The sequence below is a fragment of the Sarcophilus harrisii genome, chromosome 3 (genome assembly GCF_902635505.1).
Source record: "Sarcophilus harrisii chromosome 3, mSarHar1.11, whole genome shotgun sequence".
Lineage (NCBI taxonomy): Eukaryota > Metazoa > Chordata > Mammalia > Dasyuromorphia > Dasyuridae > Sarcophilus > Sarcophilus harrisii.
The window spans coordinates 246,913,992-247,058,170 of record NC_045428.1 but is presented as its reverse complement, the minus strand read 5'-3'; the positions used below and the strand labels follow the sequence as shown (position 1 = coordinate 247,058,170).

The window sequence follows — 144,179 nt, the reverse complement described above, 5'->3', positions numbered from 1 at the left end:
CGTGAAAGTTTTTATGCCTTGAATTTCATCTTTTCAATTCTGTTTTTCTCATCTACTCTCACTAATCCAAGAACTCAACATATTAAGTAAACAGCAGAGAAGATGACATTCTTAAAAAAAGAAATGGAAGCTACAAAGCTGGATTGGGGAGAAACTCTAGAAATTGTTACTGGATGAAAGTAACAAGTTTGCAACCTGGTATTTTAACTAAGTCAATACTGATATTCCTAAAACACAGGTCTGACTGTGTTATTATACTAGTAAAGAAACTTCATTGGCTGCCTACCACTGCTAGGACAAAATATAAACTCCTCCTGGTTTTTGAAATCATCTATAATTTGCCTCCAACCTATCTCTTCAGATTTCCCTTAAATCATTCTCAAAGTGCATTATAGTACATTCTAGCTGATTGATCTACTTGCTAGTCTTGTACCCAACTCTCCAACTCCTATTGCCATGCCTTTGCTGATACTATTTTGAATGACTGAAATGTTCTATCTCTTGGAATTTCTAGGGCTCAATTCTTTTTTTCCTGATTCCTTTTCTTGTTTGTGCCATGTTGGACAGAAATTGACAATTTGCTTTTATAGACAATAGACCAGGTATTTGGTTCTCAAACGTACAATCATCAGGAGATAGATCCGATCTTTGAAATCCAATCAACATGTTCCTAGGAATCATGCTTACATTGCATGAGGAGGTGTTCTTCAGTTGCCTTTTATTGATTGGACCACCTCAAATTGATTGGGGAATTCTCTTCATTACTCCAAAACACACACAGAAATACCAAAATTAGGTGTATATTAAGGTCTTGTTTTTTATTGTCTCACTTGTGTAGAGTTTATCTCCACAATTAGATTCTGATGGACAGCACTTGGGTCTCATACTTTTCTGATATCCTATAACACAGAGTCTAGGCATGTGGCAAGCCTATATTATTGGTAATTGATAAGCAAATTCTAATTGTTAATGATCAGATTTAGATTTAAATATTCATCGAGGCAAAATATAGTTGAGACTTTTGGAAATATGGTCACAGCTTTAGTAAACAAAGACATCCTCTTTATATCCGTCAAGGGTATATTTCTTAGTTTTCTTCTAAGACTCACTAAAGGAACAATATTTAAGTCACTTCCTAATTTACAATTTATTGGAATTAAATTCCTGCTGCTGACATATAACTAGCAGTGTGTACCTGAGCAAATCACTTAGTTCTGTATGCCTCAGTTTCTTTATCTGTAAAATGGGCATAATTATAGTGCCTACCTCCCAGGATTGTTATGGGAATACAATGAGGTAATTGTTATAAAGTATTTTTCAAACCTTAAAGCACTATGTGAAATCTAGCCTATTACTATTAATAAAATGAGCGTATTACATTAATCTGGTACAAGTGTGAACATTGTTAATTGAAATGAAAAAATAATCAGAGAGCTTAACAAAAGGTCATGGTTATTCCAAAAGACTCTGAAGTGAGACAGGTTTAGGAAATAACTGAAGAAAAGATTGTGAGGATTGATTTTATTTGATATATTTACTTTGGAACTAGATTGAGGTGAAGTGATCATAGCCTACACGCTAACAAATGATATTGAATGAGAAGAATTTTTGAATACTAGTCAATAAATTATGTTTCTTTTGAAAAAGGAAAGTAGATTTCCCCGTTTTGTTTTCTAATTGCTAATTACAGAATATTAGAGCTGGAAAATTTCTTAAAGATCATCATCTTATCAAATTCATTTTACAGAAAGGCAAACTGTAATTATGGCTTTATAGATAAATCCTAGAGAGTTACCTAAGGCACACAGAAATTGACTGACTTAACATTTCATAGTAATACAGCTAATAAATGTCAGATTCAGGATTAGAACCCAGCTTGATTCTAAGCCAAGTGCAGTAGTCACTATGCTGCTCTAAACTTGCATCCAGTAAGGAAAGGGAAATAATTTATTTCTCTCTGTGTAAATTCTCTCTATTTTGCCATGTAGCTCTCTCTGTAGAGAGATGTAATATTAAAATATTATTTAAATATTAAATATTAAAAGATAATAATTAAAAGATAATTTGAAAAGCTTATAAGCAATTTCTATGCATTGTATTTTTAAAAATCTTTCTTTCAGGTCCTACTCTGGATTCACGTTGCCCTTTGAACCTTATCTTACCTGTTTCTCTTTAAATACTTTCTATATCCAATGGAACACTTAACTATTTACCTACTGTTTTTGTTTAGGTTCTTTTGCTCATACTACTTTATGCAATTGAAATTGACTCTAATTTATTAATATTCTTCTCCATCATGCAAAGCTTGATTCTGTTGCCCCCTTCTCCAACAAGTTTCTCCTGAAGTTTTCCCAGATTTAAGTGATATTTCTTTCCTGTTTTGCTCAATTATGCCTTTGTACCTACCAGATTCCACTTTATATCACACTTATCCATGCATGTGTTTTATATATCTAGTAGCAAAACAGGGATATGTATGCTTGACAATGTGTTTGAGATCCAGATCACAATTCAAGTTGAAAGGGATTTCCTGTGGATAGTAAAGGCCTCTAGATGCTCCTGTTTGTGGGTAACAAAGTATTTATGGCATTAAGCCTTTGAATCTGCAAAAGCTCTTAGAAGATATCTGGAATTATTTAAAAGAATTTGGCTTGAACATTCACACAATGATGCTCAAGTGGATGAAGAATGTCCAGATAAGGACGTTCATTTGGATGAACAGTATAATCTATATCTATATCTGTCTGTCTATCTGTCTAAATCTATCTATCTATCTATCTAGGATAGATAGTTAATACAAACAATAAACTGGGCCCAAAGTTGAACAAATAGCAAAATTCTTTTAATGATGCCCAATTTCTTATGAAAGCAAAAGCTCATCTTTTAAAATTTGAACATTCTTCCAATGTTGTTGTATATCAGCAAAATATGGAATAAAATGTCTCCAAAGAATGAAAAAAAAGAATATTATACATAGGGCAGTGATAGATTCTTAGTGGGTATGAGCTGTTTATCACATGAAACCAGTGATTTATTCACTATCATGAATAAAATAAACAATATCATCTAGGTATCATAGGCTAGAAAGAGAAAATTAGCAAGGGTAATGGATGACAAACAGTTGGTTGCTTCACTGATATCCTTACAATGAAAGAAGAAAGCAGAGAAGGATGGACTTCTGTGTCAAATTTATGGAAAAACCTGGATAAAAGTTGCATAGGATGGGTAGGTATAGATAAATTATTCTTTTCAGCATATGTAGTAACTTAAGGATTAGACTTTATTTCTTTTTAAGTTCCAATCTATATGGTTACATCAATATGGAGAACTGCATAAACTCAGTATAGATGAACTCATTTGTTGCTCATAGTATCAGAGGATTTCATGGGATCTTGAGAGATTAAACAACTTACCTTTGGTTCTGAACAAATTCTAGCACCTAAAAAATTAGCCTTTGCTCCATTTCCATCCTTGGTACTATGCTTATAATTATTTATTTGCATCACCCAGCCAATATAATAAATAAAATTATATAAAGTTGTTGTGATTTCATGTCTGATTTTTATTCTTGGATAAACTAGGGTTAAAAGTTTTTGACTTTAAAAAGTTTTTATTGGTCCTGGAAAAGATTATTCATGTGATGGAGTTTCTAAAACATGTCTATCTTATAAAAGAACCCATATAGCCAGCTTAGCATGAGTATCCACTACTATAATTTTAATACAATTTTAATTCTTATGGAGATGCTATCTCCAATTTGCACTCCTATTTGAACCTTGTTTTCTTATAAGGGAGCAGCCACTTTGAGATTAAAAAGGAAAGAGTATCTACCCTTCCAAATACTCATTTCTAATACTATAGCTCATGAGCCCTACCAGTGAACTTCCCATTAACAACCAGCCAACAGACACAATTTGTTCTTAGTGAAATCATTTACTAAGACAGTAAATTGTAGCTACAAAATACTGTCCCATAGACCTGGGGTATAATGTCCTACAAATTCACTTGATTTCTGTGGGAAAAGTCGATATATATTTAGAGTACAATTATATGGCAGAGTTAACATTCTTCTATGAAGATATAGCTGATCTGTATAGCAATTACACTCATTGTCAATTTTGCAAAGTTCTCATAAGTAGCTTTGTCTTACTACTTTCTCCAACCAAAGACAAGAAAATAAAGGGAAAAAAAATCAAGTCTCCCTCCTCTGAAGGAAAGCCTGGTTCCTTTGGAGCTTTTGGAAGACAATGCTCTTTACTCAGTTTTTTGGGACCTATAGTCAACTGGAAATCACTTCTTTCATTTTTCAAAGAAATACATAACTGTCTTAGGTGAACATTCTTCTCCGTTCCTGCAATACAAACAGTGAGCTTTTTGAGAGTCCTTGTTGGCCAGAGTTATGTTTTCTGAGACACTTCCTTAAAACTCCACTGTTATTTGAAGGGTGAATCACAGTTTACTGTTAGCTTAAGAAAACACAGGTGAAGGACATTTAGTTAACTTATTTATTTATTTATATAATTTTTTTTTTCAAATAAGCTTCCTGAAGAGGAACCTTTGGCTCTGTGAGCAGAGAGTTTACATTTGTGAGGTTCCCAGTGCTTGAGCTTCAGGTTTTCTTAAATGAGTTGTCTCTTTGGGCAGCTTCCTGAGTTCTGATCCCTGAAATCTTGGAATAGTTTCCAGGCAAACTGGCGGCTTCTGGAGAAACATTTGGGCAAAGCTCGGGCTCATTCAAACATCAGCTTCCAAAGCTATTTCTGACCCAATTTAGACTTTCCATGGGCTACTTAACACATAAGGCTGCAGTCTTTCATTCTTTCCTAGGGATTCTAATCCCTCATCCTCTTCATAGTAAACATTAGACAGAGATGATCAATAAATTAGAAACAATTGATCTATGTGATCAACAAAAGCCTTCAGCAAATCCAAAAATAGTTTTCAGAGAATATACCAAAGATATAGATAACCCAAAGAAATAAAGTATAATATTTATTTAGCTCTGAAGTGCTATGTAGAAACATGATCATCTCCTAAATAGAAAGCCCCAATATTCATTACTAATGATATCCATTGTAATCATGCAAAATGAGTTTATTTTTCAAAATCCTTGAAATTATTAAAAGTAAAATGAAATATTCAGAAAAAATTATGAATGATTTGCACGATCAAAGAAATATTATCTTATTTGTATAGGATATGTGAACATTTCAATACACCTAAAATAAACCCTGGAGTTTAATTGCCCTGGAGTAGACAGGATAGCTCAGGATTCCAATAGTCCTGGATTTCTGCATAGTGAGACGTTCCAGAAAATGTTTCATTTCACTGGGCAAATATCCAACATGTTCAAGGCAGAACTTCCATTTGCTCCTCATTTTCATAGACTTGTTTTAAGTATTTATAAATTTATTGCTCCTTGTTAGCTGTCATGAGTCACTTAAAAGTATATCCTGTTGGTTGAATACACATGGGTCAAATATAATAAATTTAATAATAACATGAACACACACTAACATTCACAATGACATCTAGACAAAAACTATGAATTGTTATAAGATGCTTCTTAATAAGAGAAATATGGTAAGAAATAAGAGAAATTATTTGATACTATGTCTTATTCAGTTGCTGTCAAAAATTTGTGGTATAGACAATATTGACTAGTTTTCTGACTTGAAGGAAGGACCAAAACATTGCTGCTAAATTTAAGAATTTTCTTTTTACATCTCATAGTGTTTATGACACAAAAATTATGTTGCAATTGAAAATATTAACTTTTAAATCTTGTTGTTAGAAGGAAACTCTTAATATTCTGAGTAGTTAACTGGCTTTTATATTCTATATTTGCTTCTTAGAATTATGTCCCACATTGTTTAAAAATCCTAGGTGCTTTTCTTATTTTCTTATCCTTAATAATTCACAAATAAGCCACTATTTCATCAAACTTGCATTAAAAACATACTGCAATAATTAGTTATTACCTTAATTATAATTAATTTATTAAATTTGAAAATTCTCCTGCCTAAACAAGGGACAGTTTACATATTATATTGTACAAGACAAAGTCCTATTTAACATAAAGTTATATTGGAGGATAGATCATTTGTGTACTGACTGTAATATTTTAATATTTTTACCTTTTGTGTTTGCATGTATTAAATTATAAGAAATAGTGGTGCAATTTTTAATATGACAACATTGGTATAAGTTTATACCAGAACTAAAACTTTATTTTACTTTACTTTTTTACTTTATTTCACTTACAAAATTTATTCAGTTACAAAATTATTATTTTGATTTATTTTATATATTTAATACAAAATGATTGTTATTTAAGTTTGGAGAAAGATAGTGTTATTAGTGTTTCAAAAAACAGGGGAAAACAATATCAACATTTCATTTTCTTGTTTATTTGTACTACTAAAAAATAATATTTTAAATACCAATTTAACTTTAATGTAAGAAACAATGAATGTTTTTAAAAATTGTATATTTCATGCAAATGAATATTAACAGAGTTTTCTACAAAGATCACTTTTTTTAGAAGAAAGGTCCTATGGCTTAGATCTATGATGAAATTTTTATTTACTGGGTTTTATTGCTTGACACATACTGTTGTAAAAAAAAAGTAACTTTCAGTTTTTCTTGGAATATGTATCACTGCTGAATGATAAGATGTTCAATGCATTCTAAACTTTGAGATAGAAGCTATCAAAGGTTGTTGAAAATGTTTTCTGACAATAAAACTATGGATATTTGTGGCATGTTGAGGGACTGCAGGCAGCATGAAAATAAGGTGAGCCAACTTGGTGTAAACCATTTTCCTGAAATATCAGAGAACAGTCTTGCAAAGAGCTGGGAGAATGGATGGGGAGGATTTATTCTTTAACTGTAAGTGGTTTTCCATGCTGCAGAGAATTTAGATAAGTGTCCACATGGACTACAATAATAGCCCAAGATTAGGTAATCATTTTAGGCTCTATAGCCAGCTCTTTATCTGATAGGCTACCTCTATAAGTACTATCTAAGAGTTATTCGTGAGTAGTTACCATGAGAAATCACTCTGATCACATCCCTTTGGCTTATAGAAAGACAAAGAAGCAGAAAATGGGCAGACATGGAAGAGTGCATCACTGGAAGGGACTTATAAGTCAACAAGATCATTGATTCTTTTAATTATTAGATTGTAAGCTTATTGTGGAAAAATATATGTATTTATTGAGCTCATTTCAGAGTTCATTTCATTTCAAATAGTCTTTTGGTAAGCAAAATAGCAGAAAATTTTAATCATGGTTTAAGATTGATTACTTACTATTGCCAATAAGGAGTATTTGTTGGCCATAAGCCAAAGGAGACTTGGTATAAGCAGGACCTGGCACAAGAAAGACCCAATTGATTAAGGAAAAGTCCTGGTTGTAACAGAGAGAAACTTGGAAAATTTTGAGATGAAGCCATTCTGGATTACTGAAAAAAAAAAATTAAAACAAATCCATCTCAAGAACCCTGTCAAAGGATATGTAACTCTGAGACTTCTATTTATCTAAGCCTCAGTGAAGTTTTCTTATTTGTAAAATAAGGGAGCAGGACTCAGTAATGTTTAAGGTGCTTTCCAGCTTTAATATTTAAAGACACAATGAGACTTTTTGTTGTTAGATACAAAAAGAAGAATCCTAGACGTTCTGTGACTTAAGGATTATGTGACCAATTCACTTGATTCAAATAAACTCAAATCAACACACATTTAAAAAAGTATCTATGCCATTTTTAAAGAGTAGTTGAAGGAGTTCTGGGATTCAAAGATAAACATGAAAAATCCCTGTCCTCAAAGAGTTTATATCATACCACAAGAGTGGTAGGTGGCAGAGGGCTACACATATACACATGAATAAATATAATGCAAGGGAAGTGAATGTGGCAATGAAAAAATCAGACAAAGTATTCTAGGAATGTTTGAGGGTTTTGAGGGAAAGATAATGAGTTCTGTTTTAGATTTGTTGAATTTGAGATGTCTATTGGACATAAGATGTTGATTTTGAAAAGCCCTAGGGAGATAATTTATATAAAATATTTTACTAACCAGAAAATGCTATAACTAATATTTTTTTTTGATTCTTTTTAATTCTTAGCCTTATAAACTGTTTTGTTTTTTTTTGAAAGGGGATTTTGTGACTAACACACCCTGTGGTGTCAGACAGGAAGTTCCTAGATTGTCTGGGTGTGGACAAAAAGCCAGAGAAATGAAGTCTCCCAAAGGGGCCATTCATGCTAAGTGAGATCCTCTGATACAAGGGACACATTTCATTATATTGCTATTTAACCATTTCATGTCTCTATAAGGAGACGGTATATTCCTCGAAAAGTTTATCCTCCCTTACCAAAATATTTAACATGGGAAGCACTTATAGTATTTCTTTCCTCATCTATCAATTACACCTTCAAGTTGGTGACTACTTTCAAAATACTGTGAGTAAAATGTTGGAGCTAATCTTCTAATATCTTATCTTCTAAGTGCCCATTGGTGTGTTTCCCCTTAACAATCAGCCAAATGATTTAATTTATTTTTATCAAAGGTATTTATTTACTAAGGTGTTAAAGTAAAAACAATTGGTAGAAAGCCTCTCCCCCCAGAAGCCTGTAGTGCATCCTTTCATAAATATACAGAATATCTATGAGAAAAGCTGGCTTAAAGTTGAAGTACAGTAATAGTGAGCACATGTGTAAGACGTGTAGTAAAGGGTAATTTACCACTCCCAATATTGGAAATTCTTTTTTTTTTCTTTGCGTCATATTTATGCAGATCCTCTTGGACACACATTTCTGTCAGGTGGACATCTCAGCTCACCTTAAAATATATACTTCTTTTTTGAGTCTAGAGCTGACATTTCTGTCATGACTTACAAGGTGCTTCCTTCCTTGGATCACTATCTTTCTACATCTGTTAAATATTTGCTGTATTCACCAAATTGTTCAGGGTGTTCTTTGTACATTTTTCCACATCCCTGATCCAGGAAAGTTCTCTGGGCTCTTAGGGAGAATCTAATATTCTCAGGCAGCAGACACAATTTGTTCAAAACAAAAGCATTTATTAAGATGGAATATCAAGAACAAAAGTTTAAAAAAAATTCTTCTTCAGCTCTATAAACTTGGGGAACCCTCTCCCCTAGTACCCACAGGAAGAATAAAATATACTGACAGTGAGGATCATACATAGGCAATACATGGGGCTAGAACAATACATGACTTTAATATTTCAGTGTCCTGAGAGTTTTTTTTTTCCTCACAGAAAAATTTCCACACTCCTCCCAGGTGGACACTATGTCTATTGTAGGAGCATCTCTCAGCTGTTCTCTGTCAGTTTTACTGCTCTCTGAAGCTTGACTTGTTCACCATATTCAGTTCTCTTGTGAATGAATCCTTAGGTGTCTTTTTTGTCTGTTTCCAGAGGCCTTTTTCTCTTGTAACTGTTTGTTGCTTTGAATGTGGATTGCTTCCCTGTGTCTGAGTCAGTCTCAAAAGTGGGTGTCCCTTTTCTCTCTACTTCAAACTGCTTGATTATCCAGCCTTGTGCCTAAGGAATATTCTGTCTCTCACCAGACAAGTATTTTTGGTGCTAGACACAATAATCGGTGTAGCGAACACAAAATCTCTCCATTCCTTTACTTTCCTCTGGTATTGGTACACTGCACAAACTCCACAAAGTTGCCCTCTCGCTCAAAAACCTCTGGCTCCAATTGTCCAGATTTGACTGGCTTCCTTATTTAAAGTCAATCCTCAGTCCCCTTTTCACTTTGGTCAGAGAAAAGTTTGTACTTCTTCATAATGGGAAGAGCGTGAACATATCTTTGTCCTTTTAAAGCATATTAATAGCTTGTATCTGCTTCTGATTTTCTATAACTATATAGATTGATCTGGGGAGGAGGTTGCTCAATCCATTCAAAAAACTTTTTTTTTCCATTTTAAATGATCCTCTTTAAGAGGGATTGAAATCAGATTGCTTTTAGATAATCAAGGGAAAAATGGAACCAGTTCCAGGAAACAGTTAACAGTAGTTACTCATGCCTATCACTCACTGTGAGGAAATACATAAAGAATGACTTGCCTTGGCAAAAGGCTTCAATTGGAAGATTATGACTTTAATTTAACATATCCTGTAGTATAGTGTGTAAAATATGTAGTTAACTGGGATCATTGTGAGATGAAAGCACATATGTGTTTATTTTAAGTGACTTGTAGTTTGTTTAAATCCAACATTCCTGGGCAGTGAATATACTGGTGAATCACTTAAAGTGGGTAAAAGGTCAGCACAGTTGAAGAAAACTGAAAGTTTAAGGATTCTACTAAAGTCTAAACACAATTTATTATTTTAATGACACACTATCATTGAAATGAAAATTTATTTTTCAAGATTAAATTTTCTGATCATGATTCCAGATGAAATAGAGATCTAGAGATCTAGGAAAGCAGCACAGGCATTGGGTCCCTTTGCATACACTATAGGTTAGAGAGATTCATTCTGAATTGAATTTTCTGAGGAATATAGAGTTTTAATTTCTGCATTTTTAAGAGCAATGTGGGGTTTTCTTATGGTGGAGGCAGAGTGGACCTCACCCCAAAGAATGATTTAACTCTAATGTTAAAGAGTTAGATAACCCTAACCCTATTTCCTAATGGTCTTAAAATGTCAAGACATCTAAACAATTCTCTCTCTCTCTCTCTCTCTCTCTGTTTCTTTCTCTCTTTCCTCTCTCTTTTTCTCTCTCTCCCTTTGTCTTTCTCGGTCTAGCTCTTTCTTTCTGTTTGTCTGTCTGTCTCTCCCTCTCAGTCTTCCTCTCCCTCTTCCTCTTTCTCTCCCCCTCCCTCTCTCTTTTCCTCCCTCCCTCCCTCCCCCCCTCTCTCTGTCAACTATTCCTATCTCTCTTGTCTACCCTACTGATTAGTAGTAACTTGAATTTGTCAATAATGGATATTCTTTCCAGAAGACAAGAGCACCTGGGCTTTCTCTGATCAATTTGCTGAGCCTCTTAATTGTCCCAACACATGGACCTTTGTTTGGAGTACTCTATCATCACCTTATGATTACATGGTAAGGGTAAGTGAACATGTAATCATGTTCACTTGCTCTGCACTGAACAGCAAATCAGCTATCATTGACCATGATGTCTCTAAAAACAAGCTGGAGGAAGAACAGCTTCTCTCTCTCTTTATTCTCATCCCAAGAAGCTATGGTTATTTTTGGCAAAGGCATATGGCAAATTAAATGTCATATTTAGCCTGAGATAGCAATTCCAAACCAAACTTGGGGTCATAAGTCACAATTCCTTTGGATAAGTGACTTTTTAATCACATTCCCCACAATTTCCTCTTTCTACTTCTCAAGTCACTTACCTCACAATTATCCCTCCCCAATTATCCCTTCCTCTCAACTGTTCTTTAAATGTGATCAAGAACCAAACACTTCTGTAGGTAATACAGGAACTCTTCAAGTTGGTTGAGGGACTTGGTAACATCTGTGGGTCCTGTATAAAATCAGAAATCTAATGTAAATCTGAGAATCAAGAAATCAGCAAGACAGACGAGAACCAATTTGCTGAGAAGGAATAACTGAAATGGAGGAAGGAAAGCACCTCAGTCTCAGCCACCTTCTCTCTCTTTCCCACAATCATAGCAAAGATGAAGGAGGTGAAAATAGTTCACTAAATCAGGTCCCCTTATAAGAAGAAATGGGAAAGGTAAATAGAGCCTTGGAGTTTATACAGACCCCCTGGAAATTGTAAGAGTTGTCATGCTGATTACCATGGCTTTAGCTGATCCAAAGTGATGAATTAGAGAATCCAAACCCAGAGTATGGCATTTTTTAACTCACAATTGCCTTTTTTCCTGTTTATCACTAAGTTAAACTTATTATTGAGTTTCTTGTGTATAAATTCCTTTTTACCTGAAAAAGAATCTAGTATACCTTCATTTTACTTCCCTAGAACAGTCTGAATACTTCTTCATATTGCTATAGTCTGATGCATATAAATCTGAAAGAGGGCCCACTTCCCAAGACCCACTATTAAATTGATCATGAAATTGTGACTGGATCAGATGAGACTATGGTGGTCCACTTGGGAGGCAAAAGATAGTAAATCAACCTTAAGAATATCTAAGGCTGATTTTCTATTAAAATAGTGACTTGGTAGGATGTAGAGGAATCTGGATCTCATACAAATGTTCTAGTTAAAGTTATAAAAAAATAAATCAGAAAGTACACTTATAAAGAAAAATCAAAGGAAAAAATAGTTATAAGTTCCTTCATCCAGTCCAGGACTATATAAAAAAACTGCCAGAAGCTCACAGATGCAAAGTACCCAGGCTCCTGCAGGATGCCTGTTTCCAGCATAAATTACATCATCCAGTTGGGGCCTCTTAAGGACACTGCAAAGGATGGAGTCTATGCATGGAAAAAAATAGAGAAGCATCAAACCACCAGGAAACCGACAGAGAGATCAGGGATTCTGCAAAGAGCAGGGCCTAGTCCTAGCCATCATGTCCAGAGTAGTGGAGGAAGTAGCACATAAACTGCAGAGAAGATAGGACTAATAAAAGCCTGAAAACCCTAACCAAGAGTGTAGAGAGCATGGTGTCTGAGTGAAATTATTTTTTTTTGTTCAGTTGTTTCAGCCATGTTCAACTCTTTCTGACCCCATTTGGGGTTTTCTTGGCAAAGTTACTTGAGTGGTTTGTCATTCCTTCTCCAGTTCATTTTACAGATGAGGAAATTGAGGCAGACATGGTTGAGTGCCTTAGCAGGATCACACAGCTAGTGTCTAAGTATAGATTTGAAGGTCTTCTTGATTCTAGACTCAATGCTCTACCATCTAAGTAATTCCTATACACAATATGTACTTAATAAATGTTTATGAATTTCATTGACTTTAATAAAAGGTAAAATATATTAATTATATGAAACTGAAAATAAAACTCATAGGCACAGATAGTGTTAATGCATCTTGAATAAGAAGGCAATGTTTGGGGAAAAAATCTTTATATCAAATTTCTCTGATAAAGATTTGTTATGAAAGATTTATAAATAATTGCTAAGTACATACACAATAGCCTTTCTCAAATAGATAAGTGGTCAAAGAATTTGAACAAACATTTCTAAAAAGGAGAATTGCTAAGTATTTACAACCACATGAAAGAATATTCCAAATCAATACTCAGCATTGAAGGGATTATGGCATAATAGACACCAATTTGTTGTTGTCAGAGTTGTAAAATGGTTCGATTATGCAAATAAAGTAATTGATAATATTGACACTTTTTGAACTAGAGACTCCATTAATGGGCTTATATTCTAAGGAAAATTTTAATAAAAAGAAAATCCCTATAATGTTTATAGCAGCTGTTTTTTGTGCTAGCAAAAAACTGGAAACACAATTGTGTTGCCCATCAGTTGGAGAACAGCTAAACAAATTGTGGTATATGGATGTAATGGAATATTACTGTGCTGTGATAAATGATGTATGTGATGAATACAGAAAAAACATGAAAAAATCTACATGAATGTACACAGAATGAAGTAAGCAGGGCAAAGAAAGCAATACATAAAATGACTACAACAATGTAATGGAAACATTGTAAAAATTGTAACAATCAAGCTGACTCAAATGAAGAAATATAAAAGGATACTCCCAATAAACCACTTTATGGAGGTGAAGGTCTACAAGTATTGTACATTGCACATATTTCGGGACTTTTTCTACACACTGATTTGTTCTGATTTTTTTTCTTTTCTTTCTTTCTGGGAGGATATTTTATTTTATGTTTTTTTGTTATTATAGTAACTTTTTATTGACAGAATCCATGCCAGGGTAATTTTTTACAACATTATCCCTTGCACTCACTTCTGTTCCGATTTTTCCCTCCCACCCTCCACCCCTCCCCTAGATGGCAAGCAGTCCTATATATGTTGAATATGTCCTAGTATATCCTAGATACAATGTATATGTGCAGATCCAAACAGTTTTCTTGTTGCACAGGGAGAATTGGATTCAGAAGGTAGAAGTAATCCGGAAAGAAAAACAGAAATGCAAACAGTTTACATTCATTTCCCAGTGTTTTTTTCTTTCTTTGGGTATAGCTGCTTCTGTCCATCATTGATCAATTGAAACTGAATTAGGTCTCTTTGTCAAAGAAATATGCTTCCATCAGATTACATCTTCATACAGTATCATTGTTGATGTATATAATGATCTCTTGGTTCTGCTCATTTTACTTAGCATCAGTTCATGTAATTCTCTCCAAGCTTCTCTGTATTCATCTTGCTGATCATTTCTTACAGAACAATAATATTCCATAACATTCATATACCACAATTTACCAACCATTCTCCAATTGATGGCAGCCACCAGTTTCCAGCTTCTAGCCACTACAAACAGGGCTGCCACAAACATTTTGGCACATACAGGTCCCTTTCCTTCTTTAGTATCTCCTTAGGGTATAGCCGAGAAACACTGCTGGATCAAAATGACGTTTGATAACTTTTGGGGCATAATTCCCAGATTGCTCTCAGAATGGTTGGATTCTTCACAGCTCCACCAACAATGTATCAGTGTCCCAGTTTTCCCCCCTCCAACACTCATCATTATTTTTTCCTGTCATCTTAGCCAATCTGACAGGTGTGTAGGTATCTCAGAGTTGTCTTAATTTGCATTTCTCTGATTAATAGTGATTTGGAAACTCTTTCTTATGAGTGGTAATGATTTTAATTTCATCATCTGAAAATTGTCTGTTCATTCCTTTGACCATTTATCAATTGGAGAATGGCTTGTTTCTTATAAATTAGGTCAGCTCTCTATTATTTTGAAACAGGCCTTTATCAAAACCTTTAACTGTGAAGATGTTTTCCCAGTTTGTTTGCTTCCCTTCTAATCTTGTTTACATTAGTTTTTTGTACGAAAGCTTTTTTAATTTGATGTAATCAAAAATTTCTATTTTGTGATCAATAATGGTCTCTAGTTCGCTTAAGTCACAAATTTCTTCCTCTTCCACAAGTCTAGAGGATAAACTATCCTATGTTCCTCCAATTTATTTATAATCTTGTTCTTATGTTAAATCATGGACCCATTTTGATCTTATCTTGGTATACGGTGTTATGTGGGTCCGTGCTAATTCTCCATAACTAATTCCAGTTATCAGCAGTTTTTGTCAAATAATGAATTCTTATCCAAAAGTGAGGATCTTTGGGTTTGTCAAACACTAAATTGCTATAGTTGACTATTCTGTCTTGTGAACCTAACCTGTTCCACTGATCAACTAATCTATTTCTTAAATACCAAATGGTTTTGGTAACTGCTCTTATAATATAGTTTTAGGTCAGGTACAGCTAGGCCACCTTCGTTTGATTTTTTTTCATTTTTTTGAGATTCTTGACCTTTTATTATTCCATATGAATTTTGTTGTTATTTTTTCTAGATCATTAAAATATTTTCTTGGAAGTCTGATTGGTATAGTTTAAATAAATAGATTAGTTTAGGAGTATTGTATCTTTATTATATTTGCTCGAATATCCAGGACATTGATATTATTCAATTGTTTAAGTCTGACTTTATTTGTGTGGAAAGTTTTTGTAATTTCCTCATATAATTTCCTGACTTTCCTTTGGATAGATTCCAAATATTTTATGCTGTCAGTTATTCTGAATGGAATTTCTCTGTATCTCTTGCTGTTGGATTTTGTTGGTGATGTATAAAATGCTGAGGATTTATGGGATTTATTTTATAACCTGCAACTTTCAAGTTATGGATTATTTCTAATAGCTTTTTGTAGAATTTAGGGTTTCTAATTATACCAACATATCATCTGCAAAGAGTGATAGTTTGGTTTCCTCACTCCTATTCTGATTCCTTAATCTCTTTCTGACTTTATTGCCGAGGCTAGTGTTTCTAATACAATATTGAATAGTAATGGTGACAGTGGGCAACCTTTCCTCAGATCTTACTGGGAAAGATTCCAGTTTTCCCATTGCATATGATGCTTACTGATGGTTTTAAAATATGCTCCTGACTATTTAAGAAAGACCATTTATTCCTATACTCTCAAGTGTTTTATTAAGAATGGATGTTGGATTTTATCAAATGCTTTCTGCATCTATTGAGATGATCAATATGGTTTTTTAGGTTTGCTTTTGATATAAGTCAATTATGCTAATAGTTTTCCTAATATTGAACCAGCCCTGCATTCTGGTATAAATCCTACTTGATCATAGTGTATTATCCTGTGGATGATTTTCTGTAAATCTCTTTGCTAATATTTTATTTAAGATTTTAGCATCGATGTTCATTAGAGAGATTGGTCTATAATTTTCTTTCTCTGTTTTCAGCCCATCTGGTTTAGGTATCAGTACCATGTCTGTGTCGAAAAGGGTTTGGTAGGACTCCTTCAGTCCCTTTTTTAAATAGTTTATATATGGGGTTAATTGTTCTTTAAATGTATGGTAGAATTGCATGTAAATCCATCTGGTCCTGGGGATTTTTCTTAGGAGTTGGTTAATACATTCTATTTCTTTTCTAAGATGGGACTGTTTAGGATATTTACTTTCCTCTGTTAATCTGGGAAGCTATATTTTTGAAGGTATTCTTCCATTTCATTTAAGTTGTCGAATTTATTGCCATAAGTTGGGCAAAAGAATTCCTAATTATTGCTCTAATTTCCTCTTCATTGGTGGCAGTTCTCCTTTTCATTTTTAAGACTAACAATTTGATTTTCCTCTTTCCTTTTTTAATCAGATTTACTAAGGGTTTGTCTATTTTGTTGGTTTTTTCATAGAACCAACTCTTAGTTTATTAATTAATTCAATAGTTTTTCTACTTTCAATTTTATTGATCTCTCCTTTTATTTTTAGAATTTCAAGTTTAGTGTTTGACTGGGAGTTTTTAATTTGTTCCTTTTCTAGCATTTTTAGTTGTAAGTCCAATTTATTGACCTTCTCTTTCTCTACTTTATGCAAGTAAGCCTCTAGAGATATGAAATTTCCCCTTATTACCACTTTGGCTGCATCACAATTTTGATATGATGTCCATTATTGTCATTTTCTTGGGTGAAGTTATTAATTATTCTATGATTTGCTGTTTCACCCAATCATTCTTTAGTATGAGATTATTTAGTTTCCAATTATTTTTTGGTCTACTTTCCCCTGGCTCTTTGTTGAGTGTAATTTTTATTGAATCGTGGTCTGAAAAGGATGCATTCACTATTTCTGCCTTACTGCATTTGAGTTTGAGGTTTTTATGTCCTAATATATGGTCTATTTTTGTATAGGTTCCATGAACTGCTGAAAAGAAAGTGTACTCCTTTCTGTCTCCATTTCGTTTTCTCCAGAGGTCTATCATTTCTAACTTTTCTAGTATTCTATTTACCTCTTTGACTTCTTTCTTATTTATTTTGTGATTTGATTTATCTAATTTGAGAGTGCAAGGTTGAGATCTCCCACTATTATAGTTTTGCTATCTATTTCTTCTTGCAGCTCTCTAATTTCTTTAAGAATTTAGATGCTATACCACTTGGTGCAATATATGTTTAATAATTGATATTGTTCATTATTTATGCTACCCTTTTGCAAGATATAGTGCCCTTCCTTATCTCTTTTAATTAGATCAATTTTGTTTTGCTTGATCTGAGATCAGGATGGCTACCCCTTTTTGTTCACCTGAAGCATAGTAGATTTTGCTCCATCCTTTTACCTTTATTCTGCATGTATCTCTCTGGGAGGATATTTTTAAAAAAATTATTTGTTAAATGGGGTAGTCTATTATAAGAAAATGGAAAGGAATCCTGGGAAAATATTTGAAAAAATGTAAGAAAAAAGACATCAATAAAAACTTGTTTGAAAAGAAATACTAAGGGTTGAAAAAAATGAAAGAAATAAGTGCAGAAAAAAATCCTAACTCCAAAAAAGTTTCAAGTAGAGTCTGAGAGAAAATATTGACTTTATCCCATGGATCATAAAAGCACCTAAAAATAATGAAGTAAGGAATAAAAGATAAAACAAGACCACTAGAGGGAAATAAATTGGAAAGAAAATAAATAGCTTAGAACAGAAGATGGAGCACTATAAGAAAATAACCTATGGCTAGACAAATAATATGATGCACTTAGAACTCATGTGTCTATGAATGATCAAATGTTAGAAATAATTCAAACTATCAAAAGCATATAAGAATATTGAAGATATATACCACCAAAAATAATTAACCTGGAAAATGGATTGAAAAGAGAATTTTTAGACTCATCAGACTCCCTAAAAAGTGGCCTAAAATAAAATCTAAAAAAGACATTTCATGATAATATAAATGAAAACTGACCAGATGTGTTAGAACCAGAGGCCAAAGTGAAAATATCTCCTAGTCACCTAAGTACAAAGGGAGTCCTATAGGGGAGGAATCATTTCTTCCTCATTTACATACTGATGCCCATGGTTTATAGGCAGGGGCTCTGGGTCCAAATGAATCAAGGCTATAGCTTTGCTGAATATTCTTTTCATATTATTGTTACACAAACTTCATTTTATTGAATGTTAGATGGTATATGAATAATATTAAATGTTAAATGATCTATTTCATTCTAATAATGAGCTGAACTACCTGAAAAGCCTTAGGCTTCAGTCAGGCTTCCCAGAATACAATATAGTATTTAAAAAAATGGAATCAAAATCAAATAGAAATGGAGGCCCCTAAATCATATATGAGGATAACTATAGGCTGCGTATTGACTTAGGAAACCACACATGTTTACATATTTATTTTTTAAATTGATACATTAACACTATATACAATATTAAATACAACAATATTAAAATCATATGGGAACTACATTTTAATCTACTTCAGACTGTACTTAGTAACACTGCATGCAACTCAAACTGTACATTTCATTCTTTTAGTCTAGAAATATATAGAAAAGATTCTAATATGATTCTAATAGAGTCCCCTGAAGAGGATTTATAAGAATCTGTTAAAAAAAAGACAATAAATTTGGGGCTTGGGGTGGTTTACAAAATATATTATTGGATTTTTTGAGGGGTGACAATTGATTCCACAAATTCAGCTAAGTATTAAATATTGGAAAAGGAAAAACTCAGAATTATGTCATGGCCAATATTTTTAGATACATGGAAAATAGGATAGTAATGAATATAAAAATTATATCTAGCTGTGGCAAGGACATTATAAGATATTGCTCCTACTACCTGCCCCTATCCCCAGTCTTGGAAGAAACATTCCAAGGACTTCTAATCACTTAATATCTGGTCAATATGTTTATTTTCACATGGTTTTATTCAATTGATGTTAATCTTTTAGAATTACTTTTCTGTTAGGACATATATCCACTTAATATCAAAGATATAATTGTTAGAAGGCAAACATACCTCTTAGTGCTATATGAATGAGTAAATAAAAAATTTATTAATAACTTGCTATGTTCTGGGGATAAAATTAGAAGAAAAAAAAGAGTTTCTACTCTTAAGAGTTCACAGTCTAATTTGGGGAGCCAATAAATAAAATAAAATTTGGTTGCAAGGTAGATGGAAAAACTAAGGGGTTCTAAGGTTTTTTTTTAAATATATATATATATATATAAAGCTAGGCATCCTTAGGTTATATAAATAGGTCAGTAGATAATAAAGCCTAGAGGACATTAGGAAATAGAAGCAAGAAATAGATCTGATGGTTCTGTGGGAAGGAATAAAATAGTTGCTCCCATTTTTTCAAGCCTTACAAGGAGTCAAACATTCTAAATGAAAAGATATGTCAAGGGGAGAATGTACTCTTAGACATAAATCTTTGTGCTGACTGGCCATCCCTGGCTTCTAGGATAATCCTGGTATAGAAAAAGGAGCAAAAAGGGAAGATGAACAAGGGTAGGGTGTTCCTGGTAATATTTGGAGGGATGGGGGTAGAATACTTCACAAATACGAAGTTCTGTGGGCTACCCCCTATTTAGAATGATATAACAAGGCACCCTCCATATAATAGGTAGAACAGAGCTCTATCTCTCGTAGATAATGTCCTCATTGAATGAGTGGAAGAGACCTGTAGTATTCATGTCTAAGGAATGGATGAATTTATACTAGAATTGTGCCATGAAATAGGAGCATCCCATGGAAGACTGATTTTTCTTAGGTTTAATTCATTTTTGCCTCAAGGGCTTATCTCCATTAAATATAGGATTTATGTAAACCATGCCTCTGCTTATAGGCTTTCCTGCTTATGGGGAGCTTATTTTTCCCTCAGAGTATGATCACAGTATGTCTTTCTTGCTTGAAGGATTTCCAGATGAGATTGGTATCTACTCCTCAACCAGCACCTCATCTGAAGCAGAGATGTGTCTCTTTATTCTCTAAAGGAATGGGGGCAGAGCCAAGATGGCAGAGAAGACACACATTTCTTTCTGAGCTCCTCTACTACCCTGAAACTATTGACAAAATTCAGTCTCTGAATTAGTCCTGGACTCTCAGAACCCACGAATATTGGGAATAGAGCACAGTATCAAAAGAAGATAATCTTTTTTTTAAATTTTTTAAAAATTTATTTAATAGCCTTTTATTTACAGGATATATGCATGGGTAACTTTACAGCATTAACAATTACCAAACCTCTTGTTCCAATTTTTCACCTCTTACCCCCTCAACTCCTCCCCCAGATGGCAGGATGACCGGTAGATGTTAAATACATTAAAATATAAATTAGATACACAATAAGTATACATGACCAAAACATTGTTTTGCTGTACAAAAAGAATCAGACTCTGAAATATTGTACAATTAGCTTGTGAAGGAAATAAAAAATGCATGTGGGCATAAATATAGGGATTGGGAATTCAATGTAATGGTTTTTAGTCATCTCCCAGAGTTCTTTCTCTGGGCGTAGCTGGTTCGGTTCATTACTGCTCCATTGGAAATAATTTGGTTGATCTCGTTGCTGAGGATGGCCAGGTCCATCTGAACTGGTCATCATATAGTATTGCTGTTGAAGTATATAATGATCTCCTGGTCCTGCTCATTTCATTCAGCATCAGTTTGTGTAAGTCTCTTCAGGCCTTTCTGAAATCATCCTGTTGGCCATTTCTTACAGAACAGTAATATCCCATAATATTCATATACCACAATTTATTTAGCCATTCTCCAACTGATGGACATCCATTCAGTTTCCAGTTTCTAGCCACTACAAAAAGGGCTGCCACAAACATTCGTGCACATACAGGTCCCTTTCCCTTCTTTATAATCTCTTTGGGATATAAGCCCAGTAGTAACACTGCTAGATCAAAGGGTATGCACAGTTTGCAAAAGAAGATAATCTTGAAGATCACCAGAAAAGGTCTGTTTTGGTAGTGCATGGGCACAGGAGTAGGCCAGGCCAGGTGCAGGCACTGGCAGGCGGGTAGGCAGAGCACAGAGGATGGCACACACTGAGCAGACAGGGGTGGGGTGCAGTCTCCGTGAGTAGAAAATCTGTGGGGAGGATTCTACCACAGTGTCAGCTTCTCTGCTCCAGTTACAAGCCAGTAGATCAGCAGAGAAGTTATAAAACTTCCAACATTAACACAGAGGGTAAAGAATCTCTTTACCACCCAACACTGGGGTGACTCAGTGGTATCTAAGTGCAGTCTCTGATCCTAGCGCAGCTGTTGCCATTCTGCTGTTGCTTCACTGCCACTTCCTGTTGCCTACTGAGGAAGCTTGGAAAGGCCCCAACTCCCCAAAGCAGACCCGTGTTTTGTTTTTTTAAATGAGTAAAAAGGCAAAGTGGGCTCTAACTATAGATACTTTCTATAGTGAAAGAAAGCAGATTTCAAACCCTGAGGAGACTAAAAGAATATTGTCTCCAAATGAAGCCCCAAAGGGGGATATGACCTGGTCCCCATTACATAAAGCTCTCATAGAAGAAGTTAAAAAGGATCTTAAAAGAGAGCTAGAGAGAGAATGGGGAAAGGAAAGGAAAACCTTGCAAGAGGGTCTGGATAAGGCATATAATTCATTAAAAGATAGAGAGGAAAAAGAAAACAACTCCCTGAAAAACAAAATTTGTGAATTGGAAAAGGTAAATACCCAGGAAAACAGAATTTGCGAATTGGAAAAAGAAAATAACTCCTTAAAAAATTGGTTAAATGGAAAAAAATTCAATAGAACAAAACAACTTATTTAAAAACTCAATTTGAAAAAGTAAATGAAGAAAATAATTCATTAAAAATCAGAATTGAACAATTGGAAATAAATGATTTGAGGAGACATCAAGAATTAGTCAAGAAAAACCAAAAAAAAAAAAAAAAAAAAAAAAAAAAAAAAAAAAAAAAAAAAAAAAAAAGAAAAGAAAGAAAAAAATATTAAATATCCACTTGGGAAAATAACAGACCTGGAAAATAGATCTAGGAGAGATAATCTAAGGATTATTGGACTTCCTGAAAATCATGATGAAAAAATGAGCCTAGACACTATTTTTTCAGGAAATCATCAAAGAGAACTGCCCAGATGCCATAGAATCAGAAGGTAAAATAGCCATTGAAAGAATTCATGGAACACCTGCTGAAAGAGTCCCCAAAATTAAAACTCCAAGGCATATTGTGGCTAAATTCCAGAACTATTGGTCTAAGGAAAAAATAGTACAAGCAGCCAGAAAAAAAAAAAAAAAAACAATTGAAATACAGATAAGCCACAATAAAGATTACCCAGGATCTAGCAGCATCCACCTTAAAGGATCAAAGAGTCTGGAATCTGATATTCTGAAAGGCTAAGGAACTTGGCTTGCAGCCAAGAATAATTTACCTGGCCAAACTGAGCATTTCTTCCAGGGAAGAAGATGGACATTTAATGAAATAGGTGAATTCCATTTATTCTGACCAAAAAAACCCAGAACTAAACAAAAAGTTTGACCTCCAAATATAGGATTCAAGAGAAGCATAAAAAAGTAAAAAGAAATTTTGGAAACTATATTTCTGTTATGGTAAACATAAAAAGTACATGTATAATTTGGTTTTACTGTTATAATATAAAAAAAGAATCTAGAGGTCAAAGGAAATTGTACCAGAAAAAGGGAAAAGTGGAGGTACTACATCTCATGAAGAGGCAAAGTGTAATGGGCTGAGGTTTGAGTTGATGCACTGAGGTCCCAAGTACGTGAGGCTAAATAGTAACTGGGCTATACTCTATGAATATACATGATTGGATAAAGAATGGTCCCTGCCCACTCTCCGTGCAAGTCCTGATGTGTTGTATAGGAAATGACGATTTTGGTGGGTGGAGGCAGAGAGGGAGAGAGAAAGAGAAGCTGGGGGAGATTGGGCCTGGGTTCGAGACTCTGAGCTGCTGGTTGTGTGGCTGCTGGTCGAGCTAGCTTCTTGACTCAGCTGCACACATTGCTATCGCCGATTCTCTTCCACCTCCGATCCTTCTTCACTAAGAATAAAGACTGACGGTTTTCCCCTAACCTGAATTCCTGACTTCTGTTGATTTAAAAATACATGATCTTCACAGCAAAGGAAACTTATTATATCTTAGGGAAAGAAGGAAGGAGGATGAACATTGTGTGAATCTTACTCTCATCAGATTTGGCTCAAAGAGAAAATATTAGATATATTTGGTTTAATGAGAAACTTCTCCCACCTCATCGAAAAGTGGGAGGGGAAAAGCAAAAAGGGAAGGAGTAGGCTAAATAGAAGGGAATACAGAAAAAGTAGGGGAAAGGTTTAAAAAAAGGGGTGGGACTCTAAGGGGGGGAGAAATTCTAAAGAAGGAAAGCTGCATGAGGCAAGTGGTGCTCATAAATTTAATACTGGGAGGAGGCAAGGAGGGAAGGCAAGAGAACAGCATAATCTGGGGATGACAAGATGGCAGGAAATATAGAATTAATAGTTTTACCCATAAATGTGAATGGGATGAACTCTCCCATAAAATGGAGGCAGATAGCAGACTGGATTAAAAGCCAGAATTCTACCATATATTGTTTACAGGAAACACATTTAAAACAGGGTAATACATACAGAGTAAAGATAAAAGTCTAGAGCAGAATCTACTATGCTTCAGGTGAAATTAAAAAAAAGCAAGGGTAGCCATCCTAATCTCAGATCAAGCAAAAGCAAAAATTGATTTAATTAAAAGATAAGAAAGGAAACTATATCTTTCTAAAGGGTAGCATAGATAACGAAGTAATATCAATACTAAACATATACGCACCAAGTGGTATGGCATCTAAATTTCTAAAGGAGAAGTTAAGAGAGCTGCAAGAAGAAATAGACAGCAAAACTATAATAGTGGGAGATATCAACCTTGCACTCTCACATACAAAACACAAAATAAATAAGAAAGAAGTTAAAGAGGTAAATAGAACACTAGAAAAGTTAGTATGATAGATCTTTGGAGAAAACTGAATGGAGACAGAAAGGAGTATACTTTCTTCTCAGCAGTCCATGGAACCTATACAGAAATTGACCATATATTAACACATAAAGACCTCAAATTCAAATGCAGAAAGGCAGAAATAATAAATGCATCCTTTTCAGATCATGATGCAATAAAAACTACATTCAATAAAATGCCAGGGGAAAATAGACCAAAAAGTAATTGGAAACTAAATAATCTCATCCTAAAGAATGAATGGATGAAACAGCAAATCAAAGACACAATCAATAATTTCACCCAAGAGAATAACAATAGTGAGACAACATACCAAAATTTATGGGATGAAACCAAAATGGTAATAAGGGGAAATTTTATATCTCTAGAGGCTTACTTGCATAAAATAGAGAAAGAAAAGATCAATGAATTAGACTTGCATCTAAAAAAGCTAGAAAAAGAGCAAATTAAAAACCCCCAATCAAACACTAAACTTGAAATGCTAAAAATAAAAGATCTTAATACAATTTAAAGTAAAAAAAAAACTATTGAATTAATAAATAAAACTAAGAGTTGGTTTTATGAAAAAAAAAAACAACAAAATAGGTAAACCTTTGGTAAATTTGATTAGGAAAAGGAAAATCAAATTGTTAGTCCTAAAAATGAAAAGGGAGAACTTTCCATTAATGAAAAGGAAAATAGAACAATAATTGGAAGTTACTTTGCCCAACTTTATGCCAACAAATTTGATAAACTAAATGAAATAGATGAATACCTTTAAAAACATAGGCTGCCCAGATTAACAGAGGAGTAAATTGCTTAAACAGTCCCATTTTAGAAAAAGAAATAGAACAAGCTATTAATTAATCCCCTAAGAAAAAATCCCCAGGACCAGATGAATTTGCATGTGAATTCTACCAAACATTTAAAGAACAATTAATTCAAATGCTATATAAACTATTTGAAAAAATAGGGAATGAAGGAGTCCTATCAACTTCCTTTTATGACACAGACATGGTACTGCTACCTAAACCAGGTAGGATAAAAACCGAGAAAAAAAATTATAGACCAATCTCTATAATGAATACTGATGCAAAAAATCTTAAATAAAATATTAGCAAAATGATTGCAGAAAATCATCCTCAGGATAATGCACCATGACCAAGTAAAATCTATACCTGGAATGCAGGGCTTGTTCAACATTAGGAAAACTATTAGCATAATTGATTATATCAATAACCAAATTAACAAAAACCATATGGTCATCTCAATAGATAAAGAAAAAGCATTCGATAAAATCCAACATTCATTCCTAACAAAAAACACTTGAGAGTATAAGAATAAATGGATTTTTCCTTAAAATAGTCAGTAGCATCTATTTAAAACCATCAGCAAGCATCATATGGAATGGGGATAAACTGAAACCATTCCCAATAAGATCAGGAGTGAAACAAGGTTGCCCACTATCACCATTACTATTCAATATTATATTAGAAATGCTAACTTTGGCAATAAGAGATGAAAAAGAGATTAAAAGAATTAGAGTAGGTAATGAAGAAACCAAATTATCACTTTTTGCAGATGATATGATGATGTACTTAGAGAACCCCAGAGAATCTACTAAAAAGCTATTAGAAATAATCCACAACTTTAGCAAAATTGAAGGATATAAAATAAATACACATAAACCATCAGCATTTTTATACATCACTAACAAAATCCAACAGCAAGAGATACAATGAGAAATTCCTTTTAAAATAACTGCTGACATTATAAAATATTTGGGAATCTATATGCCAAAGGAAAGTCAGGAACTATATGAGCAAAACTACAAAACACTTTCCACACCAATAAAGTTAAATCCAAACAATTGGAAAAATATTAAGTGCTCTTGGATAGGTTGAGTGAATATAATAAAAAGGACAATACTACCTCAACTAATCTATTATTTAGCGCAATACCAATCAAACTCCCATGAAACCATTTTACTGATATAGAAAAAATAACAACAAAATTCATCTGGAAGAATAAAAGGTCAAGAATTTCAAGGGAACTAATGAAAAAAAATCAAATGAAGGTTACCTCACTGTATATGATTTAAAACTGTATTATAAAGCAATGGTCATCAAAACTATTTGATATTGGCTAAGAAATAGACTAGTTGATGGTGGAATAAGTTAGGTTCACATAATCAATAACTATAGCAATCTAGTGTTTGGCAAACCTAAAGATTCCAGCCTTTGGGATAAGAACTCACTATTTGATAAAAACTGCTGGGAAAATGGGAAACTAGTATGGCAGAAACTAGGCATGGACCCAGACTTAACACCGTACATCAAGATAAGGTCAAAATGGGTTCATGATCTAGGCATAAAGAATGAGATTACAAATAAATTAGAAGAACATAGGATAGTTTAACTCCTAGACCTGTGGAGGAGGAAGGAATTTGTGATCAAAGAAGAACTAGAGATCATTATTAATCACAAAATAGAAAATTTCAATTATCTTAACTTAAAAAGCTTTTGTACAAACAAAAGTAATGCAGATAATATTAGAGGGGAAGCAATAAACTGTCAAAGGCTTTTTTTTTTTTTTACAGTCAAAGGTTCTGATAAAGGCCTCATTTCCAAAATATATAGAGAATTGATTCAAATTTATAAAAAATCAAGCCATTCTCCAATTGATAAATGGTCAAAGGATATGAATAGACAATTTTTGGATGAAGAAATTGAAACTATTTCTAATCATATGAAAAGGTGCTCCAAATCATTATTGACCAGAGAAATGCAAATGAAGACAACTCTGAGATACCACTACACACCTGTCAGATTGTCTAAGATGACAGGAAAAAAAAAATGTGGAATGTTGGAGGGGATGTGGGAAAACTGGGACACTGATATATTGTTGGTGGAATTGTGAATGGATACAACCATTTTGGAGAGCAATTTGGAACTATGCTAAAAAAGTTATCAAACTGTGCATATCTTTTGATCCAGCAGTGTTACTACTGGGTTTATATCCCAAAGAGATCTTAAAGAAGGGAAAGGGACCTATATGTGCCAAAATGTTTGTGGCAGCCCTTTTTTGTAGTGGCTTAGAAACTAATAATTGAATGGATACCCATCAATTGGAGAATGGCTGAATAAACTGTGGTATATGAATGTTATGGAACATTATTGTTCTGTAAGAAATGACCAGCCTGAAGAGACTTACATGAACTGATGCTAAGTGAAATAAGCAGAACCAGGAGATCATTATACACTCCAACAACAATACTTTATGATGATCAATTCTGATGGACGTAGCTCTCTTCAACAATGAGAGAATCCAAACAAGTTCCATTTGTTCAGTAATGAAGAGAATCAGCTACACCCAGAGAAAGAGGGCTATGGAAAATGAGGACAACAACATAGCATTTCCACTTTCTCTGTTATTGTTTGCTTGCATTTTTGTTTTCCTTCTCAGGTTTTTTTTTTTTTAACCTTCTTTCTAGATCCGATCTTTCTTAAGCAGCAAGATAACTGTTTAAATATGTATACATATACTGTATTTAACATATACTTTAACATATTTAACATGTATTGGACTACCTGCCATGTAGGGAAGGGGGTGGGGGAAAAGAGGGGAAAAGTTGGAACAGAAGGTTTTGCAAGGTCAATGTTGAATAAGTATCCATGCATATGTTTTGTAAATAAAAAGTTATAATAAAAACAATAATAATAATAAAGGGATCAAAATTTTTCCTGAATATCTACTATTATTAGTAGTTATATCTGGTAAGGATTTATTAGTCATTTGATTTTCTTGTTCATAATTGGATAAAGAACATACTTGATAATGAAGGTAAATAGTGCTTACTTTTGGTTGCAGCTGAGAGTGCCATATCTCTCCCTCATTTCTGCCCCTTCTATTTGTAGGGGGAAATATGATGAGGCAGATAACAAGCATCATTTTGCTTCTGAGTTCCACTGTCCTGTTTTGAAGAAGAGAAGAAGGAAGCTAATATCTAGAAATCAGACCCAGCTCAATTCTGCCATTTTTTGTTCTTACAAAAATGTATCTCACAAGATAGAAGATGAATTTCTACTTTTCCTCTTCTCAGAAGCCTCCAAAAACAGTTCTCAAAAGATATCACCCAACTGGTAAATTCTAGGGAAGTTTTTGATTTCCTCTTTCATATCTCCATAGCAATACTCTCTGGGAGATAAACTTGGGAGGCCCAAATAATATCTATTGCCCCTACCCCAGTCATTGTGCCTCCTTTCATACAAGGAATATTGCTCGTTCTTCCTCCTCCCTAACCCCCATGCAATCTATCATTGTAATATTCTCTGAACTAATTAAAGTTTGCTTCCCAGGCCAGGTAGTTCATCCTTTTGAATTATTAGAGGGTGAAAGATGTCAAAGCCAAGAGAAGAGTGTAATTGATTCAAGAGAAGCTCAATGTTTTCAAAATTGATGTTGGGCCAACAGCAGGATATTTCCTATTTAAATAGGCATTGATTTTTCAGTTTGTTAGCTACAGAGAAAAGAAGAATGGGAGAAAATGTTACCATTCCTGCAGTAGACATAGCTGTATTTAATGTTGTTTCATAGAGTGTGTTTCATTTTGTTGACAATGAAATGCAACCAGTGTAATGAGAAATGGGAAAGAAGAGGATCTGTGGTATTACTCTTCTAAACCTAGAAGCTAAAAATCCTCTGGATTTTATTTTGAGTTCAATCCTAGATTTGTTCTCTCTGTCTGGTCTTGATAAATTCTTCTGTGCTTCTCATTCTTCTTTGTAAAATCAAAGAAAATTGTGTTTAGATTGTTTGGACTGACATTATAGAATTGGAATAACTGTACATTTTGCTTCTGCTATCACCTTAACTCTTTTGAATGTCTCCCTGACACTCAGATCCATTCCTACTCTTGGTCAAGACTCCAGCACTCTAAGATTAACCCTTCTCTGTAGCATATATGTTAGATCTGGCAGAGACTTTTGAAATTTCCTAGTTTTACCCTTAAGGCAGCCAGGTGGTATGGCGGGCAGGGCACTGGGCTTGGAATCAGGAAGAATCTTATTCATAAATTCAAATCTATCCTCAAACACTTATTGTATGATCCTGGACAAGTCACTTTACCCTGTTTGCCTTAGTTTCCCCATCTTTAAAATGAGGTGGAGAAATGACAAACTACTCCTATCTTTGCCATGAAAACTCTAAATGAGGTAACTAAGAATTGCACATGATCACAAAATGACAACAAAAATGTTATCCCTTCAAATGACAAATGAGGAAACTAAGGCTATATGACATGAAATGAGTTTCCTAAATCACAGTGACAGGTTCCAATTTTAGTTATATAACTAGGGTTAGAATCCAGCTCCCAGTATAGTATATAGTCTTTTTACATCATGCTGCCTCTCAATGTCTTATTCTGAACTCTGGTCATCTGGTCAACTAATTCTTAATGAGGCCCTGAAAAGTTGGAAAGTATTGATCTATGATTATAGTACAACTGGGGCTTAATGGAATTGGTAAACTAGCCTAAAAGTGTCTTTAATTGTGGAATTTAAGATACCATAATATATCACTGTAGATGACTTTAGGGAGCAAAGAGATCTTAAACTATAAACTCTAGCTTATTCTGCCTGACTACATCTGAGTATTTACACATAGCGGAATGAAAGGTCATTCATCAAAAAGTTGGTCACAAAGGGTGTATGAATGAGTGAGAAATGACTGTGGAGAGTATTTGTTTTAGAACTGTCTTCTGTAATTTTATTCTAATACTTAAATTTCATCTGCTAAATAAGAATTTATTTATCCTAAATAAAAATTGGTATTATGATGTTGGTACTACTAACTTTGGAGTCAGTCAGCAATCATTTTTTTAAGCACTAAGGGCACAAAGAAAGGCAAAAGAAAGAAAGAGATTTATCTGCCTCAACACAGAGAGGTAGCATCAGTTTTGTTCTGATAAAATATGAGGTGCTTTATTTTTAAGAATTTTATACAGCATAGAATTAGTAAATAATCTGTTATTATAGTCTAAGCAGTCTTATGATGAACATTTAAGTTTCCTTCTGTAGAGTTATTTTATTCATGATCTTGACTATAGGGAAGATTATGTCAACTAGATTTCCAGTGATAGAAATTTTTCCCCTAAATTTTGTAATCTTAAAAAATTTTTTTTAGTTAAAAATGTTCATTTTCTTTCAATTCTTAAACTCCTTGAAAAAAGAAGAAAAACAAAACTCATAGAAACAAAAATGTATAGTCAAGCAAAACAAATGGCTATATTGGCCATACCCAAAAAATATTTGTTTCTTTCTGCATCTTGAACACATCAGCATGTTTCACCATTAGAACTCTAGATTTATGATTGATTATTGTATCAATCAGAGTTCCCAAGTCTTCTGCAGCTTCTTCAGCATTGGTCATTTTCCTTGCTTGTCAGTTTTGCCAGTCTGATACAAATCCCTCTCCCCTTCACACATATACCAAGAACACAAGAAAAACAAAAAAACATTGTACACATGCAGAGTCAGGAAAAAACAAATTTCCACATTGGCTATGTTTTTTAAAAGAGGTCTCTTTCTATTCCCTGAGTCATTTACTTCTCCATTAAGAAGTGGCAGCATGATCAGTAGTCTGCTGGAATCATTGCTGGTCATTATAATGAACACAATTCCAAAATCTTTCAAAATTATTTGTCTTTATCAAATTGTTCTTTGTATTAACTTTTTTTACTGTTTCTGTTCATTTCACTCTGTGTTAGTTTTTATGTCTTCCCAGGTTTCTCTGAAATCATCTTCTTTATCATTTTTACAGCACAATAGTGTTCTACCATATTCATATGCCATATCTTGTTCAGTTATTCTTCAACTTAAGTGTACTCCTTCAGATTTTCATTTTTTGCTAAATCAGAAAGACAGAAGACTCGTGCTTGATTGAAAGTGAGGAAGATCTGAGCTCAAATCCAATCTCAGATATTTTCTATATACATACTAGAGTATGACTCTGGGTAAGATACTTAATACTATTTTCCTTTTCTATAAAATTTCCTGTACAAGGAAATGGCAAACCCCAAGGATTTGTGGTCACAAAGAGTTGGATATGACTGAAGTGACTGAATAACAACCACAAATTCCTGCCTCTAGTTCCTACCTCTTTTTTCTCTCATTTCTCACCTATTTTCTTGAGTGAAATGCATCTTCTACACAATTGTCTATGTGCATTTTTTCCTTCTTTGATCTATACTGATGAGAGTGAGGTTTAAATATCAGCTGCTTCCCCCACCCCATCCTTCTTTTTTTATAGATGTCTATTTGAGCACTGTGATTATGTGAAATTATATTCTATAACCTTTTCCCTTCTTCCTCTTCCCATCCCAATATCTTTTTCCCATTTTAATTTAAAGATCCTCAAGACATAAATGTATCATCTTCTGTATAGACTTCCTTTAGAAAATTGTGCATAGGAGACAAATATTATCTCTTCATATTAGAATGTAAGCAGTTGTTCATTTTCCCAGTCTACTTTCTGACTTTAGATTTGATTTTAAGACTAGTTCTATGAAAAAGATCTGGTCTGATTCTATTGCTGCTATCTTGAGAATATTAAGTTTTATGGGTTCTAGTATCTCAGGGAACTGTTCAAGACCTACCAGATTTCAGTACTTTTGAAGAGATCTGATCCAGTGAAAAGTTTGATTGTTTCCATTTCCCCCCTTTACTGCCACCTAGCTAAGCTCTGTAAATTTTTGAACTGGGTTTGAGTTTGAATAACAGTAGTCTACTGCTGAACCTAACTTCTATTGGCCAACTGGTAAGCTCTGTTTGTTTGGAGTTAAAGAACTATAAGCTTCTTTTTGGTCTGGGATTTCTGCTTTCTTTATTCATCTTTAAGGTTTAGTGTGGGTTAAATAAAGGCTAGGACCTGAGCATTGTGGAGTCAGGTGAAAGGGGGAGAGGAGACATCACAGGACTCCACATTAATCTATCCTGTTACCTAGAACATGAAACTGCCAATTTTCATCTAGCTTTGTCGTGGTGCCCTATATGGGTCTAGAATGCTTTCTTGCCCCCAGTTTCAGTCTTTCCTTATGTACTGGTACATTTCCTATGTAATGCATTACACACCAGGTCCATTTCCAGTGTCTACAGACCTTTCTGTCTGTCTTCCTATGCCAACCTGAGCTAGGTAAATGATTCTGTAATTTTTTCTTGGATTTCTCCATCAGGATTTGATCCGATACATATTCTAGATCTCTTTGAAAGAGTTTTGCTGGAGAGCTCCTCACAACACTATTGCTACTCCAACATCTTGGCTTCTCAGTTCATTCAATTTTGAATCATATATGTTTTTGAAGGTTGCTGGAGGAGCTTAGTGTATACTGTAAGTAATAGCTCCCATTCACTGAGACATGCTGCATAAGATACAATTACTGCTACACAACAAATCAAAGATTTTATATCTAGTAGTCTCCAGAAAATTGTTAGAGCAGAAGGGAGGGTGTACCAAGTAGGAGGGAAGAGTATAGAGTCATAGACAATCGGTTAATCTGAGAAAAAAATGCTTCAAAATCTAGAGTTTTTTTTTTCAGATTACAAAAGTATGAATTGATTTTCCTATGGTCTAGTATTTTGAATGACTTTCTATATAGTGTATTTAGGAGACAGTTCCAGGAGAGAGGAAAAATGGATTAACATATTGTTCACACACACAAAAAGAAGGTATTTTTAAATGAATGAAATTCAAGAATATTTTTTAAAATAACCTTAAAAATTTTCTACGTTAATCAGAGGCATTAGCAAGATAATAACAGATATATTATGGAATTTCTCATTTTTGCAAATCTTTGAGTTTCTCTTTACAAGGCTATTAGTCTCAAGTTGGCAGATAGCTGGATATGTTCTCAATTGTAACCAAGTGATATGAAAAAACTAGACATGTATCTTGTAAATAAATTGAGAATAAAAAGTGTGAAAATACTTTGTGTTTTTATAAGGATGACTCTGGATTCACTCTCTAAGAGGCAGAAAGACTATTTGTCCCTTTCATGATTCTAATATGCCCTTGAGAGGTAAGAGTCATCTTTTTTGTAATGCTATTGGTTTGATCCCCATTCCAAAGTATTCCTGTTATTGCTATTATAAATGATTAATGCTCCAGTCCATTTAACTAGTTACTATTAATTAGTTTTTATAGTGTAATATTAACTGCAAAGACATAGCAAAAATAGAATCATACATGTTCCCTTTCCTCCAATACACTGGCAGCATATTCTCCTTCATAACACTTCAGTCCTTGGAGAGAGTGGACTCAAATTTAACACGATTTCTACATGGCATTCATCTCATCAAGATGATTTCCAATGGATAAATCTGCATCACTGATACTTCTAGACTAGATTAAATTAGTTGTTTGGGACTCCATCCCTTCCATATGGCTTTTGGCAAATCTATTTCCTAGTCTCTGATGGCACACTCTCCTCATCTTTTTGAAACTCACAAAGTCATAGTCATCTCCAGTCTCCTTCACCAAAACCAGAAAAGAGCAAGTGCAAAGAGGCAAAAACCAGAAGCCCATATTCTCAGACACATGTTGGTTTTGGAAGGGGAGGTCCTTCCCACCCAGAAGCTTACAGAATGTCCCTCTAACTAAAATGCAACCAGGGAGTAAAAAGCCAGACTATGAGTGAGGCTCTGGCTGGCTATTTTACTGAAAGCATTGTACTTCTGGCTAGACATAGCCTATCAAAAAATTCCCATTCATTACAAAGATAGCAGACTGTTGTCCATTTCATGCTCCAAATTAGGAAGAATGGCACTTTCACTGTACATCATTATGACTTTTCAGAAGCAGGTTTCCCAGTCTCTTCTATGTGGAAGATTTAGAACCAAAAATAACTTACCTTTCAAACAGTATAATTCTGTAAGGGAAAAAATTACTTTTAATAGAATAGAAATTTTTCAAGCATTCCTGGTAAATAGATTAGAGCTAAGCAGAAAGGTAAAATATAAACACAGGAGCCAAGAAAGCCCTTAAAGGTAAATATATTTGAGTTATTGGGAATACTGCATGATGACAACATGGTTACCTTCTAAAAAGGAAAGAAGAGGCAAATGATCCTTTGGAATACAAATATCTTTAAGGTTCAGAGAGAGAGGTAAATAAGGTGTAGTTTTGTTGTACTTTGTTGGTTTTGAGAGGAAAGAAAAGGGAGGCGAAAGATCATACTAAGGAAGAAATGTGTTAAAATAGGGAAAAGTTATTTCATATAAATGCAGTATGTGGCAAGAGTATAAAAACATGAAGGAAAGCATGATGGAGAGTAGGCATCTCATGACTTTATATTATTTAAACTAGATAAAAGAAAATTGAGTGCAAATACAAAAAAAAAGTTTGGTGCAAAAATACAATAAATTGTAAATATGGATATAGTGAAAAAGGGAGGAAATTTCATAGGCAGAGTAAAATTGAGGAGAGAATAGATGAAAGTTAGCACCCATTTTGAGGGTAGATCATAAGGAAGAAATTAAAAGATAAAGAAAAAAATTGGAAAGATGGAGGGATCAAAGTTCAGTGGACATGAAGAGATAAGGGAAAAGTAGATTGCATTAGATGACATCAGTTAGTTACTAGCTTTATTACCCTCCTCATTCACTACCTTCTTCCTTGTAAAAAGGGGAGCAAGGGACAAAAAGAGGAAAAGTTATTTATGTAAAGGGGATAAAAAGGAGAGGAAAAACAACTAACAATCATAACCAGGGACATGAACAAGTTCAACTCACCCATAAAATGGAGTACTGAAATGAATTAGAAAGTAGAATTAAACAATATGCAATTTATAATATATTTGTAACACAAGGATTCTTAGAGTTAAAATGGAGATTTTCAGAATTCACAAAAGCAGGAGTAATTATGATCAACTCAGAGAAGACACCTCCAAAAATAGAAAATATTAAGAAAAACTACATTATGTTGAAAAACATCACAAATATTGAAGAAATAATAATACTATATGCCAAAAGGCATAGTATCTAAGCACTTCAAGGAAAAGTTAAAATAATTATATAGAGAAATAGACATGAAAACCATAATATTCAAAGGTGTCAATATGCTTTTTTTCAGACTTAGATAAAATTAACAATAAACAGGAAAGAAGAATATAAATTGAATTTCAGAAAAGTTATTTATTGTTCTTGGTTGCACAGAATAATTTTACAAAAAAAAATACATATTACTGGGGCATAAAAAAACCTCATAAGAAAATGTAAAAAAACAGAAATATTAGATACATCTTTTAATTATCACAAGACAATAAAAAAATAAATTAAATAAAAGTCATGTAAAGAAAAAATTCACATTGAAGTTGAAACTAAATTAATTTTAAATTACATGTGCATCAAAGAACAAAGCACAGAAACAATGGATATTTCACAAAGGAAAATATTAACAATGGGACAATTTATCATATTTTGGCAATATAGCCAAACCCGTTCTTAGTTTATAATTTATGTCTTTGAGAATTTTAAACAAAATAGAAAGAAAACATATCACTTAATTATATAAGCAAAAAAAACAAAACCAGAAAAGCAAAAACTTCCTATAAAAATAAAAAATACTTAAAAATTAAAGAGATTTATAAAATTGAAAGTAAAATAAGTCACATTAATAAACAAAACTATTAGCTATTTAAAAATAACTAATAAATATATAAACTATTCAATCATCTGATTTTTAAGAGGGAAATATCAATATCAAAAATGAAAAAAAAACTATAACAAATAAAGAGGACATAAGAGAAATTATTAAGAACTGTTTTGCTCAATTACATGCCAGCAAAATTGACAAATGGTATGAATAATTATTTATAAAAATATAAAATGCTCAGTTTAACAGAATAAAAAATAGAGAATTTAAATATTCTTATCATAAAAAAGAGAAAGAAACCATAAAAGAAATCCCAAAGAAAAAAAGGACCAGATGGATTTATAAGTGAGTTATGCCAAACATTTAAACAATGATTAGTTACAATATTACATAAATGATTTCCAAAAATAAAGAAGGGAGGCTACAAAATTCTTTCTATTAGACTAATTAACTCCTGATATACAAATTTTGGAGGAAACCTATAAAGCAACAATCTCCGTAAGATTGGCACAAGAGACTGAATAAAATATTAGCACAAAGGATAGAGTAACATACAAAAAAAAAAAGATTATGGCACATTGCATTTACAACAACAATACAGAAATGAATACTTCTCACAATTATGGACAGGAGAAAAGGAGATCTAGTTGTATCAGATCTACAAATAGAAAAATTAATTGGTGGTTTAAGTGCAAAGACCCAGAAGAAATTGAATAGAATAGTCTAGCTACTGATAAACTTGAGGCTAACTGCAAAGAATAAGCACTCATTATTTGAGCAATACTATTGGGTAAATTGGAAAGTGCTCTGGGAGAAGCTAGGGACAAATAAACATCTCACATTTTGTGGTATAAAAAAACTCCAAATGGGTACACAAATGAAAAAGAAATGGTCACATTATAAATAAATTAGATAAACAGAGAGTGAGATAACTTGAACAACTATGCATAGGACAAGAGTTGATTATACAAAATTGAAAAGTTTTTGCAGAACTAAAAACCAATGAAGTTATAATGAGAAGGGAAATAATTAACTTTACAGAAATATTCAAAATTATAAGAATAAAAGCCATTCCAATAAATGGTCAAAGAATATAAATAGGCAATTCTCAAAGAAGAAAGCTACACTATAGACAGCTATTTTAAGGTATTCTAAATCAGTAAAAATTAAAGACAGAAATTAAAACAATTCTTAGTTAACATCTTATACTTGTTAGATTGGCAAAAAGGAAAATGACAATTAATGGAAGAACTGTCAAGGGACAGACACATTCATTAATGTACTGTTTGCAGAGCTTTGACTTGATCCAGCCATTTTAGTCAACATTCTTGATCTATACCTTCCCTCTTCCAAAATCCTAAATTCTACACTCTCTTTAACCTAATAATATCACTACTACACTTTTTCTTCCAAAGTGATCAAAGAATGAAGAAAAGGACCTATATGTACAAAAACATTTATGGGCAGAATTTTTTGTTTAGCCAAGAACTAGAGGATAAGGGGATGCCCATTGGGAAAATGGTTGAACAATTCGTATATCTATGAATGTAATTTAATATTATTTATTCTATCAGGAATGATAAAAAGACCTGTAATGCCTGGGAAGACTTTCATGAAATGATACAGAGTAAGGCGAACAGAGCCAAGGAAGAAATATTGTATACACAGATTTCATCCTTATAATTTAGAACTCTGATCAACTCAAACGCCAGAAGACTGATGATCTAGTAAAATTTCCATACTTTTCTGATAGAGACATGATGGACTAAGAGGTACAGCATGAAGCATACATTTTTTTTTTTTATTATAGTAACTTTTTATTGACAGAATCCATGCCAGGGTAATTTTTTTTTTTTGCAACATTATCCCTTGCACTCACTTCTGTTCCGATTTTTCCCTCCCACCCTCCACCCCCTCCCCTAGATGGCAAGCAGTCCTATATATGTTGAATATGTCCTAGTATATCCTAGATACAATTTATGTGTGCAGATCCAAACAGTTTTCTTGTTGCACAGGGAGAATTGGATTCAGAAGGTAGAAATAACCCGGCAAGAAAAACAAAAATGCAAACAGTTTACATTCATTTCCCAGTGTTTTTTCTTTGGGTGTAGCTGCTTCTGTCCATCATTGATCAATTGAAACTAAATTAGGTCTCTTTGTCAAGAATCCACTTCCATCAGATTACATCTTCATACAGTATCGTTGTTGATGTATATAATGATCTCTTGGTTCTGCTCATTTCACTTAGCATCAGTTCATGTAAGTCTCTCCAAGCTTCTCTGTATTTATCTTGCTGGTCATTTCTTACAGAACAATAATATTACATAACATTCATATACCTCAATTTACCCAACCATTCTCCAATTGATGGGCATCCACTCAGTTTCCAGCTTCTAGCCACTACAAACAGGGCTGCCACAAACATTTTGGCACATACTGGTCCCTTTCCCTTCTTTAGTATCTCCTTGGGGTATAAGCCCAGTAGAAACACTGCTGGATCAAAGGGTATACACAGTTTGATAACTTTTGGGGCATAATTCCAGATTGCTCTCCAGAATGGTTGGATTCATTCACAGCTCCACCAACAATGTATCAGTGTCCCAGTTTTCCCGCATCCCCTCCAACACTCATCATTATTTTTTCCTGTCATCTTAGTCAATCTGACAGGTGTGTAGTGGTATCTCAGAGTTGTCTTAATTTGCATTTCTCTGATTAATAGTGATTTGGAACACTATTTCATATGAGTGGTAATGATTTCAATTTCATCATCTGAAAATTGTCTGTTCATATCCTTTGACCATTTATCAATTGGAGAATGGCTTGGTTTCTTATAAATTAGAGTCAACTCTCTCTATATTTTGGAAGTGAGGCCTTTATCAGAACCTTTAACTGTGAAGATGTTTTCCCAGTTTGTTGGTGAAGCATACATTTTTAAAGATGTCGTCATTTGAATGTTGGAGGGGACGTAGAAAAACTGGGACACTAATACCTTGTTGATGGAACTGTGAATGGATCCAACCATTCTGGAGAGCAATTTGGAAGTATGACCAAAGAGTTATCAAACTGTGCGTATCCTTTGACTCAGCAGTGTTACTACTGGGCTTATATCCCAAAGAGATTTTAAAGAAGGGAAAGGAACCTGTCTGTGCAAAAATGTTTGTGGCAGTCCTTTTGTAGTGGTAAGAAACTGGAAACTGAGTGGATGCCCATCAGTTGGAGAATGGTTGAATAAATTATAGTATGTGAATGTTGTGGAATATTATTGTTCTGTAAGAAACGATCAGCAAGATAATTCCAGATAGGTCTGGAGAGACTTACATGAACTGATGCTGAGTGAAATGAGCAGAACCAGGAGATCATTATACACGGCAACAACAAAACTATACGATAATCAGTTCTGATTGATGTGGCTCTCTTCAACAATGAGATGATTCATTGATGAGATAAACAATGAGATGATTCAAGCAGTTCCACTTGTTCAGTGATGAAGAAAGCCATCATTACCCAGAGAGAGGACTGTGGGAACTGAGTATGGTTCACAACATAGCATTTTCACTTTTTGTTATTTGCTTGTATTTTATTTTGTTTCTCTCTTTAAAAAAACTGTTTTGATTTGATTTTTCTTATGCAGCACAATAATTGTATAAATATTGGATTTAACATATATTTCTACCACATTTAACATATATTGGACTACTTATCATCTAGGGAAGGGTGAAAGAGTAGGGGGGAAAATTGAAACACAAGGTTTACAAGGGCTAATGTTGAAGAATTGTCCACACATATATTTGAAAAATTAAAAGAGTTAATAAAAAAAGAACTAACAAAAAAAGAGATGTGGTCATTGTATGGATTTATTTTGCTTGACTATTCACATTTATTACAAGAGGGAATTTTTGTTCACCAAACTGTTGGAAGAATAAGGAGGATAGTTATGGTGATGATGTCCTGTTTACCCCATTCCTTACCAAAAAAAAAAAAAGAAAGAGAACATCAATAAAACATTTACCTTAAATGCACAAAAGAAAACAGTAGGAAGACCAGAGGGAGATACAGATAGCAGGGTAGTTTGAGAGCTAAAGTGTTGAATTTGTTACAGAATTTTTTTAAAGACATGCTCTATGTAATAGAGATTTATGATTTCATATTAAAAATCTCTTTTTCTGTTCCTTCTTTTGTATGTGGAAATGTTTGCTGATGCTTCTCAAGTTCAAAAAAATGGTGGAGGTTGGGAGGAAGACATCATTACCTCTTGAGGCAGCTCATTCCTCTTTGAACTCTTCTAACTATTAGAAAGTAGCATTAAAATATGTAACTTTCAACCATTTGTCCCAAATTTAGTCTCTGATGTTAGACAGAATCTGCCTAATTACTCTTCCACATGAGTCCTCACACGGCAAACTTCATCACAACTATCTAATTCTCAAGACATACTACTACTGTTTATAATTCCAATTTGCTTACTTGAAAACTGAGACAGAAAAGGAGAGACAGAGAGAGGTTATGCCTTTTCTAGGGTCACACAGATGATAAGTAACTTAGATGAGTTTGAATCTATTTTTCTGAATCCAGGTGCCATCTAGCTAATTCCTGAAAGAAAGTGAGATTGATACACAGCAACTTGAATTGTATTTTGTTTGAATCACAGAATGGTTGTCAGATATCCTAGGAAAAACTGGCAAGACGGATTCTGAGGAAAGACTTAGGGAGATTTCTGAGTATTTTGCTATAATTGCTCTAATAATAATATGAATCTGGTCAGCCATATATCACAGAAATCTCTCTTTTTCAGAGAAAGTAAAGATTAATGTATTTGATCTTCGTGGGATTTAAATACTCCTAGAACCATGCAGCAGAGTTCAAAGCTGATCTCTATTAATTATAAATAATATAAATGAAAAATTTCTTTCCAAATGAGATAATATTTGTAAAGCTCTTGGCTTAGTGCCTGGCACATAGTAGGTGCTTAATGCTTCTTCCCTTTGCTTTTATTTCCCCTATCTTCCTTCTCCTCTCCAATTTCTGAAAGCAGAATGGCATACTAAATAGGGGATCTATACTTGGAGGGCTTGTGTTGAAGTCTACCTCTCCCATATGTATGGCAGTGTATAAGTTGTTTAAGCAGGACTAGCACCTATGGTGGGGCTTTTCAGGTACTTACGCATCTTTGTTGTCCACCTCTGACTTAACTCTCAAGTGTTCTCCAAGAAGCTGAGTTAGGAGCATTCCTGGTTGGTTTTACCAACCACACCCCAGTAAAACCACCTTGGAAGATGGTTTAAACCAGGCTGAGGATGACCAATAGGTCCAAACTTATCAATGAGCTGGGGGATGTCCACCCCAAGCATGTAAAGACTTTCTCTAGCAAACCAAAATATACAAAGCAGGTTTTCCACAAGATAAATAGGAGATAATTAACAGAGCAAAGATACTAGAATTAAGAGGGGTTTGGAAAGGCTTCCTGTAAAAATATGGGGATTTGATGAGGATTTAAATGAAAGCAGAGAAATCAGCATGCAGAGAGGAAGAGGATGAATATTCCAAGTGTGGAAAACAGGGAAAGAAAATGGTCAAAGACATGAGATGGAGGAAGTTCATTCTGCAATATTTAGGAGGCCATTGTCATTCAATCAAAGAATATATGTTGAGGAGTAAGGCATAAAACGACTGAAAAGATAAGAGAAGGCTACCTTACAAAGGGATTTGAAAGTCATTTTTACTTATGAGAAAACTGAAACAAATTGGAGTTTTATTGCTTGCTCTGGTTCACACATCTGGTAAGTAATTGTGGTTGGATTTGAATTCAGCCCTCTCTAACTCTAAGTTTAGTGTTCTTTCTACTGGGCTACTATTTATAAAACAACAGATGGACATATAGGATTTTAAAAGTAGAAGTTTTGGTAGAAATCATCCAGTCCAACCCCACCCATCCTCTTCATTTTACAAATGAGAAATTGAAACCCCAAATTAAAAAGTGACTTTTACAACATCACACCCACAGTCACTGGGTAATATGCCAAACTTCAAGTCAAGGTCTTCTGATTTTAAGCCAAGGAGTTTTTTCACTCCACAGTGCTGTCCGTCTAAGTGGTATAACCTCTCTGAAGCTGTTTCTTCATAAAAAAAATAAAAAAAGGTGATGAGAATATCTGTGCTAAATACCTTATAGGGTCATGAATGTATCACATGAGATTGTTGTCTAAAATATACGGGCTATACAGAAACTAGTTAAGACTAATAGTTTCTGTTCCTATAGAACAGAGTATAGTTCACAGAGCGTTTCCCTTACACAACCCTGGGAGATTGGTAGTTTAAAGTATTTTTATTTTATAAATGAATAAATAGAAGCTCAAAGAGGCTGGAGTCAGGAATTTAATTGAAGTTTTCTGATTCTTTCCATTGTACCACACATCATCTGCCTACTTTGTCTTTCTACTAACAATATAACTAACAAGGGAAGGAAGTTATATAACAATATAATTAACTGTTTTTTATTTTATTTTATACATAAAGCACTTTTGCAAACCCTTAAAGCATTGTATAAGTGTCACCTATTGTTAGTATTTTGTACCCTAGATTGCCCCATAAGTTTGCACAAATACTCAATAAATGCTTGGGCTTTACCTTGAACTGTTGCTGTAAGTGGTGATCTAAGAGCTCTAGGGTTCATGTCAGTAGCCCATGGTGGTCCCTGTGGGGCTCTGCAAACACACCAAGGAAGCAAGAACTTTGGTGAGATGGCATTTGGTGAACGTATGGTCCTGAGCCAGGGATAATCAGATCTGTAGTTTTTCTTTGGTCATTTGATAGGATTGTTTATAGTAGCTACCTCAATGCAGAGCAGGCACTTGAATTGAACTGGGAATAAGGTGCTTTCAAAAATGTATTAAAGCTTTTAAAAAATAACATTTCCATCATTTAAGCTCTCAATCTGAAAAAAAAAAAAGGTTACAAAATGTGTTGACTTATAATTTGGGAAGTAACTGCACATTGAAATTTGCAATGCAGAGTATTTGTCATCTGTTCATGACTAGCAGATGGCCCTCCCTCTCTCCTCCTCCTTTGCAAACCAATGGAGTGACTCATGTCTTGCATGATGTACAAAGTGAGATGTCTAATTTCCCTGGTGGCTAGGTGGCAGGGCCACAGTGTTAAATATGTGGGGTCTGCCAGCCATGATGACTCTGCTCTCTTGCATAGCAAGAACTTCTCAAACTGCCTCTCTCTCTGGAGAAATAAAAATGATTCAACTTATCATAGCATTTGTTCAATAAGTCAGTTCTGAAAATATATAGTCCATATGTGCCAGCCTATGAGCAAACACATCTCTGTGTACAGAAGCCTCTATGCTTGGAACTGTAAGTTATGTTGTCTACCCCCACCATGAGCTCTGTCTTTATGTCTTATATGGTACAGACATTAGGCAGGCAGGTTTTGGAAGAGTACCCTATGCCCCTAAATGTTCCAGCAAAACAAATTTCTTGCCATTTCCATCTAACTATTTATCTAAATTTAAATATCTCATATAAAATATTATTGTTCCTATTTATTAAATCAGAGATTATAATTAAAGAAATAAAAAAATATCCAAAAGTACTTTTTGTTTTTAAAGCAAGAGAAGTCTTCAGGGCTGTTTTCTTAACCCCAAATAAAAGTTATAGTTTTCTACTCGAAAAAAATGCCATTGTTTAGTATACTTTAAGAAATAATGATTTTGAAGTCTTTGTAGAAGTACGGAAAGAGGTATACTGCTGTAGATTACATGTGCATGATTACAACAATGGAAATGGAAAGGACAAAAAAAGTGAAAATAATTATAATGGCCCTGAAGAAGACTTGAGAAAATGCACCTCTCTTCTTTGAAGATTTGGAATACCATTTTGTTGATCCGCATTCAAATATAGCTTCAGACCCTTATGAGTTATGTAATTCTGAGCAAGCCACTTGATCCTGTTTGCCTCAGTTTTTTCATTTATGTAATGAAAAGAGCATTGTATTAAAGTCAAGAGACCTCAGCTCCAGTCAAATTCTGTCACATCTAATACTAACACTATAGCTTCTTGGCCTTGGTCAAGTCATATTTTCTGCAACCATGAAATGTTAGATCTAGAAGTGACTTTAAAGGTTGTCTTGTCTAATTAAAATGTATATATACATTATACACATGTATGTGTATATATATATATGTTTTGTGTGCATGTACTTACATAATTATGATTTATTCATGGACACATAGTTTAACTATTAATGAAGTTAAGATTTAAAATGATTCTATTATGGTAGAAGCAAAAAAGAATTGAATAATCATTTATTAAGCACCTACTATATATCCAACACTGTTCTAAGCAATTTACAGATATTACCTCATTTGATTCATACTACTTTATATTGACTCTTTTCATCATTTAATATTTTATTTTTCTAGTTATATGTAAAATAGCTTTTTTACATTTGTTTGTAAAACTTTGAATTCCAGTTTCTCTTCTTTCCTCTTCCTACCTCCCCAAAGGCACATGTGTAGTTATGCCAAACAGTTCCATAAATGTCCTATTGTGAATGGAAACAATGATTTCCCCTCTCCCCCAAAAGAAGTTCTCAAGAAAAATAAAGTTTAAAAAAGTCTGCTTCCATCTGCATTCAGATAAAATCATTTTTTTCTCTGGTTATGGGTAATATTTTTCATCTTAAGTCCTTCTAAGTTGTCTTGGATCTTAGTATTCCTGGGAATAACAAAGTCATTCACAGCTGATCATTTTACAATATTGCTGTTATTTTATACAGAGTACATTTGACTTCACATGAGCTTGTAGAAGTCTTTTCAGGTTTTTCTGAGACCATCCTGAAAATCTTTTCTTTTTTTCCCCCAATGGTATTTTATTTTCCCCAATATATGTAAAGATAGTTTTCAATGATGATTTTTGTAAAACTTTGCATTCCAAATTTGTCTCTCTCTCTACCTTCTTTGACCTTCCTCTCCTCAAGACAGCAAGCAATCTGACAGAAGTTAAATATGTGCAGTTCTTTTAAGCATATTTCTATATTTGAGATCTTGTGCAAGAAAAATTAGATCAAAAAGGAAAAAAAACATGAGAAAGAAAAAAAAAACACTGCTCATAATTTCTTAAAGCATAATAGAATTCCATCATAATTACATTCCACAAATTATTCAGTCATTCCCCAACTTGCCCTGAGAAAGGAACTACCATCAATACTTTTGCACAAATATATCCTTTTCCTTTCTTTTAAAAAATATCTTTTGGGATATACCTCCAGTTGTGGTATTGTTAGGTTAAAAGACATATACATGGTTTTATAGCCATTTGGGCATGGTTCCAAATTGCTCTACAGAATGATTGAATCAGTCCATAATTCTCCCAACAAGGTATTGATGTCTTGTTTTTCCTACATTCCCTCCAACATTTGTCATTTTCCTTTGTGGATTATTAGCCAATCTAATCTAAGCATGAGATAGTACCTCAGAATTGTTTAAATTTGCATTTCTCCAGACAATAGTGAGAGTATTTTTTTTTCCATGTGGCTATAAATGGCCTTGATTTAAAAAAAAAAAAAATTTATATCTTTTGATCATTTATCAATTGGGGAATGAATCTTATTTTTTTTTTTATAAATTTGACTCAGTTCTCTATACATCTGAGAAATGAGACTTTTATCCGAGAAACTTGCTTCAAAATTCTTTTCATAATTACTATTGCTAACTTTATTTCCCCCATTTATTCTATCCTCTCCTTTCACCCTGTCCCTTCTTTTGCTTCTAATTACCCCCTTCCCTAATATGCCCTTACTTCTCTTATCCCCTCTCATCATATTCCTTCCCCCTCCTACTATTCTGTAGAATAAGATAGATTTGTATACCCAATTGAGTATGCACTTTATTCCCTTTTTCAGCCAATTCTGATAAAAGTTCACTCACTCCCCTTCACATCCCCCTCTTCCTTTCCATTGTAAAATTTTTTCTTAAATTTTTATGGCAGATAATTTATCCAATTTTACTCTTCCTTTCCCTTTCTCTCAGTACATTCCTCTCTCACCCCTTAATTTTATTTTTTTAGATATTATTCCTTCCTATTCAATTCACACAGGTCTGTCTATATATAATCCTTCTAACTGCCTTAATGAGACAGTTCTTATGAGTATCATCATCCCATGTAGGAATATAAACAGTTTAATCTTAAGTCCTTCATTATTTCACTTTTCTGATTATCTTTTTATGCTTCTCTTTAATCTTATATTTGAAAGTCAAATTTTCTATTCATCTCTCAGCTTTTCATAACCCATGCTTAAAACTTTTCTATTTCACATCTTCCCCCACCCCCTTGAAGGATTATACTCAGTTTTTCTGGATAGGTGATTTTTGGTTGAAATCCTAGCTCCTTAAATCTCCAGAATATCATATTCCAAGCCCTGTGATCCTTTAATGTAGAAGCTGCTAAATCTTGTTTTATCCTAACTGTGGTTTCACCATACTTCAATTGTTTCTTTCTGGACACTTACAATATTTTATCCTTGACCTGGCAGTTCTGGAATTTGGCTATGATATTCCTAGAAGTTTTTATTTTGGGATCTCTTTTAGGAAGTGATTGGTGGATTCTGTCAATTTCTCTTTTATTCTCTGATTCTAGAATATTAGGAGAGTTTTCCTTTTCTCTCTCTCCCTTTTTCTTTTCTCTCTCCCTTCCTCTCTCTCAAATTAAAAAAAAATCATGATAGTTTTTCTTGATAATTTTTTGAAAAATGATGCATATGCTCTTTTTGGGGGGAGTCCAATAATTTTTACTTTTTAAATTTTTGTGTAATTCAATAATTTTAAAATTATCTCTCCTGAATATATTTTTCAGATCAATTGTTTTTCCAAAGAAATATTTCACATTTTTTCTATTGTTTCATTCTTTTGGTTTTGGGTTATTGATTCTCAAGAAGTCATTAGCTTCCATTTGTTCAATTCTAATTTTGAGGAAAAGATTTTCCTCAGTGAGCTTCTGTATTTCCTTTCCCATTTGGCCAATTTGCTTTTTAAGACATTCTTCTCCTCATTAGCTTTCCTTTGTCTCTCTTTCTTGATTTTCAAAATCTCTTTTGACTCTTCCATGACCTGAGTCCAATTCTTATTTTCCTTGGAGACTTTGGATATAGCTTTGAGTTTATCTTCTTCTGAATACATGTCTTCATGTTCCTGGGAAAAATAATAATTTTCTATGGTCAGAGTGTTTTCCTGTTGTTTGCTCATTTCTCCAGGCTATTATCTGAGTTTTAACTCTTTGTTAAAGTAGAGCTTTGTTTCCAGTGTGGAGGGTGCAATGTCTCAAACTTCAGGGGTTTTGTGCAGTTGTTTTCAGAGATTTTTCTAAGGACCTGTAAATTTTCAGTTTTTCAAATGTAGTATGAACTAAGGAGAAGAATTTTTTTTACTATTTTTTTCTGGCCTGTGATCTGGTCTATAGTTACCATAAGCACTCTTTTCTGCCCTGGAATTATAAAGAGGGTCCCTACTGCTGCTGATTGAGATCCCAACCCTAACTGGTTTGCTGGATCTGTGTTAGCACAGCCTGTGCTGGACAGTGCTTCCCTCTCACCCTAGTGCAACAAACTTTCCTATTTTCTTTCTAAGTTGTCTTTGGTGTTTGTGGGCTGACAGACCTGGAAACTACCACTGCAGGCACTGACACAACACAGGAAGATTTTATTTTCTCTACAATTTTCAATTAATTGTGGGATTGGAAAGATATAGTCATCTGAATTAGCTCATTTGCTGCAGTAATTCACTCAAAGAATTTTAAATTCTTTCCCCTACTTATTTGAATAAGTTTCTCCTACTTATTTGAATTCCTTTATTTGATATCCTTTCTGAATGAGTTATTATGGGATAACCCCATATCTGTACTAGAAAATGGAAAAGGAAATATTTATGCAAGATTTAGGTGTCCAAAGTATTTATTAAAAGTTAGTTTGTGCTATCCAAGTTCACAGGAGAGTTAGAGTTGAAAATGGAATGCTAAAGTCCCCTATCCAGGTCCAAACTGATGTGGTGGTGTGGAAGCCACCAAAATGTCTTTTCAGTCTTATCTCTGGCACATATTGGTGGTGCAAGCCTGGACAAGTCATTTAATCTCTAAGTCCTCCAAGCAACTTTCTTTATCTATAAATGAAGAGCCAAATGTGTTGTTATATAGAGTTTCCTCACCTAATAGTTTCCAAAGCAATGAAGTCATAAATCCAGTCCCTATCCTTAACATCACCTTATAAAACAGAAAGAAGTTGTACAAAGTAAAACTAATTGAAGAAAATTTGGTGAAAAGTTCAACTGTACAAAGTCATTTTAAAATTGAAAGTGGGAAAAAGAAAAAAAAAGATCTGAAATTTTATAACAAACTTTTTCTTACTATCAAAGGAATCTTGGTATTTTTTTCCATTCAAATAATGCTAGCTCCTGCTTTATATTACTCATCACATTAAAAAAAACTTTTATTTTATTCTTTTAATTTTTAAAAAAAGAAATGGATATTGTGTTTTCTCCAAATTATTTTTTACGTTATCTTATTTAATCATATATCGTTATTATTTTATTATTTATATGCCCTATTATGTTTATGCTTTTCCTAATATTGAGCCAATGATGAATTCTTGGTATAAATCCAACCTGGTGATAGTATGTAATTAGAAAAAATAGGCTGCTGGAGTTTCTTTGTTAATATTGTGCTAATATCCAGTAGAGATATTGGTGTATAGCTTCTCTCTCTTACCTTTTCCCTGTTTGGGTACCAAGACAACATCTGATTCATTAAAAATATTTAATAGATTTCCTTCTTCTTCTATTTTTGCAACCAGTTGGTTTTAACTTGAAATCAATTATCCCTATAATGTTTCATTTAATTGATTGATAAACCCTATTTCCTGTTCTCCCCCTCCCTCACTTTGGGAGCTCATTCACTGATTCAATTTATTTTTCTGAGTTATATTATTTAAATTCTTTATTTCCTCTCTTGTTAATTAGATAGTTTATATTTTGTTAATTAATTACTTTTGTTTTCAGTTTTGTTGGGGAATAATTGAGCAGAATGTTATTCTTAAATAATTTTCCAGTAATGTCCAGTTTTTATGATTCCATTTAGGGTTTGCTTGGCAAAGAGATTGGAGTGTTTTGCCATTTCCTTCTCCAGATTATTTTATAGATGAAGCAACTAAGGTAGTTCTTTGGTTGTGTTCCAAATTATCCTCCAGAATGGTTGCATTAATTCACTAAGAGTGTGCCAATTTTTCTACATCTTATCCAGCATTTGTCATTTCCCTTTTCTGTGATGTTGTCTGAAGTGGTGATATCTCTGTTGTTTTAACTTGCATTTCTTTAATTAATGGTGGTTTAGAGTATTTTTTCATGTGGCTTTTGATAGCTTTGATTTTTCTTGAAAACTATCTGTTCATATCCTTTGACCATTTATCAATAGGGAAATGTTTTGTTTTGTTTTATATATTTGGCTTAGCTCCATGTGTATTTGAGAAACGAGGTCTTTATCAAGGAACTGACTGTAATTTCCCTCCTACCCTCCTCAGTTTCTTGTTTTAATTTTGACTGCAGTCATTTTGTTTGAACAAAAGCTTTTTAATTTTATGCAACCAAAATTACCTATTTTATTTCTCATTATCCTCTTTTTCTCCTGTTTGGTCACAAACTCATCCCTTATCCATAGATCTGACAGGCATATTTTACAGGCATGGGAAAATAACTACCATCTATGACAAATTATTTATCCATTTTGACCTTATTTTGATATATAGTGTGAGATGTTGGTCTATGTATAGTTTCTGTTAAGATGTTTTCCAATTTTCCCCATAATTTTTGTCAAATGTTGAATTCTTCCTCCTCAAACTAGAATCTTGGGCCGATCAAATAAGAGATTACTAGGGTCACTGGGTGTTTGGGATGAGTATGCTCTAGTGTAAGGACTGCCAAGCTTTTTGTAGGGCTGTTTATTCACCCTTGGTGTCCACCAGATTTACCCAACTATCACTTGTGACTCCAAGAAACTACAGCATGCATGAACAGTGGCCATAACTTCGTAAACCATTTAAGCAAGTCCACTAAATCAGAGTAAGGGTAACTGAGAGATCTCAATTCCATTAATGAGTTAGAAGGATGTCTACCCTAAGCATGTGAAGACTTCCACCAATGGAAAGGGCTGTTGAGAGCAATTTGTTTCAGTGACCAAGAAGGCAGCTGAAGCTTGATTAGACATCAAAGAATTGAATCCCAAACCATTGCAAGTGATGTCAGTAACTTCATGGAACTCTGTCTCACTTAAATCCAATTTGTGCATGAGTCAAAAGACATCATCCATACCATTTTACCCTTTTTATCTATCTCAAAGTCCTGTTGTGACAGAAAAGTGCCAAAGCAACAGATGCAGATATACTGGGAGGCACAATCATGCACACAGGAGCCTGAGACCATAGGGTCATCTTCCCAATAAAATAGCAAAGGGATTGGGCCCTGAGTATCTGAACAGTCTTTTTGAAGGATTTTATTACTTAACTCTTGGCATGAGCAAGAGGCTAGAAAAGATACCTTAAAAATTGTCTACTTCATTTAACATAACTCTGACCTACTTAAAGTGGAAGGTGAGAATCTCATTTTGGCATTAAAACACAAAAAGGTACTATAATTTTTTGTAAGGATCGTTCCACTCACTATCAGTACATGGAATGTTTGCATGCCTATGGACAGCATGAAATCCAGTAGACATGAAAAATGAACAACTTTTTTAAGAGAACTCAGCAGATATTATAATCAAATAGCATCCCTGAGTTGAACAAGGTTAGCAAATGAAAGCCAGCTCAGAAATCAGAGCTGGACATACATTTTTCTGGATTGGCCACAGTTATGGGGAATGCTATGAAGCTAGCATAATTTTGCAATCAAAACTAATTTAGTCCAGAACTTCTTAAAGTGTGGGCCATAACCACATATGGGTTCACATAATTGAATATGGGCTCATGAAATTATGATTTATCATCAGTAAATGTTTGATTTGTATATTTATTTTATATACCTATATACTTGGGCTCATGTAAAAATTTCTCAGGTGAAAAGGGGTCACAAGTGGAAAAAGTTTAAGAAGCCCTGATCTAGTCAATAACCCTGTATGGCTTCTAGAAGAAATGACTGACAGGCTCATGACAATGTGATTGCCATTTGCAGGAAAATACCAACAGTACATATGCTTTTATCATGATGAACTCTGAAGAGGTTACTTTTCAGCATTGATTGATGATAGTCTGTTGAGAATATTATGGCAGTGTTCAGTCTATCTCTCCAAGATCATGTCCTTATCACTAATAAATATGGCTCCATCAATACTGAGTAGCTGAGATGCACCATAGATCTTTGGCCCATAAATAACCTTCAGGGAACCATAAAGGTGCTTTGTATTGTAACTATAAACATAAAAAAATACTAATAGAGAACAAAGTTATAATAATGGCTGACTTTAATGTCTGAAGAGCCATAGACTATCAGACATGGCAGGGAGTCCTTGAGAGGAATGGAGTTGGAAATAGTAACAACAATGGTCACTTATTACTAAAGACTTGTGCATCTCGTGACCTGGTTACTATCACTGTCTTTCATTTTCTGAAATACGATAAAACTTTGTGGATACACCCTCACAGAAAATATTGGTATTTAATAGACTATGTCATTGTAAGGAGAAGAGATAGAAAGGATGTGAGAGTGAAAAAAAGTGATATGGCATGGAATGCTAGACTGATCATAGACTTATCCTCTCTAAGGTAAGACCACTAGCTGAAGTCTTAATGTCAACATATTAGAGTGCTTCTCTAATTGTAAACAGTTCATTGTTAACTTGGAAAGAAAACTGAGCCAATAGACAGTTGGCAACTGGAACAGAAAACCAGTGGGCAGCTTTCAGAGATTTGGTCTAAGCCACTGTATTTGCTTTCCTGTACAAAAATATTCAGAAACATCAAGACTGATTTGACAAAAAAAACCGATGGGGAAATTCAGAAGCTTCTAAAAGAAAAAACAAGAACTCCACAGGGCTTACATGTCTCTCTAAGAAGGTATTGTTTGACTCCATCAAAAGTAAGGAAAGCAAGGAAAACTTAGAAAAATTCAGAATTCTTGGCTCAGTAAGAAAACATTTTTTATGTTTTTAGTTTATGTATATATATATAGATAGTTTATGTATTTATTGAAGAAGAAAAAAGAAGGAAGAGGAGGAAGAGAAGAGAGGAAGAGAAAGAAGAGGAGCACAAGGAGGAGGAGGAGGAAAAGGAGAAAAAGGAGGAAGAGGAGGGAAAGGAGAAAGAGGAAGAGGAGGAGGAGAAGAAGAAGAAGGAGGAGAAAGAAGAACAAGGGAAAAAGAAAGAAAGAAAAAAGAAAAGAAATGAGGAAGGAAGGAAAAAAGGGAGGGAAGGAAGAAAGAAAAAGTGAAAAGAATAGAAAATTCATACTCAGGCTGAAAAGACAGATTCAATTGAGTAGCGAGGTCCTCTAGGAGGTCCCAAATACTTGGTTTCTTCATCACCTAAGTCATCATTTCCTGATCCATTAACCACCTCATACAATGTCTCTGCAGTAGTAAGAAAGTCCTTTTCTTCTCAGAGACAACTTAGCTTATTTTCCTTCTCCTTGGCCTTTGTTTCCTACTTATCATGGGATTAGATAAATTCCCAAAATGATAATAGGAAATGGGAGAACAACTTCTAAACAGCTCCTTCCTGCCAGGTCTAAATCTATTTAATTGCATTACTGTAATTTAGGATATGCTGCTCTGAGAGAGAGAGAGAGAGGTTAAGCGCTAATCTGTTTGTCTTTTACCCCTCACTCTAAGTCATTATAAATGTGGCAATCAGTGTAATTTTAGATCCTCCACAGTTCTGACTATTTCTTCTACTGTCAAAAACCTTTAAGAATCTTCCCTACTGAACAAAGTTCAGGCTGGCACTTAAGGCCCTTTGTAATCTAGTTTCCACCTTATTCTTATTTTTATTGCTGTTGTTATTCAGTTATTCACTTATGTTTGACTCTTTGGGACAAGAGCATGGCAGGCCCTTCTATCCTCCCCTACCTATTGAAATCTGTCCAAGTTCATGTTTGTTACCATGTCACTATCCATCTCATCCTCTGCCATCCCCCTTTCCTTTTGCCTTTAATCTTTCCCAACATCAGTGTCTTTTCCAATGAATACCATCTTCTTATCATACGGACAAAGTAACCTTCAGCTTCAGAATTTGGCCTGGTAAACTGCCTGAATTAATTTCTTTAAGTATTAATTGATTTGATCTCCTCGCTTTCCAAGGGACTCTCAAAAGTCTTCTCCTGGAAGAAAATTTGTAAGCATAGATTCTGCAATCCTCAGATTTCCTTAATATTATACCAGTTTACTTTCTATATTCTATGCTATAGTCAAATAAGACTATATGCCATTTCTCTTTTTCACAACCTACTTTTCCTCACTTACTTGCATGGCCCTGCTGGTCAAAATCCCACTCATCTGTCAATACAAACTCAAATATTTGCCTTTCCTATGAAGTCTTCCAAGATTGGCTTCAAGCTAAACTGATTTTGCCTCTCAATCCCCATAGTATTTTGTTAGTGGCTCTTTTATGGCCCATTCTACCTATAATATTATCTTTTTTATGTTAGCAATCTCCCCTCTTGGATTATAATACCAAGAATGCTATCTTTGAAGTAAAAAGCACTTAGCTTCAAATCTGAAGCACTGAGTCTTAATGACATCTGGTAATTTGGAGGTAAGTTCTTTTTAACCTCTCTAGGCTTTAATTTCCATATTTGTAAAATGAGGCGTTAGATTTGAGAATTTTGAGGACTAAATTTATGAATATATGAACAGTACTTTTCATATAGGAGGTATTTAATGTGTTTGTTGAATGGAAATTTCACACCTGGTAGACTTTTTTCAATGAATTGGCCACAATCTACTGATTTGTCCCAGCACCAGTCAAGTATATTATATGTTTGTTTTGCTTGCGCATTTTTCAGAGCAACACTATCCCTGAATTAGGCCCTTGTTGAATGTTTCTTAATAATGATCAAACCATTACCTTGAGAGCAGAAAGGCTTTGTGAAGGATACCTTTTTTTTGGAAGAAGGTATTTGCTGTTCTTTGGTATAAGAAACAGCCTGGTATCAGCCTCCAGCCTTACAACGTGCAGAAAGTATGAGGGATGTCCTTCAGAAAGAATCACTTCCACAGCACTCTTTCCCAGGTGCCATCATATCCCATGGACTATGGCATTGGAGCTGAGGATCCTGTCATAGACATTCATCTGAGTGGATGCTTCACTCCAGGCACAGAAATTGCCTTTATTACCCGGAGCACCAGAAAAGCTGTTTTTTGGTTCCATTCAAAGGAAGCCTGGAAAATGTATTCAATGAAAAGGAAAAATAGGAAAGTACTTAACAATATGCCAGAGCAATTTTCTTACATGATTTGCCACTTTTCTCTTCTGAAATGAATAAATAAAGGTAGGGAGGGCTTCTGAAGAGAGGTACAGGTTTTACTTTGAAAACTTCTGAATAAAATTAACATAATTTTTCCATTATAAAATACAGTAGCTAGAAATCACATTATAGAGAATGTAGGTGGTAATGTGGGTGGACACCTAGGAGGGGAGCTGGGGGAGTAGGAGCATTCAAAGTAGAGCTGAAATAATAAATCTGTAAGACTAAGCACCTAGTGACTCCTAGACTCAGACTTAGATCATGCTGGTGGGCAATCACAATAGGAAGAAAGCTCAGGCCTTTACAGCCAAAGAGGCTGTACTCCAAGAGGGAGGTCAATTGGGTGTAGGTTTAAGAAGTGGAATGGAAATTCACTTAAAGGATGAGATCCATAGGAAAAAAATCAGTATATCTTGTAGTAATGTTTTTGGTGGAGGATCTATGGGTTTTTTTTTGGTGTTAATTGGTAGGCCAAAGTTAGCATAAGCAACAGAGAATTGGTCAATTCTTTGTTGCATCTCAGCTTCAGAGGCTGCACTGTGGGAAACATGGTTTTGGTAAAAGAAAGTTGCATTTGGTTGACAAGTATCCACAGCTGTTCTGTATAGCAGTTGATAAGGCTGTCTGAATGTCAATCTGAGCAACTGAAGTGTGGGTGGTGTGGGTGGAGCAAATAAATATGCTTAAAGACACAAATTAGTGTCAGAGGCTCATGACTTCAATTTTTTTCATTTATGAAGTACCTAACTGATGTTCTTTTCTCCTTGTCTGTAAGTAATTTACCCCACTAATCTACTTCCTACTCCAATCTTCCACACTTTCAAAGAGAAGCCCTTCCTTTTAATAAATATACATGATCATCCAAAAAATTTTGGGCAGTTTTTGCTTATTTTGTTTTTGTTATTTATCCTTCATTTTCAATAAATAGTCATAGGGTAATAGTGACAGGGTCAATAAATAGTCAGTGAGTGAACTAAACTTAAGGAAGGTACCTTTAAGATTTTGGTAACATCCTGTATATTATTAAGCCCCTAGTTAAATTGCATTGCATCAAGCATGCAGTGAGCTGCTATGTCCAGTTCTAAGGAATCAAGATGATGCAGGAAATCTGGGTTGATTACTTGGTTCTCCCATGTTCACTGGGAGTCATAGTGTGAGGTATGAGACTATGTCAAACTTATGTTAGATAGTCCTGCCCATTAATCCGGGAGATATATTTCACCCATATCTTTAAAAAGGAGTAACTCTTTGTCTCTCTTCTGATTCTCCAGGCAATATCATGTAACTGAGATTTCCCCAGAAGCATTAGAGAAAGGATGGTCTTCCTTCATACCAGCAGTAAGGCAGTTGCTCACATGTAGTAGCTAGAACTACGGGTCAGCTGGATGAATTTCAGCCTGGACCTCTGGCTATTTTTTCCATTTTGGCTTCCTTTGTCTGATCAAAGGTGACTAAACGGAGATCCTGTGATGGATTTGTCCAACCTTAGAGACTATCTTGGAAGTTTGAGAAATGAAAAGATCCTGGGTGTTCAGTTGATATCAGTTATAATTGTAGGACATACCCTATGTGCATCCAGGAGGAAATGCAGATGACACTTCTTTGAGGAAAAAAAAAGGATGAACCCAAATCTTGCCCTGATTTTCCAGAAGACATGAACTGAGAGTTAATCATTTGACCAGAAAAGAATGGAGGTGAATGTAAAATGTCTAGTAGTCTGCAAAATGGAATATCAAGGTGGTAGAGTAGATAGAGTATCAAGCTTGGAATCAGGAAGGCTCATATCTTTGAGTTTAAATCTAGTTCCATACACTTTTCAACTATGTGAACCTCAGTTTGCTTATCTGTAAAATGTGCTGAAGAAGGAATGACAAATCACTCTAGGATCTTTGCCAAGAAAACTCCAAATGGGGTCTCAAAGAATCAGACAAGCTTGAAACAACTCAACAATAGTAGCAACAAAATGTTCTGGGAGAGGATAAAAGCAGTTGTTATTACTGAAGCTTGCCAGCTTTTCTATTAATGTCTTCTCGTGGGTCTTATGTTAAGCATTTTTTTTTTTTTTGTATAGAGGTATAGTCATGTCACAGGAGGGGGGATCTTTTCTTCCAGATAGTCTATGTGTAATCATACCAAGGGGATGTGGTAACCTGGGCCAATGGAATATTGCAACAAAAACACCCCACAGTCAGGAAATATTCTTCACACTAAGAGAAACAGATTCCTCTGAAATTCAGTGTCCTATGGCAATGCTCTAATCATCCTATGTTAGATATGGTTCTGAGGGATAATGAGCATGAGGATAGAACATATATATGGATGAATATGACACAGAATAATGGAAAAAGGGAGAGAGCACCAGCATTTGGGAGATCAAAAGACTTCACAAAGGAGATATTACCTAAGCTAAGACTGCATAGTAAAATAAGGATTTTGATAAAGGGACAAAAGGAGGACATTCTAAGTATGGTGTGTGGGTGGGTAAGGGAAGGTGGCTTGTGGTAAGGTATGTAGTTGAGAGAGGAAATGTTGATGTTAGGGAATAGTTGTTCAGTTTAGCTGGGATGACAGATCTGGCCATATTGTGGAAAGCCTTGAATGCCAGTTTTGTTTTTGGATTTTTTGTTCCCCCATAAGCCTTGGGGAGATACTGAAGGTCTCTGAGTAGGCGAGTCTGACATAATCAGACTTGTGACTCAAGAAGATTAATGTGGCAGCTGTGTGGAGGTTGGATTTGAGATGGGAAAAACTAGAGGCAAGGACGACAAATAGGAAGCGATTACAATACTGCAGGAGAATGCTGATGAGACCCAGATCAATGGCAGTGGCCAAGTAAGTGGAAGTAAAATCTGTATTGCTTGGCAAAGGATTAGCTAGGGACAGCAAAGTCAAAATAAAAGTTGACAATTTTTCTAAGATTACAAAGCTGGCTGACCAGGAATGCACTCAATAGAAAATGGGAGGTATCAAGGAGGGAAGAGGTTGGGGAAGGAAGCCAGACTAGCACCTTAAAAATGAGTTAGGACTTTTGTTTTGCGAGGAGTCCATAGGAAATAAATGAAAAGGGGAATTGATCACATTGTTCTGACCTACATTTAGTGGCAAGTACCCTCAGAATGATTTTATGAAAAAACATCCACCATATATAGGAAAGAGAAGAATTCAGGCTCCACACCCAGAACTTATACAATCCTAATGAGATGTATTGAAGAATACTCTTTGAAGCAAGTAGAGGTCTTAGGAGATCCAGAGATGAAGTCAGATATTTCTGAGCTTAGTGTCTCTGCATCCCAGTGATCTGGAAGTACAAAGGCCTGTGGTTTCAGGTATGCTATTGGAGAGTTGGAGAGTTGAGGGAGCTGTGGGGAGGGTTGGCAACTCATTAAATAATGAGTGGAGTGTTGCAATGCCATGCCTTTGGGAATAAGCACAAAAGATAATCATATTAGCATTATCTTATATTAGCAGTAAAGAGATTTGCTTTCTCAGAGCAACTTGTTGGAAATGGCAACATTCAGATGGCTCATTAGGGATTCATTGGCAACAAAGATGGTTATCAACTTTGAATTTTTGCACAGAAAAAAGTCCCATTTCAGATTCATATCAATAATGCTTCAGTCTTTAAGTTTTGAGAGATTCTAGAACTATAATTACATAATATAGAAATATATAGATTGTGTATATGCATGTAAATTATCTAGCAAGCAATAACATTTGGCTGTTACTCAACACTCTAGTAGGGACCTGCTAACATATTCCTTTCCTATAATATGTTGCAGATTTGTCAGCATATACACTTTTAACATATATCAAAAGAAAGGCTTAGGCAATCAGCCAGCATGTCCATGATGGTGGCTTGTGGAGAAAAGAGGTTCAGAACAACTGTTATGGGAAAGCCAGCAAAAGGATCAATTGGGGAAATCAAAGGATGATCATTAACCCCCAAAATCTGTCAAAAAGCATTTATGAAAGATCTATTGTATTTTAGTCACTGTGCTAAGTGTGTTGGAACTGTGAAGGCCCAAATGAAATTTGCTGCTTTGGTTCAATAGTCATGTCCAACTTTTCATGCTCCTTTTGGAATGCTGAATGAAGGTGATAGAAAAGGTCTAGAAGAAGCAGGAGTTGGAGTGGAGGTAGTTAGAAGTACGCTGTCTTTTCCAAGTGGTCCAATGCATTGTGTGTTACAAAAAGAAGCTTTGGATGTACCCATTCAAAAAGCCAGATTTCTCTGAAGGTCAGAAGATTGAAAAACTGAGATGAAGAGATTTACTGTGAAGCAGAAGTTGATAGTGATTGAATGAGGGTTCCAGTCTAATCAACCATTTTTAGTCTTAAGTAGGTGACTTCTCATAGCTAGTCTTCATTAACTTTAACTGTAAAAGGGAACTGAGTTTAACTGTCTCAGAGTTTACCTCTTCTCTGACTGTGGCAGATTCTGGCAGGGCCAGAATCGATAGAGCATTGCTGGGCTTAGAGTCAGGAGGACTCCTCTTCCTGAATTCAAATCTCGCCTCAGACATTTAGTAGCTGTGGCATCCTGAGCAAGTCACTTAACTTTGTTTGCCTCAGTTTTCTCATGTGTAAAATGAGCTGGAGAAGGAAATGGTGCACCACTCCAGTATCTTTGCCAAGAAAACCTCAAATGAGATCACAGGGAGTCAGACATGACTGAAAATAACTGAACACACAGCAATGCTTCACACCCTGCTATGACTACTAAGGGACTTTTTAAGGATACTCAAATGAACTCAAGTTTCATGAAAATATAAAAATATAACATCTCTATTTTAGCTAGATGGCATAGTGGATAGAGAATCAGCCCTGGAATCAGGAGGACCTGAGTGCAAATGTGGCCTCAGACACTTAACACTTCCTAGCTATGTGACCCTGGGCAAATCATTTAACCCCAATTTCTTTGCCAAAAAAAAAAATAAAAAAAATTGTTTTTTAAAAAGTGCAAGGTTTTGTAAGGATGAATGTTGAAAATTATCTTTGCATGTATTTTGAAAATAAAAAGTTCATTTTTAAAAGTGATTATTATTACAACAGTGTTTCTTCATCTCCACAAATCCCTTCTCCAAATAAAGTAAGTGTTGGTGTGTTAACTATGAAATATTGGACAGAGCATAGATTCTGGAGTAGTCAGAGGAGCTGAGTTCCAGTCTTAACTCAGTTACTTATGGATTTCTTTGTTGCTTTGTGATCTTCTGTGTAATGAAGGAATTGAACCAGAGAAAAGCCTGTTAGGTACCTTATCCCTCTTTGTCTGTGATTATGAGTGGGAAGAGAGAATATCAGTTGTTAAAAGTTTCCTCTGTCACAGAATATAATCAGAGATGGAAGAGGTGTTAATATATCATCAAGGTGTTAACACCCAGCTATCCTTTTAGAAAGTGTGAAGATTTTTCTCTGATTGAAGGGCAAACTATTTATATCATCCGGCTGGGTAAAAAATAGGCCATATCTCAAGGTCACTTAAAAGACTAAACTGCTAGCTCTGAAGTGAGTTAGGCAAAGGCCAGCAATTGATGAAGAATATGGTATTCAAGAAGGAATTGCTTTATTGGAGAGGAGAGAAATTTCTCTCCCCTTGCATTAGCCATTGTGCATAGCAGGGGAGCAATTTGATCAGAATGAGTCATCCTATCCAGAAATTTGAGAGTAATTTCAAAAGACCTTGAGACATAGTTGAGGGAGTAGCAATATACAATCTCCAGAGAGTCACAGCTCCATAGAAACATTCACTCCAGGCTGAAAGCAGCTTCAAAAAGTCTAAATCCTCAGCAGAGAAGAAAGCTACTTGTGGACTCTTGAGAACTAGTTTTGGCAATTTGGAGCTGGACCACAGAAAGAATTGAATGAGGGGAAAAAAGACTTTAAGGTCAGGCAATACCAGAGCACTGACTTGTCTTGACCATACGCATTATCTGAATGTGTGCCTTATCATTATTCAAAAAGTTTGTACTCCCTTGTAGGCTCTGTATTTATAGACAATTGTGCTCAGATTTACAGAGAAAACATTTTGTCGCTATTACTATATTTTCTTAATAATGTTGTTGAGATCATATTATGTCTACTGGCTAATTGTTAAGTGGAAGCCTCCAGTGGGGGCTTGTGAAATACAGTAATAGTAGCCATTCATAGACTAGCCTAGAATCTGATTTTTGGTCATTTTAAGGTGGAGTGTGATCAAGTTGGAGGAGTAAACCACAGAGGGTGCTGGGTTCCCCCCCTCAAAGCTAATGTAGAGCTTGTGGAAGTCCTTTCTCACAGTGGAATCACCAGAATAATTATCCAGGTTCAAGGTACTCTGTGAGTCCATATCCATTCAAAACAATAGCTCATGAACCATCACCAATGCATTTACTTTGTTATCTAGAAACTCAGAGAACATCTTTAATTCAAGAAAGTATTTGATGAAGTAGTTTCAAAGGATTTGCAAATCCCTTTAATATACCCTTTCTCACAAATATATATACCATCAGTGTGAGACTGAATAATCACAGGGAACATGCATGAGGGGCTCACACATGTGAAATAGATGAGAAATAATTCATATCTCCCACTGAAGGATGATTATGCTATTTCACTTGGGGCAGCTAGGTAGCAAGGTGGATAGAGGGCTGAGCTATTGAAGTGCTATATATAATAGGTGCTACAGAAATGCTTGTTCCTTTCCTTTCACCTCATTGGTCCTGTTCCTTCCTGGGCATATTGTCTCTGTTGGACTTTTCCTACTATCCATAGGTTTCACCGAGTCACTGGGTATGTTCCCACTTAGGTTTATTGGCCCTGTTTTCTGATGGACTTTTGCTTTACTAGGACTTTACATGGGGTATAAATTCTTCAACATAGTCTACAAAACAATATCTGTCTATTTTGGCAACTCTTTAGTCTCCACTACTATTCCCAGATAATTAAAGTTAGTCTGGGGGCTCTCAGGGTAAGGTGAGATATTTTCCTTTTTAACTTCTAAGTTTGAACCAGAAATCAGAAATTTTTTTAATAGCTATTATTCTTATACACCCCCATCTCTCATGCAAGATCTTCTCTGGCTTGGTTGCAGATGGATTTTGGCCAGTACAAAAGGGCACCTAAGAAGTCATGGTCAGTGCTTTTTACACATTTGTCTCATGTTTCTATTTTAATTATGCTTATCTGTCAGCATGACAGGGGCAGCTAGAGTGCTGGGTCTAGAGTCAGGAAGACTTATCTTCCTGAATTCAAATTCAACCTCAGACACTGACTAGCTGTGTGATCCTAGGCAAGTCACTTAACCCTGTTTCTTCAGTTTTCCCATCTGTAAAATGAACTAGAGAAGGAAATGCATAAGAACTCCAGTATCTTTGCCAAGAAAACTCTAAATAGGGTCAAGAAGATGTGTACATGACTAAAAATGATTGAACAGCAACAAAGTCTGCATGGGAGGCATTAAATAATGGAAGAACTGGAATCAAGTGCTACTCCCAAGTTATACTGGTTGTTTGATCTTGAGCAAATTATTTCTATTCCAGTGCTCTAGACCAACAATGTCAAAATCATATAGCATTTCTATATAATTTTTTTCTTTGTCTGAGGCAGTTGGGTTAAGTGACTTGCCCAGGGTCACACAGCTGGAAAGAGTTAAGTGTCCGAGGTTGGTGCTGCTCCCATCTATATGATTCTATATGATCCTTGCCAGTGGCATACTGACTTAGAAAACCAGAAATTATTTTTATCCATATTTTATTGTATTTTTATTTATTTTGTTAAATATTTTCCAATTATATTTTAATCTGCTTTCTGCTATCAGACACAACTGAGGTTTTGACATCTCTATTCTAGATAATTCTAACATTCTAAATTGCCTGGAACTTGATGAGTAGCATTAATAAACAGTATGTACTCACCAGAAAGTTTCCTATATCAGGAAATCACAGATCTTCTCTATAGCAAAAATCCAAGCACTTTGGAGGCTGTATTTTTGATAAAAGAAAAACATCATCTCCTTAAATAGGGTTATGTCAGATATATTCTGGGTTTGGTTCCAGACCACTGCAATAAAGTGAAAATCACAAAAAAGTAAGTCACGCAATTTTTTTGTTTCCTAGTGCATATAAAAATTAGGGTTACTATTAAGTATGCAATAATATTATGTCTTAAAAATCTATACTTTAATTTAAATTATTTTATTGCTAAACCATCATCTGAGTCTTCAATGAGTCATACATAATCTTTTTCTTGATGGAGGATCTGACTGATCAGGTGGTGTTGCTTAAGATTGGGGTGGCTGTGGCAATTTCTTAAAATAAGACAAAAATGAAGTTTGCCATATCAATTGACTCTTCCTTTCATTTAAACTCTTAGAGGCCATTGTATTGCTATTAATTGGCCTAATTTCAATATTGATGCTTAGAGTATAGGGAAGTAAGAGAAGAGAGAGAGAAATGGGAATAGCTTGGTTGGAAGAGTAGTCAGAATACATACAATATTTGTATATTAAGTTTGCAGTCTTATATATATGCATGGTCCTGAGGATTCCTCCCTTATATTCTCTTTCTATCCTTTCCTTCCCTCTGTATTACATTCCCATTAGTCTATACACCTTATCCCATTGTCATTGATTTATACATACTTCTGCACCCTATCTTATCCTATTCCTTCTCCCTCTTATTTCTTTATAAATTTTGGATGGATTTACACTCTTCTGGACATATATGTATTGTTTCCTCTATAACCCATTAATTGATATAAGTAGAATTTCAGAATTACCATCCCTCCTTTTCTATCTAATTCCTCTGTCAATTATTGCTCTCTCACCTCACCATGTAGAAAGATTACTATTTTTACCTTTTCCTACATGTTTTTTTAAATCACATCATACTCAGCTCTATTCCAATATTTCTTTTGACCTACTCAATTACTAATGACAATCTTAGACATATAGTTTATATTTCCACATATGAAACATAAACTGTTTGTCCTTATTGAGTCCCTTGAAATTAGTCTTTGATGTTGACTCTTACATAACAAATTTTCTATTAAGTTTAGGTTTGTTTGCTCCTGAAAACCTAGCAATTCATTGAATGTTCTTTTTTTGTTCAATATTATACTTAATTATATATAATATAATATTTTTGGTTGCAACCCTATTTTTATAGATCTTGAAACATGGTATTTCAAGACTTGCAGTCTTTAATTGTAGCTGCTGACAGGCTTATATGATTCTGATTGTGGCTCCAGTGTATTTAAATTGTTTTGTTGTTATAAAATGTTTCTCTTTGACCTGGGGGTTTCAAAATTTACCAATAATATTCTTGTAGGTTTTCCTTATAGTATCTCCTACAGGTTGTTATTGGTAAATTTTTTCCTACTTCTATTTCCCTCTCTTGTTCCAACATTTCAGAACAATTTTCTTGAATTATTGTGTCCAGATTCTCTTTTTAGTCATAGCTTTCAGGTTGTCTGATTGTTATTATATTTTCTTTTCTTATTTGTTCTCCATATCTGTTGTTTTTCTTAAGAGATGTCTCAAATTCTCTTCTATTTTTTCATTCAATTTGTTTTATTATTTCTTGATATTTTATTGCCTCACTGATTCTAATGCCCTATTCTAATCCTTGCCCGATTCTAATTTTCAGAGTCATTTTCTTCCTTAAGCCTCTGTATCTCTTTTTTTAGGTGGCTGGCTTTCTTTTCATACTCTTTTTGTTTTTCTTGGGTTGTTATCATTTAAAAAAACCTTTTTCTTCAATCTTTCTTATTTGACTTTTAAAGTCTTTTTTGAGTTCTTCATGAATTCTTTTTAGACAAGTAACCATTTAATATTGCTCTTTGGGGTAAGAAAGGCTTTAAAAAAAAACTTTAATATACTGCTTTGAAGATTGACTCCCTTCTTTATTCTCATAGTATCTTTCTATAGTTAGATTCTTTCTCCTTTGCTTGCTCATTTTTTTTTAAATTTGTAAGAGATTGTGAATGTAGCCAGCTAGTCCTGGGGTAGGGAGGAAGGATAGTGCCTCTGACCTCAAGTTTTTCTTCAATTTTTCCTCCTGACCTAGAATCCCAAACTAAGAACTCTGCTATCCTATAAACATCCACAACCAGCAGCATCCTTGTCTCACTGCTTCTGCACTCATGGGGCTTGTGCTGCTTTCTTCTTGCCCCAGGTGACATCTCCAAAGCACAGCTGAGATTGACCTTTCTTATAAGCAGTTCCCCCAATTTTCTCTAACTGAGATCTCTGACCTTTCTGTGGCTAGACTGAGACTGTCTCTCAAAGAGGCCCCATGGCTCACTGCCTATTTAAGTGGAACTAACCTGGAGGTTTTTTTTACTCTGTCTTGGTATCTTTCTTTGGATCTCCTCTGATTGTCTCAAGAGAATCACTGTTCTGCCCCAACTCCTATTTGTTTTTAGCTGCTCTATGTTCACTCTAAGGCACAGTTTTGTGCCTTACTACTTTGCCATCTTCTCAGAATGCTCTCCCCCAAACCTTTAATTTGCAAAACCCCCACAAAAATATAATACTTCACCCCAATATCTGCAAATCAAGGAATACCCTTACTAAAAAGAGAAGGCTACATTAGAAATCTGCCACCTCTTATATTCTCCTTCTGCTGATTCTTGTTCTTGTTGGAGCAACGCAAGGATAACATATCATAGATTTAGAAAAGGAAATGACCTTAGAGGTTCCCCTCATTTTACAAGAAAGTAAATAAAATCCCAGAGAAATTATATGCTTTGCCCAAAGTAACACTTAATAAGTGAAGAGCCAGAATTTTCACTCATGTCCTCTAAAGCTGAATCCAATACTGGATACTGTGCTACTATGAGAATCAATGCATCTACCTCTCCTGTCAGTAGTCAATTCTAGGTTATTGTACATCATGTGGGCACTGGAAGAACCTTCAATTTGCAGTTCTTCCCATCTGGAACACTCTTCTCACATCTTTCTGCTCCATCTGGAACAGTCTTCTGACATCTTTCTGCCTCACTGATTTCCTTCTGAAAATAAATCTTTTGTTCCCTAGCTCTGTACCTTATAATTTCTCTCTCCCTCTATTATTATTTACTATTTTAAATCTGAAAAGTGTGAGGCACAGTTTGTATGGAAGATATTATACAAATTAAATTTTACTGGAAAGGGGATGCAGTCTATGTCTTCTTGGTTGGTTGTAGAACAGCATTTTTAGACTTCTCTCCAGTATTTAGAGGATCTGATGGTAAATAATTTAAAAAATGATTCTACTTGCAGTAGATCCGAGGAAGAAGAAGGTTAAAAAAAAGCAATGATAATCATTAAAAAAATTCTACTATACTTATTTGTCATTGCAGATAAAATTTAGAATTCTCTCTATAGAATAAAGCTCCCAAATCTCACTATAGAAAAGAATGTGGGATAGTGGAAAGAGAACCAGATTTAACTAAACTTATCTAGTGTTTCAGACCTGAATCTATCATTAGATTAGTTTTGTTACTATGACCTTTTCTTTTCTTTTTTTTAATAGTATTTTATATTTTCAAATACATGAAAAGATAGTTTTCAACATTCACCTTTGCAAAACATTGTGTTACAAATTTTTCTCCCTCTTGTTCCCCTTCTCCTCCTTATCCCAGATAGCAAACAATACAGTATAAGTTAAACATGTGCAATTCTTCTAAGATATTTTCATATTTGTATGACTTTTTCTTGACCACAGTTTTCTCACTTATAAAATGACAGAATTGAATTCTATTATCTCTAATATACTTTCTAGCTCTTACATTCTGCGATTTACAAAATGGGGATTAAGAATATTCATACTACTTAGGTCATTGGGCTGCTACTGAAATTAAGTTTTTTAAACTTTAAAAATAAAGTTCTATTGATATAGAGACAGCATTTCTATGCTAACTAGAGGTAAATTAAAAATTCTGACAATCTTTTGTCTACATCCAACAGAAGTGCTGTCTCTACGTGAGAATGTAAGTTATTATAATACTGATTATTTCAATTCATGTTCATCATTCAGACAACCCAGTCAATGAAAATTATACATTGCAATACTTCTAAACAATATTCTACACGTAATAAATGGATTTTAAATTTGATTTTGAATGAAATTTCAATAGCAAGTTGTATTTACAAGACATTTTTGGAATCCTTTTCATATGCATTATATTATTTTGGCAGTATTATTCACTAGAAAAATTCAAAGTATAAGGATCTCAGTATAATTCCAAAGTGCTGTTTACTACTTTTGGACTTTGGACAAAACTAGTTTCCTTATCTGTAAAATGAGTAGATTGTCCTCAATAGGTAAAAGGCCAAAGGATATGAACATGCACATGCCATCCTTGTCATTTATTTTCTTTAATATTCAGAACTTTATAAACATGAAATAAAGGGAACATTTCCATGTACAGAGTAGAACTGGGGGGGAGCAGGGAAAATGACATGGTCACTGTGAATAGCTATTATGTACATCTTGTTTTTCTTTTAAAGTAATAATATATCCAAAATAAAACTTGTAAAAGTTCTTCTGATTATATTTGTAAAACAATTAATACAATGCCCGGCACATGAATTGTATAATGACTGAATTGTCTGGAATGGAATGTTCTTTTGATGTAAGAAATGACAAAAGGGATACTTTTAGAGAAAGGAGGAAGATATGAAGTTGTATAAAATGAAATGAATAGAATCAAGAGAAAAAAAATGCTATAATGAAGTAACATAGTAAACAAAATAACTTGGGAAGACTTAAGATTTATGCAATGATTAATCAGGTCTCCAAAAGACCCGTGATGAACTAATTTTTCCTACATCTTCATAGAGAGGTTATAGACTAGAGATGGAGAATAGAATATATATTTAAAGATATGGCCATGCTGCACAATCTACTGCTACTGCAGTCTACTGCATAATCCCTATAGCTTTTCTGAGTATTATTTGTAGCCATTATCACAGTCAATCACTACCAGGCAAAAATAGTTTATAAATGACCAATTAAGGATTCTACATTTCCTGGGATTAGGAATGTGTCACCAGTAAGATTTAGCACTAGAGGCCTGATCTACTTCAGATATGTTTCTAGCTTCTTTTCTGACACAAACATGAATCTACCACCTTGGTTCTGGGAAGGAAATAAACCTACTCAGTTATGCCCAGGAGACATATCAACCTGATTTCAGGACAGAACATGAAAGAGGCAATGTCTTTTTTAAAAAAAAACTTCATTGTCAAAGGATTATATAATTTAGAATTGTAAAATATCTTTAAAACCATGTGTCTCTTCATTTTTCAGATGGGGAAACTGAGTTTCTAAAGAAGAGAAGTTGCTCAAGGCCACATAGGAATTGTGTGCATAATAGGGATAGACAGACATATTTGTCTTCTTACTTTAAATCCAATGTTCTTTTCATTATCTAATCAGAGAAATTTAATATTAAAACAATTCAAAGTTTAATTATTCAATTTCAGCTAAACCCAATTTAAACCTATAATGCTAGTGACACATGGACATTAATGACCAAGTGTATTATGATAATCAATTGTTGAGTTGGAAACTTCCTGATAGTAACAGTGTCTGTCTAGGAATACTCCCTTACCATCTGATACCAAAACATAATACATCTCTAGTTCTGAAACAATTCTAGCTAGATAGACTATGGGAAAAAATCCAATAGCTTTGTTTTTTATTTTCCTCAGTTCCCATATTTGCTCAAGCTCCTCTGCCAAAAGCTACAAACTTGTTTGTTTTCAAATAGATTTCTGCAAGTGTTGCTCTTAAGTGAGACAGCTATATTAATGTTTTATTATGATGGCAAAATTTGGAGCACTCAGAATCAGAGAATTAAATTAACTATAATTTTTTCTATGCTTAAATTTTAGGAAAAAATCATTAAGTAGAAAATAAGATGTGACCTGAAGTAAGTCTGTTTAACAAAATGAAGGAAGGGGCCTTTATTTGGAACAATTGTTAATATTTCCTATGGGTTTTTGATTAATCACAGCATCTTGAGCATCTTAAGCAGGATGAAAAGTACCCTCAAAAATCCATTGAGGGCAGTTGATTAGGTCATAGTATATTAAGATTATTTAATTGAGTCTAGGCTACTGTCAACTGTTGTAAATTTAATGCCCTTTATGGCATTCACGGACTCACTCAATTCATACCATCAGTGACAAAGCTGGGTTTCCAGAGGGTGGTCTTTTGGAATGCTCATTTCAGGGGCTATCTTCCTAAATATTAGTTCAGTTAATAGGCTCAGTTCTTTTTTTTTCTTTTAATTTTTAATAGTATTTAATTTTTCCAATTAAAAGATACTTTTCAATATTCATTTTTGTAAGACTTTGTGTTCTAAATTTTTTTTCCTTCCTTCCTTCCTTCCTTCCTTCCTTCCTTCCTTCCTTCCTTCCTTCCTTCCTTCCTTCCTTCCCATTTGTTCATTTAAATATGTGCAATTCTTTTACAAATATTTCCATATTTGTCATGTTGTGCAAGAAAAATCAGATCAAAAGGGGGAAAAAACCACGAGAAACAAACAAAAAAAACCCATGAAACTACTATGCTTCGATCCATATTCAGTCTCCACAATTCTCTCTCTGGATACAGGTGATATTCTCCATCCCAAGTCTATTGGAGTTACCTTGAATCACTACATTGTTGAGAAGAGCAAGTCCATCCCAGTCAATCATCACATAATCTTGTTACTGTGTACAATGTGCCCTTCGCTCAGGATTAGTTCATCTAAGTCTTTCTAGATTTTTCTGAAATCAAACTTCTCATCATTTTTATAGAACAATAATATTCTATTACATTCATATACCATAATTTATTCAGTCATTCCTCAATTGATGGGGCATCCACTCAATTTCCAATTCCTTGAAAAGGCTGTTTTTAGCAAAGGCATTTGCTCATGTGCCATAGCAAAAACAGAAGTTACATAGCATTACTCCCTCAAAATAGGGATAGGAATCTTCTGAGAGTCCAGGAAGAGAGAGCATAAAGTTAGTATAATGATATTGAAGGAAATCTGTAGGGAACAGAGGTGGCCAAGGCAACTCAGAAATCCAGAATTGCAGGTCTTTGATGTCCTTTCTTCCTCTAGAGGTTCCTAATGAAGTTTGCTACAAATTGCCCTGGTATTCATCTGGGTTGATTCTTTAAAGGACACAGGGTCTGTTTGGCCAGCATGTTAGCTAGGCTTATTCTTATGGGTGTAGTGTTTCAGGTTGGATGGGCCAATATACTCCTGGACTGGGCTAAGCTGAACTGGGCTAAGTTGGTTAAGGATTGTAAAAAGTTTTTTTTTCTGGAAATTCTCAGAATCTTAGTTCTGGTTGTTACCTCAAAGCAAGTGGTAATAGAAGGCATACCTCTCCTTTGACAAATCTTCAAGTCTCAAAACAAGTAACTCCATGTGACATTAAACTTAAGCCATTTCAAACCAGTTCCAATTGTTCAGTGATGAAGAAAGACATATACAACCAGAGAGAGGTCTATGGGAATTAATGTGGAACACAATATAGCATTTTCACTTTTTCTGTTATTGTTTGCATTTTGTTTTCCTTCTCAGGTTTTTTTTCTTTCTAGATCCAATTTTTCTTGTGCAGCAAGATAAATGTAAAAATATGTATACATATATTGGATTTAACATATATTTTAACATATTTAAATGTATTGGACTATCTGCCAGCTAGGGAAGGGGGTGGGAGGAAAGAGGGAAAAATTTGAAATAAAAAGTTTTGCAAAGATAAGTGTTGAAAAATTACCCATGCATATGTTTTGTAAATAAAAAGTTTTAATAAAAATTTTAAACCATTTTAAATAATAGCTGAAATTGAAAATTAATTTAAGAATGAATATAACAACAAAATTATAAAGTTCAAGCTTAATTGGAATGAGAAAACTTGAAAGGACACTTCTAGTCTGTCCTTTTGTGGAGAAGGGAAGTCCACGGGTGTTTCACAGTACATACATATTTGAACTTTTTCAACTTATCAATCATTCTGCTGATTGTTGCCTCCTCCCCTTTTAAATACTATTTATTACATGGAATGGCTCTCCCGAAGAGGGAGAAAGAAGAGAAAGACTGGGGTTAATAAGGAAGTAAAAAACAGAAGACATCAATTAAAAAAGTATTTTAAAATAACTTAAGGAAATTAGTTTAGTTCAATCATTTCCATCTTCCAAGCTCCCTGGGCATCTAATATAGTTGAGGGGCTAGGGATTCCTGGGTTAATAATGCAATCTACTTCCTGGAGATATATTCGTTGTCTGGACACTGATTTCATATACAATTAAGAGATTCACACCTTTCAGTCCTTCTAGGGTGGGAAATATTTCTTTACATTTAAGGCAATTTTGCCTTTCAATGATTATCTTTCACTCGAAGCAAACCTTCAACTTTTGCTTTCATTCTGGAACACATATCCTCCCTCCTTATAAAGATATGACCCTTATTCTTGAATTTAGACCTATTAAATAAAATGATTTAAAAGAAATATAGAGGGAGTCAGAGATCAGAGGCTAGAGACTTATTCAGTTTTCTTCTGACCTCTTTAGAAACTTATTCATTTCTCTCCTCCTTCCCTCTCAAAGGGTACCTCTTATTCCCAGAGTTGCTAATTACAGAGAAGCATCAGCAGGACCTTTCTGAACCATGGCTCCAAGTCATAAGAAGAGGAACCAAGCAGAAGAGAAATCACTGGGTTGAAGAGATGGTAAAAGCTAACAGCAATGGTTTGAAGCTAAAGAATTTGTAGACCTCAGTTTCTTAAAAGAAAATGAAGAGTTCTATGAAAGCTATGAAAGTATCTAGCCCCTTTCAAAAAAAAAAAGAATAACCATCATGTGTTCCTCATAGAGAAGTAGCAGAGAAAGAGCTTTTCTCTACTATTGCTGTAACATGAATTGTATGGAGCAAGTGTGGCTATTCCCTGCCTGCATCCTGTAAGATCATGTGAGAGCTCTGGACATGTATGATTCATCACTAAGAGTGTCCTAACTGGCTGGCTGGAGGCCATTGTGAATCATCACTGAGAGTATCCCTAATTGGCTACAGAGCAGGAATAGCTGATGAGTCAGAGGACCTTGGAAAAGAAATGCAAGGTTCTGGCTGGGGTAAATTAGCTGTTGCTCACCAGATGACAAGGGGTTATCTCTGGTAAGGGATGCTATCCTTCTCTACCCTAGTGTCTTAGTGGTCCCATTAATACGGTAACTAACACTAAAGGGCTTAAACAATGAACTAGCTCTTGATTTCTTGGCTTCCTTTAATTCCCTTTTATGTCTCCATTCTTTGAGCAACAATAAGTAGCTTTTACACAATGCTTTAAGGTTTGCAAAGAGTTTTACATGTTATCTCTACATTAACTGTGTAAGATAGGTGTTGTTATTACTCTCATTTTACAGATGAAGAGCCTGGGGCAAGGTAAATTGTCACATACCTAGTAAGAGAGAATTTGAATTTAGGACCTCATAAGTCCAAGTATTGTACTTTATCCATTGTGCCACCAGTTACCGTAAGAACTGAATGGATTTGCCACAAATGGCACCATCTTCTGGCAAAATGGCAGCCACTTTCTCTAGGGGGCATTACAGAGGAATCATTTGTATCATAGAGAGACCACCAGAAAGAGATCCAATGTCCAGATTGCCATAACACAGCTGGTACATAGCTCAAGGGTTCAAATAGTTCTTTTTTCCAAAAATCATTTCTTAATACCTCAGATAGAAACAGTTTTTAAGGCTGTTAAAAAGTAGTTTAGGAAGATAGCTATTACTGGCAAGAAGGCTAAAAAGAGCTGATAAAGAGCTTCCCTGAGGCCTTATGAGCTCTTGGCCAAAATCCTAAAATCTGCTTTTATACTCTTTGTGCCTAAAGGGCCCACAGTTGCATTCCAGATCAAACCACCTTGGGGGCAAAATCAATTCAACCTGCCTCAAGTCTATACCAAAAATTCCTTGCTTGTAACAATTCCAATAAGTAAGTAATTATGGAAATCGGGAACTTTAACCCTCATCATCCCAGTTTTACCAATATCCTGGCCCACAATATTCAGATTCGGCATTTTGTTATAGGCTTATACCAGGATTTGATCATACAATATAAAACAAAGGTGAAGTAGAAAATGATTAATTATTAATATTGAAAAATTTCTCTGTGTATTACAAAGACATTATATTAGCTTCTCAATTATAACCACAGTTGTAAATTAAGTTATTGATGTAAATTAAGTTGATGCATCCTTCATATTTAGTATTTACATTTATATAGGAACAAGCTATCCTGCCTATATCTGATTCATATTGGTCATTTTGTACCTTTTTTTGTTTCTCCTTTTTGAGGAGGCCCTTTATTTGTAATATTGTTCCTAAGACACCAGGAAGAACATTTGTTGGTGCCCTTATAGGGTTTCAACTTCCCCTGGAATGGTTCTGGCATAAAACATGATTGGGCACAAGACAAAGAGTGGTACAAATTGACAACTGCTGAGAGTATCGGCTTAATTGTGTCAGATTACCACTAATTATTCAGAATGAGAAGATCTTTGGAAAAAGGGGCTGCCTTTCCTGCAAATATTTCTTCCCTTTGAAATCTCAATCTCAGGCTGTATTATGATTTTGGAAGATTCTATCTTTCCCCTGGGAGGAAGGCGGAATTCACAGAAGGAAAAGAGAAATATCTTGCATCTTTTTAAGGCTTTTAGGGCTTCTTTTAATGGTTTGTATGTATTGTATTTTCTGTGGGGCTATAATTGTTGAAATAAAATCTATCTTGTATGTGATGCAAATTGTCACTTTCAAGTCTAATAAAAATATAATTATAAAACTTTCTTTAAAGAACTAAATTTGGGAGACATTAATCACTCATGGTTAGGGCAGACCATTAAAATAAAAATGATGATAACTAAATTATAGATTGTGTATATACTAATCAAATTATTAAGGGAAGACTATAGAATAAAGAAGTAATCATCAAAATTATTTGGCACTGGTTGAAAAATGGAAAAGTAGATCTATGGAAGAGACTAAATAAGCAAAATAAGAGAAAAAGTAGAATGGGGTTTAATAAACCTAAGGACACAAACTTCTGGATGAAGGATACCCAATTTACTAACAAATGCTTGAAAAAGTGGAATGTAGTTTGGCTAAAATTAAATTTATATAAGCATTTATACCATATGCCCAATCAGATTCAATATAAAACAAATCCCACCAAAATACAAATTTAATTATCTCTGATATACCTCTGATAAAAAATGATGATGGTTGTGGTGGTAATGGTGGTGGCGATGATGATTATGTGAAAAAGGACTTGAAATCCCCATTATCTATTTTGATTGGTATACTATTAGAATTATACTGAAGAAAATTTCACTGAACCTACAAAAAAGGAGTTTACATTCTAATACTTTTTTCAGCTACAAAGAGCAGTTAGTTCATCCATCTGTACAATACTGCATAGAACATTAAATATAAATGAATAATAAAATGACAGCAATTTGTATCTGGAATATTTCTATTCCAGAACTCCACTGGACAAAATACAAAAATGATTTTTAGGATAAATAATAATAGTAAAAACAATTGTCAAAACCAAAACTAAAAGATATTGCTCTTTTAAAAAATACATTTATTGGCTTTTAAGTTTCATATAAATTTTTTTACAATGACATACAATTTCCATTTGGCCTGAAAAAGAATGAATTTCAATGTATGACAAAGGATAATGAAGGCAATATAAGCTAAAGAATGATAGAAGCTAATGGTTTTGAACTTGAATTAGGAAGTCCAATAGAACCAAATGGGAATTATGACTGTGTCTGTGAAGAGACTCATTGACATTCTTAAGTCGAAGATCAATAGGAAGAACATATTAAGAGTAATTTATATCTTTTCTATACTAGACAACATACTTCTTAGAACAGCAAGATGGATGACAATATATTGATTTATAAAGTATTCCCCCCAAAGTCATATAATATTAATAAAATATGGGTCCCACTATCAAAAGGTAGCTATATTAAGATTAACACTGTATTAAAAAGGAGGAAAAAGACTGATAGATATTTTCAGACTGCATGACAAATAGATAAAAAATTTATAGAAATATATCCTGACTAGATCTGACTTCACAAAGGAATAAAGGCTAATATATGTATATATGTGTGTGTGTGTGTGTGTGTGTGTGTGTTTGAATATATATATATATATATATACACATATATATGTATGCATGCATGTATGTGTATTTATTTGTCACTAGAACTATCAAATGTAACTGATATTGTTTTATCATTGGATGGAGCCTATGAAAAAGCTAATATATAGAAATATAATAAAAAATCCCTCCATGTTGAAAAAGAATAACTAAACAAAACGGTTGATAATCAGATTTGTTCACAGATTTTGTTTGTAGATCTTCTTTACAGGGGTACATGATACTGATAAAAGATCATGTCAGTACTACCTGAAACTACCAAAAGTTCATTTTTAAGGAACTCAGATTTATTGATTTATGCAGAATTTGCAACAATATGGTGAAAAAACCCATCATATTGCTAGAGATTGCAAAAATTTTGTACTTAATGAATACCCAGACACAATATAGTAGTCAAAATTATATAATAGGATTTCACTATTCTTCAAAAACTTATTGAAGATTTATTTCCATATTTAGATTCAGAAGGAATCCTGTATCATTAATTCACAAAAATTTCAGGACCATGTTTTAGCAGGATTATCATAACAGCTAGGGCTGCTAGGTGACATAATTAGCACCGGGCCTGAAGTCAGGAAAAACAAAGTTCAAATCCAATTCCAGACACTTAGTAGCTATATGACACTGGGCAAGTCACTTACCCCTGCTTTTCTGTTTTCTCTTCTGTAAAATGATCTGGAGAAGGGAATAGTCAACCACTCTAATATTTTTACTAAGAAAACTCCAGATGAGGCCACAAAAGGTCAGATATAACTAAACAACTATAGCAAAACTCAAGAACCCAAACAAAACTCGGCTACAAATTATGTAAAATGAAAAGCTCTCAAAATACAGTCCCAAACTGTGCTCCCCCCTAAAAAAAGGGACACTAAAAAGATGGTACAAGGGAGTTTAACAATAATTTTATCTACCTGCATAATAGTCTTCACATCAAACATCAAACATAAAACTTGTCCTAGAACCATTTCTTTCTGAACTCCATCAAATGCAAAAGATGAGAAGAATGAAATAATGTGATAATTTACATTTATACAACATTCTAAAGTTTGCCAAGAGTTTTAAATATATTTTCTTTTTTGAATGTGACCCCCTTTGGACAAATGAGAAAATTGAGACAGAAAAATAGAGAAATGACTTGCTCAGTTAACACAAGATTATATATATCAGTGTATATATATATATATATATATATATATATATACACACACACACACACACTAGGTCTGAAGTCATATATAGTCATTTCTAATAACTATTCATAACTATTTCAATATATATATATATATATATATATATATATATATAAATACTAGATTTAAACTCAGGTCTTGACTTCAGACCTAGTGCTTCCACTGTTTTACTTACTTGCATCTAGGCAAATGTCATGTTTAAATCCTAGTTATACTTTTCCTTTAGCTAAATATTTGATATCTTGAGCAAATGGATATTTGGGGTATATTTAGTACATTTATTATTCTAAATACCTTATCCATTCTCTCTTTTTCTGTCTCTCTATCTCTTTCTGTCTAACAACACACATGCATATAGAAACAAAGAGGAGTTTTGCAAACCATAAAGCTATGTAGAAATGTTAGCTATAAGTATTATTCTTTTCTAGAATTAAAGATTTTTTTTTTGTTCTCCAATTTTTTATTTTCTGAGTTTCTTAGCACACTGCAAGGCACATAACTGGTACTTTATAAATACTATCTGAATTGAACTGACTTTCTATTTGGGAAATCCCAAATTGAATAAGTGGGTCAAGAATTTCAGGACATTACATATTATTCAACTATTTCCTTTCTCTTTGTGTCTTATAGTTGGAGGTATATATTACCAAATTCATTCCTCCTCTCCCCTTCTCTCCCCAAGTTTGAAATAGTTATGACATTTCTGTGGGTATGGTATGTAATCAAATAGTTATTCCTTCTTGCCTGAACCTCAAAATGTCATGAACATCTCAAGTCTGACATCCAGCAACTGTTTTGTCTGTCTACTGATTCTATCAGTGCCTACAATTGCTAGCAGAGAAAGGCCAAACCATGATTTAAATCACTTCTAGTTTTCATCCACTTTGCCGAAAGGTCAAGTGGGATTTCTCATGACCCATAATTATTCTCCTACTTTTGGTTACCATGTGTTATTTGTGAAAGAGAGAAAAACAATGAGAAGACTACCTGAACAAAAACCAAATTGAAATCTTTATGGTTGTTAACCACATGATTGCTTTGGTCTAAATCTCTTCATTATGAATAGAAATACCCACCACTTCAATGGACATGGCCTAAGACATATAGGGATATATTTTGAGAATATATCACTTAGATAAAGAGAGAAAAAATATGGTTGATGATACCTCTGGCTTCCAGAGGTCTCAGAAACAACATTTTTTGGATATGAGATGAATGGAACCTGGGCAATCTATATGATTTTCTGGATTTTCTGGTTTCTCTCTCATTCTCTCTCTCTCTCTCTCTCTCTCTCTCTCTCTCTCTCTCTCTCTCTCTCTTTCTTTCTCTCTCTCTCTCTCTCTCCATAAATATATATATGGTTATTTGGGAAGAAATTCTATTCTATTCCCTAAACAGAAGAAACTAAATCTCCTAAGCATGCCTGTGTTTTTTTTCCTGCCAAGTGAACAAGAGATTCAGAATTAAATAGACTAAAGTAATCTTCCAAATGAACCAACATGGAACAACAGCCTGAATAAGATATACTACCATATATGGAGAAGAAGCATTGAATCACCTTCTCCAAGAAGACCTTCCTTATACTACTATTCTTTTGAAAAGTGTTAGATCTGGAAAGTTTGCTTGAAGCTCAATGTATAGTTTTATAAATATTATTCAAAAGAGGGAGATTTTATGTTTCAGATAGGGGTTCTCTTAACAGTGATCTAAGAAACATGAAGACGATGATGATAAAACAATAATATTAGTTTCTAAAGTTAGTAAGCACTAGGTAAACAATCTGGCCTGTTATATTTTTAAAATATAAAACCAAAGTGTAGTCCCTCTTCTATTGATGCTTAAACACACACACGTACCACACATTTACACATTACTGTACTGCTCCAAAAACTTTTCCACCCCTGGATAGAACTAACTCTCTCTTGTAACACAGAATTACAATTATGCAAAACAAACTAATACACTGACAATTCCCAAGAGCATATTCTTTTTTATTTTATAAGCTTTTTATTTTCAAAACATATGCATGGATTACTTTTCAATATTAACCTATGCAAAATCTTGTGTTCCAATTTCTCTTCCTTCTCCCACCTCCTCCTCTAGATGGCAAATAATCCAAATATATGCTAAACATGGTAGAAATATGTTAAATCCAATGTATGCATACATATTTATACAATTATTTTGCTGCATAATAAAAATCAAATCAAACAGGAAAAAAAATGAGAAGGAAAATAAAAGAGCATATTCTTTATTTCCCAAACACAGTCTATCTTCTTTCTGTTGAAGGAAGGAAGTATGGTTCATTATCCATAATACCTTGGAATTGATTGGTCCTTCCATTACTCTGAATGCTTTTATCATTGTATTTTTTATGTTAGTGCATATATTGCTGTTTGGGTTCTACTTTCATTTTTTGCTATTCATTTTTTTCCCATTGTGTCCAACTCTTCATGATACTATTTGAGGTTTTCTTGGCAAAGATACTGGTATGACTTACCATTTCCTTTTCCAACTCATTTTACAAATGAGTAAACTAAAATAACTTGCTTGGGGTCACACAGCTAGTTTCTGAGCAGGAATTTAAACTCATGAGGATGAGTCTTCCCAGTGCTATAATCACTGCCCCCACCTATCTGCTTGTGGATATTATTATACCTATTTAATAAAAGAATTAACAGGCTTAAATCATGAATTAATTTTTTAAAGCATTATTGGGAGAATACAATGAGACCAGGCTGGAAGAAAGGAATAGTCAGAGATAATTTTGTGTTTAGATGTGAAGGTAAATTGAGTTCTTCAGTCTAAAATGACTTGGGTTTCATCCAGGCCTTGGGGAGCTCTGAACTATAATTATCAAAGATTTTTAAAGTTTTGGAGTTTTTAAAATTAATATCACAAACTTTTAAGTAGGAGAGAGAGACAAAAATCTTAGATTTTACCCCATATATAATGAAGCATCACTGGACTTTTTTTTGAGTAGGAGAATAAGTTCAAGAAATAAATGTATATGGAAGATTAATTAAGATGGGAGCATGGAGTAATAGAAAGGACATTAAGCTGACAAGTAAAAGTCTGAGTGAGATTTTAGTTCTTTGTCAGTAACTAGTTATGTGATCCTGAGAAATAATAAAATTTCAGTTCAATTCAACAAACTACTTGAGGTTAATGTATAAATAATTGAAATTAAGTAGCTTGTAACCAACAGATGTTCTGCTCTGGCAAGGTTGGTTGAAGAGACAAAAAACTAATCTCTGCTTTTGTGATTTTGGATTTGTTCATTCCTTACAAATCAATCCTTTTTTTCCCTCTCATTGGTAGATGGAGGGGATGAGAATTTCCCTTAGATCATGACTCCTCTTGTTTTCTTCCTCTGGAACTAGATATTTTACTGAGAGATCTATTATTCCAGTCACTTAAAGCTTGCTTAGCCATAAATCAATTTGGGGTTAACGTTTCCAGAGTCTTGTGATTTGTGTCTCTGCTCTTTAGGAGCTTACATGGCTTGTTAATAAAATACACCAAATCATAAAAATCTTGGATGATTACAGGTCAGAGGCATTTTCTTTTTAGATTTTAGACCTTTTGTTTTCCAAATGAATTTTGTTATTATTTTGTCTGTCTCTATAAAATAGATAAGTTAATTAGTATTACAGAAAATCTGTAAGTTTATTTAGGTAATATTGTGGTGTTGCTCAGCCATAAGTTCTGAATGTCTCTCCAATTATTTAAAGTATAATTTTTTAAAAAAAATTCTTTAAAAAGAGTCATAATTGATGAGGTTTAGGTTTTGGGGTTCCCTTTCAGGGAACCAAATGATGAGGTCTAGATTTAGGGAACCAAAATGAGATTAAGGTTTCTGGTGGTCAGGGAGTTAAATGATAAGGTCTAGTGGAAGGTTTGGGGTTCAGGGAATCAAATGGAAAGGTTTGGCTCTCCTACACCCCTTGGGATTCAGCACAAGGGTAGGGAGTTTGGGGGAACCCCCTTCTGATGGCGCAGAGGTTCTCTGTAAAGGAATTTATAGACCCGAAATGGCTAGACTGGTAAAAGAGGTTTATTATTGACATTGGGAAGTTAGCCTTTACTAAGCAAGAATAGAAAGGCTGAATTCCTCAGTGGAGGAGTTCTGGCAGAGAGGCATAAAGTCTCATTAGGGAAATAGGTGAAGATAAAGAGAGGGTAGCACCAGAAGAGAATATTATTCCAGTGAGCAGAGGTTTCCTTGGCATAGTATGGCATAACATAGCATGGCATGGCATGGGACGGCATGTAAGAACCTCTGCAAGGAATTGTTTCAAGTTGACTCTTTTTATCTACAAGTTGGGTTTCAGTTTGGGCTGGAATGTGAATAGAATTGAATGAGTCTCTTTAATTAAATAAGTTTGGAATTCTTTTAGCTCAGGACTGAACCAACCCCACATAAATAACAGAATGAAGCTGTTTATCTTGTTTCCTCTGTGGGCAGTGTAGTGTTCTTTTCTCTAAAATATGATCATTTTCTGGAAGCAGATTTCTTGGGGAGGTTTTCTGGAGGCAGCCTTAGTTTCAGTTCAAAGTAATAATCACTTCAAATGCAGCCAGCTGTTAAAAGTTTAGTCCTTTATTGTCTCTTCCAAAATAGCCCAGTTAGTTTTCTTAGAGGTCTATCTCTCTCCTTGGTTCCAAGAGCTCTTGTTGCTAGTCCTTTAGCTCTTCCAGCTTCTGCCTCTAGCTCAACTCTGCCTTGTGGCTTCTCAATCTCCCCAACTGACTCCTGGCTTCTCCATCTCCCAAAAGTCTCTAGTGCTTGTCCTTTTATATACTCTTTTAGAGGTGTGAACTCAATGGTTGACTCCTCCTCCAAGAGAGTGGGATTATGGGTTCCTGACTTGTGAATCTCCTGACTGAATCCTGACTTGTGAATCCCCAATGCTAATGTGTGAACTTTTAAAGGTGTGAAAGATGTGAACTCTGAACTAGAGAACTGCTAAGCACAATGCTAAAATTAGACAAGTGACTTATCACTTTGTAAGAATCCTAATATTGGGCAGGATCCAACAGACACAGGGTTCAAAGAGAATCTCTTCTTCAAGGAATTTTAGAGTTTTGGGGTCCCTTCTTCAATGATTATATACATGGAAATTTTTGGCAGATTGGCTTTCAGGTATTGTAATGCTAGAGAAACTGAGGTAAGATAGAGATTAGATTTATAATTTATTTAATTTTTTATTTAATAATTTATTTAAAAGGGAGAGATTTACTGGGACCAAATGGATCCATGGTTTGGTCCCAGGGCTGAATGAGACTATCGTTTCCAAGAATCCAACAAACAATGTGAGTTCTCAATGACATATATATACATGGCTCAGGCTCAGGGGGTAGACTGAGGCAGAGGTGGAGTCAGGGTTCTGAGAGTGGGAACAGGACTCTTGACAGGGTGGGGTGAGCCTCCGGAGAGGGGGATGACATAATAGGGGGAGGAACCCCAGACATGGGGAGAGGCATCTTGACAAGATGGTATCTGATATTCTGATAGCTTGGGATGGGAAGAGGCATTCTGATATTCTAAAACATAAGATCTTTTATCCCTATCAAATATTCTGATAAAAAGGGAAGGGAGGTTTTTCAGGGGAATTATAAACTGAGGCAGAACACTTAGAGAAACTGAGTCAAGACTGGGTCAAGATAATTAGGGAAACTGACTCAGGATAATAAAAGAGAACTGTGGTATAACAATATTTAATGCATTTTACAGTTATTTAAATTAAAATTACTTTTCTTTTACTTTGTCCTGAGTTTTATTATTGCCATATAGAAATTCTATGGATTTTTGTGGGTTTATTCTACATGCTGTTTCATTTGCTGAAATCTTAATTATCTCCATTTTTTGATAGTTCTCTGGAATTCTCTAAGTAAACTAGCATGTATCATCAACAAATAAAAATGTGTCCTTTAGGTTCACCTTCACCACCTCCCTGGCCCCCAGAAGTTATCTTGGTTTTAAATTCATTCATCTTTTCTCTTGAATTCCTGACTCATTCTTTGACTATTTCTTCTTTTATTGCTCCATAGTTTCTTGAGGTTAAATAGTGTCAATCTCCTTATTTTACTATGTGAGATCTGATTTTGGAGTAACTGGAGAGATTAAAGAGGATTGGCCCCAACTTAGATCAGAGATATTGTATATAGTAATTAAGCTATTGGATTGAGTCTTCCTGACTCTTAACCTGGACTTAGATGCAATCATCAAATATTTATTTATTTGTTTGTTTGTTTATCGAACATGATTAAATCACTTTTCTCCCCTATAAAATGAGAAAGTTGGATGCTGAGATCCCTTCCAACTCTAAATTTTGATCCAATAATTCATATTCCCCTTGAGTCTATGCCTCTGAGTAACTTGTGAATCAATCACCTGTCCAAGTCTTCCTAGCTATTCTCATTCCTATTACCCCACTCTCCCTAGTCCTCTCCTTTTTGTACCTGAGAAGGATTAGTGTCTGCCACTTCTGGCATGGTTAAGGGCAGAGGCAGCATGTTTAGTCAAAATCATTGCCATGGGAGATCCCTAAAACTGAACTATAAGTATCAAGCCCATGTACTTGTTTATAGTAATAGATTTGTGGAATTGGTTAGGGCTGGAAATGTTGAATGACAGAGACAGAGACAGAGAGACAGGGATAGAGAGAAAAAGAATAAAAAGGGAAGAGAGAGAAAGAGAGAGAGAGACAGAGAGACAGAGAGAGAGAGAGAGAGGAAAAAAAGAGAAGGGAAGGGAATATCTCTCTATCTATCTATCTACACATCTTGAATAACTAATTAGAATAAGCAAATGTGATCATTTCTTCCTTCCAAGGCTACCCAAATTCTATGGCAAAAGTGTCAAATACCCAGCCTGGAGGTGAGGAGGTGGGGATTGAAGTGGCCACACTCCCCAGGACATCCAAAACAGACTAAAATATCCTTGAAAAATACTTAACACAATCAATAAAAATACAATAGATCATAGATAATGGTTCTCTAAGTCAAAAGTATAGAGGCCTGCAAGAATTCTCATATACAGTAGGGATCCCTTTGCACCTTTCCCTCAGCCCAAATACTTTAAAATGGAGATAACAGCACCAACTTTTTGGGTAAGTGCTATTATCATGAACATCAAGGGAGACAGCAAATGCAAAGTGGTTGGCTCTTACATTATAGTAGTCATTTTGACCCACCTATTCCACATTCCTGAGGCTAAAGCAAAATGTACCTGCCAGATCAAGAACTCAAATGAAAGTTTAAATGCCTATCCCTCTTACCCACAGCTACTCATTTGCTCTTCCCTTCTCTTAGAATGAAAGGAATTAAAAGAATGAATTAGGAACAAGGAGCTTGGTAACACATTAGGCAAGTTCACTCCCCCTATTCTCTCACATTTAGATCTGTTCCTGAGAGAGGAAAAAAAATTTAAAAGGGGAATTTCAAGGTAGATGCTGTTGATATTCCCCATTTTAAAGGGAGGTGCTATTATTATTATTGGGGAAGTTAAGTGACACAATAAATAGATAATTAGACTAGGAGTCAGGAAGACTCATCTTCTGGTCTTAGACATTTACTAGATATATGGCTCTGGGCAGTTCATTTACAATATTTGCCTCAGTTTCCTCATTTGTAAAATTAGCCAGAGAAATGGCAAACCACTCTAGTATCTCTGCCAAGAAAACCACAGATAAGATCACAAAAAGTTGGACATGACTGAACCCCCTCATGAATATGGACATGAATTGTAGTGTTAGAAATACACTACAAAGATAAAAAGACCTCAGGAGTTAATGAAGTAAGTTTGTTTACTTATGGTTCTTGCAAGAATCTGGTGATCTGTCCAAAGGCAGTCCCCAGGAAAATCAGTGGTTATAAACAGGAAAATGAGTCTTTTTATTTCCTCTCCTGAAGCACAAGATCCTTCCCTCATTGCCCCACTGACTGTGGATGACAAAGTTAACAGACTTCCTGACCCACCTATGGCATGTTCCTCCTTGATATGTTTCGCCTTCCTCCTTATACAACCAAAATGTCAGAAAACTCCTCATTTAGGGAGAAGTTAATATTAATAAATCCATTAAGCATAGCACTCAGGGCTTGCAATTACCTTTTACCTACTTCTTGTTTTCAGTTGATTTTGTGTGGAATTCCCACTCTCTTGGGAACATAACCTTAAATTATTCTTTAATTGTGACTTGAAACTTTATAATAACAAAGAGAGCCATAGCTAAAAGTTGCAGGTGTTTGTCCCCTCCTGTTTCCTACCATCTCTTAATTAGCATTTAAGTACTTCTTTTAAAGGTGATGATAGCTTTGAATTCTCTAAACTGAGGATACCTGCTTGTATTGCAGTTCTCTAGGGAAATTTAAATTTAAATTATTATTGACTTGAATTCTTTTATTTCTGGGTTAGATTTTATATATATCTGGAATATAAACCTGAACTCCCCAAACAATGGGAGAAAAGACCAAGTAGGGGATGGAGGACTTCTGCATGCAGGCTATTTAATCTAGTGTTTTGCAGTTTATATTCTGCACTCCTTGTTGCTAACAAACACCTTATCAGATGGAGATGTCCTTTCTCGTGAAATCATAATAAACCCCTTTTTGCTTTTTCTTACTCTGAAAGTTTCTGATTGTTTTTGTGGTCAATTCTGTCACATACAATTTTTATTAGTTTATCAATTCAGTGGGAATGCTAACCTTTTCTCCTTTTATCCATCATCATTATCTCCAGTCCTTTTGATTTCTTTCTTGTCACTGGACCCAGAAGGCTCTGGAGGGGGAAATGAGTCAAGTGAGTTTACACAGCCTTCCTTCACTTAAATCCAACTCACTGCATGTCATGGCACCAGCTCCCCAATGTCATGGTCCTCTTGGAGAATGAAGGACAAACAACAATCAATTCAGTGGTTTAATATCTTGTTTTGTACAACTAACTTCATTAGCTTGTTAAGGTCTAGATTTAGGGAACCAAAATGAGATTAGGGTTTCTGGTGGTCAGGGAGTTAAATGATAAAGGTCTAGTGGCAGGTTCGGGGTTCAGTGAACCAGAAAGAGAGGTTTGGCTCCCCTGCACTCCCTTGGGATTCGGCACAAAGGTAGGGAGTTTTGGGGACTCCCTTTTGGCGGCACGAAGGAATTTACAGACCCAAAAACCTAGACTGATAAAAGAGGTTTATTATGGGGATTGGAAGTAAGGTTAGAAATCCTGACAAAGAGGCATAAAGTCTGGTTAGGGAAATAGGTGAGGGTAAAGAGAGGGTGGCACTGGAAAAGAATCCCAGTGGACAGAGGCTCCTTGGCACAGTAAACATGGCATAGCTGGCATGTTTGGAACCTCTGCAAAGAGAGGATTTTAGATTGACTCTTATAATAGGAATTTTAGCTACAAGCTGAAGGAAACTCATGGGTGGAGTTCTACAATCTGGGATTCAGCTTGAGCTCATTGAATAGAAGATCTTCATTTGAATAGGGCTGGAATTCTTTAGCTCAGGACTCAACCAGCCCCACCTAGGTTAACCAATTTATCTGATTCCCTGGGGTGGTCTCTCACTGAGGCAGGGTTAAAGGAGATTTTCTCCTTCAAGGATTTTTGGAGTTTTGGGGTCCCCTCTTCAAGTTGATATGATCTTTCTCTAAGTCTTTGTCCTCTATATGAAAGTAGAATTCTACAAGTTACTCACAAATCACAATACCATTATTATTCCCATATTACAATTAAGAGAATTGAGGCAAAGAGAGGGTAGTAAGTATCTGAGAATGGACTTGAACTTATTTTTTTCTGACTTTCAGATACAACATTCTAGTTACTTCATCACCTAGTAGCTTCTAAAAAAAGGGTCATGCCCCTAGAACCAGGAGAGAAAGAAGGAGTTGGAAAAGGGGGTTAGGTCTCTGCTCACACACAGGTATGGGCCATCCTGGAGTGAACAGCTAATTATCTGCTAATTCAAGCATACTCAAACCACAGTCTCTTTGAACAGCATGAGAGGAAGAATAACAGTCTCTGGAAAGTAATTCAAGTATGTGCTTTGGGAGCATATATTTTTTCTTTTAAACTCTGGACACGATAAAACATCATAAATTCCATCAAGTGTCTGCATGAAACACAAACCATCTAACGTGTGGGCTCCTGTTCAGAGAATAAATTACCTATACATTCTCTGCATTCCTCTGTCCTATTTTCATTCAGCAGAATGAAACCTGAGATTAGCACAATCGCCTATTAGAGTTCAGGGACCTCAGAGGAACTGTACATTCTAAAAGGGAATTGTACTAAGGCTTTATCTTGAATTCCTCATTTTCCTCTGTTCCAAAAATCCCATTGGGTGCCAGATTTTGTCATTTCTATCCTCATAACATTTCACGTCTCTATTCATTTGACTGACACTCTGTAGTTCAGGCCATTACCTCTTACTTGTCCTATGCAATAGACTCCTAACTTTTTTTTTTTTTTTAATGTATTTATCTCAGTCTACCCCGATCCATCCTCCACACAGAATCTAAGTGATTTTCCCACATTTCTACCCTGTTTGATACACTCCAATGACCTTATTTTGTGATTAGGATCAAATATAAATTCTTTTTTTGGGGCTTTGAAAGTCCTAAACTTATGTAAACAACTATATGCTAACAAGAGGTATAAATGGATAAATTGAAGGTAAGGCACTAAGATTAAGGAGGATTCAGATAAGTTTCTTGCAGAAGGTGGGAATTTAGATAAGATTTGATTTTTTTGCTTTTTGTAAATTAGATAAGATTTGAATGAAATTGTAGAAATGAGGAGTTGGAAGATGTAGTGTAGTAATAATAACAGCTAATATTTTTATAGCATCATATAGCACTATCCTAAGTATCTTATTTGATCATTAGAACAATTCTGGCAGAGATATAGGATAATTATCCCCATTTTACAGATGAGAAAATTGAGGCAAACATAGATTAAGTGATTTGCCTGAGATAATACAACAAGTAAGCATTTGAGGTCAGATCTTTCTGACTCTAGGTCCAGTGCTTCATCCAGTGTTGTATCTGAGGAATAGCAAAGAGATCAGCGTTACCAAAAGATAATTTGAGTTGAAACATATGAACAGTAGAGAAGATTAGCAAAAGCATTGAAGTTCGGAAGTCAAAAAGAATTCTAAAGGGCACCAGAATGGGGAAAGCATGCACACAAGGTATAGGCTGATATCTGTGAATAAAGAGAAATCAAAGTGAGATATTGAATAGTCTCTCAGATGGCTAAAACATTGACTTTATGAAGAGTAATATGAAATAATTCTGATAAGGTCAATTGAAGCCAGAGTATGAAAGAGCTTTAAATGAAAATGTAAGAAACTGATATAGATAGCAAGAAGGAGCCATGAAAGGTTTTTGAACGGAAGATGTCATTTTGATAATTATGTGAAGAATGGAATGGAAATGGGAGACATTGGAAGCAGAGACCTCAATTCAGAGGCTATTTCAATGGTATAGAGGACAAGTAATAAGAACCTGAATTATAATAATGACTACCTAGGTAGAATAAATGGAATAGATATGAGATATCCTATGGAAGTGCAATAGAAAAAAATTAGAAATAGATTGGATTAGGGGAGTAGAAGTAGAAGGTTCCAAGGCTATGGAAAGAGCACTGAGTCTGGGGCTAAAGGAGTAACTGAAAGACTGGATTCAAATTTTGTTTCTGATGCTTACTAGTAATGTGATCCTGGACAAATTACTTTACTTCCTTTGGCCTCAGTTTCTCCATCTGTAAAACAAAGAGGTTAAACTAGATAGTTTCTTTTTAAAAAAATATATTTTCCCCCCTTTCCATTTCTCCCATCACTCTCAAGCAGGCTATAGTTAAGAAAGGATATATTTATGTATACATATGTAGATATATACACACGCACACACACCCCCACACACCCACACACACCCACACACACACACCCGTAGTCCTGCTCTGAGCTACATGATTTCTGAGGTTCCTTTCAGTCCTTGAAAACTAAAGTTGGAAATCTGCTTGAAAGAGCTGTAGTGCTACCTTCAGTAAAAATATGGAATTTTGGAGAAGGAACAGGTTTTAGGAAGAAGATAATGGGTTCTATTTTGAACATGTTGAGTTTGTACTCCATAGAGGAACTCCTGGTTATAGGCTCAGATAGAAAGATCTTGGGATAGCAAGGTGGTGTAATGGATTAAAAAGCAGGGACCTAAGTCAGGGAGATCTGAGTTCATATCTAGCCTCAGATATTTACCAACTCTGTGACTTCGGGCAGGTAACTAAACTCAGGATATTAATAGCACCTAACTCATAGGGTTCTTGTGAGGATCAAATGAGATAATAATTGCCAAGTGCTTAGGATAGTACCTGGGATACAGTAAGCACATATAAATATTGGTGATGGTGGTGGTGGTGGTGGTGATGATGCAGTCTCTAAGGTCTATGATTTAACTGAAACAACTCCCTCCAAAGTTCCAAATGATTATTTAGTTATAAATATAATGGCCTTTTCTTAGTTCTTATTTTTTGTGACTTTCACAATTGTTGATACTCTAAACTAGTCCTTCCTTCTATATATTCTTTTCTCTTTGAGTTTTGATGATGGGGCTTCCTCGTGGCCCTTTTACCCTTCCTTCTCAGTAGTCTTTGCTACATCATCACATCCTGACATCTTATCTTACAAGTCTTACAAAGTTCTATCCTAGACTTTCTCCTCTTTTCTTTATACTCCCTCACTTGACCTCATCAGCTACCATGGGGTCAATAATTATGGCTCTAGCTCCTATCTCAGTCTGCCACAGAAAAAAGGTACTAGACCTATGAATTTCATTGACATTGAGAACAAGTGAGAAAATTCCCATTATCAATATAAGTTGGCTGCTTCTCTACAACTTATAGTCTTAGAGTTGCCAATGCAGGTAAAATAATTGTAGTTATTTTACCTATGCAGCAGATGTGGGATTTGAATAGAGTATTTCTGGTTTTATGGTCATCTCCTTATCAATTATGCTGTTCCATCTCTTTGCTAGCTCTGTTCTCTATAGAGAGGACTTCTAAATCTATATACTTGGACTTTCCCGAAGCTCTGGGGATATAATTAACAAAAAGAAAGACAGTCCCTGCTCTCAAGGGCTTACATTTTAAAGGGGGAGGTCAACACATCAAATGAGGAGAAAAAAGGAAAGGGATATTAGGAGGTACCTATCACCATCTTATTTACCTATCTCTAGGACCATCTTATTCTGTAAATTTGAAACCAAAGTTGCAGATACAAAGTGGAATGAGCTAAGAGTCCAGTTTCTGTCCTATGTAACAAAAGGCATTGGGAGGACTTTTATACTTCACCCTCCAGCTGTCCAATCAGAGAGGAGAGGAAGCTGAGAGAGATAGTATTAATCAAAGCTTGTGATGAGCTTATCTTGGGAGAAACATTTTGTTCCATAGAGATACTCCATAGAGTATCTGCAGGCAGAGCAGCAGATACAAAGTGGAAACTCCTAAACTGACTTTTTCCATCAATCATCCCAATTTATTTTGAGGATATCACCAATCTTTAAGTAAGTGAAGTCAGCTGAGAAGTACAGTAGACTTTTCCTCTAGCTCAGACTACATAAGTAATCATTTGTCTAGTCTTGCTAATTTTTACACTAACCTTTTAACTCAGATTCTCCACCCTCCCTACTCACTTAATTATCATTCTCATTCTAGCCTCTCATTCAAGCTCTCCTGAGCCGTTCCGAACACTATCTTAGTGCCTTATTTCAAGTCATTCCTTTATCCAATCCATCTTTCTGACAGATGGCAAGATAAGGTTCCAAACCTTCAAAAAACCATGTTGACCATGCCATTCCTTTATTCAACAAGCTTTCACATCTATGGCAAAATATAAATTCTATGCTTTTGGATTTAAAACCTTTCAGAGTCTGCCTCTTGTCTACCTTTAAAGATTTAGTTTTTCTTTCTTTTTAAAAATTTATTTATTTAAAAAATAATAGCTTTTTATTTTCAAAATACATTCATCCTTGCAAAGTCCTGTGTTCCAAGTTTTTCTTCCTCCCTTTTCCTCACACCCTTCCCCTATACAGCAAGAAATCCAACATATGCTAAACACATGCAATTCTTCTAAACATATTTCCACATTTATCTTGCTGCACCAAAAAAAAAAAAAAAAATCAGATCAAAAAGGAAAAAAATGAGAAAGAGAGGGGAAAAAACAAGCAAACAACAAAAAAGGTGCAAATACTACTCTGGATAGTGATGGGTTTCTCTATCATAAGTCCATTGGAATTGACCTGAATCACCTCATTGTTGAAAAGACATCAGAGTTGATCATCACATAATCTTTTTGCCAATGTTATCTTGGTTCTACTCACTTCATTTAGCATCTGTTCATGTAAGTATTTCCAGACCTTTCTGAAATCATCCTGCTGATAGTTTCTTATAGAATAATAATATTCCATAACATACATATACTATAAGTTATTCAGCTATTGCCCAACTGATGGACATCACAATTTCCAGTTCCTTCCACTACACAAAGGGCTGCTACAAATATTTTTGCACATGTGGGTCCTTTCCCCTCTTTAATGATCTCTTTGGGATGCACTGTATTCCAGTAGAGACACATTGGATCAAAGGGTATGCACAGTTTGATAACCCTTTGGACATAGTTCCAAATTGCTTAAGAGACTTATTTTTAATTATTTTCTTTTACATATATTATTTCAGCCAAACCAAATGACTTGATGTTCCCCAAATTTGGCATCCCACTTCTATTATTCCTTTTCACAGGCTTGCCTATTGTTTTAAAATATATAATTTCTTTACCTTTGCCTCAAGATCCTTAGCTTCTTTCAAAACTTACCTTGTTTTCTCTTTATACAGGAAGAGTCTCCTGATTCATCCAGGATTTAGGGAATTTTGCATGCTTGTATTGTCTTCTGTAATAGGGATTTGAAAACTGACTGGCATTCTGAGATTTCTAGTTCAGAACAAGCATTTAGGACTATCACGTTCTCTGGATCAGAAGGCAGACTTAAGTAGTGCCCTGGGTTCTTAAAGGGATAGACACAATGTGTGAGAAACAGATTGAGAGGAAGGAATAAAACTTCAAGAGCTAAGTAGCACCAATGAACATCCTTTGCTTTGCACAGAATTTAAGAAGACAAATAAAAAATAATTATCAGTATGGGGGAACCAAAAAGGTGAAACTAAAATTGGGTGACACTGAGTTGTGGCAGAGAAGGAGTTAGAAGTGGGCTGTGGGACTCTGGGACCTGACTTAAAGCTATCCTTATATTCACTTCATTTTTTAAAAATAGTATTTTATTTTTCCAAATACATACAAAGGTAGTTTTCAATATTCACCTTTGTTGTTGAAAACTATCTTTGCATGTATTTGGAAAATAAAAAGCTTTTATTAAAATTTTAAAAAATTCACCTTTGCAAAACCTTGTATTCCAAAATTTTCTCCCTCTTTCTCCCATTACCCCCGCCCCCCTCAAGACAGCAAGCAATATGGGTTAAACATGTGCAGTGCTTCTAAATATATTTCCATATTTGTCATGTTGTACAGGAAAAATCAGATCAAAAGGGAAAAAAACACAAGAAAGAAAAAAAGAAGCAAACAAATAACAACAAAAAAGTAAAAATACTATGCTTTGCTGACCCACATTCAGTCTCCATAGTTCTCTCTCTTCATGTGCATGGCACTTGCCATCCTAAATTTACTGGAATTGTCTTGAATCATTGCTTTATTGATAAAGCCAAATCCATCACAGTTGTTCATCATAATTTTGTTGTTACTATGTGCAGTGTTTTCTTGGTTTAGCTCATTTCACTCAGCATCCATTCATGTAAATCTTTCCAGATTCTTCTGAAATAAATTTGCTCATCATTTCTTATAGGGCAACAATATTCCATTGCATTCATATTCCATATCTTATCTAGCTACTCCTCAACTGATGGGCATCCACTCAATTTTAGTTCTTGACCCCTACAAAAATGGATGCCTCATTTTTTGCACATGATAACTCACTTCATTTTAAGGATTAAAGGAGATCTCTCCACATGTCTTCTCTCTTTTTTTTAAGATATATATTCTCTGATTTCTTTCTAAACATTTCTTATATCCTGATTTTGCCTCAGACATAAAGAAGCTAACTAGAAAGACACAAAAATGTATGTTAGAACCGAGAGTCAAACCTCAAATCTCTACCTGAATGTAAAGAGTTTCCGTGACCAGAAGCTCTGAACTATTTGATTCCTCTAATAATTTTCTATCTGATATAAATTTCAGAAAACAGCAAAGATAGAGCCCTCATGGATCTAAGGATCTTTACTTTGCCCTTAGACTAAAAAAATTAGTGGTTGTAACAAAATCTTGTTATTTCAACAGCCTCTGAAGTGAAAAATAAAAATGTTGTGGGCAGACCAAAGTAAAATTCAGTTCTGTCCATTCAAAAAAAGGGAAGATGCAGAAAAGATGTAAAACTTTCCACTTACTAGTGTTACACTTAAACTTCCCTCAGTAGAATGCAAATTCATTGAGAGCAGAAACTATTGTTTATTTCTTCTTTCTATGCCCCATGTCTAAGATAGCATCTTGCAGTTTAATTAATGCTTTTATTTGAAGTGAATTTTATATTAAACTATAGTGTTAGTCACATAACTGCCTAATGTAAAGATTTTAACATATACTCCATTATTTGTTGATTACAAGAAAGCTTTGACTCTCTGGAGCAAAACATATTCTTAAAAGATTTCCTCTAGTAAGATATCTCAGATATTCATGTTAAAATCACACAAGAATTTAAAATAGAGGTAGAGATAATGTTCAGTGATACATTTGGTGTTAATGGTAACATGCTTAACAAAGATCTTCACCAGTGTCATAGATGATATTCAACTAACCTTTCACATATTATGTGATTAGTAAGTGCTTGTTGAATTAATTGCATTGACTAAATAAAAGAGGAATTGCCTGTTAATGGTATAATTACCATATTTCCTTTTAGTAAATGACATTGTGGCTAATTACATCAAGCCACAGAACACTCTAGGGTCTCTACAAAGAGATTCATTGTAATTTAAAAGATATCTGCCTAGTCATCCACATTGTAAAAATAAAAGTGGATAAAAAACCATAATTCTTTCTCAGCACCCTGGTGATATTATTATGGGAATGTGAGACACTGGAAGTAACTGTAGATATTTTTACTCTTGACATTGAACTTCAGTGACAGTCTTCAAAAAAGTATAGCAAGGGAGAGACATGAGTAAATCAAGAAAGATTTCAGACTTGCTGGTCAAGATTGCTTCAAAGACTCTCCACACAGGAGTTTATGACCATTTATTGCCAACCAACCAAAAAGGGGCATTGTGAAGCCAAAGGCCCAGAAGAAGGGAGCTGTGAATGGTATGGACCAAACAAAATGGGGACCAAAAAGTATATCATGGAACAAGCTGGTGAGCTACTAGCAATTCTATCTTCCTCTTGTGCCCTGGACTCCCTTGAGTACCAAAGGGTTCCCTCAGTGAGGCAATGACCATTGGTCATTTCTTTAGTTTTCTACCTGGACAGTCTCAGATGTACTTTTGTCCCTGACCAGATTTTTAGAATGGCTACTATACTTTTTCTTTTTCTCACTGCCTGTCATGTAAGGAAAATAACAAGCCTATACTCCAAGGATGGAACTGACAGAAAAAGATAAGTATCACAATAGTGATGATGACAATAATTGCCATTCATATAGTACTTTAAAGTCTGCAAAGCATTTGAAATCTTTTGGGACCTCAGAACAATTCAATGAAGTAGATATTATGAATATATTTATTCTAATTATTCAGATGATATATTTACAAAAATATTCCTAGCAGCATTGTTTGAAATAACAAAAGATGAAAACTACCCATGTATCTAATGAAGGGGGAATGTATGAACAAATTACAGTAAATGAATGGAATAGACTAATAAAATTCTTTTTCAGTTCTAAATCCTGTAACCCCACAAATTATTAAGGAGAAAATATTGTCACAAAAAATGACAGAATAAAGAGAAATGGGATAGATGTAAATAGTGTGGTATGAAGAAAGATTTAAAGAAGGTTATACATAGCCATTATTACTATGTATTACATAATATTATTTGCAACAAAATCTGGGAAAATTCATAGGAAAGGAAAAAGCGGTTCGGAAGGGAACAAGCTAGGTCATTTTGTTATTATTTGGAAAAAGTAAATTTACGATAAAAAACTTATGAATTATAAAGAATCTACATATACATATTATATATATTCATGCATAATTGTGTTTTTGTTCTTTGAGTATTTGTGTCTTGATGTTCATCAAGTTTATAACAAGAAATACTGAATTGTCTTAATTTCAGCTAATGCAAAGAGAGCTTTTCTTTAAAAAAAAAAAAAAAAAGATGCCCCCTTTAAAATATTTCATTGTTTCCATTTGATTTTCTTTTTATAAATATTACTCTCACTTTCCAATAATTTCCTCATCCCAGTCATCTCAACAAGATTTTTACTTATAATAGAGAAGTATATTTAAGTAAAATGAATCCCCATTATATCTATATCTGACAACTATGACATTAGAAAATCTTGAGAGATGTAACTAGCTTAGTTTTGGCACATATCATTATCAGTATCATCTGATACCTAATTTGTCAGTCAGAGTGGGAGATGGGATACAGATCATCACAACTTATATAGGTTGTACAAGTATAATTCCAATTTTATTTTTGCTGAGTTAATTGGGGTTAAGTGACTTGCCTAGGGTCACACAGCTAGGAAGTGTTAAGTGTTTGAGGCTAGATTTGAACTCAGGTCCTCCTGACTTCAGGGCTGGTACTCTATCACTGTACCACTGGCTGCCCCACAAATTATTTTTTTAAAAGGAGATCAGTTAAAAGCTTCCAACAGTGTATTAGTGTGCCTGAACTCCTAAAGCCATTCTGGCATTTACCATTTTTGTATTTTGTCATCTTTGTAAACCTGGAAAGTATGAGGGTAAATCTTATACAAGTTATATTTCTCTTGTTATTGGTGATTTGGGGAGTTTCTATAAAAGACTGTTAACAGCTTACATTTCTTCTTCTAAAAACTACCCATTAATAATTTTTAAATCATTTATTTACTGGAGAATGTGTTTTGTTCTTACATATTTATATCAATTCTCTATATATGTATCAAACCTTTATTTGAGTTAATTTCTGTGAACATTTTGTTTTCAAGAATTAACAGCTTCAAAAGAAAACTCTTGAAAGTTAGCTGGATTAAGAATCTTGAAATATTAAACTGGAAAGGACCATTTTATCAGCATTAACAGATTAATGATCATTAATTAATTGACATTGGCACAAAAGGGAAGCTTAAAATTCAGATAATTCATAGGGAAAGATGGGTAGGTAGAAAGTGATTTGGATATTTATACTCTCCTCATAACCCATTTCAATCCCCATTGAATTCTAAAATCTCCTGAACTATACCTAATTGGTGAACATTTCTGGATAACTCTTTTCTATGCACTTACAGTAGATAACTGTGTCTTTTCCTATAAGACAACAGAATGATTTCTTAGCAAAAAACCATAAATTAAAACTGGTAAATATTTCTTGCTTTTCTATTTCTGTGTGTCCACTAACAACCATTTTCTCACTACTGTTTACTGATCAATCCATCACAGACTGATTTGGAGTGCACAATAACCCTCCTCCTTTTCCCCTCTTCAGCACCTATTGTTGGGCCAAAACACTTACAGATCAACTATTCCAAAATTTTATAGATAAATTTTATAGATAAAGAAAATTAGATTAAGAATACACAGCTAAGTACAGATCTCCTGATTCCCAAGCAAGTTTTCTTCCTATTTCTTATAAGCAACAGCAATAGAATTAGCAGAGATTTGAGATTGAATCCTATCTTTTTATACTTTGTGCTGAGTGACCACTAGAAAACCATTTAATTTCTGAGCCTCATTTATATTATAAATAAGATAAGAACAATCATACCAACAGTATCATTCTCATAGGGTTGTTGGAAGGATCAAATACAATAATACGTTAAAAGTTCTTTATAAACCTCAAAGTATTGAGTCAGCTATGATTGTCAATATTTTATCATATTATACAATATCATATAAAACCAAATATAAAGACTATCGATCATATCAGTTTATTATTTCCATCAAATTATTATAACCATTTTAATTACATTTAAACAGACTTAGCTACTAAAAGCCCCCAAATACCTCCTTATAACATAATCTTACCTAATACTGTCTCACAGCTTAGACTCTGAAGACTGATAACAATTCCTTCCTATGCATTCAGGAAAGGGAGAAAATGTTGATATTTCTCCTTTTATTCCAACTATTCAGAAATTCTCAGGATTTGGAGCAAGTTTAAGTGGAAGAAGTAGGTAGAAAATGATACATCAGGACAGATAGGTGGTGCAGTGGATAGAGTACTTGTCCTGGAGTAAGGAGGACATGAGTTCAAATATGACCCTCGAACACTTACTAGTTGTGTAACCATGGGTAAATCACTAACCCTGACTGCCTCCCTCCAAAACAATGATATGTTGACAGGGAGAAAAGAGAGTTTCAAGAAGTCTTCAATTGTGGATTTTGCTGAGGGAGTTCTGTCCCATTCAGGTACTCATATACCTCTTAAACAGCTGGAAGCCTTTTGGGGATGGAAATCCCCACCCACGATGTAAGAAGTACTTTTTTTTTTTTTTTTTTTTTGGATTAAGAATTTCCCCAATACCTACATAAACTAAACCCACTAGTCTGGCCATTACTCATTTCCTGTAAAAGTGGTGTCTAGTTCATCTTGACCTTTTTAGCCTGAATGAGTGCAGATTTTTATCACCACAGTTAAGCAGACTTTGGGTGGAAAACTCAGGAAAGATTCAGAGCCCTATGTCTTTGCCATGCCACTGTGTTTATTGTAAACTCCACGGACATTTTTATTGGTGCTTTTCTTGGCCACATCCTGGGTGAATCAGCACCAGAAAAAAGACTTTTCCACCAAACTGAAGTTTAAATCTGCAAAAGATGTTATTTCTTATTCTTGAGAACTGTGCTTAGAGCATGCCTCTGAGTTACATACACCCTTTCCGGTCTTGTGTGAAGTCATTCATATAACCTGAAGCTTGGTCTGGCTCAGCGATGGTGTTAGTGTTTGTATCTATATTCATTTGCTCCAACAATTCTGGTCTTGTTTGTGCTTTGGCATTCACAGTTCTAAGATTTCCCTTTTAGAGGAAATCTAGCCTTGTTGTGTCATGTATTTATAATAGTATATACCTCTGTATTATTATTTGACAAATAGAGTAACCAAAGCCATATAAATGTGTTATCTTTGATTTCCTCTTCTTTGCTGTCAATGTACAAAGCATAGAATGTTGAATGTTTTTTGTTTTAGTTTTAGTTTTCACTTCCCAGGTAATACTCTTATGCTAAAAATCAGTCTTAGTTATGTGTCTGAGCCCTAAACCTGGATTAATCAGGAAATCTATTGATGGTCCCACTCATGATTCACTGGAATAATTAAACATAAGTTATTAAAGCATACTCCATTTTTGAGCCAAATAAAAGAAATAGAGAATCCTTTTATTTGAACAGAGCAGAAAGTTGTTGGTACTACTTCCTCCCAAAAATACCACACTAAGATTTATAGATGAATGAATCGATAAAATGAAGATTGTCTTATTATTATAGCATTTATTAACAAACTGCCTATGAAAATCATATCAAAATCTGTCCAGCACTTTCACCTAACAACGACAAATTTACAGAAGTTAGATTCCTGAAAGAATTTCAATGTGTCTTAAGAATGATATACTAATTCAATTAATTAATTTTCCCCCTAAGTTGCTAACATAGTGCCTCTTTAAATGGTAATTTAGATCTTTCATAAAGTGGATCAATCTTTTTGCTATATAGCTTCTAGACATTTTTTATTTTAGATTTTTATGTCTATATTTCTATTTCTCTAAGTATTTTATGTTTATATTTTAGATATATGATGTAGTCTACAATTTTTTTAAATGGTAATTTATTTTCCCAAATACATGTGAAGATAGTTTTCAATATTCATTTTTGTAAGACTTTGTCTTCCAAATTTTTCTTTCTTCTTCCCTTCTCTCTCCTCCTCCCCCCAATAATAGGTTAAATCTATGCAGTACTTTTGAACATATTTCCATATTTGTCATATTGTGCAAGAAAAATCAGACCAAAGGGAAAAAATTGTGAGAAAGAAAGAAACAAATAAACAAAACAACAAAAGATGAAAATTGAATGCTTTGATCTAGCCAGTTTCCATAGTTCTCTCCCTAGCTGTGAATGGTTCTTTCCATCCCAAGTCAATCCCAAGAATTGCCTTGAATCATCTCATTATTGAAAAGAGTCAAGTTCATCACAGTTGGTTATCACATAATCTTTTGTACATTGTGTACAATATTTTCCTGGTTCTGCTCACTTCACTCAACATCAACTCATGTAAGTCTTTCCAGGTTTTTCTGAAATCAGCCAACCCATAATTTCTTAAAAAACTATAATATTCCATTATATTCATAGACCATAACTTATTCAGTCATTCTTTAAATGATTGGCATTCACTCAATTTCTAGTTCCTTGACACTACAAAAAGAGCTGCTACAAACATTATGCATGTGTGTCCTTTTCCTTTTTTTTTAGTATCTCTTTGGGATACAGATCCAGTAATAAGCACTGTTGGATCAAAGGATAGTTATAATCCTTTGGGCATTAGTTTCAAATTGCTCTCCGAATGGCTGCATCATTTCTGAACTCCACCAACAATGCACTAGTGTCCCAGTTTTCCTACATCCCTTTCAATATTTATGATTATTTTTTCCTGTCATCTTAGCCAATCTAGGGGTGTGAAGTTGACCCATATTCTTTAGCAAAAAATTGAATGCAAGAAAAAGTGTACAGAAAAGAATGATCTATAGAAATAGATTAATTTTTACAGTATACACAAAATCACCTAATATCATAAATATTTTTAATTGAGGTTAGTTTCCCTAAGTATTTAACAAGTGTACCTCACAATGGGTTTCATCTCAAAGGGGTAGAAAATAAGAATTCCATGGACTTAATTTTAAAGAGCACTCAACATTCATTCTCTTACTTGTACACCAAATATTCACATACTATTGACCCAAATTTTACATGTTAAATCTCTACTTTTCTACTTAAAGAACATTTTCTTTTGGAAAAACTTTTATGGTCGCTAAGTTCTGGTTGAGAGATAATACATTCTCATTAAGAAGAGGAATAAAAATGAGCATTTTCAAGTTAGCATTTAATCAAACCCAAAGATTCTGTACCAGTTTTTCCATTCTGGAGCTGATTAGTCCTGTTTTATTTCTCTCCTTTGGTTAATGCAGCATTTTCATAAGGTATAATCATAATTTGCCCATCTGATTCATGTGACTTATCCAAATACAAGTGTAATTAGGAGAATATGATCACACGAATAGACCCCTGAGTACTGAATTCTGGAGAGAAGCCAGGAGAAACATAAAATAGAGTAGCATGAAGAAAATAACAATCAGGTTAATCTGAAAAAAAAAAATTGGCCTATTTCTTGGCTAGACTATGGGCAAGGTGAGGATGTCAAAGACAAAATGACTGAGAATTTAAAATGTTACCATTAAAATGGCTAGTTTAGAAGAAAAAAAAATGCTTTGAAATATCCATCACTTTTTTGTTCAGTTTTTTTTTTTCAATCATGTTCAATTCTTTGTGGCCCCATTTGAGAGTCTGTTGGCAAAATTACTGGAGTGATTTGCCATTTCTTTCTCCAACTCATTTTATAGATAAAGAAACTGAGAAAACTGGTGTTTAAGTGACTTGCCTAGGATCACACAGCTAGTAAGTATCTAAGACCAGATTTGAACTAAGGAAAATGAGTCTTCCTGATTCTAGATCTGACATTCTATCCACTGTGCCATCTAAAATAAATAAAAGCAATCTACATGTACAAATCCAATCAGTTGTCAAATTTTATCATTCCTTCCTCCATAACACTTTTCTCATTCTTCTCTTTCTCTACACTTACATCTTTTACAAGAAGCCTTTCTTGAAGCTCTACTTGCTAGTGTCTTCTCTTTATTGATTAACTCCTAATTCATTATATATGTATCTTACTGGTAGGTAGTTGCTTTCATGCAGTCTCATTCATGAGACTGGGAGTAATTTGAGAGCAGGGATTAACTTTCCCCTTTCTTTTTATCCCAGTGCTTATTTAGCTCAATGCCTGGCACAGAATGTCCTTTTCAACTAACACAGACATTACCCTAATTCAAGTGTTCAATAATCTCTTTCCTGGACAAATGCTTTAGTCTCCTCATTGTTGCCCACTTTCCATATTCCAATCAATACAGAGTTATCAAGGTGATATTCATGAAGAAAAGATCTGACTATATTATCCCCTTTACTTACTAAACTCCAGTCAGTGGCTTTCTTTCACTCTGTTGTCTTTTCACAATTTTTGTCTTTACAACCTGGCCTCATCCTACTTTTCCTGGATTTTTAAAATCCAGTTTATTATTCCAACATTTATTTGATGTCAATATTTCATTCTTTCATGCACATCATAGTCTAGACAAAATGGCTTTCTTACTGTTTCTTACACTTGGCAGTCTGTCTCCTATTCTTATCCCTTTACCTTTATTGTTCCCTATGCCTGTGATGCACTCCCTTCTCCTTTCTCCTCTCTCCAGGATGTTAATTCAGGCTCAGTTCAAATGTGATCCTAGGTAGGGAGAGTCATGCTGTTCCTAAGCACCAATTCCTTCTTCCCCAAACTATTTTGTATTAAACCCATGTACATTCATTTTCTCTTCCCTAATTAGATAGATAGTAAAGTCATCAAGAGGAGGAATTGTTTTAAGTTTGTCTCTATGGCCTCAATGAATCACACAATACCTGGCACAAAGTTGCTTCTTAAATGCTTGTTGGAACACTGATGGATCAATATTAGACATAAGAGAACCACAAAATGAAGTGAACTGAAATATACTCTGATCGAAGTTTATAAATTATGGACCAAATGGTCTTTTGGAGGTCTGAATTCCATTAGGACTATAAAAATGAGATTTCCTGACTTCTACTTCTCAACCTTGAAAAGAATAACAGGTTCCTGCTTTTAGGTCAAATGGGAACAATGAAAAGAATCCTTTTCTTCACCAGCTCATAAACTCATGTTAGCTTTCAATGAAACTTTGGTGATGAGATAGATCAGTATGATTTAAATGAAAGTCCAGACATTAAAAGAGGTGTGGGACAACACAAGAAACACTGGAAACTGGAAGTTTGAATTTATAAGTTAGAGAGGAAATGATGAAATATAGTTAGTTTTATAGTCATAAGGAGAACTAGGATTCTCTGCCCCACCTCACCCCCCCATATAGTCATAGAATTGAGTCATATATGAAGTTCTAATGCACCAAAATTTTTTTAACACTCTATGATCCTTTTATGAACTGCAAAACTTCTCTTGAGTCAAAAAAGTATCAAGAAGATGAACTGAGGAAAAAAAGAGTTAGCTTTGCTTTGGGGTTTTTAAGGAGATGAAACTAGAAGAGATTGCTCTCTGTAGTGGAGACTTCAGTGAAAGGAAGGAGAGTGGAGAAGAGAATTATTCTCTTTCTGTTTTCTCTCTGTCTCCTCCATCCATGTAGTTTTGAAGGGTATTCATTATGCCAATAAGAAACATTATATCCATAAGGCAACAGAAATACTCTTCATACATCCATGGATACAAAGAGACAGTCAACTAAGAGTGAAAGTATCAGGTTATAGAGACAAATGAGAAAAGAGATTCAGGCTATGAAGAAAAACTCTAAAGGCAGTTGTTTAAATCCTTTACAAAGGGTAAAAGTACATGCATGCCCTAAAGTTGTGTGCTGCCTTGGCTGGATGTGTTCCATACAAGTGTGATTATTAGTACACTATAAGTATGAACCCACTTGTCCCGTGGATAAAGTATATAAGACAGTGCACCACAGGTTTATGGAAGAGAAAGAAGGAATATTTTTATAGTTATTATTTTTACTATGTCATCCTACTAAAGGATTTTGCTAAGAGCTAATTGTGTCTACTAGTAGGTTGTTCATGGGAAATATATGAATGGGGAGCTTCTGTTCAAATAGTGTTGGGAGTAGCCATATATTGATATTTCTAGGCTCCAAGATAGTTGTGTTTTAGGAATCATATCTATGAATGTGAGTGCATAATGGAACATATACTAGATGATGCTATATAGGCTATGGAGATTAATGCAAAGTTAGAGCAGATTTCTCTATTTTCTATAGAAAATAACTCATTACTCCTCTGCCAATATTTAGTCCAAAGGTCCTCTGCAAAAAGGGGGAAATGTCAGTTACCTACCTGAGACTCACATGATGCTGAAACAAAAAAAAGAAAAGAAAAGAAAAAGGAGACAGGTTCATTCCAGACAGAGGCTTGTCTAGAAACCTGGGACTTTATGACTTTCAGGTTAATGCAGGGAAGAGTACTATCAGAGATGGGTAATATACTTTATCATAAATTCCCTGGAGACATGGGTGGACATTACATTGCTCATGATTCTTAAGTCTTTCAAAATTATTTTTCTTTATAATGTTGCCCTTGGAAAAATTGCCCTTCTGGGTCTTCTTACTTTACTTTGTGTCAGTTCAGACTAGCCAAAATTCTCTGAAATCATCTATTTTGTAATGTTCTACAACACACTAATATTCCATTATATTATGATATTATATATCACAATTTGTTCCATCATTCACTAATTGAATAAGAAGCAATGCTCCTTAGATTTTAGATCCTTTTGTTTTTCTGATTTTTTACTTTAACTCTCTCCTTAAGCATGAAGAAGTTTGTTTTGGTTTCCACTTTTCCCTCCTTGGTATTATCTGCTCTCTGAACTCTCAATCCCACTCTCAATCTCCCTATCTCTATTTCCTTATCAAGTTTGATATATTTTTTACCCCAGAATGTGTGTGCATGTATGTGTGTGTGTTCAATCCTTGTCTATTTCAAATTTTCCTTTATGTTATTATGTTATATCTTCTTCTCACAAAGCCTAATTATGAAAATTAGCAGGTTATATCTCTTTCTTCCTTTTAAACTAGGACTATTCCTCTCTTTGTCTTCCATTTTTCCCCCTCTTAAAGTTCTCAGAAGAGAAACAATCCACCTCCAAGATTGCTCATCTTCTTACTTAACTCAATATCCTTGGAGGACATTAATTTTCTAAAAGCACACTAGTTTCTTTCTCTCTTATTTGAAGTTAGAACAACATCATTACATAATAATGTTCATATTTCTAAGTTTCTACTCAATCGTAATTTTTTCACCAAAAATACTTGGAAGTTCTTTATTTCATTAAAGATCTTTTTTTTTTTAAACCTTGCCACAAAATTGTTGTACAGATTTCTCTACCATCATTCCCTTTCTTTGATCTTTTTGGAGGCATGATAGTATAGATGTAATATAAGATATGCCCATTTTAGTAATTTTTGAAGCATAATTTCATATTGCTCTCCAAAAAGCAGAAGATGTGAATCTCCACCAAAGCATGTTCACATGCCTGTTTTCCTGTTTCCCTGAACATTTGTCATCTTATTCTTTTATTAGTTTTGCCAAATGTGAGGTGGAACTTTAGTGGGGTTTTAATTTGTATTTTTCTAATAATTACTGATTTACAAATTAAAAAACCTTTGCACAAACAAAACTAATGCAAAGTTAAAAGGGAAGCAACAAACTGGGAAAACATTTTTACAATTAAAGGTTCTGATAAAGGCCTCATTTCCAAAATATTTAGAGAATTGACTCTAATCTATAAGAAATCAAGCCATTCTCCAATTGATAAATGGTCAAAGGATATGAACAGACAATGTCCAGATGATGAAATTGAAACTATTTCTACTCATATGAAAGGGTGTTCCAAATCACTATTGATCAGAGAAATGAAAATTAAGACAATTTTGAGGAACCACTATATACCTGTCAGATTGGCTAAGATGACAGGAAAAAATAATGATGAATGTTGGAGGGGATGCAGGAAAACTGGGACACTGGTGCATTGTTGGTGGAGTTGTGAATGAATCCAACCATTCTGGAGAACAATGTGGAATTTTGCCCCAAAAGTTATCAAACTTTGCATACTCTCTTCAAATGTTACTACTGGGTTTATATCCCAAAGAGATACTAAAGAAGGGAAAGGGACCTATATGTGCCAAAATGTTTGTGGCAGCCCTTTTTGTAGTGGCTAGAAGCTGGAAACTGAGTGGATGCCCATCAATTGGAGAATGGTTGGGTAAATTGTGGTATATGAATGTTAGGGAACATTATTGTTCTATAAGAAATGACCAGCAGGATGAATACAGAGAGACTTGGAAAGACTTACATGAACTGATGTTGAGTGAAATGAGCAGAACCAGGAGATCATTATATACTTCAACAAGGATACTGTATGAGGATGTATTCTGATGGAAGTAAATATCTTCAACAAAAAGAAGATCCAATTCAGTTCCAATTGATCAATGATGGACAGAATCAGCTACACCCAGAGAAGGAACACTGGGAAATGAATGTGGACTATTTACATTTTTGTTTTTCTTCCCAGGTTATTTTTACCTTCCGAATCCAATTCTTCTTGTACAACAAGAGAACTATACAATTCTGCACACATATTTTGTATCTAGGATATGCTATAACATATTTAACATGTATAAAACTGCCTGCCATGTAGGGGAAGAGGGTGAAGGGAGGTAAGGGAAAAGTCAGAACAGAGGTGAGTGCAGGGGATAATGTTGTAAAAAAAATTACCCATGCATATGTTCTGTCAATAAAGTTATAATAAAAAATAATTACTGATTTAAATCCTTTTTCTCACATGTTTTTAATCATTTGTATTTCTTTCTTTGAAAACTACCTAATTACAGGCTTTGGCCATTTGTCTATTGGGTAAAGGCTCTTAGTTTTACAAATTTGAATCAGTTGTCTATATCTCTTGAATGTAAAACTTTTGATAATGAAATGTTACAATTACTTGTAATATAATTGTATAGTATGTAGTATATAATTATAGTATATAATATAATTGTAGTTACATTAGAATTCTTTTTATAAAACCTTTTAAATTTAATATAGTTAAAATTGTTCATTTTATCTTCTGTGATTATCTTTATTCATGGATTCTTAAATTATTTTTCCTTATTCTGTTTTCCACATCAGCTATACACACACACACATACACACACACACACACACACACACACACACATATGTATATGTATATATGAATGGATCAGATATGGTACATTTTCTTCTGTTATTTCAATCTTTTTATTTTGTTCTACTATATCTTACTGTCACATTTTGGGGAGGGGACAATGTTTGATGTATTCCAGTTTTCAAGAACTCTGTTCCTTGAGTAATATTTACTACTTTCTTATGTAAGCTATCTATTCTCTCTTAGGAATTGTTATTTACTTTTTAAACTCTCACTTCATTTCTCCTAAAATTCCATGTATTCTTTGTGGATGATCATTTTTCCTTTGAGTTCTGCTTATGGCTTTATGGTTTTTCTCTCTTTCTGGAAAAACCTTTAGATACACATACACACATACAAATGTATGTGTGGAGTTATGTTCAAGGGACACAAGAGAAAATAGAAATCACAAACACCATAGAGTAAGAGAGTCATTTAAATGTGTTTGTATGTATATGTATATACATACACACTTTCTTTCTCTCTTCTGGTTGAGATTTTCCCTTAAGTTATTGATCTTTCTTTTCAATTTTACTTCCTGAATTGGAACTTTATGCCAGAGATTTAGTACCTATTGCTATTTTTTTGGGCAGACTAACCAAGTAAGGCAGTCAACTCTGCCTGGTTTCACTCTGGGTTCCTTAAATTCCTTAACTTGTAGACTCTTAATTTGTACAAGTCTGGCAATATGACCTTACTTCTCTATTTCAGGGAAGTTCTATTGGTAGTCCTTGTCTTCCTCCAGAGATTATGCTTATTGTCCACTCCATCTAGAAGGTTGTTATCCAATTTTAAAACTTAGAAACTTTTGATCTTTTGGAAAACTGGAAAGAAGCAAATTTCTAGAACTTTAGAACCTGATCTCCAGTCTTACATCTCAAACTGTCTTTTATACATCTTGATATAAATGTATTGTGGTAATATTAAATTCATGTCTAAAACTGAATTTATTTTTTCATCCTAAATTCTCTTCTCTTCCTAACTTCCTTATTATTAAGATAATTATCATCCTCAAGTTTACAACCTAGATACTATTTTCTATATCTCATTCTCTTTCATCCCCCCTTAGCCAATTAATAGTCAAGCTTGTTTTCTTCTCTCCTCTTGCATATCCAACATCTTGGTGCAGGACCACATCACCTCTCTCTGCCTCAAGCATCCTCCATTCCATTATAACTTCTATTCAATTCACAAATGGATCTTTCTAAAATATAGGCATAAATCATTCCATCTCCCTACTTAATAAACTCGAGTGGCTACTATCACTTCCAGGATTATATATATATTTGGCTTTCAAAGCCTTTTATAACCTAGTCTATTCCTACTTTTCCAACATTAATCTTTCCCCCTTCCATGTACTATGAGATCCAGTAATATGGACATTCCCCATGTCCTCTCAGCAAGATACTAAAGCACAGAACCACCTTTCAACAAATTTCCACATCTTATAATGTCTTCAAATTAATAGGGGTGGGGAGTGAGAGAAGAGACTCAACAGTTTAATCAATTCCTATTTCAATAGTTAAGATAATTACTAGTAATAATAGTTTTTTTTTTCTTTTTCTGAAAAAAATGGAGATCTTGTCCTATAATTCTTCACAGATTATTTTCTTACTTCTTCATTTTTGCACTTCAGTATTTCTGAGGAAATTTCTTTTTCATTATATAATTCTTTGAGGAACTTTTTCAAATATATCTCTTTTCTTCTTTAGCTCTCCTCATGTTCTTACTACATTTTCAATGTATATTTCAATGTATCTTATTTTATGCTGTTTGTTATTTCTGTCCTTTCCTTGTGTTCCTTGAACATAACAAGGTTTGAGATTTATACTTTATTATTTTTAAAATTTTGTTTTCTTCCTTTTTTAAGATGTGGTAACTTCATTTTCACTTTGCCCTCCTTCTACCACCTTGTACCCATGAAGAAAGCAATTCTTAGGTCTGTTTTTCTTTTTTCTTTAGTCTTTCTAAGTGTTCAGTCTTTCTTATTGACTCTCTGGAAGGGTTGTCTCTTTTATCAATTACTTCAGCCTATTTAAAACCTTAAAATTTTTTTTCTGTTTTTACTGTCAAGACTCAGAGCAAAGAAAATCACAATTCAAATTCTATTTCAAACACTTGCCAACTATGTGACCGTAGTCAAATTTCTATCCTCTGTATGCCTCAGTTTCTTCAATTATAAAATAGGCTTAAAAGTAGCACCTACCTTATAAGGTTGTATTGAAGATTAAATAAGATATTTTACAAATGCATAATAATTAAGTCTGACACATAGTAGGTACTTAATAAATAGTTGTATCATTCCTTCCTTCCTTGTTGTTAACAGCAATATGCTACTGGTAATTCCCTATATAACTCCCATGTTTCTTTTTATATAATAAAACTTTTATCTTCATCTTTGCTCTCTTTCCCGGGGTGGTAATAGCTGTTCTCATTTCCTCCTACTTTCCATCTTAGTCTAGACTTGTTGTTTCAATATTGCCTTTGTACTAAGACTCATTGGTGATGTACTGTGATTGAATATATAGCTCAGCCTCCAAATGGTTTCCTCTCTCCTGTGAAGTAATTTGATGACTATGCAGTTGCTTCTCTTTGAGAACAGAAGAGTAAAAGGCTTCCACTTGATCCAAAACCCCAGTATTTTCAAATGACTAAGGTGCCACTTTACTATTTGGTTGCCTAGGTTTACAAAAATAAAATATAACTTTTGTCACAATTTATGATCAATCAAAATTTTTTTAGCCAGTGTAGGTTCTTCCTACAAAAATATTTTTTATTTAATTTTTACTTTTTAAAGCTTTTTACTTTCAAAACATATGCAAAGATAATTTGACAACATTGACCCTTGCATAGCCTTGTATTTCAGATTTTCTCCTCCTCCCCAACTCCTCTTCTAGATGGTAAGCAATCCAATATACAATTAAATGTATATTAAATCCAATATGTATAATCATATTTATTCAATTCTCTTGCTGTATAAGAAAAATCAGATAAAAAAGAAAGTAAATGAGTAAGAAAACAAAATGCAAGTGAACAACAACAAAAAGAGTAAGAATGTTATGTTGTGATCCACATTTGGTTCCCACAGTTCTCTCTCTGGGTGTAAATGGTTCTCTTCATCATAATATTATTGCAACTGGCATCAATCATCTCATTGTTGGAAAGAGTCACGTTCCTCACAATTGATCATCATATAATATTGATGTTGCCATGTACAATGATCTTTTGATTCTGCTCATTTCACTTAGCATCAGTTCATGGAAGTCTCTCCAGGCCTCTCTCAAATCATCTTCCTGATTGTTTCTTATAGAACAATAATATTCCATAACATTCATATACCATAACTTATTCAGCCATTCTCCAACTGATGAGCATCCATTCAATTTCCTGTCTCTTGCCACTACGAAAAGGGCTGCCATAAACATTTTTGCACATGTAGATCCCTTTCCTTCCTTTAAAATCTCTTTGGGATATAGGCCTAATAAAAACACTGCTGGATCAAACGGTAGGCATAGTTTGATAACTTTTTGAACATAATTCTAAATTGTTCTCCAAAACAGCTGGATCTGTTCACAGTTCCACCAACACTGGACTAGTGTCCCAGTTTTCTCACATCCCTTCCAACATTCATCCTTGTTTTTTCCTGTCATCTTAGCCAGTCTGAGAGGTGTATAATGGTATGTCAGAGTTGTCTTAATTTGTATTTCTCTGATCAATCGTGATTTAGAGCACCTTCTCATATGATTAGAAATGGTTTTAATTTCTTCACCTGAAAATTGTCTGTTCATATCCTTTGGCCATTTATCAATTGGAGAATGGTTTGAATTCTTATAAATTTGAGTAAATTCTCTATACATTTTAGAAATGAGGCCCTTATCAGAACTCTTAAATGTAAAAATGATTTTCCAATTTATTTCTTCCCTTCTGATCTTGTCTGCATTAGTTTTGTTTCTACAAAACCTTTTTAACTTAATATATTCAAAATCATCTATCTGGTATTCAGTTATGAGTTCCAATTCTTCTTTGGACACAAATTCCTTCCTTCTCCATGGATCTGACAGGTAAGCTATGCTATATTCTTCTAATTAGTAAAGCAATATGTTAGAAAATTGAAGTGATGGAATTTTAAAAATGTAATTATGCCCTGTAATATACGAGGAATGAAATGGCAATTGCAGAAAATCCAAAAGAGAAGTGCAAAGACATAAAATATAATATTATACAATTGGAAAGGAATTCAGAAATCTAATTTCTTACTCCAGGAAACAGTGTTTTATAGGAATAGGAAAGAATGAGGCAATAGGAAAAAAAACTGGATTTGAAATCAGATCATGTGAATTTGAATTCTACTCATGAAACTTTGGTCCATCATCATCATCTAAAATGAGAAACTTTAGTAACACAATCTCTAAAATCCATTCCAGCTGTAAATTGATCCTATGAATATCCCTGATGAACAATCCTGCAGATTTTTCATGAATACTTATATGGAACTCATTGCTTCAGAAGATATCTCAATTTTAGAAAGTTTTAATTGCTGAAAAGTTCTTGAGCCAAAGTCTATTTCCTATTACTTGGGATCAATGGAAGAGGGAAGGAAGGAAGTAAATAAGCATTTATATAGTGCCACTATGTGCCAGGTACTATGCTATGTACTTTCCAAAAATCTCATTTGATCATTTTGAAGGAATATCAGAAAACACCATCTCAATTTAGAAATAAGGACATTGAGTCCTGAAGGTCAAGTGACTTGCATAGATACTTCTAGCCATTGGTCCTAGTTTTCTTCCCTGCAGCTACAAAGAATAAGTCTGATCTCACTATGACATGCCAATCCTTCAAATACTGTACTTGAAGACATAAACAGGCAATGTAATGATCTCCAAAGTCCTTTTAATTTTAAGTCTATGATCAACTGACCATAGTTTATTGTAAAAAGACTTACATTTGAGTCCAAAGTGTTAGGTCTGATTATGATTATAATTCTTGATTATGAGCAAGTTAATCACTAGAACTTATGTACCTCTTAGCACTGTTGTAAAGAAAACGTTTTAAACTTTAGATATTCTTACACTCAAATGGTTTTGTGAATTTGTTCTCTTGGATATTTTCTTCAACCATTGAAATGAACAAATCTGCCCACTGTATGACTCTAAGCCCTCTCATAAATGCATTACAATAAATAAATAAATGTTCAATGTTTTGGAGGAGCCTTTATTTACTTTGCCCTGACATTTCAAGGGTATCCAATGAACACTCAAGAGAGCCATTTACCATTCCTCACCCTTAATACATGACTGATTCATCTCTCTGTGTGTGTAATTTTAAATTTTTAATGTTCCCCTTAAGTTTTAAATGGAGAAAATATTTCTGGTAACTTCCACTTTTCTTCACATAAAATGGTTTTCACATCTATGATAATTACTTTTAAAAACCAATGCACAACATTTATCTTCTATCTATCTATCTATCTATCCATCTATCTACTTGTCTATCTGTCTACTTCTCTGCATATTTATCTATAGACATAAATATGCACACACACACACACATACATACCACACATGCTGGTCCCATTCTTTTCAGGTCACTTGGGCTACAATTAACACTTCGGACTCACTGGTACCATGAAGGCTATGTGATATTTCTTTTTTCTGACATCAGCTAAAGCCTCCACAGGCTATATTATCTTTATTTAAGAGGGCCAGTAGCTAACAGCCCAATTCCATTTAAAATCAATTAGCTTTTAAAAATACTTGTTTTTAACATTCTTTTCTTCTTAAATTTTGTTTCAAATTCTCTGCCCTCTCCCACCTAAAGAGAAGGCAAACAAAATAACATTAATTATACATGTGAAATTATTCAAAACATATTTCACATTAGCCATATTGCAGAGAGAGAGAAAGAGAGAGAGAGAGACAGAGAGAGAGAAAGAGAGAGAGAGAGAGAGGTATTCATCATTTCTCTCTCTGGAGATGGATAGCATTTTTTTTTATCATGAATTCTTTGGAATTGTATAGCTGTATTGATCAAAGCAGCCAAATCTTTCACAGTTGATCATTGTTACGACAGTGCTGTTACTGTGTCTTACTAGTTCTTCTTACTTCACTTTGCCTCAGTTCATATATGTCTTGCCATGTTTTCTTTTTTCCTGAAAATACCCCTCCATTATTTCTTATTATGTCATAGTACTCCATCAAAATCGTATGCCACGAATTGTTTACATTCCCCAATTGATGATCACTCCATCAATTTCCAATTTTTGTCACCACAAAAAGAGCTGCTATTAATTTTTTGCATATATAGATTCCTTTTTTCAAACCATTTCCCTAGAATGTTTTTTAACAACTCCACCAACAGTACATTAGTGTACCTATTTTCTTTCATCCCTCCATTATTTGTCAATTTTGATAAGTGTGAGGTGGTATTTCAGAATTATTTTAATTGCTTTTCTCTAATCAATAGTGAATTAGAATAGTAACATGATATAGATAGCTTTGATTTCTTTTTCTGAAAACTGTCCTTTCATATTCTTTTACCATTTATGAATTAGAGAATTTCTCCTTTTTTTTTTTTTTTTTTTTTTTTTTTTTTTTTTATAAATTTGACTCAGTTCTCTATATATTAGAGAAATGAGGACTTTATCAGAGAAACTTTCATAACTTTTTGGATATTATTTCAATTGGTATCTTTTAGCAAAAATATAGTTTTCCTGTTATCTTGTTAGTTAAATCCATTTTTTTTTACTTTTGCTTTATTTGAAATCATGATGCTATCCTTGTCTTTTTTCTTTTTTACTTCAGCTGAAGCATAGTATATTCTGCCCCAGTCCTTTGTTTTAACTCTGTGTCTTCCTCCTTCAACTGTGTCTGTTGATAAATAATATGCTATTGGATTCTGGTTTTAAATTCATTCTGTTATCCACTTCCATTTTATGGAATTTATAATTATTTTCAGTTATAATTACTGTGTATTTCCCTCTATCTTATATCCTTCTGTTTATCTTATTCTCTTTTCATCTTGTCCCTTCTCAAAAGTCTATTTTGCTGCTAACCACTGCTTCCCTTAATCTATCTTTGCTTTTATCACCCCATCATCATATCTTTTATCTCTGTCTTCCTATATTGTTTTATGGAAATCATACCAACATAATAGACTCATAATCATGCCCTCTGTCTATGTAGAATTCTTATATATGCATGTAACTAACTGTAACTGTCCTAAAAATAAGAACATTCTTAGAAGTTACATGTATCATCTTCCCTTATAGGAACATAAACAATTAAACTTTATTGAATCCCTTATTATTCCTTTTTTAAAGGTTTCTCATGTGTAATGTTGATTTTTTTCTATTCAGTTCTAATCTTTTCATCAGAATTATTTAAAGCCCTCTTTTTAAAAAACTAACTATTCATATTTTCCCTTGAAGGAATATACTCAGTTTGGCTTGGTTGTTGGTTGTAATTCTAGCTCCTTTGCCTTCCAGAATATCATATTCCAAGCCCTCCACTCCTTTAATGTGAAAGCTTCTAAATCTTGTGTGATCCTAATTGTTGCTTCAAATACTTTCCCATAATGTTTCTATCTAGCTACTTGCAATGTTTTCTCCTTGACCTAGAAGCTCTGGAATTTTGTTATAATGTTCCTGGGAATTTTCATTTTGGGATCTCTTTTAGGAGGTGATTGGTGGATTCTTTCAATTTTTTCTTTAGCCTCTGTATCTAAGAAATTAGGGCACTTTTCACTTTAAAATATGATGACTAAATCATCAGATGAAGAAATTAAACTCATTTGTAATTATGTGAAAAATGCTTTAAGTCAATATTGATTACAGAAATACAAATTAAAACAACTCTGGGGTGCCACCCCACACATATCACATTGACTAAAGTAACAGGAAAAGATAATGAAAAATGTTTAAGGGAATGTGGGAAAACAGTGATATTAATGCATTACTGATAGAGTTGTGAACTGATTCAGCCATTCTGGAGAGCAATTATGCCCAAAAGTTGTAAAATTATATATAACCTTTGATCCAGCAGTCTCACTATTGAGTCTATATCCAAAAGAGATCATAAAATAGGGGGAAAACCCCACATGTACAAAAATGTTTGTAGTGGCTCTTTTAGTGGTAGCAGGGAATTGGAAATTCAATGGATGCCCATCAGTTGGGGAATGGTTGAATACATTATGCTACATGAATACCATATATGGTATATTATTGTTCTATAAGAAATGATGAGTAGGTTGGGTTCAAAGGTTGGGAAGATTTACATGAACTAATGCTAAGTGAAGTGAACAGAACCACAAGATCATTGTATACACTAACAGCAACATTGTGTGATGATCAACTATGAAAGGCTTAGCTCTTCTCAGCAATAGAATGATCTAAGACACTTCCATCAGACTTGAGATGCAGAGAGATCTCTCTCTGCATCCAGAGAGAGAACTATGGAAACTGAATGGACCTGTGTTTTTTTTTGTTTTGTTTTGTTTTTGTTTGTTTGTTTGTTTGTTTTTGGTTTTGTTGTTTGTTTTTTCTTTAGAACCAAAGAGATTTTTCCCTTTTGTTCTTATTTCACTTTTACATGACTAATATGGAAATATGTTTTAAATGATTGTACATGTAAAAAAAGCAATATAATATCTAGGCTCTTTTTTTTTAAACATGGCTTTTAGCTAGTATATACTTTTTAAAAAAAATCTCTCCTCAACAAGGGATAGTCTACCTCTCAAATCTGTGGAGAAGGAAGGAATTTATGGCCAAAGAAAAATTAGAGAACATTATGAAATGCAAAGTGGGCAATTTCGATTGTATTAAATTAAAAAGATTTTGTACAACAAGACCAAAGCAGCGAAGATTAGAAAGGAAGCAGAAAACTGGGGGTGGGGGGAAACCTACATTCAATGTTTTTGATAAAAGTCTAATTTCCAAAATATAAAGATAATTGATTCAAATAATAAGAATACAAGTCATTCCCCAATTGATAAATTATCAAAGCATATAAACAATGTCAAAGAAATCAAAGCCATTTCTAATCATATGAAAAAGTGCTTTAAATCACTATTGATTAGAGAAATGCAAATTAAGACAGCTCTGAGGTACCACTTCATATCTTTCAGATTGGCTAAGATAATAGCAAAAGATAATGATAAATGTTGAAGGGGATGTGGGACATCAGGGACACTAATACAGTACCTATAGAATTGTGGACTGATCCAACCCTTCTGGAGAGCAATTTGCAACTATGCAAAGGGCTATAAAACTGTGTATACCCTTTGATCCAACAGTGTCTCTACTGGGACTATATCCTAAAGAGATCTTTAAAAAGGGGGGGGGGACCCTTGCATGGGTTTGGGGAGCATTGTTCTGAGCTTCAGGCCTTTTTGTGATGTTGTTTTCATAGTTAATTCTAGGTGTCTACAAGTTTCAGTACTTCCAAGGTAATATGATATGAGGAGAGATGTGATCACTGCTCTCCTAGTTTGTACTCTACTTTTTTACCCAAGAAGGGCTCTTGTTCCCCTAGCAGCTGCAAGCACTAATGTTCTCCTGCCCTTGGGACTGCTCTCCTCCAGCTAATATGCTCCTCTCTGTCTTGGAATTATGACAAAATCCCCAGTTAGCTTGTGACCAATTAAAAATGCTTCTTTCCGTCCTTTATCTGTGACCGAGAACTCTCTATGGGCCAGTCAGTGTCAGTTGCAGCCAGTGCTATCAAAGTCTTTTAAACTCTTTCTGACTGATTGTCTGACACCCTTACCATCTCTGAAATGAGGGTTCTTGAAGCTACTGCTGCCATTTTGGCAATAGCCTTGAAGATCCACTGCTGGTACTGCTGTTGCCCCAGGCTATTCCCCATTGCAGTGATACAAATCTGTCCTGCCAATTTCTAATGTTGTATGACCTTCTATTGACTCTGCCACTCCAAAATTTGATTTAGAGATTTATTTTAAAGTTGTTTAGATGAGAATATTTAAAGAATTCAGTTGGGTTGCTGCCAATACATACTCTAACATCTTGGCTCTGACCTCCCATCAGTTAGCTTTTAAAAGGAACATTTACTACAAAGATATAGCAAGAACAAACACACATAATTTTCTCCCAAGACCTCAGGACATAGTTCTCCCACACTATCTTAGTCTCTTGTGTTGGGAGTCTTAGAATTCTTGTAATGAGATTAGGCTCAAAATTTATCTCTATATTCCTAAATATCACTGATTTCATCAAGTTCATATTCAAAGAAAGGTAGCATTGATGCCAAATGTGTCTTTCCACTAGACAAGAAGTCATTTATTCCTTGGGTTATCAATGTTGGGTTGACTGCAACACCCAGCCTGGATTTTCACTTCCAGATTCCTTAAGTTAAATTTAATTTTAATGGGGAAGGGAAAGAAAAGTCTTCATGGTTATTCCTTTTATATCATAGTTTTTCCTTATATCATAGTCTCTCATTAGATTCCATCACACCATCACAACACAGCTAAAGACAAAAATTGGTTAAGAGTTATTTAAACTGTCAAACCTTTTTGGATGCCTTCAAAGCAAATCAGAGAACATCTCCTTCACCATGTGGTTAACCAACCAGAATGAGTTATGAAATGTCCATACATGCTAAAAAGCTTTTCATTACATTCTTCCAGTGGCAGCTTCTTAGCATCTTCCATAGAGGGAAACATTATCTGTTCCCTAAGTGCCCTCATGGAGACATGCCATCTGAGGCCCTGTGTAGATGTGTCAGATTACTATTATACACAGAAACATTCAAGGACAAAAATTAAATAGTACTTGACTTCAGAGTTTAACTTCCTTCAGACATGTGCTTGTTTGTCAATATCTATTTTAGTATGCCAAGATATAATATGGCCAGTTTAGACCACAATAAGAATATTATCTCTCTTGATTTAGAATCTTTGCTTTTATTAATACAAGCTAAGATCATAAGAACACAAACTTTTTAGTAGCCATATAACACATTAAAATTTTAGTTAAATAAATTATTTACCTTAAAAAAACTCTCCACATAAAGTTCTAAACCAACACCCCACCCCCTATTCTTGGGCAATTACATTTTTGAGTCAAATTATAGGATTTTGCCTTTATTATGTTTATTCTTTTTAAGAAAATGTATATTGCTTTGAGGAAATACTTCAAAGCGATTATAAAAAAATTCATTCACATAGAAAAATCTTAATTTATTAACTAGCAACTAAACCAGGAGTTTGCTAGCAAATGTCTAACAACTGTCTCTTTAGGGAGGAGAATGTCGTGATAGGACAGCAGAGCAAGAAATTCAAGGATAGAGGATAGTGTAAAGTTGAAATAAATAAAAATTTTAAGGGAGAAAAATGAAAACAGAACAGATGGTCTAGTAAATCATGAAGAGGGAAAGTGACTGGAGGTTGGGATGAAGACAAAGAATAGATTGTGAAGGATCTAGGAAAGTATGTTATGATTAGAGAAAAAGGAATTTCATAATTCTGATTTGTAGAAGTGGAACATTTGTGAGTGATGATGAAATAGAGGATACAACTATATCTCTGTGTATCTGATGTAGAATGAAAGTACAGATTATGGGAGCTGAGGAGGTTTATGAATTGGGAACCAAAGCTATATCCAAGGTATCAACATATAGTTTGAAGACTCATAGTGTAAAGGCAAAGGTTAAATCAGAGAGAAATACTGTGACTAAATGCCAAACTATCTGAGAAAGAAAGTAAAATGATTTGGAGGTTGATATATAATTGACATTAAGATAGCTTTTGTGCTGAATGGGATCTTAGAAGAATTCTTCTAGTCACCTCACTTTATTGATAAGGAAAATAAGAAAGATTCCAAATTTCTTGTCCAAAATCAGACACAAAGTAAATTTCAGAGGTAGGGATTTGAATTCCCAATGTCTGATTCATAAGCCAGTATTCATTTTACTTGCATCCATTTCAAAGAAGAGAGGTATCAATGAATGACAGTGATAGGAGCAGAATTTGCAATCAGAAAACACTCAATATATTAGCCAACCAAAAAGAGAGACATGGTAACCTAGAGAAATAAAGAGGATGATGCAAGAGATTATGATCAGTATGATCTCATAAAAGAACAAGAATCAAGACAATTTTAAAGGACTCATATGGAAAATGTTGATATTCAAAGAAAGAACTAATAGAGTCTGAATGCAGATGAAAGAATATATTTTTCCATTTTTTTCCTTTTGGTCTATTTTGTCTTTCACAACACAACTAACAGAAATATGTTTTACATGATTTGTACATATATAATATATACATACATACAAATAAGCAATCTATCAAATTGCTTAGGGTTTTAGGAAGGGAAAGGAGAGAGAAAAAAATTGGAATTCAGTTTTTTAAAATGAATGTAAAAAATTGTTTTAACATGTTACTGGAAAAAATAAAATACTATTTTTTTAAATAAAAGAGAAAAAAGTAGTTGGTGTGGGAACCATTTGAGGATACTTGGTATAAAATCCAGTTAGACCAGATCATCTTAAGTCTATTTAAAGATGAAACTGGAAGGAGTATAATAAGCAGATAAAATATGGAAACGGTCTGTCGATATTTCCATAACAAACTATTTTCCCCATGAACAATATGGAACTACAGCATTTGTACTCTACTGTTATAGTCTTTGATGTGTGGCATAAAGTAGAAATAACACTTAGGAAAACATATCAGAACAAGTTCCCTTTAATATAAACTCCTCAAAGTCTCTTATTCAATGGTTTGGATTGATTGAAAGTTGTGTTCTGGTTCTGATCATACATGATTCTAATTAACTGATTCAAAATAACCAATAGAGCCTTACTTTCACAATAATAATAACAAATAATAACAACAAAAATCTTTGTATACATACCGTTCTTTTGACTCTTTTTTCAACATTCCTTCCATATTTCACTATATTCTTCATATTTGTAATTTCTTAAAATGCCAAAAGTATTTCATCACATTTATATAACGGAACTTATATCACCTTTAGTGTGTCTGATTCCTTCTAATTTTAGAACCTAAATAAGATTGGGCTTATTACTAGTTGGATAAAACAACTCCAGAGAATAACCATTATCTAGTTATCACATAACTTGTAGAACTGAATATTTGGGAAGTCTCCTGAATGTATGTAAGACAGAATGATGGAGTAGAAAGAGTGCTAATTTGAATTTTAGCTCCATCACTTACTACCTGTGTGACCTTAGAAGTCACTTAACTCAGTTTCTTTATCTATGAAATAAAGGGAATTACAGGGCTTCTAAAGTTCTTTCTAATTATCTATGACTTTATGCTCCTATGACATGCAATCTTTAGTCATTAGCAAACTCAGGATGCATATTTTATTATTATGACTACTATGTCTATGTTTATACACTATGTTCTTTTGTTCTCATTCTTATATTCTCAGCTACTATCCCCTGATCCAGGATATGTGCTAGTTATGTTGTTTATCTGGGTTCCTTGGGCTTGTTATTCTCTTAAATTCAGTTTTTGATGACAGCTAATTCTGATTTAATTCCCATATCTTCTCTGGTCTCTCCCATTGATTCATTGCCTAAAGAATAGTTTACTTTATAAAGTCTACCAGTAGTGTACAGCAGAGTTTTGAAAGTGATACATTGAATTACTAATTTGCATATTATAAGGCTAGAGACAATGACTTTTCCCTCCAGAATATAGATTTCCTCTGTAACTTTTCCTCAGCCATTTATTTTTATGGACCCATAAGAGAACTGGAAATTGAAGGGCTACTCATCAATTGGGGAATGGGTAAACACATTGTAGTATATGATTATGATGTAATATTACTGTGTTATAAGAAATGAAAACAGCATGATTTTGGAAAAATCTGAAAAGATATGAACTGATACAAAGTGAAATGAGCAGAACCAGGAAAAAGTTGTACATAGCAACAGTAATACTGTTCTATAAAGAATAGTGAATGACTTTTAACTATTTTTGGTAACACCATGATCCAAGACAATCCCAAAAGACTAACGATAAAGAATAGTACCCTCTTTCAAATAAAGAACTGATATTATTTTAATATAGTCTGAAGCATGCTATTTTTCACTTTTTTCATTGTTTTTCTTTTATTCAAGCCTTCTTGTACAAAATGACTAATATGGAAATATTTTATATGATTGCATATGTATAACCTATATCTAATTACTTATCATCTCAGGGAGGGGCAGAGGAAAGAAGGAAGGAGAGATAGAATTCAGAACTCAAAACATTAAACAACATTTTAAATGTTTTAACATGTAATTATGGGGAAGATAAAATATATTTTAAAAATAAAAGAAATATATGATGAGATTTTTTTAAAGGTAGTGGAAAGCCTGAACTCCAGAGCTGTTTTATGATCATTTGACCAATAACCATTATCTAGTTATCACCTAACTTGTAGAACTGAATATTTGGGGAGTCTCTTGAATCATAAACAACTTGGACTACTAAGGCAGAAATTATTTTCTTCATTTATGGAGAAGGGAAGAGTTCATATAATAAGGAGGATTATACAAGATAAAATAGATGATTTTGATTCTACAAAACTCAAGAATTTTTGCCCAGACAGATTAAATTAGAAAGGAAACAGCTAATTAATTTTTTTTAATTATAGTGTTGAAAGGAAAATTCTTTGCTTGGATATATTTTACCCTAATTAATGAGGTAGAACCCAGGACAAAAAGAATTAAAGGAGTTTATTACAAAGACTTCAAGGCTGAGCACTGGAGATGAGAAAGAGCTTTAAAGTTGTTTCAGTTTTTATTGGTAACTTTCCAAATGAAATTAAGACAATTCACATAGGTCAGCTTCAATAAAAGGGATTAAGTCCTTGAATCTCATTTCTTCCCTAAAATAGCAAGTATATAATAATTTCCAATAAGAGATACTGCAGGCTCAATGTTGCCTTCCCCAACAGAGCCTCCCCCAATATTTATTGACAAGCAGGGCTGGGAACAATGGGTTACTGAGCCAATGTAACTTTCAGTAGCAGTGGGCCTTTTTGATAAAATTTCCATATCTAGAACATATAAGAAATAAATTCAAATTTATAATCCTCAGTTAACAAATTGACAAATAAAATGGTCAAAGAGCCTGAACAGGCAATTTACAAAGGAATGTCATGTTTTTCTGTCAATAATTATTTGAAAAAAGTGCTCTGTCACTAATTGTACAGAAGTACAAAATGAAATAACTTTGAGGTTCTACTTCATACCCAACAACCTGAGTTAGATGAAAAAATGGGGAAAATGATGACATGTTTTGTTTGAGGCAATCAAATCTCATTCTCCACATTCATTCACAAAATACAATTTACCAAATCCCCTACACAGGTTTAGACCCATTGATGTTCTGGATCTAATCTGAACTGGCTAGAGAACCAATTATTAAATTTTCAGTGTGAGCATTTATACCTCAGAAATCTGCATGTTACAAATCAAGACTTGATTTATGGTTTTGTTGATTGTCAAAACTTAAGTAAGTGATGTAGAGAATGTTAATGATGAACATTAAAATTAAAAGTATGTCATATGAACATTTTAAAGAACCAGTTGTTAAAAATTTGCCATCAAACCTCTGTCACACACTTTAATTCTACTTATATTACATATTTTTCTATTCCCTTTGCTTAATCCAGAGGACTATATTTCTTAGTTACCTCTACCTTTTGGGTTGAATTACTTTCAAATGTTTTGTATTAGTTTGAAGAAAAACTAGTGGACCTTTCCTCCAAGGTATTTCTACTTAAATATTTTTCTTGGTGAGTGGGACAAATGGTCATTGAACAAAAGAAAAAAATATATAGTTTCAAGGAAGGGAATTTTATAGGAAGGAAAAAGCATCATGGTACTATGTAAAGAAATCATTTCCTTTAGGCTTGGAATTAGAAGACCTATCTATAAGCCCTGATTCTTTGTATGAACTAGTTAAATCATTTAATCAATATAAAACTCTGACATTACCTGCAAGATAATAATAATATTAATAAAAGCTATCACTTATATAGAGTTTATTACGTCCTAGTACACAGTAGTTCTCAAAGTGTGGTGCAGCGAATCCTGGAGGGTCTCTGAAATCCTTTCAGAGGGTCTACAAATTCAAAATTAGTTTTTTTTCTATTTATGATAAATATCTATTATGTAAGCCATATAAACAAACTCTTTGGATATATTCTCAATAGTTGTTAATACTGTAAAGATACTGAGAAAAAGAATTTGAGAACCACTGCAAAGGGCTTCATAATTATCATCTTGTTTAATCCTTACAACAACCCTGGGAGGTAAGTGCTATTATGACCCCAATTTTACAGATGATGAAATTGAATAAACAGAAATTAAGTGATATCCTTAGGGTCACCCAGCTAGTAATTATCTGAAGTATGAACTCTGACATCAGGGCCTGAGTGCTCTGTGTACCATGGTGCCATCTAGCTGCTATTTGTAATGCCTGAAGTACTAAGCAAGGAGATACAAAAAGGTAACAGGGCAGTTTTAAGCTGTGGTAGTTTCTATAATAACAATGATTTAAAGTGATAATGACTGATTGTGGTAGAATGGGGAAGTGATAGTTCTAGTAGCCATAATGGACAATATGTTTAATATGAGTCAATAATGAATCTCAGGTTTTTTTTTTTTTTTAAGTCATAGAAACAAAATCCTGTAGAATTAATTCCAATATTGGATTATGAGCAATGTGGGACACTGAAGGAGATCTAGCCATTATCCTTGGTACTTGTCAAAGTCTCATTTGAGACAGAGCATACTACTTTTCTCAGTTCTGGATTCTCTAATTAAGAGTGCCACAGAGAATTTCGAGCAGCTCAGAAGAACCATGAAAATGATTAAAGAGTTAGCAATTAAGACCAATTTGATATGGTTGTTAAGCACCCATATTTGTCCTATGTGACTAAATTTTTCTGCCTCTGCCAAAATATTTAATATTATGGATATGGTTCGTTCTGCTGAAACATGGGAAGTCAACCATGAACATTAGCATATTCTTATTTCTAGAGACAGAAAATAAATGATCATATTCTGTCTTCCTTCTTTCTTTTTGTAATGGGTTTACACAGGCCTTAGGTATTGTGGGAAAGATTCTGGGTAGTATGTCAGGAAATTCTTATGCTTCTCCCAATGAATATTAAGAGGAAATCATTTTGTAAACACTAAGGTTTATAAAGGAAATGTGGACTATTAATATTTTGTTATGTATAATTGCACTCCATCAGTAATATTAAAAACAGATGCTAAAGTACAAAAAATAACAGTAGTAATAAAGGTAGAGAAAGTATACATCATGGGCAAGTCACTTAACTGTTTGCCTCAGTTCCTTCACCTGCAAAATGAACGAGAGAAGGAAATGACAAATCCCTCCAGTATCTTTGCCAAAAAAAAAACCAACCCAGATGGGGTTATGAAAAGACATTCAAAATAGAAATGACTCAACAATATCTATCTATTTATCCATCTATGTATGTTTGTCTATCTATCTAACATCTATCTATCTTTTTATCATTTTTAAGGCAGAAAAAATAGACACCCATCAATTAGTCATTTGTTAAACTTTGACTCAAGATCTTGATTCTATGAATATAATCAAACGTTATTGTAGCATGTGAATGCCTCTTCCTCTTAAATTACCTTTTTCTGTACTCTAAATATAACTTCTATGTACCTAATAATTTTCATATTTGTCTCCTTCATATGAATTGTATCTCCACTAAAATGCTTATAGTCTTTGATCAAGATATGCAGCTGTTGGGGATACAAAAAGAGATAACTGACAGAAAAAAATGGATCCATATATGCAAAAATATCTGTAACAAAAAGCTGGAAACAAAAACTTGCCTTGTTGAATCTATACAAGCAATTATTCTTCCATACCTAAAAGCGAGGGTCCAGATTTGTGAGATTAAATCTTGATCCACTTTATTGACCCAGTTCATCTTAACTCACCCAATGCCCATTTGCATCCATTTAAAATGATGGTATTATATCTGCTTTGTAGTGCTGCTAAGTCCAGATGTCAGAGACCAGGATAGATGAAGATTAGTCTCATTCTGTCTAGACTCTTCTTCATCATATTCATTTTTTCTTCAGGACTAGAATGGTGGTCATGAAAGCATGGCTTTGTACTAAATTTTCATTCCCTTCCCCATTTGCATCCCAAACTAAGGACTAATACAAATATTATCATAATAGAAAATACAAAAGAAATCTATAAATCTATACTTCAAATTCAGTTTGCTGAATATTTGATGACTCAGACTTTTCTGATAACTTTCTGAATCCCTAAATCTTTGCTTGATGCTGTTCCTAGATACTTGCTGAATTCCTGAATTCCTACTCAATCTGAGTTCTGATTGTACTCTCCAACTTTTATAATTCTGAAGACTGGCAATGTGATTATTCTTGAACTCCTTTGCCCCTGGAATTCTAGCTCTTTTTCTGTCTTCAGTCCACTGCTATAGTAAGCCAGATTGACCTAGACTGGTGCATCAAGTTTGAGATTGGAACAAAATTATAAATTCATAAAACATCAGACAGTACACAAAAGGAGTCATTGCAGGAATAAAACATTCAGAGAAAACATATTCAGCAAAAATTGATTTTGTTGAATGCAGCTTCTCTAACTCTGTAGCCCATGGAGGGACAATTTCAAGCTTAAGGGACTTGACTATTTCAAGCTTAAGGGAACAGCTAAACCTCACACCCTCAACCTCTAACTATTTTTGTAATCAGGTAACCAGGAGCTTAAGTTACTGGCCCAAGCTTTTAGCCCTTCAGCTAATTAAAGCATAAGAATCATTTTCATGTTTTTTGAGGAAGAACTATATTAGCCTATGACAAGGTATCTTATAATAGATACATCTCCATTCACACTATCTAGGACATCCAGGTGAAGATGTAGGTCTCTTGGTCCTGACATATACAGTTGGGTAAGAACTTCTTTGGACCTCCAGGATCATATAAAGAGAAGTCTGCAGAAGGCAGGTGGATTTTTGCAACATTTTTTCCACAAATTATTCTTATTAGTATACACAATAAAGATAAGTACAGAGCTGATGGTGGACTGGGAAGCACATATGAAGAGATATGAGATACAGAAGTGTTGGGCAACTTTTGGTCCAGTGAAGAAATATGTCCAAAGTAAGAAGTTCAAGATGAGGTTAATAGGATTGGTGTAATGGGTTCCAGGATAAGGAAAATGTGTATATAAACCAAGATGTTATCCAAGGGACAGTGACAAGCAAAGTATATGACACTACAGTGATTTCATATTAATAAAGAAGCCAATAAGGGGTTAAGTAGCCATGATCACCAATCAGCTACAGTGAATTTGGGAGAAATTAGATATGGACACTGTCAAAACTAAAAAAAAAAAGTCATATGAGTCCCAAGACTAATAAGAACAACAAATTAGAATTTTATTGGTCTAGTTTAATATCTTGTTTCTTACCTTGTATCCAATTTTTAATTTCTGAACATTTGGTTCTATTTCCCACTGGCATCTATGCAATTGAATTACGTTCCTAGTTTCAATTCTTTGGGCTTAGCTATTACCTTGGACCAGTTTACCTCTGTGATCAACAATCATGGTTCCTGACATTGAAATTTGCTTCAAATATTGCTACTCAATGAGATTTCTATTCCAAGACCTTTCCTAGACAAGGATCTCTCTTCATTCATATATCCCATGATCTACATTGGAATATCCCATCTGAAACTTGCCCCTTGAGAAATTCTGTCTCACCAAGATATGATCCTTGGGCCAAAGGGTAGAGAAAAGGATATTTATTTTGGATCCTAATAGCTGCGTACCTAATTATATTTGCCTTGATTGTTCCATATGCTTGGCATGGCCTTTTTACAATGACATAGACAGGGTCTTCAGTAACTATTACCTTCTTCCCTCCCTCCCTCCTCTCTACCTCCTCCCCCATGCTCCCACTTCCTCCCTTTCCCCTCTTTTCCTCCCTCCCTCTTTTCCTCTCTCTCCCCTTTCTCTACCTTCTTCCCTCCCTCCCTCCTCTTTACCTCCTCCTCCATGCCCCCACTTCCTCCTTTTCCCCTCCTTTCCTCCCTCCCTCTTTTCCTCTCTTCTTTTTTCCCTCTCCTACTCTTTCCCTCTCTCCCCTTTCTCTTTCTCCCCCTCTCCCTTCTTTCCCTCTCTCCTTTCTCCCTCCTTTCCTCCTTCCCCTTATCTTCCTTCCTTCCTCCTTCTCTCCCTTCCTACTTACTTTTCTCTTTTCTTCCCTCCCTCCCTTTCTTCCTCCCTTTCTCCTTCCTTTTCTTCTTTCTCCCCCTCTCCCTTTCCTTTCTTCCTTCTTTCTTTCCTTTCTTCTTTCCTTCCTCCCTCCCTCCCTTCCTTCCTTCCTTCCTTCCTTTTTCACTATTCCTCTTCCCCCAATGCTTAGTTCCCTTCTTTCCCTCTTTGAAGTTATTTTGATAGAATCATTATTTTGAATGCACTCTTTTATTGTTTTAGTTCAAAATTCAAGAAGCTTGCCAAATACCATGAGGTTCTGCAGCTGACTATCTAATGGATTCCATTTCTAATACAGTTTTACAGCTACCCTCTTAACTCCCAAATTAAAGAAACAAATAAACAAACTCAACAACCTGTCTGTATCTTGTTGCCACTTTAACTAAAATAAGAATACACTGAATTATACTTTAATGGAATTTTCTTCCTAGGGAAAAAGAAAAGGATTTGGTTGCTATAATGTAAAAACAGAATCTCATCCTTCCCTTTCTAAACAGAATTTGTCTTAAAACAAATAGAGGTATTAAAATAATCAGTTTTTAGCTTTATCAGATCTATTATCATTCCTTTTTGAGAAAACGTTTTTATCTTTAAAAGGTTTTCCTGTTTACTATTCAAATGTAGGCAAACATAAATATTTCCCTTTACAAAAAAATACAAAAAAGAAGGCTATATATAAAGTTGTAAATCTCTAAAGTATATATGGCTCAGTTTAAAAAAAAATCATACTCACCATGATAGCATTGCTCTGTTTGTGTCCCTCCTAAACTTCCTTCTCTCTTCTGTTTATTTTTAAATGATTTGTTAACACTTCTCTTTATTTTTTTTTAGTCATTCTACTAGGCCCCATCCTTTGCCAACTCTCTCCCCTCATAAAAAATGACTAATAATAATTATAGTGACTCAAATCAGTACAATGGCTCAAAGCAAATCCACACATTAGCTGTGTCTGAAAAGTCATGTTTCATTCTGTACCTCTAGTCTATCACCTTTCTGAAAGGAAGTGGGAAGTGTGATTCTGGAGTCATGATTGGTCATTGCGCTAATCATAGGCTTTAAGTATTTCATAACTGTTTTCTTTTACAATATTGTGGTCTTTGTATGAATAATTCTCCTGATGTTGGTTAATTCACTTCTTCCAGGTTTCTCTCATAATTTCTCACAATGATATTAAATTAGTTATATACTAGTTTGTTTAGTAATTCCATAGTTCATAGCACTCAATTTATTTCTACATCCTGCTATAAGAAAAAATGCTGAAATCAAGTGTTTGAAAATATTTTTGTGTCCTTTATCTCTTTCTCTGATCTCTTTGGGATATGTCAAGTAATGGTCTCATTGGATTGAAAAGTATAACTTTGTAGGTATAGTTCCAAATTTCTTTCCAGATTGGTTGGACCACTTCACAGCTAATAATAAACCAAATAATAACCAAAATGCCTATTCTTCCATAGCTCCTCCTAAAACTGTTATCTTGTGTTTCTTCCATCTTTTTCTAACATATTACTGATTTGGAACAGTTTTATGAATCTGGAAACTGCAAATTGTGGTGATAAAGGACATCACTACTTTATCTCTGTTCTTATTGGAAAGGTTGTTGGTTTATTTCAATTACATAAAATAGTTGACTTTTAGATAGATACTACTTAGTATGTTAAAAAAAACTGTATTACATTATTGGTGCATTCTGTACATCATAATCTTTAATATATTACATAATTTTAAAAATAAATTGTTGTAATCTTCTTGATTATATTTATTAAGCATTTTTTGCATCAATAATCATTGGAGAGTTTAAACTATAGTTTTCTTTTTCTGCTATGTCTATCCCTGGTTTATATACCAATACCAAATTTCTCTCATGAGATTTTAGTAATATAGTTTCTTTCCCTATTTTTGCAAATGATTTATATTATAATGGACTTAATTATTTCTGGAATGTTTGAATGTAAATTCCATTGCAAATTCTGATTGCAAATCTCTTTGATACTGTTTTATTTTTTTCCTATGGAAACTCCTACATAAATTCTGCAACTTTTTTTTCTGAAATCAAGTGTTTGAAAATCTCTACATAGTATTCTATTGATCTGAGTATTTTACAGTTTTGCAAATATTTATGTATTTTTACAAGTTTTGTTGGCAAAATGGCCTTTTGTAATTTCCTTTTTCTTTAATTGTCTTATTGTTTGTGAGAATTGATTTAATCTCATTTATCTTTGGGACTTTCAGAATTTCTGTTTCAGTGATTTGCCATTTTTCTAATATTTTTACTTGAATGCCTGATTCAATGATTCTTTTTACTCTCTCTTATTATTAAAATTTTTAATAAACATATACTTTCTAAGATAAATTGATAATACATAAACATTTTCTCCTAGAAAATCTGGTATGTTTCTCATCATAATACTTTTTAAATGAAATTAAAGTTGTTTCTATACTTTGTTCTTTTGTCCTTCACATAGGGGTTTATCTTTCATTTAAGTTTGAATACTTGCTTCATGTACTCTTAATTTATTTTAAATTGTAAACAGAAAACATGCTTAATATATCTGCTTTTCTTCATTTGTTTGTATTTGTTCCCTGAGAATATGATCCACTTCTGAAAAGTTCTGTGCACAGTGAAGATATGTATATTCTTTTTTATTCCTACTTAGTAATTGTTCAAAAATATAATCCTGTTGCAGAATTTCTCATTATAACATCTTTTTTAGAAATTATGCTACTTTGAGTAGGATGGTAACATATACTTCAATCAAGTTTTTTTTTTTTTTTAATTAGTTTAACTTTTCTAAAATTCTATTCAGGTCCTTGTTCTTTTCTTATCTTTTTATTAGATTAACTTAGATCTGAAAGGGAAATTTAGAGATCAACAATTATACTTTTTTGTTATGGGCCAGTACTTGAAACAAGGTGCTAATTCACTGGAATTGATAGAAACAATGCTTATGTACTTAAGTTCACACCTTTTAAGAGTTCACACATTAGTTCACACATTAGCCTTTGAGATTCACAAGTCAGGAATCCACAATCCCACTCTCTCTTGGAAGAGTCAACCTTTGAGTTCACACCTTTAAGAGATCATATATAAGAAGCTCTTAAAGCCTCAGCCAGGAGTCAGTTGGGGAGATTGGGAGCCAGAATTCAGTTGGGAGATTCAGAGCCAGGATTCAGAGGGAGCTGGAGGCTAAAGCTGAAGCTGAAAGAGAAAAAGGACTAGTGGCAAGAGCTCTCAGAACCAAGGAAAGCTAATTGGGCTTTTTGGGAAGAGACAATAAAGGACTGAACTTTTAACAGCTGGCTGCATTTGAGGTGATTATTACTTTGAACTGAACCTAAGGCTGCCTCCAGAAACCCCCCAAGAAATCTGCTCACAGAGAACGCTTATCTTTTAGACAAGAGAACATTACAATTTTCCACTATATTTGTCCCTACAATTTAATTAAATTTTCCTTTAAATACCTAGATATTATTCCACTCAGTGCATATATATTAAATAGCAAGTGCCAATATTGTTGTTTCCTTGTTTATCTCTTTCAACCATACCTATTATTACTCTGTTTGAGTAGTTTTGAATCTGTTTTGAAATCATGATTGCTATTCTGCTTTTAATAATTAACTAAACCATATAAATTCTGCTCTAGCACTTGAATTTAACTCCATGTGTATCTTTATGTTTCAGGTATTCTTTACGAACAATGCATTGATGGGAGTTGCTCTTGGATAGATCCTACTCTCTTCCGTTTCACTGGTGAGTCCACTGCATTCATTTTCATTGTGATGATGGCCAAGTTTGTATTTTCCTTCTTTCCCACTTTTTTTTGTATGTTTTCTTTTCCTTTTGTCTTCTTCCCAATAAGAAAAAAATTAAATAAAGAAAAGAGATGTAATTGACATTTTTGTTCAATTATTTCAGGTCCTTGTTCTTCTCTATCTTTTTATTTATTGTGTGCTCCCTTTAATAAATGAGTAAACAAAAGAAAACATTGAATACAATGTACCCAACTCTTCATGACCCCATTTGGAGTTTTCTTGGTAAAGACATTGGAATGATTTTTAAAATTTTCTTCTTCACCTCATTTTATAGATAGGAACTGAGGCAAATAGGCTAAAGTAACAACTAGGCTTGGAGGGTTGTGAAGTATAGGCCTAAGGCAATAGTAGTTGTTAGAGCTTGAATTATTTGCTTGCGGTCACCCTCTATTAGGCTATGGTGTGCTTATGTAATAGAGACGCCTGAGGCGAGAAGAATAGCTGTATTTAATAGTGGTACTTCTAATGGTTTAAGAGGGTGGATTCCAACAGGAGGTCATCAGACTCCTAGTTCTAAAGCAGGGGAGAGGCTTGAGTGGTAAAAAGCTCAGAAAAAGCCTACGAAAAAGAAGACTTCTGACGTAATGAAAAGGACTATGCGGTAGGACTATGCTGTATTAGACAGCTGGTAAATATCTGAGGTCAGATTTGAATTAAGGAAGATGAGTCTTTATAACAACCAGTATGGTATTCTATCTATTGGGCCACCTAGCTGCCTCACATAATTAACATTTGATAATGAAGAAGTTTCTCTTTCTCTTCTTCTTCTTTTCAGCAATTCTAGATACTGTTTTAATCTTCAAATTTATGATCAACTCTCGAAGTTGAAGTTTGTTAGTAACTACAGCATTCCTTCCACAATCCTATCTTATAAATACTTTTTAAAATCGACTTGCTTCCCTGTATCTTCTGCTTCTTCTATTTTCTTGTTAAGCTTAATGTTTGTCTTTAACAAATGTATGGTTCCATTCAAATCTCATTTCTTTCATTCAGATAAAAATTAGATCATTCTTCCATGTTTACACATTTTTTTCTTGCACACCTCATTTATGTAAAATAATAAATTCCTTTCCCTTCTTCATTATCTTTCCTAGTACATTCCTTTTCTTTATTTTTTTGAACTCTTACTTTACTCTCTCTTTTTTTTTAGTCTCTTAAAACAAAGAAAATAGAAGGAACCAATATCCAATCTATGTTTTTGTCTTATTTAACTTTTTCTGTGGCTTTTGAAGACAGTTAGGATTATGAAGGGACACTTGTCTCTTCTCTTCTCATTGGCATATCACACATTTTATCATTATTTTAGCCACTTTTGTATTTGTTTAGATCTTTCCAGATTTATCTTAATGATTATTTCTACATTTTAAAGTTTTTATTCAGTTCTGGTCTTTTTTATTAGAAAGCTTGAAATTCTCAGTTTGTATAAAAGATATATTTTTCCCTTGTAAGAATTTTTTGTTATAGAAAAAATGGGATGTAAGGAATAGAAATCTGGACTTAAAGTCAAAAAGACTTTGGCTTTCTAATTCTAAAAGATTTGAGTAGAGTCCTTTTCAGATTTCTTAAAATATGGTGTTTTTCAAAATAATTTTATAATATTTTTTCTGATTATGAATTTCTAACACTGAACTAATAATCAATTATCTAATCTCCTATATTATCTCTCTTTTCCTTGTTTTCCAGATCAGTTTTGTTTTTATAGTGGACACTTTTGCTTTGTCTTTTTTCACACACTTTTGACTTTGTTTTTTATTTTTTTAATATCTTGCTGTCTTGTGAAGTTATTGAACTGTTTTTTTCCCATTCTATTTTCAAGTATTTTACTACTTGAGTAAAATTTTTCCTTCTATTCTGAGCTATTTATTTTCCTTTCTTTTTTTCCTTCCTTGAAATTCTAATTTCATTTATTATTTTATGTGTTACTTTTTGCTTAATTTCTTCACCCATTTTATAATACTTGTGGACAAATTATTTTTTTTCCTCAAAGGCTATGCTTACAGTTGTGGTTACAATCTTTTTATGACTTAATTCTTGAGCTTCTCAACCCATAGTATTTGTTCATTGTATTCAGTGTTTTCTTTTGTTTACTCATATTTCCTGTGCCACTTCTTGAAATGGGATTTTATGTTTCAACTGGTTAATTCTTTTTGACATTTTTGAAAGAGTTGGGTAGGACTTGTTAGCTTCTATCCTTTCTATAGGGTGGGTGCTGCTTTCATTGCTGATTTACAAGGGGCAGTTGCTATGAAATCCTATCTGCAGTCTCAGTTACTTTTTTCTGTCTTAGTCCTTTCATGATCCACTGAAGATTCTGACCTCAGCTAATTTTGCTTCTTCTCCTTATATAATCCCCAATTAGGAGTCATTTCTGACATTGTGTAGGCCACATTAGAATGTTAAAGATTATAGTAATCTCAGGTTTCCTATATAGCCTCCTTGATATTGGTACCAATGCATTGGAGATCTGGTCCCTTATTTTAATATAGCTACATTGGTTCACTGAAATCCTTTTTCTTCATTTCTTATGGCATAATAGTATTCTATTACATTCACATAACATTATATATTCAGCTCTTCTTCAGTCTATGGTCTTTCTTAGTTTCCAGTATTTTTGTTTTTTATCTTTTGGGGGGAGTTGCTACCCCAAAAAGAACTTTTAAAATATTTGAATACATAAATAAACCTTTCCTTTTCCTTTCCTTTTTGAAGTTTTAGATGTAGGCCTAGAAGAGGCATTGCTGGGTCAAAATATAGTACAGTTGCATAACTTTTGGAAAATAGCTGGCTTTTCAGAATGGAAAGTACTAAATCAAAGCTACATGAAAAATATATTAATGTTCTTTCGAGATTTATCACTTTCCTTTTAAAAATCAACTTCGTTAATTTGATAAATGTGATTAGAACCTCAGAATTGCATTAATTTGCATTTACTTTTTGATTTGTTGATTTTGATTTTTGGATTCCTTCCTTAGAAAACTTCATGTTCATCAATAATGAGTATTTATCAATTAGGAAATGACATTTTCATAAATTTGAATCCTTATATATCTTGGAAATGAAACTGTTATCAATGAAATTTGCTTGCAAAGACTATTCAGTTTCCTAATTTCCCTTCTGATTTTATCTACATTGTTTACTTCGCAAAATCTTTTCAATTTTATATAATCATAATTATTCATTTTATCTTCTATGATCCTCTCTATCTTTTGTTTGGTTATGAATTCTTCAATTCCATGACGTGAAAGGTAATTTCTTCCCTCTCTGTTTATTACACTTACTATATGAGGAATGTATCAATTTAAAGTTTGTCTCAGTATCATGGTATCAGATGTCAATCTATAATTTAATTTCTATCAGGTTTCTTTCCAGTTTTCCCAGTACTTTTTGTTGAGTAGTAAGTTCTTACCCCAGTTATTTGAGCCTATATATATATATATATATATATATATATATATATAGCAAAAAACTCAGAAAAATCAGAAAAGTTTAAAACATAGCAGGAGGAGAGTTAAAAAGAAGCCATCAAGAGTTAGCAGTATTCTGAGATACCACTACATACCTGTCAGATTGGCTAGAATGACAGGGAAAGATAATGCAGAATGTTGGAAGGGATTGGGAAAACTGGAACACTGATACATTGTTGGTGGAATTGTGAATACATCCAGCCATTCTGGAGAGCAATTTGGAACTATGCCCCAAAAGTTATCAAACTGTGCATACCCTTTGATCTAGCAGTGCTACTACTGGGCTTATATCCCAAAGAAATCTTAAAGAAGGGAAAGGGACCTGTATGTGCAAGAATGTTTGTGGCAACCCTCTTTATAGTGGCCAGAAATTGGAAAATGAGTGGATGTCCATCAATTGGAGAATGGCTGAATAAATTGTGGTATATGAATGTTATGGAATATTATTGTTCTATAAGAAATGACCAGGAGGATGATTTCAGAAAGGCTTGGAGAGATTTACTTGAAGTGATGCTGAGTGAATAAGAAGGACCAGGAGATGATTATATATTTCATCAACAATACTATATGATGGTCAATTCTGATAGACGTGGCCCTCTTCAACAAGATGAACCAAATCAGTTCCAATAGAGTAGTAATAAATAGAACACCCAGCGAAAGAACTCTGGGAAATGAGTACGAACCACTACATAGAATTCCCAATCCCTCTATTTTTGTCTGCCTGCATTTTTGATTTTTTTCACAGGTTAATTGTACACTATTTCAAAGTCCAATTCTTTTTTGTACAGCAAAATAACTGCATGGACATGTATACATATATTGTACTTAACATATACTTTAACATGTATTGGTCAACCTGCCATGTGCAACCTCCCAATCCCTTCCAACATTCTGCATTATCTTTCCCTGTCATTCTAGCCAATCTGACAGGTGTGTAGTGGTATCTCAGAATACTGCTAACTCTTGATGGCTTCTTTTTAACTCTTCTCCTGCTATGTTCTAAACTGACATGTGATTGAGTTAGCAAATCTGTTAATAGTATCATAAGAGGTTCCTTTACCATGGCATGATATAGTGAAATTATTTGAATGAGAATTGGTAAAGACCTCATTTAGAATCCAAAATTCATACATCCAAACTGTATAATCCCAGCAAGTCATTTCACTTGTAAAAGTTTTTAGCAGAGTACCTAGAACATAGTGAAAACTATAGAAATATTAACTATTATTATTATTCACCTCTGAGTTTTGGTGTTCTCATCCACAATATGCAGATGATAAAACCTACTTAAAAGTGCTACAGAAATTTGAGTTCAATTGAGTTGAGGGACATTGAGCATGGGGAGGAGGAAGGAGAGGAAAAATTGTAACAAAAGATTTTGCAATTGTCAATGCCGAAAAATTACCCACACATATATGTTGTAAATAAAAATCTATAATTTAAAAAATTGCTTATTTAAAAAAAGAGTTAGCAGTATTTTCAACTGCTGAACTTGGGAGACTGTTGTTTGGAACAGAATTACTGCTTTGTAGGTTGCCTAAAGAAAAGGCTTGGAATCTGCTCATTTGAAGAGATGTGAAGTCCAGTGTGGTTCTGCTACTATCTATTAGTACAATCTATAGTTTGAGAAAGAGGAAACATCTCATACATGTCTCAGTTGCTCTTTCTCTCCTTAACCTTGTTTAAGAGGGAAATACATCTATTTGCTATAAACATAGGCTGATGGTTGATTTGACAATTAATGTCAATGGTGAGTGAAAAACTGGATAGGCTTATTTGTATATTGACCAGAGTTAATCTGATGAGTTTTGTAGTTTCCTGGATTAAGAGAATATGCTTGTAATCATAATAACATAACACTTGATAAATTCTTTAAAGAGAAATTGTGAGTTTAAAATGTTTATTATTGTTTGAACAGTTGAAAAGTAGAGATTGGGGATTTACCTAATAGGTGAAGTCCTAGAAAGAAACTAATATAGAGGAAGCTCTGATGAAGTAGATCATTTTTTGAACTGACCAAGGACATGGAATCAACAAGTCAAAGATGGTGAACTGCTCTGAGCACATGTATTTCCTCACTCATGTTTCTCCCTGCTAGGTTTTTGTGTGCCCATTTTGCCCAACAGACATCATTTTGTATGGGTGAGAACAGACATCATTTTGTATTGGTGAGAATTATGTGTGAACTTCACTGCATTCGTTATTGTGTCCTGAGTAACTGTTAAATAATAATTAGTCCTTTTTTTTTTAAATTGTATTGTTTACTAAATCTTATGTTTAAGGGCTAGTAGTATCATAGTGACTGATTATGTGTAAATAGGAAGCATATCAATGAGGACTCATGAACTAAAGTGGTGAGTAATAAATGTATTCCCTCCACAAAAGTAACTCTCTTGGATTCTGAGAAAATATTAAATTAGAATCATATGGACATAGTACATCGTTTTTTAGATTTTTTTTTAGAATAAAAGAGGTCTCTTATTATTTTAGAAATCAGAAAGCTAAGTAATAGACAAAATTGAGACAATGCTTAATCTTTTATTATATTTATACAGCATAACTAAACTCCGGAAAAGCAGGGATCTTCTGACTGTTTTCATAGCATTAGCTTTTACCATAGGGTCCTGTGCATAGAAAAGACTTAATAAAATGTTTGTTGAAATAAATTGAAACCAGGCTAATGAAAAATATGAATGAGACTAAGAAGAGGTTGGAAGAATAATGAAAAAAATAGAGAGACTTCTAAAAATTTTGTAGGGTTATAGCAGATTTTGTGAACCTAAAGACTTTTCCTGGGCATAAGCAAGGTAGAATTAAATATTGATGATGAATTTTGTTCTAAAACTTGCAATGTAGCTTAATTTTGGTTAGAGATGACATTTAGACTTTTAATTATATGACAAGCAATGATTCATTTTTCTGCCTTGGCCACAAGTGAATATCACAGTATGAAGCAAAACTATAATTACATGTGATTGAGTTAGCAAATCTGTTAATAGTATCATAAGAGGTTGCTTTACCATGGCATGATATAGTGAAATTATTTGAATGAGAATTGGTAAAGACCTCATTTAGAATCCAAAATTCATACATCCAAATTGTATAATCCCAGCAAGTCATTTCACTTGTAAAAGTTTTTAGCAGAGTACCTAGAACATAGTGAAAACTATAGAAATATTAACTATTATTATTATTCACCTCTGAGTTTTGGTGTTCTCATTCACAATATGCAGATGATAAAACCTACTTAAAAGTGCTACAGAAATTTGAGTTCAATTGAGTTGAGGGACATTAGTCAAATGGTCTTATCGCACCACTGTAAGAAAAGTTATAATTAAGAATTATTGTCTCTTCCAAATATTTTGAACATATCTTGTTTTGAGCAAGTTGTCTGCATACTATCTTCCCCATTAAACGAAAGCTTCTTGGGGGTGGGGGCTATGTTTTTGCCTTTCTTTTTATCTTCAGTGTTTAACACAGAATCTGGCACAGACATCTGGTAAGTCAAAGACTTGATTTACCTTTCCTAGGCAAGTGCCAAAACAATGCCCAGAGCAAGTGGTAGGAAGTGAGCCCTAAGTTGAAAGGTGGTAGGGATTGGAGGGTTAGTAGTAAGCAGAATGCCACATTGGGGGTAAGGGAAAGAAATTATGGATTAGTGGTAAGTCATTGGTAAGAAGATTCCTGGTAAGCAGAAAATGCAGAGCTCATCCCAGCCTACCTGGTGACTTATTATAAAACTATTTTTGCTGTCTGCCTGAAAGATTGCAATTGTTATCAATGCTCTCTAAATCCAGGGCCCTGGTGAAAAGCCCTAATATCCTTACCCTATTTATGGTTCTGTTCCTATGGTATATGTGGAAAAATATAAAAGATGAATTTATATATATATATATATATGTACATTAAGTTATTTGGTCCTCACCAAAAAAAATGTTGCAAAGCAGATCAAAGTTTATTTTTCAAAAGAGAAAAGTGAGACTTGGAAATAATAGGGGACTTGCATGAGATCATACATCTATATGGAGTGAGACCTGAACTCTAGTTGGTCCTTTGACTTCAAATCCAGTGCTTTTCCCTCTTTAAAACTGTCACTAATGAAAATATTTCACTTGATACTTCTATTCTCCATACCTCTTCTATGGAGTGGTAGAAGTACAAAAATGATTTATTGTCATTTTTTGCCAAGTAATTTGACATTCAGGAGAAATGTTAAACTGAGCATTTCAATTAGAATTTTTTAAACCAATATTTAGAGAGAAGAATTGTGGAAGGGCCAAAAGAGACAAAACTTAACTCAATTAGTGGTCAATAGAAGGAAGAAAAATGAACCATGGAATTACCCATTAGCAGATTAATTTTGAAAAATATCCTCACGTCTATAACATTGATGCCACAGAACTAGAAATCATGTATAATCAACCAGAAATAAATTCCCAGAATCTGATATACCAGACAAACTTTTGCCTAGCTCTTCCACCAAGAATGGAATAAGCTCTGCTCATGGAACTGACAAGGGAAGAGACCAAAGAGGAATTCCCACAAAAAGATTTCCCATTGGAATGCTGGAATTTCTAAAATTCATATAGATACTTTTTTTCTGTGTCTTTGTCTATCTCTCTCTCTCTCTCTCTCTCTCTCTCTCTCTCTCTCTCTCTCTCACACACACACACACACACACACACACACACACACACACATGGCCCATATACTTTAGATCCATGCTACTCTTTTTAGGGGGAAAAATCAACTATCTGGCTAGATCCCACAGTAAAAGGGAGGCATTCCCTCCTTCCAAACACATTTGTGTATTCTGTGATTAGTCTTTTGTTCATGATGGGCAATCCACCAAGAAGTTAACAAGGGGTCCACACTCTCCTGTTGAAAAGTCACATTCTAAATCTTAGCTCCTGGAATTTCCTAGTTGCCAAAATCCACTCTTCTAGCTTCAGTACATTCTCTCTTCCCTGTAGCCCTTGGGGCATAGTGGTTGGCTTTTGTGCTGCAGCAGATGAAGAAGGTCTAGCCAAGAATACCTATCCTACTCTGGGGTGAGCAGAAAGGAGGTAATTGACCCCTGCTGGCTTGTAGCAACTTTGATTCATATCTAAACTATTTTTTCAGGAAATTCTGTCTGGAGAAATCTCATCACTGTATGGCTGCCTGGCTTGGATTAATGAGGTTTACACTCCCAAGGGGATGCTCTTGTACTTTAAGTTCTAAATTGAAAAAATCCAAAAGGATCACTTAAGAATCTACTTAGCTTCTATTAACCTCTGTGTTTCATTTTGTTTGACAGTTTTAAAGTGACAAAAAGAGATGGAATTTGGTCCCTTTAAGAAACTAGGCAAGAGACATTGAGTAAAGATGACACCTGGAAAGATTATAACTCCCCTAGGAATTATCCTGCAGATATTTTAAAAGGTGCCAGATGAAACAATCATATAAAGTGAATCACTAAAACAAAAGGGAAACAGCAATGAACTATCCAGGCTAGGACCACACAAGAAGACTTTCAGAAGCTTGTGGATAGCCTGGTCAGGAAAATACCAGGGGAGAGCCTGAAGCCAATGGGATGTTATCCTAAGGCTATTGGAATCATAACAAGAAATAAAGCCAGCTCCCAATACTTAACTTTGTAAAGGGAACCCAGGTCATGTTTGTATATATCTTGGGGCCCTCAAGGAAGCCTGAAGTCAATGCTACCATGACAAGTGAAAAAACTAGCTCACCATAGGAAGCTTCCTGGGGAAAGGAGAAGCACAGCAATCAGTAGCTAAGGCTTAAAACTAGTCATTCACTGGCCATTTCAGAGGATATAGAAGACAGAGAAGAAGCACAGACAATCAGAACCCTCAAAGAGGTCCGAAGCCAGCATTATGAAAAATACTCAATGTGGACTTTGTCCTAAGTGACAAAAGCCAACTGCAAGTTAGTGACTATTCAACGAAAAGGAAAGGGTCATAGGACTGGGGCCAGAATCCATGTCTGGTCACCAGGACAGAATCAGAAATCAAGAATTGTGATAGAAGGTAGGTTTTTTTTTTTTTTTTCAGCTCCATCCACTCTTTATTCCAGGTCAAAGCCACCAATGAGGAAAGCAACTAGGACTATGAATTAGTCACGTCATGCAGAACTTCAGCAAGACAACCATAATAGCACTCATATTGCAGTGGAGAGAAGATCAGGAAATATTTATCATGACTATCCAAGAGGGCAAGGATGAATGGAGCCTGTAATAAATGGTCCTGGCATAAAGTAATGAACCAGGAAATAAAGCAGCAAATAAGAGTAAATAGAAGAAAATTCCAAATTCAATGAAGAAATGCTATGGGAAAAGAGAAGAGCAAGAAATAACCCAGAATTCATATATATGGAGCCTCAGAAAAAGAATTGCTTGGTCCCAAGGAAGTCATGAATCATCTATTAAAAACTAAATTAAAATTCTTGAGGAACATAACACTTAAAACAAAAGGATGACAATATGACTTAAGGGAAAGACTCCCTGTAAAACAGAATGGAGGAAATAGAATTAAATGATTCAACAAGAGAGCAAGAAATATTAGAAACAAAAGTAAAAGATTGAAAAACAGAAGATTTTGTGAAGCATCTACTTTCAAAAACAAGTGATTTGGAAAACAAGTCAAGATGGGATCAGTTAAGAATCATTTAGCTCCCTAAAAACCCTAAGCACACACACAAAAATTTGGATACAATGTTTTTAAAAATTTCCAAGAAAAATCCTCAGGTATCAGGAACCAGAAAGTGAAAATAGAAAAACAAAATCCCCCACAAAGTTATGGGGAAAATAAACTGAAATGAAAACACTTGGGAATGTCACAGCCAAAATATAAAGTTTTCAGAACAATGAAAAATATTTCAGTCAGCCAGGAAGAAAGAGTTTGAGTAACACTGAAAAACAATGAGCATCAAATAAAACTTCTGTAACTATTATAAAAGAGAAATCTTAGCATGGCATACCTAGGCAAAAAAAAAAAAATAAACTTAACATTGGTTATACCAAGAATAGCAGGTTATAAATCAGAATATAATTTTACAGGGAGGTAGAGGTAGGGAAGGAATGACATTTTCATAGAATTGAGAATACAGAATACAAGAGACAATTTTAAAGATAAATACAATTTAGTAATTAGAAAGAACTAAATGATGATCAAGTATTAACATTTTAATGGGGAGAAGAGGTGTCTCTTTAAGAATCTTTTTATTTTTAAGGGTGAGAGAAGAGCAAAGAAAGACAAATGAAAGACCTTATATGGAATTGTTTTATATTTGTCTTAAAAAAGGAAATAAAAGGTAGGGAAAAAGAAAGAAAGTTAAAAGGAAAAAAAAACAGCATTTTTAATCAATGAAATGTGCCAGAAGTCCATTAAAAAGGAGAAGGAGGCATCTAATGAACCTCATTCTTATCTGAACCAGGCAAAGGAGGCATAAATACAAGCAAAATTTGATATAAAAATATGTTAAATTAAAAAGACATAAGAGACAGGAAGAGGGGAGAAGGAGGATTTGAGAGTGAGAGTATAGTTGGAGGGGGAACAGTCAACAAGAAAAAAAAAACTTCAGTTATATAGACTAGATCAGAAAGGGGCAACTATAAAGAAAAGAAAGAAATATGGATTATGTGAAGAAATGAGGAACAAAGGTAAAGATCAAACTATTTAACTTATAGATTACTAATACTGATTCCATTCCTTTTCTCCACCCTCTTAACTTTTTTTTCTTAATAAAAAACAGAATTGGGAAGGGGGGGAAAAAGACTAAAAATTATAAGATTTTTATGACACACAGCCAAATACATCCCACAACCATTCTTATGAGCATGACTGAAATGAATTCACCTATGAAATGAAGGAGGGTAGAAGAAAGGATAAGAAATCTAATAATAAGCTGATTTTAAGAGACACTGTTGAAATTAAATATTTGCATAGTGTTAGAATCCTAGTGATAACTCACTGGAATTGATAGAAACAATATTTGTGTTCACACCTTTGAGAGCTCACACATTAGTTCACAAGTTTGGGAGATTCACAAGTGTTCACAAGTTCAGGAGATTGACAAGCTAGAGATTGCAGTTGGGCAGAAGAAAGGATTTGGAGGAGTAGAGCCAAGATTCAGAGGGAGCTGGAGGCGACAAAAGACAAGCTGCAAGAGTTCTTGGAACCAAGCAGAGAGATAGGCCTCTAAGAAAACTAACCAGGCTATTTTGGAAAAGACAATAAAAGACTGTACTTAAATCCCTGGCTGCTTTTGAGGTGATTATTACTTGGAACTGAAATGAAGGCTGCCTCCAGAAACCTCCCCAAGAAACCTACTCCCAGAGAACATTCATATTTTAGAAAAGAAGAGAACACCACATTTTGGTGCCTGAACATGGGGCTGACAGGACCCTGATCTCAGTAGAAAAGCCTCTGATCTTGATTTCAGTGGAAAAACCTCTGATCCTGAATCCAGTGGAAAAGTCTCCTCAACCCAGAAATTAGAGTAAGTACAACAAAGAAATTTTGTTAAAAGAGTTAAAGTAGAATTTCAGCTAAGATGGGACAGATGTTTAGAAAACAGCCTTCTGTTTCTGTTCAAGGAAAATGTTTAGAGAGCATTGTCAAGGTTATGAAAAGCCAAGGTTTGATTATAATTTTGCAACAGATCACTGAACTTTTAGAAACTGTAAAGCACATATGTCCTTGTGTCTCTATGGAAAAAGAATTGGATCTAGAGGAGTGGAAATTAGTAGGACAGGACCTTTGTCAATTCTACAATATAAATGGACCTGACTCAATTTCCAAAGACACACTTAATACATATAATTTAATACAACTGGCTATGAGAAATTATATGTGTTAGAATGAGGAAAAAGAAGAAAGAGCAGGAGGCAGGGGGGGGGGAAATGCCAACTAAACTAGGTGAAAAGGATGAAGAATCAGATTCACAGCAGGAGAAACTAAATCATTCCTCATCCCATGACCCTCTCTCCTCAATTAACCCTTCATGGGTGAAGGGAGGAGAAGGGGGAGAGGCAGTAATGCAATCAGAACCACCTGTTAAGGAGCCTGTGACAAGATTAGAAAAGGCATTAATTAAGGCAAAAAAATGAAGGACAAGATGTATCTGATTTTATAAATGCATATCCTGTGACTGAAGAGCTTGACTCTTCAGGTCAAAAAGGGAGAAGATACACTCCTTTTAATTTGGAAAAGATTAAATATTTGCAAAAGGGTTACACTCTTTATGGGGCTACATCATCTCATGTTAAGATGTTACTAGATAGTTTATCTTATGAAATCTTAATCCCAAGTGATTGGAAGTCCATAGCAAGGACATATTTAGAACCTGGACAAAACTTGTTGTGGCTTTTGGAGTTTCATGAATTATGTAGCATTCAAGCCCAACAAAATAGGCAAACAGGAGTTAATGTACAAATCACTTTTGACCAACTAGCTGGTGAAAGTCAGTATGAAGAGAATTCAGAACAGATTTATTATCCCATAACAGTGTATGAGAAAATTTCTAAGGCTGCAATAAAAGCTTGGAATTCTCTCCCCAGACAGAAAGAGGGAGGTAAAGCCTTCACCAAAATAGATCAAGGTCCCAATGAACCTTTTGCAGATTTTGTGGGACGTTTGCAGATAGCTGTAACAAGAACCATTGGAGAAAATGCAGCTACAGAAATAATGACCAGACATCTAGCTAAGGAAAATGCCAATGAGGTTTGCAAAAGAATTATATGGGGACTACACAAAGATACTCCTTTAGAGGAGATCATAAGACACTGTGCCACAGGGGGCACAAATGCTTATTATACCCAAACTATGATGAACATGGAAAGACAGGGTCCCTCTTGGCAAAGGACTTCTAGAGAGAGTCGTCGATGTTTTCAGTGTGGAAAAATAGGACATCTTAGAGCTCAGTGTAGATACAGAGATAGAGTGAGAGGACAGACTGAGAGAATAAAACCCAAAACCCATGTCCAAAATGCCACAAGGCTTCCACTGGGCCTCAGACTGTAGATTGACCTAGAGAAATGAGAGGCAGGGCCCAGCTCCAAGATATCAATCAAAAGACAGGTGGAGCATGATGACAACTGAGATTATACCCGTCTTTAGAAGGTCAGGACTCTGATGTGATCAATCAGTCTAAAAGAAATCACATGACAGAAAGTGATTATAAATGGGGAGAATACAGGAGAATACCAACAGGGCAGTGTCCAGTGCAAACAGTTCCAATGTAATTGCCAGATGATGAGGAGAAATCCCAAAAGTGGTAAATAGAAGGAAATTTGATAGGTTAACTGCCTGGGAGATAGGGTTTGCTTGTGTTCATACAGATAGAGAAGGAAACAGATGGGAGGCAATGAGCACCTGGAGGGAGACAGAAAAGGAGAAAAACCTCAAAATAAAGGAGAAGGTTTAAGAAACATCTGACACTGAAAGAGCATGGCTGACAATGAGACTGTTAAAAGAACTTTAAAATCTTCAGGAATCATTGGATTCCCTAACACAAGATGAGACTGTTTCAAGGATTTGAAAACCAGCAGGAATCATTGGATTCCTTGAGATGAAAAATTGTTGATGAGACTATTGTAGGACTTCAAAGCTTGCAGGAATTATTGGATTCTTGGCATATGAACTAATGGACAATGGATTCCTTTTGGACTATTTCTAGGACTTGTGGACATGTATAAATTATTCAGGTTGATTCGTGTTATTTGTTACATCACTTCTTGCCTGTGTTATATTGCTATGTGCTTATGTAATTTATGTAATTATGCGTAATACCTCCCATATTGATGAATTTATGTATACCTGTTTTAAGAGTGAGCCCCTTTAGAAACCCGCTAATCTGATTTGATTTCCCATTTCCTTTGGTGTTTTCATCTCCCTTCCTGAGCAGTCAGGGAGGGTGTAACCACTTTTTTTTTTCCACTTCTTTTTTGAGCAGTCAGGAAAGGTGTGATCACCTTCTTTTATGGGGTTCTCACCTCCTTGAGAAGTCAGGGAGGTCATGACCACCCATGTTCTAAATCAAAAGAAAGCAGGAGATGTTAGAATCCTAGTGATAACTCACTGGAATTGATAGAAACAATGTTTATGTTCACTTTTGAGAGTTCACACATTAGCTCACACATTAGTTCACAAGTTTGGGAGATTCACAAGTGTTCACAAGTTTGGGAGATTGACAAGCTAGAGACTGCAGTTGGGCAGAAGGAAGGATTTGGAGGAGTAGAACCAAGATTCAGAGGGAGCTGGAGGCAACAAAAGATAAGCTGCAAGAGCTCTTGGAACCAAGCAGGGAGATAGGTCTCTAAGAAAACTAACCAGGCTATTTTGGAAGAGACAATAAAAGACTGTACTTAAATCCTTGGCTGCATTTGAGGTGATTATGACTTGG

General features: G+C 34.2%; 2 long non-coding RNA genes across 2 annotated transcripts; one reads left to right on the top strand and one right to left on the bottom strand.

Moving 5' to 3' along the window:
• Positions 1-52,441: 52,441 nt before the first annotated feature.
• On the bottom strand, positions 52,442-91,226 carry LOC116422344. Its single transcript, XR_004232938.1, has 5 exons — positions 90,763-91,226; positions 87,605-87,659; positions 84,611-84,683; positions 62,408-62,552; positions 52,442-54,429 (listed from the first exon to the last, which is right to left on the bottom strand). It is a non-coding gene; the product is annotated as an uncharacterized LOC116422344 (long non-coding RNA).
• On the top strand, positions 70,883-139,119 carry LOC116422345. Its single transcript, XR_004232939.1, has 3 exons — positions 70,883-71,651; positions 129,179-129,247; positions 138,073-139,119. It is a non-coding gene; the product is annotated as an uncharacterized LOC116422345 (long non-coding RNA).
• The last annotated feature ends 5,060 nt before the right edge of the window (positions 139,120-144,179 follow it).